This window comes from Lynx rufus, unplaced genomic scaffold (assembly GCF_022079265.1).
Source record: "Lynx rufus isolate CCGP_SWC_20201006 ecotype Redwood Valley unplaced genomic scaffold, mLynRuf1.p SCAF_1, whole genome shotgun sequence".
NCBI classification, from domain to species: Eukaryota; Metazoa; Chordata; class Mammalia; order Carnivora; family Felidae; genus Lynx; species Lynx rufus.
In genome coordinates this window covers 43348181-43492359 of record NW_025814823.1, presented here as the reverse complement: position 1 = coordinate 43492359, position 144179 = coordinate 43348181, and positions in this window count along the sequence as shown.

The following is a 144179-nucleotide window of genomic DNA, read 5'->3' as shown; positions in this document are numbered from 1 at the left end:
ACGGCATCTAGCCATCCTGGCATCCATGGCCTTATTGGCAATTGCTTATGTGCAGCACATGTAGTCTTAAAGTTTGTGAGGACTTTCAAAATCTGCTTCAGGCCTCTCTTGTAAATGATACCGCATATCCATTTTTACATGCCTACTTTATCACCAGGTTGTTCCAAGGAAACATAGGGGATTTACTTGTTTGCTTTATTAAGTTTTCTGAGCCAGGAAAAAAACAAGTTCTTTAAGATTTTTTTTTCTCCCATTCTTTTCACTCCACCCCACCACCTATTCACAACCTGCTAGCTCTCCTTGAAATTAGTAGGATAAGTCTCATCTCAAGAATTTCCCAACAGGTCTAGCTCCCTTGCATCTGTGACTCTCCTTCTCTATCTTGGCCTATGAATACCTCAAAACATCAAAAGACAAGTTTGTGATGCCCAGGATAGTTTTATGCCAAATTATTGTCCCTGAAAATTAATTGCAAAACACAATGTTTTGAGTATCCTTTCCCACATGCTTTATTTAAGTATTATTTACATACCATAAAATTCCCTATTGTTAAGTATGTAATTAATTCAATGACTTTTAGTAAATTTTTGGATTTGTACAATAAATACCACAATCCAAAAGTAGAACATTTCCATCACTCCAAGGGACCTGTGTATGGGTTGCAGTGCACAATCATATTCCGGCCATTTTCAAGTCCTTCCTAGTTTTTAATTTCTACATGATTCTTTTACAACTCCACTACATATTGATTCAGCTTCTCAGAAAGCCAGGGATGAATGAAGAGCTTCTCATAGCCCTGTATAGATTTCTAATTTCTGAGACCTCACTGTTAAATTTCCCTATAAAAATTACAACCTAAAGCTAGTTGAGTCCCTTGTCATTCATGTTCATCAGCTACTGAGATTGCTATTCTTACTGATCAGGCAGGTGTACTTTCTTCTCCAATCCAAAACAAGCAAACTCTATATAGCAACAAGCCTGCTAGTTTTTCTGGCCTGTACCATCAAACTCTGGAGGGAGGGTATTTAGGCAAGAATACCACAGGCTCTCACTGTTCAATTATTTTTGTAGACTTTCAAGACTAACATGTCTCAATTGTTGTAAATTTTTGATCAACTTCCAGAGCTCTGGAATTGTTGTTATTGGATATTCTGTCCAATTTTAAAGTGGGTTACTAGGGAGAGGTTTTGCTGAGGTCCTCACTTTGCCAGACTGGAAGTTTGTCCCAACTATGAAAATCTATTTTGAAATCCAAAATTTGAAAACAGACCCTTTTTTCTTCTAATCATTCTTTACCTTAGCCATAGTCTAGGACATCCCAAGTATTGACTGGAACAGGCAGAAACACTGAGGTTGGGGGCAAATTCTGGAATTTAAAGAAATGGAGATTTAAAAAATCTATTATGAAGGTAACACAGAAATTTTTGATGTTCTCTCTCATGCTATAGAGATCCTTTTTTTTCTTAGATTCTGATCAATAAGAAATTTCACATTCAGCATCAATGTACCTTGATAACCAGGTCCTGACCTGAAATGGTTGCCTTTCCCACTAGGTAATGATCTGGACCTTTCCATAAAACATCACCACACACTGTCCCTGTCAGTGCACTCAACACACAGAAACTCTCAGTAAACAGAAACCAAGGAAAAAAAATGTTACTTTTGATTTGGTAGAAAATAGTAGATGGGGAAGATAGAGGCAAAGGTGACTCTGATTTAATTTATTGTAAGTGAGAATTGGTTAAAAATATTTAAAAAATAATTTAGCTTACTGTGTCATTTCTGCACATAATGCTTTTACAAAATTTACCTGAGAAGTATAAAAATACATTTTAACAAAAAATGAAAATTAAAGGAAAGTAGTAATACATGCAATACAAGTGAATTCATGAATTAAACATCATTCAAATTTATTCTTCAGTTTCATAGTTCAATGAATCTGAACTTTCATAAAGAATTTCAGAGAAATATTTTTGATGGAAATATTCATAATAAAATGAGCTTTTCTTAACAGTACATCAGGATATAAATGAAAATGGTGACAGTTTTATAACTGTTTCATAAAGACATTTAATTTTTATATTGTAACTAAATATTTTTTAGGACTAAAAAGAGTGCTTTATTGTCCTATTTTAGACTCTAAGTTATCTAATCTCCTAAAATTGTCTGATCCCACAGTACACTGAAACAATATCTTTCAAAGCCTAAATAGGAAATGATGCAGGTTTAGAAAATCCTGCTGCTAGGCAAGAAAGCTGTAGCTCTTTACAAAATCTCTCAAAGACTACTGGGACAAAGTCACACAGCATCAATGGGTTGACGGAAATCTTTATCTCATTCTTTTTGGGTAGTTTTAGATTAAGAAGTTCTATCAAAAGGCCCTTGCTGTTTTAAATTATAGCTCATAGTAAGAAAAAAAAAAACTCCCTGATTTCTCTTTTGGTTTACCATTTATATAAGAAAATTCAATTGTCTCTTATACACTTGGTTGCAGAGAACACAGTAAATTTCTGAATATCTTGCTAGCTTGCTTCATTAAATTGTTTTTCTTACATTTTGACTTTTTAAGTATTTAAACAGGTAGCACTGTATATGAGAAATAAAGAAAACTTCTCAAATTTTATATATGAGAAAAACTGTTTCATGCACGTATTTAATTTGAAGAACAATTTAGGTCCATTCAAAACCATTAGATGCTTTGCTCTGACATTTAGTTATAGAATAAATGAGTCTCTTTCCAAGAGAGAAGTACCTTTCTTTGCTTTTTAAAATTATCTAAGAAAAATTCACAACAGAAACTGAATTTTCTAAAATACACAGAAATGGCTTCATTGTTTTGTGTCTAATAAGTATAAAAGTGCCTTGACATTTGTGTTACAACAGTAATAACCTTCTTTAAAGTCACCAATGTGCTTTGGTCTTAAAAGACCATAAATGTTTATATGCCACTGTACAGAACTGCTCAATGTGTATATTATCCACACATACACACACAGAGTTCAAAATAAAAGGCCGTTTACTTTGCACGGTTTCCACTAGTGGTGGAGTTGCACATGCACAGGATTGTTAGATTTTACTTCTGTTAGATAGGAGTAAAGAGATATTTAAATCTGGTACATATTGCATAGTGCAGTGGTTTTAGTCATGGGAAAACTACTAAAAATCACAGATGAACAAGAAATTAGTTTAAACTGGCATTTGGTGGGGTCAGACATTAATATTTTTAATAAAGTCTCTCAGATTTTAATGTGGAGCCAGATCGGAAACCACTGGTCTTGATTTTAGGATTGTTACAACATAATCCTAATACTATAAATACTCAATATAGGATATTAAGGAAAATTTGCCCTCTTCCTTCCTATCAGCTACGAACTTTTCATCCTACACACTTTTTCCTAAAGGTAGGAAAACCTGTGACCTTTTTTCTCACTTAAATTTTACTTAAAGGCCAGAACGTCCTGAAGAGTCTAGTCCTCCTCTTTCCCTTTCTTACATCTAACCATGTTGCCATGTGTTCCTCTTTAATTGAGGATTTCCCAAGAAAAAACTACCTCATATCATTCATTCCAAAGGATGAAAGGCTAGTAAAAAAAATTCACTCTTCCAATTTCAAGCTCCAGATTTTAGATAAAATAAATGTGTAGGCATCCATGGAGACAATTACATATTATTTTACATATCCTATCAAGGAAAAAACTGCATGAGTAATTTATTAATCATTCCCGCAGTGAAAATGGGTTAGCAGCATCCAATGGGTTTGAGTTAAAACTAACGTGAAAATATAACAATGATCAGAATTAGTGAAATGGAAATAATTGCCAGTTATTAAAATGCAAATAACCTAAGCTTTCATAAAATTATATACTATAATGATCAGTAACTAATATCCAAAATTTGTTTATGCTTAGAGTAGGCATTTAATAAATATTCATGAAATGAATGCATATGAACTTAAATGTCAGTGAACAGACTATCAGTTCAGCAGTCAACAGAAGTAGCAAACTGAAGCATCTACTTATTTAGAATATGGGAGCTACATTCTCACTCTATCACTTTTTAGTGGGGTAACCACAGGAAAATACTGCACTCACCAGTTCCTCCAAACTAGCTCAGCCAGACTCTGAGGAGTATTGTGAGGCTTAAGCAAAATCCGGCAATATGAATGAAAGCATTTTTGTAAAGTGATAAGTACTATGGAACTTTAAGATATTTTTAATTTGCAAAAATATTAGTGGCCCAGTACTAGTGAGTTTCAAAAATATTTGTACTATCTTACACTATCAACAGAAGCTCTACCAATGAGGCAAGCTTACTTCTTGGAACTTCCTTTAATAACATTAAATTTTAGTGTTTGTATTTCTTACAGATAATTCACATATCGCATTATTTTTAACTTTAAAATGTATTTTTAAATTGTAAGACAATAAAGTATTATACTGAATTGATCCTACTATACAAATAATAATCACATTTAAATCATGAATGAAATTCCAACATTTGTGAGAAACAACTAGTAACAACTGAGCATATAATTTGCCATTTTCAACAAATTTACGACAATGATAATCTAAAACCTATTAAATGATAGATATTACTTTTATGTTACACGATGCTTAGTCATTTTTCATAAATACTGCTTTGGTATTATTTTAAATAGCTATACTTTGTTTTTTATAAGTATTCCTCTTCTTTTAATCTTTATTTTATTTTTGAGAGAGACAGCAAGCACGAGCAACAGAGAGGCACAGAAAGGGAGACAGAGACAGTCTGAATGCAGACTGATGCAGGGCTCTAACCCACAAACTACAAGATCATGACCTGAGCATAAATCAAGAGTTGGACAAACTCAACCAATTGAGCCACCAGGTGCCCCTAAATAGTGATATTTTTCTAATATTTTTCTTCTTTATTTTCAGTTCTCACTTTTTGATTTTTCTGTATCTGTAACAATCAGAAATGCTATTGGTACTTCCTGCCAATATCTTCTGATAATAAATCATCATCACTTCTTGTCCACAAGTGAATAAAGCAAACACACACACACACACACACACACACACACACACACACAAATATAAATTTGTGGCTTGTGTGCTGATATATGAACATACAAATAATCAATAACGGTATACAGCTTCCGCAAATTTTGTAAGACCTTAAATTATTTTCTACACACAGAGTATAATTAAACTAGTAAAAATGACAAGTACCTAAAAAATGTTCAACCACTGGGGAATTCACTCAGTGTTAAAAACTATTAGAAAATATTTTGAACATTAATAACAATACAAAATATCAAAACTTGAACAAATGTAGCTAAAAGGGAAATGTAAAACCTTAAATGCACACATTGAGAGGAGAGACTGAAAAGTAATGATTTACTTTGTCTCTCAAGAAGCTAGCAATGGAGGACAGCATTATGCTCAGAAAAACAAAAGAAGAAAATCATCAAAGAGCAGAAACCACCCCATGAGTGGGGTGGGGAGGAATAAAATCTTCTGACTATCTGAGAAAGAGTAACATCAATCTTACACAAACTCATCCAGAAACTGGTAACAGAAGAAATATTCTACACTTTTCTGAATCCATCATGGCCTTAAAAAAAAAAAATTGACAAGAATGTCACAGGAAAAAAAAAATTACAGACTCTATCACCAAATTCACATAAATATCCTAAACAAAATATAAGCTCATTAATTCAAAATAAAATATTTTGACCAAGGAGAATTTGTTATAGAAATACAAGAGTAAGTGTAGTTTAATATTCTATGTTAATAAACAATATAAGTCTTCATATTTACAGAAAAAAATGGAATGAATTTAAACAGATGAAAAAGACTAACAAAATTTAACACCTATTTATGATATACAACAAGTCCTTAAAAACTGAGAAATATAAGGTAACTCACAAAATCATATGAAAAATAACTGCAAAAACCTCACAACAAACATCATACTTAATGGTAAAAGAGTGAACACTTTTTCCCAAAATGATAAATGACAAAAGGATGTACCTTCTATTAAATACTGTACTAGAGGTTCAAAGCAGTAAAATAAGGGAAGAAAAATCTTTTAAAATCACAGAACTGGAATAGAATAAATAAAACAGTGTGTACAAGGAAAACCCAAAAGCAAATCTATAGATACACCTGCTGGGATACTACAACATGAATATTTCCATTTCTCTGAATGGTCAGAACTTTCACAGCAAAAATTTCACTGGCTTTAAAGGATGACTGAACGGCAAACAAGTCCTGGAAATTAGAAATAATGAATGAACCCAGAGAGATTTGTAGGTTTATTCTCCCTGGAGCCACTTATTTACTCTCAGACTATGATTGGATAAGGGACATTCCCCTCCTCATCCTGGAGAGATTCTGTTAACTCTATAAAGATAGTGCCCATGGTCCCTTGAAGGCTCAATCTCTCTCAAACTCAGTCTCCCTCTCCTTCGGTCCTTCCCTCTCCTATGTCCCCTTCTACTTTGCTCTTGAGGAGAGGAGGTGTAGTTGTACAAATATAGGCTCCAAGATTCATAATTCTGGGGTTCCCTTCCATATAGCAGATCCACTCTCTATATGCAGAGCTTATCTAATTCCTGCCAGTCACCCTCTGGGGGAAAATGTGGTATGAAAAATTGGTGCTAAAATATTTTGTGGGTAAATAATTATTTGCTTCTGATCCAGAAACCTCATATTTACTGTATGGAAAAAGGAAGGAAGGAAGGAAGGAAGGAAGGAAGGAAGGAAGGAAGGAAGGAAAGAAAGAAAAAGAAAAATTTTATTTGAATAAGTGAATTTAACACGATTGCTGAATATATAATCAATATCTAAAAAACAACTGCATTTCTATGTATCAATAATAAGTGCAAAGTGAAGGCTAAAAAAATATAGCATCAAAATTACTGAGTGCTTAGAAATACATTTAACAAAAGGTATGCAAGATTTCCATACTGAAGACTATAAAACATTTGTAAGAGAAATACTTAAGATACAAATGAATCAAACAGGTATATAGCATGCTCATGCTTTAAAAAACTCAATATGGTAGTTGTCTCAACTCTCTCCAAATTAATGCATGGATTCACTGTAATTGTGGTTGAAATTCAAGAAGTTTTGGTCAAATCTGAAAAACGGATTCTTAAATTTACATGGAAATTCAGAGGGCCAAATAGTCTAGGCAACCTTGAAGAAGAACAAAACCAGACTACCTTTACTACAATATATTAAGAAAACACATGACTAAAAATTTCAAGAAAGCAATGTAGAACTGCAAGCTTCTGAAAAATAAATACAAAATTATATAGTATATGGTACAAGTGAAGAATGCAGGCTCTGGAAAACAATGTTCAGGTTTTGAATTTACAGTGTCTCATTTACAATTTTGTGACCTTGGATAAATTATTAACTCCTCCAGGACTTAAATTCATATCACGTAAAATAATGCTGAAAATGCTAGTTCTTTCTTAGAATATTGTAAGGATTAAATGAATTCAATTGCATAAAGTATTATGAACAGTGTCTGGAACATATAAGCACCCAATAAGCATTAGAATCAATACTCAAGAGAAGAGGAAATAAGCTCTATGAGAGATAAAGGGAGTGGAGGAAGGTTGATGTGATTGGAATACTGCGATCACAGGAGAGAGTGTTAGAAGATTATGCAGTGAAGGAGGCAAATGGTAATGGCTGCTCCTGTTGATCATGATGAATATTTAGGAATTCAATATAATTGTGATTAGAAATGGAAACAATAGTATGCACATATTAGAAAGTTTTCAGGCTTCTGTGTGGAAAATGTGATTGTGAAAAACTGGTGAGAAGAGTATTAGTTTTAAAGTTGTTGTGTAAGTCAATACGAAAGAGACTAGTTTAGTGGTTTTCAGTTGAATTGGTGAGAACTGGCTTGATACAGGCTATATTTTGGAACCAGAGCTAATAGGATTTGCTGATAGACTGGATCTGCATAATGAGAAAAAGAGAAGGACCAAGAATCAATCTGTTTTTGGTGTTAGCAACATGCAGAATGGTGGTATCGTTCAGCAAGATGCGAAGAAGGATCCCCTCCTCAGAAGAAGATTAGGCAGGAGTGAGAATTTAATGTTTCAGATATACTTACTATGGATTCTGTATTTTGTACCCAACTGGGACTTTTGAACAGATAGTTGGACACTGAAGTCTATATATAGCTCAAAGGAAAGATTAGGGATAAAGATTTGCATGTGCAATGAATAGCATTTAAAATAATAATGGCGGGGCGCCTGGGTGGCGCAGTCGGTTGAGCGTCCGACTTCAGCCAGGTCACGATCTCGCGGTCCGTGGGTTCGGGCCCCGCGTCGGGCTCTGGGCTGATGGCTCAGAGCCTGGAGCCTGTTTCCGATTCTGTGTCTCCCTCTCTCTCTGCCCCTCCCCCGTTCATGCTCTGTCTCTCTCTGTCCCAAAAATAAATAAACGTTGAAAAAAAAAAATTTAAAAAAAAATAAAAAAAAAATAATAAAATAAAATAATAATGGCAATGATGATTATAAATGTTTAGGTATACACTCTTCTTCTGGTCAGCCTCTGTGTCAGAAGCTTTTTATGCATTATCTCATTTATCTCTCAGAAATGATTATAAGGGATTGGTTCTATTTAGTATCCCCTTTAAAATAAGAAAATTAAACCTAGAGCTGGAATAATTTGCACATGATCACAAATAAGTAACAGAGCTATGATCTGAACAAATGATACTCTGACTAAAAGCTTTCTTTTCCAATTACGTTACATTTTTTAACATCAAGTTACTTCCACAAGTCAGAGAATAAAAATACGGCTTTCTAACAGCATATTGGTATTTTTGCCACTATTTTGTGTCTCATACACTTATGTCACATCTTACAAAAAATAAATATTAGATTTTGCATTAAGAAAACAATAGTTTCTCCCCATATAAATTTATATTTTAATATTAACCTGATATTTTATAATCTTATAATGCAGTAACTCTCTGTCCTTGAAGAAGAAACCTGAAATGGAACTATATTTTTTACTAAAGAGTGTAACCTAAGCAGTGGCGAAGCACCATCACTAGGAGTAAAAATCATTTATTACACTGACTAAAAGTTGTTTCTTTTCTTACATTATGAAACACTTAAGATTTTAGTTAACTGTGCATTGAATATGAATTCTCTCTTGTGAATCCATCACCCTCCCATTTTAAACAGTTTATTCCCTTTGCAGATTGTCTTTTGTGGTCTTTTTGACACACATTTTCACTTTAGCTGAGTCTCTCCTGAATCTGATTTTTTTTTTCATCTGCATAACCAAACTTCATCTCAACTCTCTTTAGTTAAATCAATAGCTGAATTTATACTTTCCACCAAAAATATTGACCAACTCTGATAAGGTAAGTGCTTGGAGAGAAATAAACTTCACACAGCACATCTATGAAGCCCAGGATATTTTTCTCTGTCTTACTTGTTTACCCCATCCTCTTTATCTCCCTTCCTTTTTCCTAATTGTTCAGTAAAAAAGAGTTAATTCATGTCTTGGAGGTGACAGAATGCAGCCAGGGCAAGGTATGGTGAATAATCAGCATCTGTGTAGGGCTTCCTTTTACTGAAAGATCCCACTGGGAGCAGTGGGATACAAGCAGACAAGGTGCTGCTAACCTGGAGGAATAATTGTAACCTGGCTACAAGGCTGCAGTTCTAGATCTTAAATCCTTTAGATAAATGCTGCTGTAAGGAGAAGTAGCCAGGATACAAAGCCCTGTAAACATGATGCTTTTCTTTTGAAATCTGAAGGACTCCTGAGACTCCCAGGTTTGGAAGCCCTTATCTAAGTGGGAGTATTGCTTTTTTTAGGATATTTTCTCATATATTTTGATGGGTCTGTGTAGCCACTTCTTGGCAGTCCTTATACAACATACCAAGCTGAATAAATGAAACATTTTCTACAGTTCAAAGCGCTTAAATACAAAATACTATGCAATTATATTTCTATTCTGAGGTGTGTGTGTGTGCGTGTGTGTGTATATATATATATATATTTTTTTTAATGAAAGATTTCATTGGAATGAGTGAATATTTCAGAATAAGGAGCACATTTTCAAATAGCAAGATAAACAATTTGATGTCAAAAATGGTTTCCATTTATCATATTGCAAAGCAGTTGTCTTTATTTCAGTTTACCTAGGAAAATAAAGTATTTCAGCTCTAGTTTTAGAATTTCATCATGCAATTCACTTGTATAAGGCTTTTATAAGCAATGCATAGGTTATTAGGTTATTTTCCAGAGAGATATTGTGCTACAGTTCGTTACGTGTAGGAAAAGAAAATTTAAAAATCAACATCCATTTGTGCCCTGGTTAGAGCATGAAAATGCAGCATAGTATTAGGAAAATATTGTAGGCTTACAGTTAGACATACCTGACTTGAAATTTTATTGCTATCAATTACTAACTGGTTCTAGGTATATCCCTTTAACAGCTCAGTTTGCTTAACTCTATAAGAACACATATTATTTAAAAATTGTTGGATAATAATGTTAATTGTTATAGACTAAATGTGTCCCCCTCAAAATTCATATGTTGAAACCTTCCCTACTTCGATGGTATTTGAAGATGGGGCCTTTGGAAATGATTAGGTAATAAGAGCAGAATCTTCAGAAATGAGACTAGAGTCCTTTAAATGGAAACTACAGAGAGCTCACTTATCGCTTCCACCATAGAAAGAACCAGGAAACAAGCCTTCACCAAACACCAAATCTGCCAGCACCTTGATCTTAAACTTCCCAGCCTCCAGAAAAGTGAAAAATGAATGTTTGCTATTTATAAGCCACCCAGTCTATGGAGGTTTGCTTTAACAGCTTAAACTGACTAAGGCAGAAATTGTTACCAAAAGTGGGGTACTACTCTGACAAATCCCTAAAAACGTGGAAGCAGCTTTGGAACTGGGTAATGGGTAGAGCCTGGAAAAAACTGGAGGTGCATGATGGAAAAAGCCTACATTGCCAAGAATACCATTAAGAGTGATTCTAGGGGCACCTGGGTGGCGCAGTCGGTTAAGCATCCGACTTCAGCCAGGTCACGATCTCGCGGTCCGTGAGTTCGAGTCCCGCGTCGGGCTGTGGGCTGATGGCTCGGAGCCTGGAGCCTGTTTCCGATTCTGTGTCTCCCTCTCTCTCTGCCCCTCCCCTGTTCATGCTCTGTCTCTCTCTGTCCCAAAAATAAATAAACGTTGAAAAAAAAAAAAAGTGATTCTAGTGAGGAGCGTCTGGCTGGCTCAGTACGTGGAGTATGGGACTCTTGGACTCTGGGTTGTGGGTTTGAGCCCACTTTGGGTGTAGAGACTAGTTAAAAGTAAAATCCTGGGGCATCTGGGTGGCTCAGTTGGTTAAGCGTCTGACTTCAGCTCAGGTCATGATCTCATGGTTTGTGAGTTCCAGCCCCGCAGTGGCCTCTGTGCTGACAGCTCAGAGCCTGGAGCCTGCTTTAGATTCTGTGTCTCCCTCTCTCTCTGCCCCTCTCCCACTCACATTCTGTCTCTCTCTCTCAGAAATAAATAAACATTAATTTTTTTAAATAAATAAATAAAATCCTAAAAAAAAAAATTCTAAGAATGATTCTGGTGAGAACTTAGAAGAAAAAGAAAGAGAAAGTTTCAATTGTTTGAGGGAATACCTAAGTAATTCTGAATACAATATTGCTAGGAATATGTATGGTAAAGGTTATTCTGATGAAGTTGCAGGTAAATATGAGGAATATGTTATTGGACAATGGAGGAAAGGTCACTATGAGGAATATGTTACTGGAAAACGAAGGAAAGGTCATCCTTGTTAAAAAGTGATGAAGAACTTGGCTAAATTGTCATGTTCTAGTGTTCTGTGGAAGGTAGAACTTGAGAGCAAAGAAACTGGATATTTAGCTGAAGCAATTTGTAAGCAAAGTATTGCAAGAGTGGCCTTCTTCTTCCTGATTGCTTACTGTAAAATTTGAGGAAATAAAAGACTTAAGGTGGAACTGTTAACCAAAAAGGAATGAGAATGTAAAGATTTGGACAATTGTCAGCCTATCCATATTGTAAAACATGAGGGTATAGCCAAATAATCACTTGATCAGATTAGTTAACCATCTCCATTAAAGCCAGAAATTATTGTTCAAAACAATTTCTATTGTTCATAAGCTAACCAGTCTATGGTAGTTTGTTACAACAACTCAAAGAGACTAAAATAGTAATATATCTATTGTAGAACAGATAGTACTCATTCAACATACACTTCCCCACTTGTCACCACTATTGCTTTATAACTGTAATTGCATTCAAGCATACCTTGCCCAATTGTTTTTAATAAATTGTTCTCAATAGGTTTCTAAACACTTTGGAACCAAGTTTGTTGAAGTAAAGTACTGAAATCAATAATACCCTGTCAAACTTTACAATTTTATCCTTTTAAAATAGGTATACCTATAATAATATAATACTTACATGTATGAAATCTATCTTTGTTTAATTTAAGGTGTTCAAACTTAACCAGTGTATAGGTGTACAATGAGAAATTTAAATGTTTAGTTATTTTTCCAAATACAAAGTAAAATAACCCTTCACTGATGGTGGGATTTGCCAACTTTTGATGTTAACAGCTTTGTCACTTCCTGACAAGGGTGGTTCAGTACCCAATTTGTAATGGAGCCCACAAGATGAAAGTTACTTTTAAATACATGTATAAATAGTGTCAAAAGTAGTATTATTAAAATAAATGCGTTATCCTTGGAAAAATATATATATATAAATCAAGACAAGCCACACTGTAATTAAAAGCAATTAAGCAAATGAAAACAAGAATATGAGTCCTAATGGTATAGTCAGCCCTGGAAGTTGATGTCCTGAGGACTGTGCCCCAAACACACCACTGCTTTAAGCAGATGAACATTATATATATTGGAACAATTTTTCTGGGATGATAGAATTTGTTTGTTTATCTATGCCATGTCTAATTTAGGCTGTGTCAGCACTAGTAGCAACTGAACAAATGGATTTATTATTAGTATTAATTTTTGGCCTACAGAGAGCTACAAGTGATTCAGTTCTGTTATTGTAAAACGTGTGCCTATGACTAACATAATTCATTGATACTACTATTTTTTTATACCTTTTAGGACTACAAAACTCTAAAAACTGATTAAATATGTAGCAATTTAATCAGCCTACTTTCTGTACCTAAGTAAAAATGTGCCTTTGGGATACATGTGAATCTCTTTAGCCCACATACAGTGAACCATCACACTTTGATGATGGTATCCTACTATACTACTTGAAGTAAGTAAAAATTCAGGGAAAAGAAAACTCTGTGGCTTTCCAGTCAATATGCCCTAGATATTATGATATTTCAGGATGTGGAAATTTATACCAAATAAGGGGAGGAAAAGAAAAAAAATGAATTTTTCCATTTGCCTTTAGCATGTAAATATCTGTTGTTGTTTTAGGAGGGGTTTTTTGGGCCTGGTTTCAGCAGGAGAGAAGTTGGCAATTAATCTGAAGTATGTCAGTTTCAAAGGAAATTATTTCGGAATGTTTCTGCGGACAACAATTTAGTTTCAGTAGACCAAAAGCTAACATATTTCTCTGGATTTTTTTAATGTTTATTTATTTTTGAGAGAGAGAGAGAGAGGGAGAGAAAGAGAGAGAGAGGTAGGGGCAGACAGAGAGGGAGACCCAGAATCCGAAGCAGTTTCCAGGCTCTGAGCTGTCATCACAGAGCTGGACATGGGGCTCAAACTCTGAACCATGAGATCATGACCTGAGCCGAAGTGGGCCACTTAACCGACTGAGCCACCTAGTTGCCCCTGCATTTTTTTTAAGAGAAACCCAAAGTATCCAATCTTAGGGTTTTATTCTATATCTTACAGGTATAATCTAATTTGCAGCCTTTTAAACTACATAAAATATTAGGCCGTACCTAGATATACTAAAAATGTAAACAGATTTTAGCTTAAATTCTCCACATTTCCCATTCTCTCAGCATTCCCAGATGGGCAGCTTTCATGACATATAGAGTACTTTTGGGGTCTTTCCTTTCTCTTGTTTGCATATCCTTAATTTATTCATTCTATGATATAAATTGAAAAAACCCTCATAGATATTTCCTTTGCTTTTCAACAGATAACAACAACAACAACAAAAAAGGGTCTAAGTGATTTTAAAGCATTATTCATTGTATGTTTCTGATTGTTAGTCTGTATGGATAGGGAGGTGGATATGTTTAAAGATATTAGTATAACTTTTTCTAACACTCTTGAAATTTAACATGTGTATTTAAAATTAAATAACCTGAATTCTCTTTCATTTTGTATAAATTGCTTCCCAGGAACCAGTATCTTCCCATAAAGATGAGAATTACAATAAAAGTAAAACAAGGAAAAAATATAAATCAAGCAAAATACAAAATACAGCAAAAAAAAAAAGACATCTGTCTATGAAATGCCTACATGATAGAGGAAATTTTATTCTCCTCTCAAATTATTAAGTTTATTGCTTTACTTCTTCACATATTTTATGTTTACACCTCTTCTCAGTTTCAATTAAATTCATTTTCTTATGCTGATTAGTCAACATGAAGTATATTTACTATTGAAACGATCATAATGCTAAATCAAATATTTCTAATAAAGCTCATTTAGAAGTGACTAGAACAGTAGTGATTCGCTCCATGTGTCCAAAGTAAGGCTTTTCTCAAAACCAGACATCTGGGACTGACATAACTTTCTGCTCAACTGTTTTATCTTCAAATATCATTTGAAAAAAGTTATGATGTTTTTCTTTCTAACTATTCATCACATCAAAATAGACAACATACAAATCCATTTATAGACTGTTAATTATGTACAGGCCTTTTGCTTGACGATATTTTAGCGGTTTAATATGTGCACTAATCTAATTTCAAGAGCTTGGATTTTGAAGGAAGAAGAAGAGAAAAAAAGTGCCAATATCAAATATTTTTTCTGATCCTCTTAAGACTTTGGATAAATGAAGGTAATTTACCAAATAATTTCAATGTATTGTCTATCATCAATATCATCATTGTTGTCATTATTATATTTCCCATTCTCCATATCGTTCTTGAGGAATGACAATTTTTAACAAATGCTCTTTCATTTAACCTTACAATGGCACTGTAAAAATGATTATCTTACAAAGCAACTAAAACCCAAGAAAGTTTTTCTAAAATGCAACTGTGCAAGATAATACAACTAGGAAGTAATAATATTGTGTTTTAAGACCATGACTTCTAATTTTAATGGCAGAGAATATTTGTGACACTAGGTGTTAGCTTTTTAATATCTATATTTTATTATAATCCTAGATATTTGCATGAAGTTTCTTGGTCAGAGCAGATTATTATTATTTACACACAGCAAATAAAAACTGTGATTCTTTTGTGCACCAATTTTTACTACTGATGTGGTACAATGAAAACCAGATGTCAATGTACATATACAAGGTCTGTATTGTAAGTGAGGGACCAAGGAAAAAAATCTGAATTTTATATAGGAAAGAAACCACAAAAAGATAGATCTCGACATTTACATAGGAAAGTTCTCCCATCCCCTTCAGAGAGTCTTTTTTGGAAATGTAAGGTGAAAGATCCTGGACCTCACTCTTTGGAATGCAAATGTATTTCTTCAGGAGAGATGTAATACCAGTGTTTCCAACTTCACAAGCCAGGGAATGTCTCCTGTTCCCAGTCACACCCCCTTGTGAAATCAGATTTACATTTCTGAAGAAGAAAATGTCTATATCTTTCTTACTAGCTAATGAGTTATAAATTAACTTCTATCCCTTGTCTTTTAGCCTAGGTCTGAAGTTTCAGTAAAATTTGCTCAAAAAGGCCTGTATATAAAGATAAACATATTTCCTAAACAGCCTCAGACCCGGGCTGATTTTGTATTTTCATGGCAAAAGTATACCATATATTAAAAAGAGTAGCAATTTCACAGAATCTAAGTCTCTCATAATTTGCAAAAGAAAATATCTTTTTTAAAAAATAATTTCAAATAGAGCAACTGAATTTGTTATTTTTAATTGATATTAAATTACTAACTTGTAATTAAGATAATAATATGTAAATTAATGATAAACAAAGATAAGATTAGGGCAAAAAAAGAAAAGGAAAGATATATGCAGGAAGTACCAACAAGTCTCCAAACATTCTATTCTCTCCAAGGTATTTTTTAGCTTTTTGAGACCAAAGCTACAGAAGAAGATAATGCCATGCCAAGATGAGGATGAGGCACTAATAAATCACTTAAGAAAAAGCAGTCCTAGTGATTTCAACAGCTGTAAGAATTCAATCAGATTATTAACACTTCCTGAAAAATAACCTCTTATATTGAAAAGTCATCTAGCATTATTTTCTTGATAATAATAATCTGATCTCTTGTTACTGGGATTAGTTCTCTCATTCATTAGATTTTCCATGTTAAAATAAACTCAAATTGCATGGTTTCACTTAACATGTCATCAAGATTTGAGGTAAGCATCTTTGCTTTTAAGCATAGACCTTTTAATCTATACACATAAAAACAAGCAGCAATAATAAAACAGTTAACTGCTAACTTTTGAAACAATTGCAAAAGAAGTCATTCAAAAGTAATGTGAAAGCATTTCACATTTCATGTGTATTTTGTAAAATATCTGTATCCTCTATATATAATCTGGTGAATGTATTTTGTTATGATACCATTTTTGTTATTTTAAAAATAATTTCTGGATTTCCATAAAATGTCTTGATTTCAAAGTGAATGATTCCAGAACATCTATTGTTCTTATACATAATCATGTTCAGAAAGACATGTTTAAAATAAGCCTATTTTACTAAAATTGAAACTCTACTAAGAAATTGGTCATTATGCTATTTCTTTAATTCATACTTTACATAATGATATGTCATTCATGTGCTATGCAGTTTCACACTATAGGGGAAAAATCTCTACTGCTTTATATTGATTCAGGATTTCCTTTAGAGTATAGTTCTTATGTAAATGGTTAGCAACTCATTTTCACAAAGGTGGAATCCACTATTGTTTTATTTCCAAAATACTATCTACTTTTTTTTTTTTCTTTTTTAAAGAAAGGCAGATTGCCAATGCAGCATCTCACTTGGATGAGTCTTGGAAGCTTGACTACCCTACATTCTCCTCCAAATGGATCTTGAGAGCTTGTCTGGAGGTTCTAGCACAGGAACGCAGCTACTCTTATACCCCTGACCATGAACATTCCTCTTCTCTCAGCAAAGGCCGTCTTCAACTGACTAAGGGCACAACTTCTGGAAGGGTGTGGGGTACATATGGAGCGGGGAGGGACAAGGGATGCCCACCTAGCCAGCCAGATAAGCCAAATAAACCCTGGCAATCAATGGAGTGACAGATGTTGCAGCCAGATTGCCCTGACATTCCCAAAATCCCAAAATTTTAAAACGTCTTATTTAGTAAATACTGAAAATAGTTTCATTTAATCTAATTCATTTTCAAATGAAGCAGGTAAGTAATAATTTATACATGTTAATTGAGAACAAGATATTGTCTTATCAATAGCAAAATGAATTATTAGCAAAATTCAAAGACTAGCTCTGGCACTGATTGCCTGGGGCAAGTTGACTGCCCTAAGTATAATTATATATGTGATAACTCTTGATCATGTAGTTGAAAATTTAGAAGCAGGAGTTCTTAAATGTCTCTTTCATTTAAATTCTAAGATCATATTACTTATAAAAGTGTCTCATATAAAAGTATGGCTGTTCCATTTTATACAGGCAAAATTCTGTAAACTGAAAAAGAATATAATGTTATTGATAACACTGAACTATTCCAAAGCTACCTGTATTTACACTTTTTAAAAAAATATTTTAGTAAGTCCATTTTTGGTCAGTGGAAATTTTCAATGGAACAGGGTGGATTAATTTCCTTCCTTTCACAAGAGAGTGCCAAACCTGTGAGAAGTTGATTGAAGAATCGATATTTATAATGGGAGAATTGGAAGACCAAGAGGTGTCAGGAAAAAGATGCTCATGCTGGGAGGGGGAATAGGTATCAATGAACATCAAGGTATCCACTCAACATCAAGTGCAAGTAAGCAGGCTAAAGGGTAGTTGCTAGGAGTCTAATTAGGAGCGAAAGTCACACAGAAGAGCAAGGTTTGGCCCGGGGTGCATAAAATGGAAAGGAGGAAAAATTTGATGTCCTAGTAGGTAAGACTGGGTAATCTTCTAAATTAACTGGTAAACAGAAATAGGTATTATAACAGTTCAGTTTAAAATATTGAGAGGAAATATTTTTAATGTAAGAAAAATAATATACAAAATGCAAAATATAATTATGAAAGGATGATGCAATAAAAAAATTTCATAGCAGAACTCACAAACTTGAATTTTGCTGCACATAAGCATGTTGAGATTTACTCTCAGTGACCCCCTTCTCCCCCACCCACACACAAAAGTATATAGTTGCCAACCTTTAAAAGCTTGAGACTCCACTTAGAAAAAAAAAAAAATTACACTCTTCAATGGATCCCTATTTCATTCAGAAACAAACTACATTCCTTACGATTTACTACAGGAATCTGTAAGAATTGCCCATACCATAACTTTACTTCTCTAACTTCATTGCCCATTTCTTTCACTTTGCTGTAGTCACTTTGGTTTTCTTGCCCTTCCTTCAACATATCATCTTATACACTAATACCTTCTTCCGTCTATAGTTCTTGACCCCAGATACCAGCACTGTTTCATGTCTTTGAAACAGATCTTTGTATATTCCTAAAGTTTTGGAAGACCCTATAACATCAGAATTATATTACCTCATAACAATATTTGTCTGGATCCCAGGAGCACACGTGTCTTTTACATGAAGCATTCATTCTTTTTTTTACTAAAGTCTCCAATATTTCCTTTTGTTCTTTGACATTGTTTATCACCAACCTTGCACTAATTTCTTTCTTTCCTTTTTCAAACATTAAACAGGAATTTGAAGTATGTTTTGTGTCAATATATGAAAATATTAAATAGTAAGGAAAAACAAGAGAAATTAGGGAAGTGAAAAGTATTTCTCTTTAACTTTAATATGCACTTGAATCACCATTATGAAACAAACATTGGATAGTTCACTTATTCTATTATTTGCTGACTTTGTGGGAAATTGAACTTGAGGCCTCTGAATAAAAATTATATGAATGGAGTATTAGAAGTTTCAGCTGGCATGGTAGGTTGAGACCAAATATTAATAATTAAAGAAAACTTAAATGTTATACCAAAAAGTTTACAATTAATGTTGGATGAGCCTCTGATAGAAACTTGACACAGTTTGTTTTAATAATTTCTATTCCAATTTATTTTTTATCAAAGCTTTTAGTTTTAGCTTTTTTTAATGAAAGATGTTCCTTTTAAGTTACAGGTACAGAAAAATTTGTTCTATACATTGGCATCTTCAGAGATGAAAAAATTCCATTTATTTATGCCTACATCAAGTCCTAAAGTATAATTCTGAGACTAATCCTACCCCAGAATCCCTTCCATTTCCTTGTTTTACCAACAGATGTTCTGGCATTTCCTTAAACAAAAATTGGGTTTCAAAGTTGCTTGACCATGATTGAAACTAAAGTGAAAGAAACACTAGAAATTATATATACCAAAAAAGTGATAATTTTTCTATTTATAAAACATTCATAAAGAATAGCACTGACATGTTAATAATTAAACAAGATATCTGTTACAGAATTTGGGATTTAACATATAGTTTCTTTAAAATATAACTAGCCTACGGGCACCTGAGTGGCTCAGTCGGTTAAGCATCTGACTTCCACTCAGGTCATGATCTCACAGTTTGTGTCTTTCTAAAAACAGTTTGTGAGTTCAAGCCCCATGTCCAGCTCTGTACTGACAGCTCAGAGCCTGGAGCCCCCTTCTGTGTGTGTGTGTGTGTGTGTGTGTGTGTGTGTCTCCCTCTGCCCTTCCCCCAGTCAAGCTCCATCTCTCTCTCTCTCTCTCTCTCCTTCAAAAATAAAAATAAACATTAAAAATGTGCAATATAACTAGGCTAATATTAACTTGAATTTTTCTTATTTAATAAATTGTCATGAAATGGGGAGGAGGGCCAGCATAGGTAGATGGAAATTAGAACTCACTGAAGATATTTGGAATTGGCAGTCATAAATGCTGCCTTCAAATTAAACAATAAAGCCAATCATGTAGAAAAACATGTTTTTAGTCAAGAGATGGGGGATGCAAGAACACAACAAATTAAGGTAGAAGTCTAATGTTCAATGATGTATTTAGATACCCGTAGGCTATAGAGAATGTCAGAATCCTCTTGTGGATCCACAGTGCAAAATATTACACTGACTAGTATTATTAAATCATTGAATTTTAGGAGAGGGAACATTCTTAGTAGTATTTACTTCAATAACTTCATATTCAAAAAATTTAGATAAGCAAACTGACATGAGGCCAAGAAAACTGAAGAAAAAACCACCATGGTTAAAAGAAAGGTCACTAGAATGAGATCTTAGTTCTAGTCCTTGTTTCATGACTCATTAATTATGGAATATTACACGAGTCATATAGTTCTATATGTTTGGATTCTCTACTGTTAAATGGTGATAATTATGCCAAACTACCTACATCAGAGGCCTGAGAGAAAACAGATGATACCTTCAGTGGGTAATTAAAGATACTTTAATAAAGGGATTATGTTTCAAAGACTTGAATAGAGCTAAGGAAACACTGGGAGTAAGTGAAACATCAGGGACTTGTTCCAGTACCATGACTGAGTTTCTAAAAACTGGATAGGGGCACATGAGAAGGGAAAAATATTCACTTTTAATATTTTCTTCTTCATATTTTCCTCCTCCATATCTTTCCCATTTGTTCCCTAACCACGCCATTAGAATACTAGGCATATATTTATAAACTAATTCATCAAAAATATGAACGAATGCTTGATAAGGGACCCAAGAATACTCAATGCAGAAAAGATAGTTTTTTCCAATAAATGGTTCTGGGAAAACTGAAGCGTCGCATGTAAAGAATGAAACTGGACCCCTATTTTATACCACTTACAAAAATTAACTCAAAATAGAATAAAGACTTAAGAGTAAGAGCTGAAACAGCAAAACTCCTAGAAGAAAACATAGGGAAAAAGCTCTTTGACATTGGTTTTGGTAATGATTTTTTTGGATGTGACACCAAAAGCATAAGCAACAAAATAAGAAACAAAGAACTGGGACCACTTCAAACTAAAAAGCTTCCGCAAAGCAAAAGAAAAAAAAATCAACAAAATTAAAAGGCAACCTATAGAATGAGAGAATATATTTGCAAACCATCTATCAGCTAAGGAGTTAATATCCAAAATATGTAGGCACTCATACAACTCAATAGCAAAACCCCCCCCAAATAATTTGAATTTAAAAATAAGCAGTCGAGGGGCCTGGGTGGAGCAGTCAGTGAAGCCACTGACTTCGCCCCAGGTCAGGATCTCATGGTTTGTGAGTTCCAGCCCAGTAGTGGCCTCTGTGCTGACAGCTCAGAGCCTGGAGCCTGCTTCAGATTCTGTGCCTCCCTCTCTCTCTGCCTCTCCCCTGCTCGCACTTTGTGTGTATGTGTCTCTCTCTCTCTCAAAAATAAATAAACATTAAAAAACATTTTTTAAATAAAAACATAAAAATAAGCAGAAAATCTGAACAGCCATTTCTGCAAAGCAGACATACAAATAACCATCAGGTACATAAAAAGATGCTCAACATCAATGATCATCAAACAAATGCAAATACAGACCAAAATGAGTTATCATTTAATACTTCTTAGAATGGCTGTTATCAAGAAGGTAAGAGATAACAAAAGTTAGCAAGGATAAGGAGAAAAAGAAACCACTGTGCACTGTTAGTGGGAATGTAAATTTGTTCAGCTAGCACTGTTACTGGGAATATAAATTTGTTCAGCCACTATGAAAAACAGTATGTAGATTAATAAAATAATAAAAACAGAGCTACCATATAATCTAGCAATTCTACTTCTGGGTATATAGCTGAAGGCAACAAAAGCACTCTCTCAAAATATCTGCACCCCCATGTTGACTGCAACATTGTTCATAATAGCTAAGATACAAGCTAAATGTCCAATAATGAAAAGATGGAGAAAAAAATGCAGTATATATACACACAATAGAATATTGTGTGTACATATACACAATATACAATACACAATATTCAGCCATAAAAAAGAAAATCCTGCCGTATGTGGGAACACATATGTACCTTGAGGGCATTATGCTAAGTGAAATAAGTCAGACAAAGACAAATACTATACTCTCACTTATATGTAGAATTTAAAAACTGAACTCATAGAAACAGACAGCAGAATAATAGTCTGGGGATGGGAGAAATGGAGAAGTGTTGGTCAAAGGGTACAAATTTCCAGTTGTAAGATGAATTAATTCTGAGTATCTAATGTATAGTATGGTGACTAAGTTAGTAATACTGTATTATATACTTGAAAGTTGCTGAGAGATGTTAAATGTTCTCACAGCCACAAAAAAGAAAAAAAAAGCAATTATGTGAGATGATAGATGCATTAACTTACTTTATTAAGACAATCACTCTAGAATATTTTTATGTATCAAATCACCACATTGTATACCTTCAACTTACAGAATGTTATGGATCAATTATACCTCAATAAAGATGGAAAAAATATACCATGATAATGTGTCACCATTATAAGTGAAAACTAGGAAATTTGTAGAGTACAAAAAAATAAAAAGAGAGAGAGAGAGATTTCTGGATTTCTAGCCAAATAATTTGAGCAGACAAAATCACCCAATTATTTATAAATTATTTATATTTGTTACAGGGAAGTAAATGCAAGCCCAGTAAAACTCTCCAGAAGCTATTTATCTGTAGTTTAAGATATTGAGATCTGTTAATGACCAGCTTGTCTAGTCCCTACATTTCACAAATAGGGAAATATGTATAGAGAAGCACACAGAATTTTTTAAGACACAGCTAGAGCCAGGCTCGATGTTCTTCTCAGCATGATATATAGCCTCTTTATTTAGGGCAGATGTTATAATATTTCCATAGTATGTAATGTTTGAGTTTTAAAACAGTGTTTGAAAATTTCTTTTTCAATGAAGCAAGTATAAAACAAAAAAGACTAATTCAAGTTTATTTTAGAACTGGGTTATTTGACTAAAGCAAAGAAACAGCAAACTGATTGTTTTAATTTCACAACCTTGTTATTTTCTCCCAAGACAAAATTTTCCTCGTGTTTAAGTAAGGAAGTTTTGACACTGTATGCATCTATCCCCAAGATGGGAACAGCCACTTCCACTATTTCCTGGTTAATGATCAGAACAAAAGGGGTGGGAAATTATATAAATCTATTTAGAAAATTCAGGATTCCATCTGTTCATTCCGGGACATGATGCTTCCTTCCCTTCCTTAACTACAACAGCCTGTTAGATGTCAGGCTGACCAAAAGAAGGCCCAGAGCATCCTAAATTAATTCTTGATTCAGCCATCTAGATTATTTTGTTCGATTAAAAGAGTTCTGGATCACAAGGATAATAATGACTATGCAGTCAAGTACACTGTTGGTCAAATCTATAATGGGCCAAAGTAAGATCACATTAGAACTCACATTAGAACATGTTTAATTTTTTTTGCCTTGAATGGACTACAGCAGATGAAATGTTTTCATGTGAGTAGGGAATGATTAAAAAAAAAAAAAAAAGAACGAGGTTATAACTATTGGAATGAGACACACTGACTTTTACCAGAAAGGAGAGGGAAATGCCTCAGAGCGGTGTTTTAGACCCAGAGAAGTCTGAGGGATGGAAAAACACCAGTCATCTATCTCTTTTAAAATTCACAAAACCTTCATTAAGAAAGGAAAGCACTAGAGCAACGCTCCCAAACCTTGCTGACACTTTAATCTCTGCCATTCTCTAACAGATTTCACTGACCACTATTTGATCACCGTCTTAATCTGAGACATGTCAGAAACAGCAAGTGAGGGTACCCAGCCTCTCTACTCACCACACATAACATAGGTCAGCTCCTCCAGATGTTACCTCCATGCTGATTCCCAGTCATAACAGAGTCGGTCTGTGAGGTGGAAGGATTCTGTTCTGCCAGCGCATACAGTCAGGGTTAGATTTCCGCAGAACACGCGGAGGGCTGTAGGTTCGCGGCCTGAGCTTGTGCGGGTTGCTCCCCGGTGTATAGCTTTGGGGGTCCCCGCTGGGCGCAGCTTTGGCTCTCTACACCTGGGCGAGTCTCTAGGGCGAGGCACGGCAGCACTGTGACTCTGATTGTGCAAAGTGGGGAAGTCCACGAGCACAGGGAATTGTACAACAGTGTGAGGCAAACTGCTCACTGACAAGCTGAGGAAAAGGAGTTCAGCGCAGCCCCCGCCACGAGCGCGTTTCTCGTCCTGGGACTGCCTACAGGCACCCGTAGATCTCTGGAGATCCCGCGAGATCAGGAATCGGCTGGAAAGTGTGGTTGTGGCTGCAGCTCCTGCAGCCATATGGCGCCTTTCGCTACGCATTTGCTGAGGTTCTTCCACAGCCCTCAGGACCAGCACTTCAAAATGAAAGGTTCAACTCAGATATTTGAAATGCACTATCCTTCCAGAAATCACATTGGAGGCTTTGTGGTTCCCTCAGTGTCCACTGGTTCCCTCAACCGATAGTAGGCCACACAGAAGAAGCCCTAACAACTGAAAACGTAGCTTTCTTTTCAGGGTGACCAGGTGCTCCATCAGGGCGTACTTTTTGTGTGGAAGAGCAGGCAGTCACTTGCCTCCTTGTTGGAAACGATTTGCTTCTTACTTGAGGTTGTAGAGATCTTCAAATATTTAGGTAAGCACTATCAGTAGATTATCTAGCCCTCAGGTAACCGGAAAGAACTTTCCAAAATGAGGCTATCTTTGGCTATTTAGGCAATCTTCCTGAAAATAAAAACAAACACATTATTCATGTGCATCCTACGGGGAGTTATTCCTATAATGGAAGTTACTCAGTTAAAAAAGTTTCATGGAATTTGTCTCTGACTTTGGATGAAATTTTCAGCAGTACAACTTTGGCACTAGAAGGCATTCAGTTCAGGTCAGCTTCAACTTCTTATACAGGATTGTTATGAATGATAGAATTGCCCTAAACTTGCCCTATTAGTCCATGATACAGCCCATGCAATTGCTAAAACAACTTTCTCAATATGAATTAGTACTTTGGAAAAGGTGGAAATGTTGGTACAGAAATTTAATGAGAAAGTCACATGGCTTTTTAAGGTAGACTTGGGTGCTTTATGGGATTTGTTTGGTTCATTTTATCTAGGACATTGAGGTCAGTACCTAAATTAGCCTCACCCTGCAACTTGGAGACCTGTTGCCAGTTGCCTTAATTAAATGTTATGGGAGACAATTGAACAGATGTGTCCCAGTCTCTGTAGGACAGATAATCAGAATCATTGATCAAGTGGCATGCTTATGACACAATATTATGTGTGTCTGTCATGTTTCATGTTTATTTATATCTTGTAAACAAGACATTAATTTCCCTTCATTAAAAATATTTTTTTTCAGTCCATCTTTTCAAGGATGTTTGCATAGTGCACAACGTTGGAAGATACAGTGCCTTCCTTCAGAGGAAGAGACAAGTGTGTTTTCCCTCTAGTATGATGACGATGATGTCTTCCTTCGAAGAAGAGGGTAAGCATGCTTACTATCCATTAGGAGAGCCAGTTTCCATAAGCTCAATATTCCTTTTTTGTAACGCGGTCCATTTTATTTGCTGGTATCCATCTATGCCATCCCATGGGCCCTGCAGGAGTTAGGGACAAGGTGAACAAATGTAAATATGTTAATGCTCATTCTGCTTTCTGTGCCATGAGTAATAAAGGCCTTGGTCTCAGACTAGGAGTTTTAGGTCTTCAGCTAACATCCATGAAAATGGGGCAGACTAACACATTAGTTTGCAAATAGGGTAAAATCTCAGGCTTTTTACAATTCTTGGTATCCTGGGTCATTTATGGACTACCTATTTATCTTGAAAAATAACATGATTAAATTGTCCCTTCACTGAATATTTAAATGCATTTCATGCTGAGAATCTCTTACAACTGTGTGTTGTATGTGTGTATAAATATATAAAGATTGGTAGGATTATCAGGCTGAGTTATAAAGTTACAGAATGCTTTCAGAATCCTAGACCCATCAATCAGCAATAACAAAACAGCATGCTTCACCTTTAAATGGTGACACAATGTTTAGCTACCTCGTTAAGACTGAATGTGAATAATAATCTCTAATCTTTCCCCAGACAACCTCATTTAATATTAGAAGCCTTCTCTCGTTAAAACAACTTGGTGAAATTCCCAAGAAAGGGATAAAGTTGGTATTTATACAGTTCTATTAAAATGAAGGTCAGGTTTTCAGCCAAAGAATCATTAGGAGCAGGCCACTAGCCCCTGGAAACCTTCACTGCCTCAGATCCATTATGGAGCTGATTAGTAGCAGGAACTTTATGTAATAAGTCTCATTACCCCCATCTGCTGTATATCCTCCTCCTCCACCTCCCCACAATCCACATATTTTGTTCCACAGAAATTGTCATTTTTCTTGGTTGTATGCCAATTTGCTACTGTAATGAAAATGTTCCAAAGTAAATGCCACTCCCAGGACAGGATGCCATATAAAAGATAGTGACTATAGACTCTGTGTAGTAGTTGGACATCAGAGCTTATAACAAAGATTTGCTTTTCTAGGATTTCAGTGATTAAATCATCTTAGATGTAGCAAAAGTGAAAGATAATTTTACTCCTTTAGATGTCCTGGAAGGAAAAAGAGGTAAGGGGTGGGGAGGGAGATGTTTATTGACAAGCTTTCATTTTTTCCTAATATTCCCTGGAAGAACATGAAACACCAACATACACAGTAGTGCTCCTATACTTTTAGGATTAAAGATGAAAGGTGACTTTCAAATGTATTTCTGTGGTATCCTGTCCATTATCTAATCCAAAGAAAACATTTTATTGTACCATAACAATTTATTTATTTACTGTTTGGCTATACTGGACTGTATTTGGCTTGGAAGTAGACAATATATCTTTTTTGCATTTTTTATATCAATTTCAAGAATTTGATTTATAACATCTGGAAACTTGAGAAATGGTTTTTAAATGAATGAAGTTTTGATTTTAGAGAGCTATAAGTTGTTTTGTTCTGTGATTCCACTGACATTGTACAGTTTCTGTCCATGATGCTAGTTTGGACAGAGAGGGATGCTATAGGACAAAATGAAGGAGAACTGTCAGTAGCCACATTGAGCTGGAAGCACTGTATCTCAGAAGATTTGCTATGGATACACAAAGCTATAATCAAAGAGAAAGACTGAGAACAACCACAACAAGAAAAGACAAAAGCCACCAACCAACTAACAAAAATAACAACCCGTAGGCTTTCCTATTCCCATTCCATCCAAAAGTTTGAAATCAAAAGCTATAGGAATCAAATTTTAAACTGAAAGACTGAAGCAATGTATTGGATCATATTTGAGATAGGAGAGAATGAAAATGATACAAAGCAGTTAATACTTGCTTGTTGAGCACTCAAGATTTGAATGTCCATAAACATAGAAATATCCCTGCCTTTTAGGGAAAGCTTCAGGGAAGACTCTCCTGGAGTGGACACAATTAGCCTGGCTGTGCCTATCACTGAGCTAAGCCAGGAATAGTAAATAATCATGGTTTCTCCTAGTTCATTCAACAGACAAGATCTATCTTTCCTTTGTTCTTTAAAAGAATACAAGGCAACTCAAGGTAAAGAATATATCAGACTTAAAAGAGAGAGTTTGTAGGGGTGCCTGAGTGTCTCAGGTGGTTGAACATCTAAACATCTAACTCTTGATTTCAGCTCAGGTCATGATCTCACAGTTGTAAGATCGAGTCCCATGTCGTCAGGCTCATACTGACAGCGAAAAGCCTATTTGGGATTCTCTCTGTCTCCCTGTCTCTCTGCCCTCCACCACTGGTGCTTTTTCTCTCTCCCTCAAAATAAATGGATAAACATTAAAAAAAGAGAGAGAGAGTTGTTTTAAGTAATTTAACATGGTTCATTTAAAACAGACACTAATTAAGTTATAAGCATGGTTAGGAACAAAAAATTTCTTCTGGAATTTCAGCTACACACATTAAATCTTTTCACTCTTAATAGCAACATCTATTTCTCTTATTTTCCATCCTTTTGTCTCTCTATAATTCAGTTCACCTATTAACCTGATTTTCAGTTGACAAGTCTTACTAATACACTCCACCTCCACTGCCCACCTTCTGCTGTTAAACACAACCGTTGAGATTTTTATTCCAATTAAAGTATTTCTCAGTTCTGGAATGTACATTTGGTTGTATAGCACAGATTTCAGTTTACTGAAGAAAATCTCAAACTAGTCATTTATTTTCTTGAAGATGTAAACAGTCATCTTAAAATCAATGAATCTAGATATATTTGGGAACCCAAGACCAGACTCTGTCACTCCAAAGATGTATGTTTGCTTTCGGAAAGGCATCGTAGAGCTCTAACAATACTGAATCAATTTAATGTACAAATTAAAAAAATGTAAACCTCACTCTCAGTTCCTGAAAAGCTAGTTCATTTTCCGTATACTGTCACCTCCAGAGTGTAACTTTTCAAGGTTAAAACTGCAATTGTATGAATATGACTGTGGTGAGGGGAGTTGGAGCAACAAGAGAGCCATAGGAAAGTAAAAGTTATTTGGTCTTTCTTTGGCATTTCCTCCTAACCTATGTTAATATTGAAAGCTCTACTCAGCATCTCTGTTTTTCAGTTGCCTCTTTGAAAATTTGCTGATATGTGTAGTGTAAAAATCCCCCTGCAAATCAGAGCTCATTCCTCTGGGTTTCTATCTTCTAGATCCTGCCTAGTATTTCTTCGTTGGCCTATAAAGCTTTCCAAAATTGTCAGAGGAGTTTTTAAATTATTAATCTGCTCTTTAAGTTTTCCTCAGAATTACATAATTTGATATCAGCAGAAGTCCTGAATTACATTTAAAATGTAAATCATAAGAGGGGTGCCTAGGTGGCTCAGTTGGTTAAGCATCCAGCTTCAGCACAGGTCATGATCTCATGGTTCCTGAGTTCGAGCCCCACGTCAGTCTCTGTGCTGACAGCTCAGAGCCTGGAGCCTGCTTCAGATTTTGTGTCTCCCTCTCTCTCTGCCCCTCCCTCATTCACACTCTGTCTGTCTCTCTCTCTCTCAAAAATAAATAAACATTACTTTTTTTTTTTTAAATCTAAATCATAAGAGAACAAATTGAAGAATTATAAAGCTTATTTATAATTACAATGGCATTATCTATCTTTGGGATATTATAAATTTTTAGACAAAACTGGACCAAAAATTATATGAAAGTGTACTAATTTTCACTTGTGTCATAAATTTTAAAAAAATCAAAAGGTTTCACATAGTGCATAAAGGTGGCTTGGAGCAAGATGAATGGGTAAGGCTCCCTTGATTCAATAAGAATAGCACTTCTATTACATGTCCATACACAAAAGTTCCTTTGAAGAAAGGGTTCTTCTGCTTAGACATAATAATCAGTGATGTTTGCAGAGATGTTAAGAATTTTTAAGCTGCATAATGACAGGAAAATGTTTTTTTATTTCATTACTGTTGTTCTAATATATGCCATAGTACCTGACACGTTAAACGTTCTCAGTCATATTTAGTGAGTAAAGGATTGAATTACTCACGAACTTTGAAACACAGAATGTAATATCCACAAAAATAATTGTTGAAATAATTTATAATTTTTAATTATTTAATTTTAGTTAAATTTTATTTAAATTTTAAAATTCATATTTTATAGAATTTATTAGTGTATGACTTACATACCAGAAAGGTCATCTTCTTAAAATTAACAATTCAAAGGTTTTTAGTATATTACCATATGGTTGTTATTTATGTTTTTTTTTTAATTTTAATTTCAGTATAGTTAACATACAGTGTTAAATTAGTTTGATACAATGCAGCGATTTAACATTTCCATAAATCACCCACGACAAGTACACACCTTAATCTTCAACACCTATTTCACCCATACTCCCACCCAACTCCCTTCCAGTAACCTTATTTGTTCTTTAAAGTTAAATCTTGGTTTTTGTGGCTTTTAGCCATCACCATTTGGTTTCATGGTTTTTATGACTTTTATGGTTTTAGGCACCACCATAATCTAATTTTAGAACAGTTCATCATGCCAAAACCAGAATTTGTACCCTTTAACAGTCACTCCTTGTTCCCTCTCATCTGTACCTACCCAGTCCCCCAACCCTAGGTAACCACTACCTATTCCTTGCTACCTAGATTTGATTATTTGGATGTTTGATACAAATAGAATCATATAATATGTGGTCTTTTGTGATTGGCTTCTTTCACTTAGTGTAATTCTTTGAGGTTCATCCATATTGTAGCACATATACCTTCATTTTTTTTTATTGCTGGATAATTTCCCATTACATGGATATGCACCATTTTATTTATTTATCAGTTGATGGACATTTTGAAATACATATTAAAACTATAATTAGATACTTATTCAGACCCATCAAAATAGCTATTTTTTAAAAAAGCCAATAAGTGTTGAGGAGAATGTGGAAAAATTAAAAGTCTCATATGTTGCTGGTGGGAATATGAAATGGTGTAGACACTTTGGAAAACAGCTTGGCAATTTCTCAAAATATTAAATGTAGAGTTACCATATTATTCAACAAATATATTCCTAGGTATCTGCTCAAGAGAAATAAAAGTGCCAGTGGAAACCTTGTGCACAAATGTTCACTAGAACATTATTCACAAGAGGCAAAAGAGTTGTAATGGCCTGTTTTGGTCTTTTAATCTGCATAATTGATTTTTTCATATTCTTTTCATATCTGTATTTTTTACTGGCATAGTTACTATGATTTTATTTCAAGTTATCTACCCTAAACTGATTTTGGCTGCTAATTAACCTAATGTAGCAGTGTTGGCTTTTTTAAAATTTATTTATTTTTCCCCCCAGTCTAAACCAGCTAGTACCTATTGCCTTTATTCATTTATTGACCAATCACAAGTTTTTGCTGAGTATCTACTATGCATTAAGAACTGTAGCAGTTATATAAGATTCAAAATAAACCTAAGAATCTATGAAGTCATCTACTGGAATGTCAGGTACACAGGAGTCACTTAAAGAAATTTATTACATTCATAAATGAATACATATGCAGCCCAGGTGTTCCAGGGTTAAAAGATTTACAAAGGCAACTGTACTACACAAAAGGATATGCAAGGTACTGTATAACAAGACATTTTAATCAGTCCTCTTTTCTAAGACTCATGGTATTCCTAGTGGTGAATATGCTGTTTCACAGTTTGAGATTCTTTGCCAGTTTTGCTGTGATTCATAACTAACTTTATTCTTATTTTTTTCATGTTTTACTCTTTAGCTTACTGTCTTACATAAATGCTTATATGGTAGTATCAAATTTGAAGCTTGATAATCAAGTATTTAATTATAACAAAAGTGTGCCTATAACTGATACTATTTTTGTTAAATTGGTGCAAGTTTCTTTTTTAGAACACTGCCAATGGGTCATTTTCTGTGCTATTTATCCTTTTTGATCTTCTTTTTATTTCAATGTAAATAATAGAACTGGATTTTTTCCACATATATGACACATATTTCACAATATGTTATTTTAAAACTGCAGTTGGCTGAGAGCTTAATTCAAAATGCAGCTCATTTATGAAGACCATGTTGGTGGGATGAACTGCATATTTTAACATAGATTTTTTACAAATAATTAAAGATAAGAGATATATTCACAAATTAAGCTCTCATTTAAATAATCAACCTATAATGTATTGCATAAATATAATCTTATTAAAAGTAATCTTGCTGACATGTTAAAATTTTGAATTGCAAACCTAGTAACAATAATTAAGAGTGTTGCTGTTGTTCCAAGCATTGTACTATGTACTATAGTATAATAATAGATCATATCATTTCATTCTAATAATCCTATGAAGTATTATTAGTTTCATTTTACCAATGAAGAAATCAAGGCTTAAAAGAGTTATATATTTTTCAAGGTCAAATAATTAGTGTGTGACAGAGCCCAAGACTGATGGTTTGAATCATATAGTTATACTAGAACAGATTTGATTTTGTTAAGAGTTATAGAATATATTCTTTTGTATTTCCTTGATTATGCTATTATCAATATCAGTCAAATAAATTAATCTTATTTGAGTGCCTGAGGACAGGGACTGCACCTTTTCACCTGTTTTTAGCCTCAAATTCCAGCAGAATATGTAATAATGCAGCTGTTTGATGAATACCATTTAGATACAAATCATTTAACATCTTTTTAGTATGGGAATTTGAAACTGATCATAAATATCTCCTTTGAAAAAGGGCTTATGATTACTTGGAAAATAAGGAAAGATCACAAGGGCTTGTTTCCAAATATTTGTTCTTATAAATTCACATGTGGTTTAACGGTCTCTTGATAATTAATTTTACTTAAGGGGAAAGGGTAAAATGAAAAAGTGGCTTATGAGAAAACTATTCTTATCATTGTAATCCAGTGCTTCCCAAATATCACATTTTATTACTTCAGATCTTTTAAAGGCTAGATTTATTTTCCAGATTCATAAAAAATTAAGTTACTTTTGATAGGATCCTCCAGTGTAGGTACTAAAGGTTTTAATTAGCATGGAAATTACTTTAGAAATTAAATTGTAACAATGAACCAAAGATCTTTAAAATTAACTGGAAGCAAGTATTTAGTGCTTTTAGAGACCTTTATATCACAGCAAATGCATAGTAACTAATTGGCTATCTTAATACTGTAATTATTGTTTTCTGCTGAAATTATCTTCATTAAAATAATCTCCAAGAGAAGAAAAATAACCATGATATCCAGTATCTTCCTTTCTAGTATTTTTTATACAAGGTAATAGAAGCAGTCAAGCATTATCCTCTCCTTTTTCTTTCTTTAGCTAAAAACTAGAGTAAATTTGATATTTAACATTTCTTTGCATGTCTTTATACTATTTCTACTTCCGAATTTTTTTATTAAGTTTATTTATTTATTTTTTGAGAGAAAGAGAGAGAGAGAATCCCAAGCAGGCTCCCAAGCAGGCTCCAAGCTGTCAGCAGAGAGCCTGATGCAGGGCTCAACCTCACACAAAGCAAGAAATCCATGACCTGAGCCGAAAACAAGAGTCAGACACTTAACCAACTGAGCCACCCAGGTGTCCCACTGAATTTTTTTAAAGTAATTATATTTTGCAGAATACCTATCATTCCCTAGTGTAATTTTCAATTCAACATCATGTTTTTGGAATTTATCTGTTCTGATATACTTTGTATATCACTTAAATTCTGTATATGATTTCCTGTAAAATATATACTTTATTTGTCAATTTTCCTATTGTACTAAGTTATTTTGTTTCAACAAACAATGGTCTGATGATGAACGTGTGAGAATTTCTCTTTAGGATCTTTATTCAAGTAGATAAGGTGGTTCATTATCTTCCAGTATTATCAATTTCCAGTTTCCCATCCAAAAAATTTGTACAAATTCTGAATTCCACAGTATCATCTAAGCATATCTCAAAAACAGATTTATTATACAGTTTAAGTATTGTTAGAGATTGCTAAAGGTCTCATATAAAATGATTTCTCAAGGTTTTGATTTGCATTTTCCTAATTATTTAATGAGGCTGAGCATCTTCTCATATAAAACTCTCTTTTGGATGAATCATTTGTTCATTTCCTTTATTCAATTTCTTTTTCTTTTTTCTTGTTTTTTTGTTCTGTTTAGTTTTTTTTTTTTTTTTTTTTTTTTTTGCTTGTGTTAATATTTGGCAAAATAATTTGTTCCATTCTGAGGCATATAATTTTACTTTCCTTATGATGACATTTTGTAAAGAAAATTTTAAATTATTGTATTTAAGTTAATCCATTCTCACCTCAGTAAGCTGTGTTCTCTATAATTTTATTGGGGACATAAAGTAGTCTTCTATAATTTATATCAGTTTCAAAGATTTGATCTTCATATTTAAGGCAGTTTCCAATTGTGTAGGGCATATATCTAATTTTTCTTTCTGTAAAAAAACTGATTGTATCACTATCATATTTTAAATAATCCAGTCTTCCTCCATGGATTCGAAAGGACCCTCTTTGATATATTCATTGACTCATGCTTTCTAGTAGCCTTCGTTGAAAAATATTTGGGGACAATCATGTTTTAGTCTTCACATGCAACTCTTCTGTCTCCATTTCATAAGAGGAAAAGGATCTTTGATCTTTTCCTTCCTAAAAGGTATTCCTCAGGTCATTTTTTTTCTCATTTTACTCACCTAGACATCGTTAATAATATGTAAAATAGCAATAATAGAACCATGCATACCTTTCATTATTTTGATGTGAAAGCCTATTAAGTGTCATCATTAAGTATTATGACTAGTCTACTTTTTAAAAAAAACTGTGCTAAGAGCACTTCACATAAGACCTACCCCATTAGCAGTTTTTTACGTGTACATTATAGTTGACAACAGGTACAATGTTGTTCAAGATCTCTAGGGCTTATTTTATCTTGCTTTACTGAAACTTTATGTCCATTGGTAATCTTCCAGGTCCCCCTGACTTATTCCCTGGATAACCACCATTCTACTCTTTTATCCTATGGATTTAACTATTTTAATAATCTCATATAAGTGAAATCATGCAGTATTTTTTATTCTGTGGACAGGTTTATTTTAATGTCCTCAATGATGTCACGTATTATAGGATTTTCTTTTTTAGGGCTGAATAATGTTCTGTTATGTGTATACTGCATTCTTTAGCCATTTATCTGTTGATAAGCATTTAGGTTGTTTCCACATCTTGCTATTGTGAATAGTGGTTCAGTGAACATAGGTATACATATATCTCTTTAAGATCTGGATTTTAATTCTTTTTTTTAATTCATTATGTATTTATTTTCAATATGCATCCAAATTAGTTAGCATATAGTTCAACAATGATTTCAGGAGTAGATTCCTTAGTACCCCTTACCCATTTATCCCATCCCCCCTCCCGCAACTCCTCCCGTAACCCTGTTTGTTCTCCTGAGTCTCTTATGTTTTGTCCCCTGCCCTGTTTTTACATTATTTTTGTATCCCTCCCTTATGTTTATCTGTTTTGTCTCTTAAGTCCTTATATGAGTGAAGTCATATGATTTTTGTCTTTCTCTGACTGACTAGTCTCACTTAGCATAATACCCTCCAGTTCCATCCATGTAGTTGCAAATGGCAAGATTTCATTCTTTTTGATTGCCGAGTAATACTCCATTGTATATATGTACCACATCTTCTTTATCCATTCATCCATTGATGGACATTTGGGCTCTTTCCATACTTTGGCTATTGTTGATAGTGCTGCTATAAACATGGGGGTACATGTGTCCCTTCGAAACAGCACACCTGTATCCCTTGGATAAATGCCTAGTAGTGCAATTGCTGGGTCTAGGGTAATTCTATTTTTAGTTTTTTGAGGAACCTCCATACTGTTTTCCAGAGTGGCTGCACCAGCTTGCATTGCCACCAAAAATGCAAAAGAGATCCTTTCTCCGCACCCTCACCAATATCTGTTGTTGCCTGAGTTGTTGATGTTAGCCATTCTGACAGGTGTAAGGTGGTATCTCATAGTGGTTTTGATTTGTATTTCCCTGATGATGAGTGAAGTTGAACATTTTTTTCAGGTGTCAGTTGGCCATATGGATGTCTTCTTTGGAGAAGTGTCTGTTCATGTCTTTTGCCCATTTCTTCACTGGATTATTTGTTTTTGGGGTGTTGAGCTTGATAGACTCTTTATAGATTTTGGATACTAACTCTTTATCTGATATGTCATTTGCAAATATCTTCTCCCATTCTGTTGGTTGCCTTTTAGTTTTGCTGATTGTTTCCTTTGCTGTGCAGAAGGTTTTTATTTTGATGAGGTCCCAGTAATTCATTTTTGCTTTTGTTTCCCTTGCCTCCAGAGAGTGTTGAGTAAGAAGTTGCTGTGGCCAAGATCAAAGAGGTTTTTGCCTGGTTTTTCCTCAAGGATTTTGATGTCTTCTTGTCTTACATTGAGGTCTTTCATCCATTTTGAGTTTATTTTTGTGTGTGGTGTAAGAAAGTGATCCAGGTCCATTCCTCTGCATGTCGCTGTCCAGTCTTCCCAGCACCACTTGCTGAAGAGACTGCCTTTATTCCATGGGATGTTCTTTCCTGCTTTGTCAGAGATTTGTTGGCCATACATTTGTGGGTCCATTTCTGGGTTCTCTGTCCTGTTCCATTGATCTGAGTGTCTGTTCTTGTGCCAGTACCATACTGTCTTGATGATTACAGCCTTGTTGTATAGCTTGAAGTCCGGGATTGTGATACCTCCTGCTTTGCTTTTCTTTTTCAAGATTGCATTGGCTATTCGGGGTCTTTTCTGGTTCCATACAAATTTTAGGATTATTTGTTCTAGCTCTGTGAAGAATGTTGGTGTTATTTTGATAGGGATTGCATTGAGTATGTAGATTGCTTTGAGTAGTATCAACATCTTAACAATATTTGTTCTTCCTATCCAGGAGCATGGAATCTTTTTCCATTTCATTGTGTCTTCTTCAATTTCTTTGATAAGCTTTCTATAGTTTTCAGTGTATAGATTTTTCACCTCTTGAGTTAGATTTATTCCTAGGTATTTTATGGTTTTTTTGTGTAACTGTAAATGGGATTTATTCCTTGATTTTCTGATGCTTCATTGTTGGTGTATAAGAATGCAACCAATTTCTGTGCATTGATTTTATACCCTTCATGAGTCAGTTCTAGCAGTTTTTTGGTGGAATCTTTTGGGTTTTCCTTATAGAGTATCATATCATCTGCGAAGAGTGAAACTTTCACCTCCTCCTGGCCAATCTGGATGCCTTTTATTTCTTTGTGTTCTGATTGCAGAGGCTAAGACTTCCAATACTGTGTTGAATAACAGTGGCAAGAGTGGACATCCCTGTCTTGTTCCTGACCTTAAGGGGAAGTTCTCAGTTTTTCCCCATTGAGGATGATATTAGCGTTGGGTTGTTCATATATGGCTTTTATGATCTCGAGGTATGATCCTTCTATCCCTACTTTCTTGAGGGTTTTTATCAAGAAAGGATGTTGTACTTTGTCAAATGCTTTCTCTCCATCCATTGAAAGGATCATATGGTTCTTGTCCTTCCTTTTATTGACATGATGAATCACATTAATTGTTTTGTGGATGTTGAACCAGCCCTGCATCCCAGGTATCAATCCCACTTGGTCATGGTAAATAACTGTTTTAATGTATTGTTGGATCCAGTTGGCTAATATCTTGTTGAGGATTTTTGCATCCATGTTCATCAGGGAAATTGGTCTATAGTTCTCCTTTTTAGTGGGGTCTCTGTCTGGTTTTGGAATCAAGGTAATGATGGGTTCATAGAAAGAGTTTGGAAGTTTTGCTTCCATTTCTATTTTTTGGAACAGCTTCAAGAGAATAGGTGTTAACTCTTCCTTAAATTTTTGGTAGAATTCCCCTGGAAAGCCATATGGCCCTGGATTCTTGTTTTTTGGGAGATTTTTGATTACTAATTCAATTTCCTTACTGATTAAGGATCTGTTCAAATTTTCTCTTTCTTCCTGTTTCAGTTTTGGTGGTGTATATGTTTCTAGGCATTTGTCCATTTCTTCCAGATTGCCCATTTTTGGCATATAATTGCTCATAATATTCTCTTATTATTGTTTTTATTTCTGTTGTGTTGGTTGTGATCTCTCCTCTTTCATTCTTGATTTTATTTATTTGGGTCCTTTCCTTTTACTTTTTTATCAAACTGGCTAGTGGTTTATCAGTTTTGTTATATCTTTCAAAGAACCGGCTTCTGGTTTCATTGATCTGTTCTACTATTTTCTTGGTTTCAATAGCATTAATTTCTGCTCTAATCTGTATTATTTCCTATCTTCTGCTGGTTTTAGGTATTATTTGCTGCTCTTTTTCTAGCTCTTTAAGGCGTAACGTTAGGTTGTGTATCTGAGATCTTTCTTACTTCTTCAGGCAGGCCTGGATTGCTATATACTTTCCTCTTATGACTGCCTTTGCTGCATCCCAGAGGTTTTGGGTTGTGGCGTTATCATTTTCATTGGCTTCCATATACTTTTAATTTCCTCTTTAACTGCTTGGTTAGCACATTCATTCCTTAGTAGGATGTTCTTCAGTCTCCAAGTATTTGTTACCTTTCCAAATTTTTTCTTGTGATTGACTTTGAGTTTCATAGAGTTGTGGTCTGAAAATAGCACGGTATGATCTCCATCTTTTTGTAATTGCTGAGGGCTGATTTGTGTCCCAGTATGCAGTCTATTCTGGAGAACATTCCACATGCACTGGAGAAGAATGTATATTCTGCTTTAGGATGAAATGTTCTGAATATATCTGTTAAGCCCATCTGGTCCAATGTGTCATTCAAAGCCATTGTTTCCTTGTTGATTTTTTGATTAGGTGATCTGTCCATTGTTGTGAGTGGGGTGTTGAAGTCTCCTACTATTATGGTATTACTATCAATGAATTTCTTTATGTTTATGATTAATAGATTTATATATTTGGGTGCTCCACACTTGGCACATAAATGTTTACAATTGTTAGGTCTTCTTGGTGGATAGACCCCTTAATTATGATATAATGCCCTTCTTCATCTCTTGATACAGTCTTTATTTTAAAGTATAGATTGTCTGATATAAGTATGGCTACTCCAGCTTTCTTTTGTTGGCCATTAGCATGATAGATGGTTCTTCATCCCCTTACTTTCAATCTGATGGTGTCTTTACGTCTAAAGTGGGTGTCTTTTAAACAGCATATAGATGGATCTTGTTTTCTTCTCCATTCTGTTACCCTATGTCTTTTGATTGGAGCATTGAGTCCATTGACATTTATAGTGAGTACTCAAAGATTTGAATTTATTGCCATTTTGTTGCTTGTAGAGTTGGAGTTTCTGGTAGTGTTCTCTGGTCCTTTCTAATCTTTGTTCCTTTTGGTATGTATGTATGTATGTATTTATATTTTCATTTTTTCTCCCCTCGGAGAGTCCCCCTTAAAATTTCTTGCAGGGCTTATTTAGTGGTCACAAATTCCTTTAATTTTTGTTTGTCTGGGAAACTATTTATCTCTCCTTCTATTTTGAATGACAGCCTTGCTGGATAAAGAATTCTTGGCTGCATATTTTTCTGATTCAGCACACTGAATATATCCTGCCACTCCTTTCTGGCCTGCCAAGTTTGTGGATAGGTCTCCTATAAACCTGATCTGTCTTCCCTTGTAGGTTAGGGACTTCTTTCCCCTTGCTGCTATCATGATTCTCTCTTTGCCTGGGTATTTTGTGAATTTGACTATGATATGCCTTGTTGATGGTCTGCTTGTGTTGAGTCTAATGGGAGTCCTCTGTGCTTCCTGGATTTTGATGTCTGTGACTTTTTCCCGGTTAGGAAAGTTTTCTGCTATGATTTGCTCACATAACCCTTCTACCCCTATTTCTCTCCTCTCTCTTCCTCTTCTGGGAGCCCTATGATTCTGATGTTGTTCCTTTTTAATGAGTCACTGATTTCTCTAAATCTTAAATCATGCTCTTTTGCCTTAATCTCCCTCTTTTTTTCTGCTTCATTATTCTCCATAAGTTTGTCCTCTATATCATTAATTCTCCTTTCTCCCTCATCCATCCTTGCCATTGTGGCATCCATTAATGATTGCAGCTCAGTTATAGCATTTTTTTTTCATCCTGGCTAGTTTTTACTTCTTTTATCTTTGCAGAAAGGGATTCTAATCTATTTTCGACTCCAGCTAGTATTCTTATTATCATGATTCTAAATTCTGGTTCAGACATCTTGCTTGTATCTGTGTTGGTTAAGTCCCTGGCTGTCGTTTCTTCCTGCTCTTTCTTTTGGGGTGAATTCCTTTGTTTTGTCATTTTGAAGGGAGTAAATGAATTAATGAGGTTGAAAAAAATAAAATTGAAACAATTAAAATTTAAAAAAATTAAAATTAAAAACACACAAAAAAAATGGAATAAATGATGCTAGATCCTAGGTGTGTTTTGGTTTGGGTGTTGAAAGTGACTATATAGAATAGAGAAAAAAGAGGGGAGAAAAAAAGAAAGAAAAAAAAGGAAATTGTTTGAATGTTTGAAAAAATGAATACCCTGAAGTAGACTATAATGAAATAATGGAAGTAAAATATAATTTGAGAAAATTTACACAAAAGTAAAGAATATATAGAAAAAAATTAAAGAAAAATATTTTTAATAAAAATTAAAAATAAAAATGAATATTTTCTCTTTCTGTATTCAAGAACAATAAAAGAAATTAAAAAAGATAGAAAAACAAGAAATAGTTTGAAAATTTGAAAAAGTGAATACACTGAAGTAGTCTAAAACAAAATGATGGAAGTAAAATAGAATTTGAAAACATTTACAAAAGTAAAAACTATAGTAAAAAATTAAAGAAAAATATTTTTAATAAAAATTGAAATTAAAAATGAATTTTTTCTCTTTCTGTATTCAAGAAAAAGAAAAGAAATGCAAAACAGAAGAAAAGAAGAAAAAAAAAAAAGAAAATGGAATAGAGGGACCTGCAAACAGACTGTAATATGACTGAAATTACTTTGTTTTCCCCTAGAAGTCAGACTATGAAGTGCTTTATAGTCCATAAACTAAGCAGGTGGTTAGACTTCTGTTCTTGAAGAGCGAGGTTGGCCCAGTTGGGCAGGGCTTAGTGTAATGGCTCTGTTCTCCACTAGCTGGCACTGCTTGCTTAGCTTACTGGGGTGGATTGTTGTAGTGCTTGTAGGTGCATATGCACATGCGCAGGAGTGGTGAAAATGGTGTCACCCAGCTACCCAGTCTCTAGTATCAGAACTCTGTTCTCCTCGATCAGCAATCACGCACCTGTCCTCCCTTTTCAGCTTTCGTCCACTCCCCACTTTTACAGTGTCCATGACAAAGCCCCAGGTAGTACCTCTCCTGAGTTTTGTCTCAGATGTGGATGTTTTCCCTGGCCCCTTACTTCTGAGGGACTGCAGCTTTGACCTGTTCCTCTGCTCTGCGGAGGGTCTCACTGAGCAATTGCCAAATGCTGGCCAGACCCAGCAACATTCACAAGACCATGCTGCTGCAGATGCCAAGAGACTACAGCCAGGTGTGAGCCCGTCCCAGAAAAAGCTTGTGACACAGTGTAGCAGCAACACCTCAGGGATTATGGAAAATCACCACACACACATCTGGCACCAGTCTTCACCCTTAAAGACCTTGTTCCAGCGCCAGTGAATGTGGCTGTGGCTGGTGTTTGGGGGTCTCCTGGGACCAGTTGGCCTCACAGTCTGTACCAAATTGTTCTTCCAGCAGTGGAACCGCTTCTCCCCATGTGGCCTGAGAACGTCCTGGACCCCACTCTGCTCCTGGGGATTCACCCTTCCCACCAGATCACAGCCAGGTATCGAGCTGCAGAGTTGCAGACTCTGTGCTTGCCCTGTTTACAGTCTTAATGGAATTTAACCCCTCTCCTTTCTCCTTTCTCCTTTCTCTTTTCTCCCTTTTTAGTTTATTCCCTGCAGCTGTTTCCAATTTTCCACTTTCTCTCCAGCTATTTTTGGGGAGGGGTGCTTTTCCCGTATTCTCCCCACCATCTCCGTCCTCTTTCTTCCCGCCAAAGTACCTCCCTGCCCTTTGCAGCTTCTCTCCCCAAATTCACTTCTCCGTGCTGCATACCTGCTGAATTCTGTGGTTCAGGTTGTGCAGATGTTGTGTTAATCCTCAGATCAGTTTTCTATGTGTGCAGGATAGTTTAGTGTTGGTCTGGCTGTATTTTGTGGAGGTGAGACACACAAAAACTTCCATGCTGTTCCACCATCTTGGCTCCCTCCCAACTGGATTTTAATTCTTTTGGATGAGTAATGAGAAGTGGGATTGCTGAAGCATATGCTAGTTAAGTTTTTAATTTTTTAAGGAATCTCCATACTGGTTTTCATAGTGGCCACACCATTTTACATTCCAGCAGTAGCATTTGTGGGGTTCTAGTTTCTCCACATTCTAGCCAAAACTTGGAATCTGTTGTTGTTGTTGTTGTTGTTGTTAGCCATCCTGACAAATTTAAGGTGATATCTCATTGTGGTTTTGATTTGCATTTCCCTAATGATTAGTCACCTTGAGCATTTTTTTATATACTTTTTGGGCATTTGTACGTCTGCTTTGGAAAAATGTCTATTTATGTCCTTAGTTCATTTTTTAATCAGCTTATTAAATGTTTTCTGCTACCAAGTTGTAGGAGTTCTTTATATTTTGGAGATTAACCTCTTACCAGATGTTTTTTGATAATCTGGCAAATTAAGCAATTATATTTTATTCTAATTATCCTGAGAGTTTTTTCTATAATTTAAGCTCCAATTTATCAGGGAGATTCTCTTCTATGTTTACCATATATAGTGCCTAAAATTGTGATTTCATGATATAAAGTTGACCTATGATATATAGATATTGATTTACTAACTAAATATCCTTTAAATTGTATTTAGTGTTTTTCCCATCTATTAAAATAATCGTATATTTTTCTCCTTTCACCTATTAAAATGGTCTTTTAAGGAATTTCCTCTTTTCAATTGTTGAACCATCTTCAATATGAATTACAAAAATAAATACATTATTGGTGTGTGTGTGTGTGTGTGTGTGTGTGTGTGTGTGTGTGTATCTGTTTGTGTTAGTATTTTATTTAGCAGTTTTTTTTTTTTTTGCACTGCATTTGGTTAGATTGGTTTATGTTTCATTTTCTTATAGTGTCAATATCTGGGTTTGGTTATAAAAATTTTTATTAGCTCAAAGAGAAATTTGAGCAGGTTTTCATCTTTTCTATTTTAAAAAGGATTTGTATGAGTTTGGAATGATCTCTTCTCTAGGTTTAGCAGAGACTATTAACAGTCTCCTAATATGCATTCTCTTCCTTTTCCTCAGCAATATAATTTTACCTGGGTATATGACAACTCAGGGTAAAGACATCATTTCCCAGTCTCTCTGGAAGCTAGGTCTGGCCATGTCCTTAAAATCTGGCTAGTGAGATATAAGCAAAGGAAGCCTTTTCTGGCATATTTCCTTTAATGATACCCGAAGACTCTACTCTACTGCCCTTTCTTTCATTCTGCTGCTTTGAATGTGGATTTGATAGCTACAACTCCATTTTGATGTATGAAGAAGATTGCCATATCCTATAGATGAATTAGTAGGAAGCTGTAAGCATCATGAGTCCTTAATGACTGAGTATTGCCATACCAAGCCTGAACTGACTACAGTTGTAATTTATGTCAGCTTTTATCTTGCTTGAGGTTCTGTACTTAGGGAATTGGTTTCATGCTGCCGAGTATAATGACCTAACTAACCTGGAAATGAGGGGCTGTGTTTAACAAAACCTAAAACAGATACGCACACACACATATACATATAAAAAATTGGTGTTGGCTTAGTAGTTAAATGTTAAATATCAAAAATTCAATATGAGAGGCTAGAGAGCTAATGATTCTTGTTAGGCTAAGTAAAAGATTTGGTAAAACTGACTCATAATACCAAAAATTGAAGCCAACAAATTTTTCAGCATGGGGAATAATAAAAGAAAATATTCAGAATATTGATATGTGTTGTTTGCTTCTTTATAGTTTTAGCAAAGCTCCCCAAAGAGATGAATTCATATGACAGATAACTAGTGTGCAAAGCAAGCCACCATGAAAGAGAATACATCTCTTCTTACAATGACAACGTCTGCCTGAGGTCTAAAAACTAAGATAAATGAGAACACCATAATTTACAGTCTTAAAGTGTTTGAAAATCCAACAGCTTATGATTCTCTCAATTAATTAGTTAGAAGAAATACCGTATGAGCAGCACTAACAGTATATTAAAATTATGTAGCACCATACAAAAGGTTAAGAGATGGCTAACAGATTCAGGAATAAGATTATAGGCTTCCAGGGAAAGCCAGTAGTTCCATTTAGATTCCAAATAGATTCATTAAATTGAGTAAGATAGGTAGAGTTTAGATGCTTAAAACTCATGTCTAATCATTGTCACTCCCCATGATTAATAGGCGAGAAGCAGATAAACTGAAAACCAATTATGCTATTAAGAAGTCTGTACTACCAAAGAAAGCACACATCCATTCTGCAAAACGCTTTGTTCCTCCTAAAAACTGCTGGGCCCTCAAACTGCACTAGCTATGTAGTATCCACAGATTTTGTGACCCCTAAAATAGGCATTGAGTAAATGACCAAAGAGGATGATACACAGAGGTATTAGATGGACTAATGTAGAAAATTAATCCAGCCATTTTGTTTCTAATTATACCTTGTCACAAGGTCAACTAGTCCTCTGCTACAGAATAAGGAGCTATAGTAATCATGACATGTTCATGATCAGAGAAGACGTGCCAAGATATAAAACTCAAAACATCATCTTGACCAGAAATCATCCTCAATTCTGCTGTTGTTTACTAGAGGTTCCTCTATTTTTCTTGTACTTCATCATCTGAAAAGAAGAAAAAATTTCTCTATAATTCAGTATTTAACTGAAACATATATTTGTCACAAGGATGATCTGTAGCAGAGGCATCTTAATCAAAACATGCTCTGAACTGTATGGAAAGTTTTAAGACATTTGTGGCTTAGAGGATGTTTAGGAAGAACGAGATCATTCATTCATATATAAATGGTAGCTGAATTTCACATGACAAAGTGAGATTATCCATCAGTATATATAAATATGATCATCATTAACATGATAGAGAAATTGTTGAAAAGCAAATTACATGTTGAAGAAGATAATACAAGAGAAGCAGAGGATTGAATAAAAGTATATATAAATATTAAAGTAGCCGGAAAGATTTATATCATTTTAGAGTTTTATAGGAAAGTGTTGCAAGTAGATGCTTGTTTATATGTTCAGTATAACACATAGCACAGAACACATGCTAGGCAGAGTTACAAGTTTAAACAAAAATGTGGTTTTGAGTTTTTAAAGATCCAGTCTTAGTATATTATATTCCTTTCATAATGAAAATACATCTAAGTTACATGTGAAGTTAATTTTTTAAAAAGTGTTAATCAAGTATAAGAGTAGTAAAAAGGTATTTAAGTCTCTGGAACGCTGTTGAATTCTTATGAGTTGATGGGGGGAAATAATCATCATAATTTAAGCCTTCATGAAAACATGATGATTAAGTTTTTCCATGTCTACATTTATTCATTTATTCTGAGAGGAAATATAATATCTCTCCATCAGAAGAACTTTAATTACTCACAGATAATCTTAGCTTCACTTGTTCCCCTTGCCCCAGTTTTCCATAGGATGATGTGATATACATCAAATGTACTTGAATTGATGGTGTAGCTTGTACCACAGAAGATGATGAAAGTATAAGACTTGGAGGTTAAATAGACCAACTTGTCACATCTGCTGGTCTTTAGCCAGAGAGAAACAGACTTTATTCTCTAAGTAAACACATCTCTATGGAAGGATGGGGAAGGTCTTTACCCTGGAATATAAACAAATGACTCAGAGACAGATAAGAAAGTTGCTTGTGGCTATCTTTTATAAGCAAATGTCATGTCTGAGGTTCAATAATGAAGCCTGGACAATGCAGAAATTTAAAAAATTTTATGGCCAAACAGCACATTCATTTACAAAGGTTCAAAAGCCTGATAAAGCCTAGTTACATGCAAATTAACATTTAACTGTTAAAAGAGAAATGAAATTCATTTGAACCAGGAATAAATTAAGATAGGATTAATAATGTTAGAGATGGAGACAGTATTGAAACATAAATATAGTAGAAGAAGGGAGGATTCTTTAGCATGTTCACATGTAAAGTACTCACTACCGTGATGTCTTAGCCAACATCAAATAGAAAGAATTCTTCTTACTTAGGAATTGTGAGATAGTTGTATTCCTTGTTTGCATTGGAAAAGAAAGTCCACTGATAATGAGTAGAAGAATTTTTGAGTGTTGTTTTGTTGTTACTGAAACTAATTGAGTCTAGTTAAAACTGAAAAAGATGTTTATTTGCAGTTACCTAACAGAGCAAGTCAGACTATTATTTCTATGTATTTGAAGTAATTTTATTGTCAGGTAGATTGATTCTAATTAATTTAGCAAAGTAAAAAGAAAATATCCAACCTGGAGTGATAAGATAATGTACTTACATTATCAGTACAAGTTCACTAAAGGAAGCAGAAATCACTCTAGATATTTTGAGTAAGAAGACATTTTGTACAGATAATTAGATATTAACAAAATTGTTCAAATATCTACAAGAGCAGCCAAAACTGAGTCTCCAGGATGAGTCCTGGAAAGTGAGAACAACAGACTCATGTAGGAATCCACTATTATTGGATTGTCTATGAGCCTATGACACTAGTCATGAGATCAAGAACAAAAAAATATATAGTCTTATGTTGCTATTGCAATTGCCTCTCAGCATCCAATTTTAAACTGGAATTCTGTAGGAAAATTCCCCATCAATTTGCATACAGAAGAAAAGAAACTGAAAAAGTACAGAAGATAGCTTCTGTTTCATTGTTTGTTCCAAATCTTATGAGAGTTCATCTAAGGGGTACACATTGATTTTTACCTGGAATGTTAGTTATGGAATTAGGTTTAATAGCCTTTGTGGTATGTGAAGCCACTTTTTTTATGATTATTTATTTATTTTGGAGAGAGACAGACACACAGTGTGAGTGGGGGAGGGACAGAGAAAGAGGGAGACACAGAACCCAAAGTAGGCTCTAAGCTCTGAGCTGTCAGCACAAAGCCCAACACTGGACTCGAACTCACGAACAGTGAAATTATGACCTGAGCCAACGTTGGACACTTCAACAGCTGAGCCACCCAGGCACTCCTATGTCAGGCCACTTTAGAAAATTATTGCATATCTACAAAATGTTATTTCTTACCCACTGAAATGTAAATATCATAAGGGCAGGAAGGCCCGTTTTGCTCATTCCATATCTTCATCCTTAAGAACACTAACTCATAGTAGACACTCAATAAATATATGTTGAACTAGTGCTTATTTGTTGAATACCTAATGTCTAGTAAATTATATGGTACACACTAACTATTTAGTATTGCTACTTTTTACCAGATTTTTACTTTCTCATAATACATAGCAAATATACACATACATAACACATACACACAATTTAAAATTTTTTTTAATGTTTATTTATTTTTGAGAGAGAGAGAGACAGAGTGTGAGCGGGGGAGGGCAGAGAGAGAGGGAGACACAGAATCCAAAGAAGGCGCCAGGCTCCTAGCTGTCAACACAGAGCCCCATGTGGGGCTCAAACTCAAGCTGTGAGATCATGACTTGAGCTGAAGTCGGATGCTCAACCAACTGAGCCACCCAGGCACCCCTACACAATTTTAAAACTAAGTTGAGACTATCATCCTAATATTTATGTTAATGTATTTACTAACTGATCATTTAGTATCCATGATGCCTGAAAACTAACTTTTCATATCCTTTCTGTTCCTAGTCCCTTTATCAAATTCTTTCTCTTCCATTCATACACTGTCCCTCGAAGTTTTAATATGACCTCTCTGCTGCTAAATCTCTTTTAAGTGTTCATCTCCCCTTCTAAATTCTTCAGATGACTTGTAACCTACTTCTACTCCTTATACCTACCATTTCCAATACCCTCCTCTCATGATTCATTGCTCATTATTGCACCACCTCAATATCTCAGATCTCCACTAAGGCTCCTACCTGCAGCCTATCACTGAGTCTTGACATTTCATTAAAGTGATAGTGATCAGCTAGCTTATGCTCTAGAAACAGGTACCATGTGGTTGTAGCCTTCTATTGCCCTATCATTAGGAGCTGACACTGCATTAAGGAAAAACTTCACAGTCCAAAGTTCACTTTCCTACTAAATATGATATGCAATATATGATGTAGTATAGATCCTTTCATCTTATGTCTCCATTGCAGTAATTGTATACTAAAACTTCTTTGCTATTTTGGAGTGGTACTTTAGATATGCAAGTGCTCCAGAAAGTTCAAAAGAAGTAACAAAGCCATATTTCCATTTTCTGATCTAAGAAAACCATGTGTATACTATTAAATTTTGAAATGCAAATTTGCTAGCAGGAATTTTATTAGTGTACCTTTAGGAGAAAAAAGAGTAAGAGAAAAAAAAAAGAGGCAGATCTGGGCAGATGAAGTTGGGCTGGAAAACAGTCTAGATAATGAACTCACATAATCCCATGGGGAATTCTAACAAAATAACCCTGCCACATTGTTCTGTTTTGCAGAAAGGGACAAATATACGTCCATTTTATACCCTTTGTTTGCTTTGGTGTAGTTTTCTCTAACCTGATACTGCATCTTTTGTTAATTGATACATCCAGTTGAGTTGCTTTTCTAATTTTTCCTTTTTCATTTTCCAGTTTTCATTTAAGGCTATTATAATGGATACTGTTACATGCCACCTAAATCTCTATTCAACACTGACTTAATTCCCCAGTTGCTGAGACTGTCAGCAGGCAACTCTCAGATTTTATTCCTTTTTATAAATTGTTTTTAATTAGAAAGAGTTGTCTCACCCACCTTCCCTGTATGTCGTATCCCTAATGACTGTTTAGTGAGAACATCTGAAGACTTGCCTTCTTTGTTCCAATGTAGAACATCTCTGAAGAGCCATCCCAGTTTCAGAGCTCCCTGTGGAGTCATATGAGGTCTTTGTGAAACTAAATCACAACACTACTTGTCTTTTTACCCCAAACCCTCCTCCCCATTTCCCACAGATGTTTATCCCAAAACAAATATATTCCTAATAAATGTCCCGCCTGCATAATAATCTCAGTCTCTGAGTTTGTTTTCTAGGAAGTTCAACCTACAAAAGATCAAAATGTTTTCAGACTTGAGAAGCTCCTATAATTTGATATATACTGCTAAATAGAAGTATTTAGTCAATAATTATGTCAAATAAGATTGTGGCACTAAAAATAGAATTTCAAAAGAAAACCCTGTGATGAAATGTTAAACAAGGTCATGTAGACTAAATTCACCATAGAAATTCAGAAAAGCAGAAAATTATTGAAGGGTGTCATATTCAGAGAGATTTTTATGGAAAAGAAATATTGAGCTCAGCCTTGATAAGTGGACAGGATTTTGATAGATGAGAGAAATGAAGAGCATTCCAGGCAAGGTGTACATTGTTGAAATGAGCAGTGAGGCTGGTGAATTTCTGCTATTCATTATCCATCAATCTGAGACTGACTTGGTAGTACTTGGAAAGGTGGCAATCAAATAGCTCTTACTCAGTTGTTTTAGAGTATACTTTTATGATTTTTTTCCCTGAAAAGCCCTTAAGTTGATTGTGTCTCTTATCACAGTTTCTATGAAATCTTTAGATTTAATGAGCTTATTACTGGTTTAAGTAAGCTGCCACTGGAGAACTGTCAACCTAAAATAATCTCACATGTTCTCATTTGGAGAACTCTCCCAGGAAATGGATGATCAAGGAAATGATTACCCTTAAAATAAAAGTGTTTAGTGAAATTCTAAAGAGAGAGTGTGTCCATACTCAACAAGACTATGTCTTGAGCATAGCTAAATATATTCAGATTGATGTTAAAACATGGGTAACCTACAAAATCAGTTCTGACATACTCTTTATATATCAAGTTTTGGTATCTTAAGTAGTTTGCATTTCCAAATGAAATTTGGTGAAGCTATGTCCTGATCTCCAGGTACAGAAAAAGGGATATATTCGGGCAATTCAATATTTAACATTTTATTTTTACCTATTCTTCTTCCATTAGTTAAATAATCATTTTAAGATTTATAAAACAGTAGTCACTATTGTTAGCCTCTGCTTTTTAGGGCATATATAAAAGTGGAAAACTTTTAATCAGTAATAATGGTGCACTATGGTTCACATTCTTAAAAAGGACATAGGAAACAAGAGGGTGCTGTGACATAGGTAAGGCTTTATTATATAATGCTTTGAGATCCAGATCATTCACTCGGTGTCTCCCTTGAACAAATAGCTAAAGCGCGTCAGCCACAATACTAAAGTTAAGCCATGGTCCAAAATAAGTCATTGCCACCTCATCTATCGCCAGCTAAATATAGTCAAAGAATTAAGATTAAGAAAATCTTATCCAAAGTCTGCAAGACAAAGAATGGCAGCCATTTCCACTACATTCCTCTTTGTCAACACCATTGAAATAGGCGTCTGCCTTTTGTATCTGGTTGGTGAGTGAGTTAGGCAAGTATTAGATAATTTTATTACATATTATCCAATTTATCTATCTAGCTTAGAAACACCTTCAGAACCCCTGTATACCTTTGTCCAAATGCATAAATCTAATCCTCAGCTACTTTATATAGAAATTTTAATTCAACTGAAATCAATGCAATACAATAAGCAGTAATAACTATTCACAGTGTGAATACTATTTGCACAGCATTCTGTGGATGTCATGGAGGGCAAAAAAAGTAAAAATAAATGGAACTTACATTAATTAGACATTCTAAAGTTCACTTATACAATTCCACAATCTAGGCTTTCTGACATAGAAAAAAAAAACACTAAGTACACATTGTTCTACTTCTATGCAAGCACATTGAAAATTGCCTTAAATGCATGATTATTTATACCAAAAATGTTTTTTAAGTAACCCTTAAGAATGTGGGGAAAATGCATGTAATAATAGAAACAACACTTAAAAGAAACCCCAGTAGGCTGTATTATTTACTATTTACATCAATGCTATGAGTTAAATACTCTTACTATTTCTGTTTCACAGGTGAGAAAACTCTAAGAATATAGATTAAATAAATTTCTCAAGATAATAGCACTCATAAGTATCAGAGCTGGGATTCAAACCTAGTTTCTCTATAAAATAAAGATTTTTTTTAAATGAGCCAGTTCATTTATAGTCTATCACAAGGCATTAAGTGATTTACCATAAACTATAAACTATAGTGCTGGTTAGTAGAATCATTGATAGATAGTGGGTCTCATGTTATAATCCAAAGATTTTGTTTTGTTTTTGTTTTTGTTTTTGTTTTCTATGATGTTGCTATTACTGTATCAAGCAATAGAAATTCAAAATCCTATTCCCACATGTGTTACTAGGTATTTAATAATGTTTGTGGTGATGAAGAAATGATAAACTTAATGTTTCATGTGTTCTCTAATTTGTTTCTTCGAAGTCTGTATCTCACTGTTGGAATTTAGAGAAATTCTGAATATAAATTACTGCTGCTGATGGCTTATTTTCCACTTGAATGGATTATATTGATATGCTCAAAAAATGGGGCATCACTATGGAAATAAGAGAACAATTTTGATTACCTTGGCATGGTGGCCATTAATCTTTTATATTAATATAAATCAAGAAACTGTGTAGTTGGATATTATATAACTTATTATTTTAGGAATACAGTGATTCCCAAACTATTAGAAAATTCCCAGAAATGAATATGAGATCATTATCATTTATGTATGTGTTCAGAATAAAAACTTTCGTGCAATGTCCTAATATCAGCCTCACTTGGAGAAACATAAAACATGTCTGAGTTTAAGATATGTTTCCCCCTCCTTTCAAAATTAGGTTATTCAAACCCCATCTACGAAATAGTGTGTGTTGTTTGACAAATCTAGAGTTCCCTTACTCCTAATTAAAATTCCAAATAAAAGTTGATTTTTTTAAATGTTTATTTTTGAGGTGGGAGCAAGAGGCAGAGAGAGAGGGAAACAGAGGATCCAATGTGGGCTCTGTGCTGACAGCAGAGAGTCTGATGCAGGGCTCAAACTCAGGAACTGGGAGATTGTGACTTAGCTGAAGTCGGATGCTTAACCAACTGAGCCACCCAAGCATCCCAGGTTGAGTTTTTGAAACAATATGTGTTTCCTTGATATATCCATTTTTATATACATACAATCCATAAATTCTAATTTATCATGTAATATAATACAATGTCACTTTTATTGGAATTAAACTTTAATTTTCAAAGGCAAAAATTATGGCCTGTCCTCAATGCTTTTAACTCTCATTCTTGGCCTTTAATATAAGCTTTTTTCATCTTCCCTGTCTAGTCATGCTCTAGAAAACATTATCCATCACATTCTCCACATTGTCTGAAATAGCTAAGGGCTATTGTGTTTATTCTTATAGTTTAACTGAGAAAGAAATGTTGACCTACCTTTTAATTTAGTAATGAAAATTCTTTCTTAAGCAAGTCAGAGAGCTCCTTATGCATATTTGAGTTTGGTAGATGAGCATTATTTTTGAAATTGCAGGTCATAAAGGCGCTTTGGCTTAGTTTCATTTCTGACAATTGATAAAAAGGGATGGTAGAAAACAAGCACTGTGGGATTTTTTAAAGATGGTAACTGATGACTCAAATTAAACTTCATGTCAAAATATCCTTCAAGAAGATGATAGATGACACATGATCTGCAAGTTACTGCTCAGAAATCTCTGTTTCACAGCAAAAGTTCAGTTCTCTTAAAGTTGGTTTTGGATGTATGCATAACATTTATAAATATTCATAAACTAGATTGAATATAATTTCTTAAATACTGTATATTCTTACATCATTTCTGTTTTATAGAACAGAATAATTATACAAAATACATTTTTGGAAATGTGTAACACTTTTACAACCTATTTTTTAACATTTCTAAGATAAAAATCTATACATATGTACATGTATAGTAAATTCAAGATTATTATATAGTAACATAGAAAGAAGGAAACTTTCCTCTGTCATTAGAGAGAAATGTATGTTTTTTTTTTCAGGGATTTTTTTTTTCACTTTCAATGAAAATGATGGTCTAAAATAAGATTTAATTTTTTAATTAAATTTTCCTAAATAAACAGACTTTTACTGTCTGTAAAATGGTGAAACAGCACTTTCTCAAATCACTATATTCAGAAATGATAGGAAGACGATGCTGCCTCTTATTAGATTGATTCCTGGCCCCCCATGTTATAATTGTGGTACTTGTGATTTTACGTCTCATATAATGTAGGCGTTTCTAAAACCTTGTCTTATTTCTGTCATGACTGTTTCATACTGATCAAAGGAAACTTTAGTTTTTTAGTCCTTTGTATGGCCTAACCCACTTCTTTGTCTGCTTGTCAGCTGGCTTACTAAAATGTGTCAATGTCAGTCTCAGAATTATATGAAGTGTTGCCTTATCTCTTAACAGTTTTTACCACATCATGTAGAATATGAATTCAAAGATTTTACCTAGAGACTTTCTTAAGACCTTTTTTTAGTTTTTCGGGCTTCAGAGCAGTTAGGAGATAGTACAAAAGCAACTAACAGTGATGTGTCCTGAATTCTTTAGGTAAGTTACCCTACCTTGTGCCCAGATGAAATGCCAACAACTTCTGTAACATGTACCATAAATGGGGACTTGCTATTTGTGGTAAAGTTGAGTACAACTGGAGATTTCTCAAGCTTAGATCTAATGCAGAATGAGGATAAGTGATAGGAACACAGAAGCTGAAATTGTTCAGATATCAATTAAGGTCTCTAGAAGAAGGATGAATTTAAAAAATAAAAGTGGTTCAAGTCAGGAATGACTAAAGGTAAAGACTTAATCTAAGAGCAGGAATAAAATAGACAAATCAAGTTCAATTTGAGGAACTTGCAACAATATCAATATTGCAACAGGTGCAAATAAGCAGAAACAAAATGGTACTCACTAGAAGCTATAGTGCTGTTTGAGATACTTTAGTCATTTGGTGTGCAGGTTTATTTCTTCTTCTGAATGATTTCAAATATCGTCAAACTTCTGATGAATCTCAACTTCAGTTGAGATTGCTTTACAATGTGCAAATGAAAAGCTTGATTTATTGAATTAGTTTCCCCCTGCTTATGCTTTAAAAATAACAAAGGTTCTCTGTAATATCCTTTACTACTAACAAGATAGAATATTTTGTGTATTCACTAATTTATTTTGTTTTGTTTTGCTATTCCTGGTTTCTCAGAGAAAGAACTTATGTTTTCACTGAAATTGTCCAGAAGGTCTGTGACAGCAGGAACAGAACATTCTTTCCCATCTAGTTTCCATAAAAGGGAATTGCTGTTCTCATTAAAATAGAGCCCCCTCAAAAGTTCTTCCTAATTCCTTTGAATCACCTCTTAGTAGTTTCAGTTTTGCTTTCTTAGATGTCTTTTTTTTCCGCCAATATTTCTTAATCAAACATTTTCCTACTGTTTCAACTCCTAGTTTTTCCAATAAACTTTGTTGTTGTTTTTTTTTTTTTTTTTGTAAAACAATTCCCAGATCACTCAAAATTAGCATTTATAAATACCCGTGTTTGTATTCAACATACAATGGCAATAGTAATCTTTGGCAAGAATCTCCACATTTAGGGGGTGGTAGTTAGTTGCTCTTCATACCATCACTGATGTTTATGACCCAGCAGTATTGACTATTATTATCTGTGGTTTGATAATTTTACAGAATAACAAAATGTAATCATTTTTGGCATTAATCTCACATAAATTGATCACATATGCTTGGAAAGCTTTGTCACCCCATTATCTTGAATATTCTAATTATTTCATATGACTGAACATATTTATAATGTTATTAGTAAAACAGAACCACAAAGGGAGGATGGCAAAGAGTTGTGTATTAGAGACTAAAGTCATGGTTATTAGCTAATTTTCTGTAAAGATTGTGACTTTCTTAAAAAGCCATTTCCAGAAATCTGTCCTTCATAGTCTGGGCTTCACTTCCAGGAGAGCAAATAAGCACGCCAATTTCTACTTACTACTGACCTTTCACAATTAATCAGTTCTGGGTAGCACTAAAATCACGTTGAGAGGTAAACAAGATGACTCATAGGCTAATCATTATATTTTAACTCTTACTAAAAGTAAAAAATCAGACCATCCTAAAAGGTTTTAGGATGACAATCAGAACACTGACAGACAAGTAATTGTGTTTTTAAGCCTACATACACAAATTTTTCTTAATTCTAATTGCAAAGCATTGAAACTACATAGTAACCTTTATTTTTATTGCTTCCTCTAGCCTTATACATCTTAACTTTTCATTTCCAGGCTCACATTCTTCATGGACATGTCATAGTAATTTCAAACCAACTTGAGGCTAATATAATCCAGTACGTTCCACAGGTGCAGCTATAACAGCAACAGAAACTCTTAATTGAGTCATTATTTCTCTCTGAAATCTTTTCTTCCACCTAAGTGCAAAGTGCGAAAATAGTGAATGATGCTGCCACCTGCAAATCATAAGACCCAGAAATCTAGGTGTGGTCACTATTCTTTTCTCTCACCCATGATACTCAATGAAGTTTTATATTCAGTGTTTCAAAGAGATTACTAATACATTCATTACTCTCCATCTAGTCAGCCAACACATTTATTCAGTTCCTCCTCATCTCTGCCTTTGAAGTTTTCAACAGTTTCTTAACTTGTCTTACTATCTGTATTCTTTCTACCAGACTAGTCTTTCAGCTTATAAACTAATTTTCTAAAAATGTGACATTAGTCCCTTGTTACCACCACTGTGGAAACTTTCAGGATCTTCCATGTCACAGATGGAGACTGCAGCTTTATTTCTGTATGAGTACTTCTCAGTCTGGTCTTGGCCTTATCTCCCCAAACTCAGCCCCTGTCACTTTATCCCTCAGATAGTTTTCTTTAGTCATAACCAGTTATGCCTTTCCCACAACATACCAAGAATTTCCATGCTTTTATTTCTTCAAACATATTGCTGTTTTCACTCATTAATGTTCTTCCCAAATTACTTACCACAACCATTTTAAGAGAAGCCTTGCAACTCATATAAGACTAAAGATTGAACACATCTCTGAAGCTCTCTCTGTGTTGCTTGTTAACAAACTCAACATTCTCTCTTTGTGTCATCTTATACTTTGAGAAGACTTCAATTATAATATGTCACACTCCACTACATTTTTGTCTGTCTCCAAATGATTATTGTTTCTTGAGAGAAGAAGTATGTCTTGTTTATTTTTGTATGCCCATACCTAAAATTATTACTGGCAGTTTCTCAATAATACTTTAAATTGGATGAATGAGTTAATTAATGAAAGCTATCTTCTATAGCTGAACCCTTGCCTTATAATTTAGTTCTAATAGTTGGATGACTGTCTTTTTTAATACATATCAAAAGTTTCTTCCTTGTAACTTGTTTAATATTCCTGTTTTTCCAACTCTAGAGCTCTACTTTATACCCTAATATTCCTTGTGAATAAAGTTTTATTTTGTATCCTCAGTATCTATAAACAGAATAATGTTTGCTTATATTTATATAATTGTCTGAAACTGTCTTTAGCAACATTTTGTTTTTCTATTGGATGTCACTGATATGTAACCATACACCTGTTTTGAGTCTTCTCATTGGCCTCAATAGAAGTTATATTTTGTATTCCCCCCGAAAACTTATCCAGCGTCTCAGTTCTGTTTTTGTTTTTGTTTTTATCATTTATGATTATCATCCCTCTAAATCCAAGAGGTATATGTTACCTATTAGGTTGTGAGGATATGCAAATAAATAATTTGGGAATGTATCTACATATATTTGGAGATTTAAAAATCCAAATAGCACACAACCAGGTGGCTGAAAAGTTGCAAAAATTTATTTCTGTTGAAAGAAACTTGTCTTCAATAACAAGATGATAGCTTTTATTTTAAGTTTATTTTGAGAGAGAGACAGAATCCCAAGCAGGCTCTTCACTGTCAACATAGAGCCCAATGTGGGGCTCGAACTCACAAACCGTGAGATCATGACATGAGCCAAAACCAAGAATTAGCCGCTTAACTAACTGAGCCTCCCTTTGTAGGGCCCACAAGATGATGGCTATTGAGGCACCTGGGTGGCTCAGTTGGTTAAGCGTCTGGCTCAGGTCATGATCTCATGACTCGTGAGTTCGAGACCCTGGTCAGGCTCTGTGCTGACAGCTCAGAGCCTGGAACCTGCTTCAGATTCTGTGTCTTTGTCTCTCTCTGACCCTACCCCACTCATAATAATTAATTTAATTCATTAAATTTAATTATGTGTTATTTAATTATGTATTGTTAATTAATAATTTAATTAATACATGTAATTATGTATTGTTATTTTTATTCATGATATAGTTGATATGGTTACACCAGCTTGTGAACATTAGTCAATGTTGGCTGAAGATATATCTTTTTTCTTGTTAAAACAGACAATGCTAGGGGCGCCTGGGTGGCTCAATCGGTGGAGTGTCCAACTTCAGCTCAGGTCATGATCTCACACTCTGTGAGTTTGAGTCCCGTGTCGGGCTCTGTGGTGACAGCTCAGAGCCTGGAGCCTGCTTCAGATTCTGTGTCTCCCCCTCTCTCTGCCCCTCCCCTGCTCATGCTCTGTCTCTGTCTGTGTCAAAAATTAAAAAAAACAAATAGTCAATGCTAGATGTACATAAAAATACATAAAGTACATAAAGACATTATCTTAAAAATAAAATAATTAGAACATCTTCTTTATACAATTTTCCAGAAGGCACTGAATTTTTTATTATATAATTTATAAAACTCTTATAAATTTTGCTTCAACTATAAGATTCATAGTATTTAAGTCCACCAGAGATAATTCTTAGGGAATTTAGAGAAGACGACAGGCAAAAATAAAAATAGAAATTTCTTTTAAAATTTAACTCTAGGGGAACCTGGGTGGCTCAGTCAGTTGAGTGTCTGACTCGTGATTTTACCTCAGGTCATGATTACCAGGGTCATAGAGTACAGGCCCGTGCCAGGCTCCACACTCATTGTGGAGATTCTCTCTCTCTTTTCTGCCCCTCTCCCCTGCTTGTGATCTCTTTCTTTAATTTTCTTTATTTTTTTAGTTTAAGTAAATAAATAAGACTTAACTCTGATTTTTGGTATTATTTGTGCAGTACTATTACATTTTAATTTTGTTTGATGTTTATTAACTAAAGTGACTGATAAAATTTTATCATAGAATCTTATATATGGAAGAAATTTTAATGATAATGATCCTTTATCAAAAAGGATGTTTATTACTTTATCTTAATTTATAAAGTTTCTAAATTAAAATACTCCATCTGTGAGAGTTTGGAACAGCAGCAACAAAAATTTATGCTCTTTGTGAAGGCTGAGATATCAAATTCTCACTGATCTCCTCAGCTTATGAAGGAAGCTAAATAGGAAATCTCTGAAGGACACATGTTCTAATAATGACTGGCTCAATTTTGCCAGGGTGGAGGGATCACAGCTTAGTTCTCCAAGATAGTTATCTTTTCTGCCAGATACATGTTCACAAATGTACCTTAGAGATTTCTGACAATCAGCATAATACCACCATGTTTCCTTTCTAGACTAAAATAATTAGATTAGATTAAACATAAGTTATATATTGCAAGATCAAATCAATATAAGTCTGTGATGATGATGGGTGAGTATGTTTCTCTAGTTTAAGGATCTTCTTACAAGAATTCCGCTAGCCACTCTCAATTCAAAAGGTTTTCAACCCTGAATAAGTCCATAGTTGACTAAGTATCCTTGATTCATTTTGTCAGGATTTTGGTTCATCAGATATCCCTAACCCTTTAGTTCTATCAAGTGTCCTTTTTACACTCAAATCAAAAAGCTCACTATCTCTTCAGCAGTATCTCTCCTTACTTGATTATGAGTTGGGAAATTTGCCACTGGTGAACACCAGAGGTAGTGTCAGTTACAAAAATGCATCTGACCTGGTTGCTTGAGACCATGGAGTGTTCAAAAACAGAGCTATAAATAATAAAAGAGAAGAGAGATTGGGATAAGGTAAAGGTATTCTTCAATAGTTGCAATTTGTCATAGACAAATTGTATCAAATACACCAAGAGGACATTAGGAATTAAAGAACAGGAGATGAGTGCCAAGCCTGCCCAGGGAAGCACCTCATTAGTATCATAGCCAGGAAAAATGGACTGCCTCTACAAACCATGGTTAGTGGTTTATATTAGGATTTCTTCCTAAAAATAAAAATGTCTTTTTGTCTATGTACTAGGATGGAAAAGAACAGTACTTAGAAAAATAGTCAAATGGAAGGCAATGTGCTGATAAGTTGGCAGATGATCAGATGAGGAATCTCCTATTCTTGGAGGCTTGTATCTCTTTCACAAATGAGTTAATGCATATGTATACTTTGGTTAAACAGTACAATCGACATAACAATGGATATGTGGAAATTATCTGTGAAGGCATAGAAGTAGTAGTAGCTAAACCTGCCTGAAATAGAGTCTCATAGAGGAGTTTACACTCGATTCTGAAAGTTGTTTTGTTTTGTTTTGTATTGTTTTTAAATAGGCAGAGATATCTCAATTTTATTCCAGAAAATTAAAATAACATGTCCAGATATTAGGTGGAAAACCATTGTATGAACAGGGAACAATGGAATTATAGTATGAATTGTTTAGAACTGAATGGTTAAAGCTGAGATTGGAAGGAATAATAGGTTCTAGTTCATAAAATAATTGGTCAACTGTACTTTGGAGTTTAAATTGTATCTTGCAGCTGACAGGAGCCAATGAAGGCATTTTAGTAGAAGAGGTGGTATAAATTGGCTACAAATGGAGATGGTGCAGGCAATGAGGCAAGTTAAGAAGCTATTCCAGGACACCTGGGTGGCTCAGTCAGTTAAACCCCTGACTTCAGCTCAGGTCATGATCTCACTGTTCATGAGTTTGAGCCCCACATCAGGCTCTATGCTAACAGCTCAGAGCCTGGAGACTGTTTCAGATCCTGTGTCTCCTCCTCTCTTGGCCCCTCCCCTGCTCTCTCTCCCTCTCTCTGTCTCTCAAAAATAAACATAAAAAATTTTAAAAAAGGAAGCTATTCCAATTGTCCCAAAGAAAAGTGGTAAAGATATTATACTAGGAGTCAGTTGTACAGAATAACTTAACTTTTATCCATGTTTAAAGAACCTGCTTCTCCCTAGTTTTGGTTTTCTTATATGCACAATGAAGTGTTTTAAACTCAGTGATTATGAATATTTTTCTAGCAAATCAAATTGATTTCCCTTAAAATCTGTTGAATGGATAAAAAGTTGAATTTTCGTTGAGATGATAGAGTGAAACCCCCAAATTGGTCTTCTTTTCCCAGAGCAGTCCTTGTGGCATCTCTGAGAACCTAATGCTCATAGATCCAGTTATAAAACCACCGGATTAGATAATTACTAAAATCCTTCCAGTTCTATTGTGTTATTATTCCCTGAGGATGTGATTATGGCCATGATTAATTTCTATTTTTACACAAGGTGAATATTCTCAACAATAATGTCATTCACTAACTGTGAAGTGTGGTAACTTACATAAGGGAGTGAAAAAAAAAACAATATACAGTGATTTCCTTTTTAAGTTTCTGATTACACTTTTTTATAATTTGTCAGTGAAAACACTTCAAGTTAAAGCTACAACTGAGTTGTTTTACTGATTGTAGAGTAAGGCAGTTCAGTCAAGTAAGGATTAAGTGACCAGCACCTGCTCTGATAGGCAAAATTATGTGTGAAAGAGGAGAGAAGACTATTACAGAGCCATTCTTGCAGGTAATTACTATATATTAAGACCTATTATTTATTAAAGTCTCTCCTAATTTAGTCCAAACAAAGCTATATCATTATCAAATACAAGGTTCCCTGTTATACTCTCTGAGGATGATGGCAAATGATTTCAAGTGATAAGAGAATAAACATAGGTACTCAGAACAGTCCAGTTTCTTCCACTTGAAATTTATTAATTTGATGTTTTGAATCCTATTAATTTTGATATTTACAGTGATTTTAAAGTGCAAATTTTGTATAAGCTTTGGTTACCAGGATTTTTATGAACTATTTTTCTATTAAATTATTAAAATATATTTTACACCATATATTTTAATATGCTTTTTTAAAGTATAGAAGAGATGTTCAGGATACATAAAGGAGAACTGAATCATGATAACTTAATATGATAAATTTAACTTCAGTTCATGTTTTGGAAAATATAATTTTTTAACATATTTTAAGCAAAAATGATGGAAGCAGGATAAAAAATATGAAGTTTAATGTGAGTATTCATTCTGTAGAGTGAACGAGTAGAATCCACAGAAAATAATCAGAAAACAGTCTATTAACCATTCTGTCATTCTCCATTTATCTTATTCTACAAGACTAATTTTTCCCTGTCTTTCTAGAGTAAAACTAGAATAGATCCAATATTCTGATGATTTTCACCTAATAAAAGATTATTTAGATACTTCTCATCATAAGAACAACTTCAGTTCAGTAATTAACATGAATATTTATCCTATTTTGTTGTTTTCAACTCTTTTGTTGATGTCTAGTTATCAGGAGGTATACAGCTCTAGGTGTTTTCTATTGAGGTCTTCTTATCTCCTTAGCAAACTGTATTGAAGAGTTCTATAACAACCCATGCTAGCTCCTTCTTGTTCATAGTTACTGTTCTGGTACATGGAGTACATGTTCCAAGGATACTATGCTCTGGCAAACTATTAGATATGGGACCAACCCTAACCTACCTACCTCTCCTCCTTCCATAGCCAGCTCATTTATAAAGCTTTCACATTATTTATATGTATTAAGTCAGCGCAAGTCCTAGTTCCAGGTTCCAGGGGACATGGAGATGTGCCTCTTAGCTCCCTGTCAAAGGGCAGACTTCTTGCCCCAGTGGTCATTACACAATTTCCAGCTGTTGCATATTTCAGGGTTTGCCTCTACTTCATAGTACCACTTTTACCAAGGGGATACCCCTTGCCTGCATAAGCCCTAAGTGTACAGATACAACCATTTTAAGCCACTGCAGGACAACTCTGACAATCTATATTATTATAAAGAGTTCCTGATGGAGTTGACAGGTTTTACAGGACCTACATAGCAGGATGACTTCTACCCAATCCTGCTTCCTTTCCCTTTGTTTTCTATAAGAGATATCCCTAATATACGTCTCGTAAACTAAACTTTATCAGAGCATGTACTGTCAGAGAACCAAACCTGAGATATTTCTGAGTTAGTTTTACATTCATTTTGTATTTTAGCATCTATTGTTTTGAGGATCTAGTGAAAATTAATACCCAAATGTTTTTTATTATCATTGTGTGCATGTGCACCTATTTGTGTATACACTCATGTATCACTCAAATGCCCAAATATTCTGTACACTCATTTCTTGGAACATAATTAAATTATCCCACCAAGTTCCAAATTTCTTTAATTGCTGAGGTCTTGGTAACTTGTATGTAGTCCTGTGTAGCACTAAACCCTTTGTATTATAATTGCCTATTCATTTCTTTTTTTCCTAACAGACTGTATGATGAACAATCAGTTATTTGCTTATATTATGTGTTCAATAAAATATTTTGATCAAAGGAAAAGATACAAAATAAATGTCATATAAGCTATTATTATGCCTTAACTAATGGAATTTTTTTTACTAAAACTCAATAGATTGCGTGCTATGAGCATGAACTTTATATTTTTAATTTTATAAGAAAAACTTACGTATACAATCATGATACAATAATTTGATCATGAAGTTTTATCATAACTAGTGTGATACTACATCTTCATTAACAAAATTTCTTTCTGTTAATATTTAGTGTCTAGACTTAGCTACATCTGTATCTTGATAGATATTATGAATTTGGTAAATAAGCTAATAATTATGCCATCAATATTATTTTGGATTAATATGTAATGTTTTCTCTAAAAATGTCTAACATTTAACTTAGTTTTGTTTTCAGAGAAGCATACACAGCAAATCCTCACCATATTCATTAGGGTAAGCTAAACTGCTGTAAGACTTGAAAGTATAATAGCTCAAACACAAAAGTAGTTTATTTCTTATTCACATAACTAGTCAAGTTTTAGTTAGTTTTTTTTTAAGACTTTTAAGCAACTTTTCCAATTATTGAATAAAAACCCAGCCTTTCCTTTGGAGGCTCCAACAACTTCTGAGGGTGTTGGTGTGGCCAGTTTTAGAAGTTTAGACTGATTCTTGTATTCTTGCAGACAGTTTGCAGTGTACAGTAAACTGATGCTAATCTCAGGGAGCGGCGCCTGGGTGACTTAGTCAGTTGAGCATCGGACTCTTGATTTCAGCTCAGGTCATGATCCCAGGGTTGTAGAATAGAGCCCTCTGTTGGGCTCCATGCTGGGCATAGAACCTACTTGGGATTCTGTCTCTGTCTCCCTCTGCCTCCCACCCCTGCTCATGCGTTCTCTCTCTTAATCTAAAAGAAAGAAGAAGAAGAAGAAGAAGAAGAAGAAGAAGAAGACTCCTCCTCCTCCTCCTCCTCCTCCTCCTCCTCCTCTCATAGGGAAACTGTAAGAAAAGCTGGTTTCCAGGTTCTAATTCTGGGTATTTGTTTCTGTAAGTCTGAGTTGAGGTTGGAGAATCATTAGTTTTAGCAAGTGCTCGGTTGATTCTTATATTAATTTAGGACACACTGTATGGATAATAAGAAGACAGTGGTAGGCAGAATTCTAAGATGGCAAACTGAGTTGTACACACAACTTCTTTCTCATGCAGCCAAACACCGGAAACTCTTGTGAAGGGATTTTGCAGAATAATTAAGGTTCCAAATCAGTTGACCATAAGCTAAGGAGATAATTCTGGTGGGCCTGACCTAATTGTGTGAGTCCTTAGATTCAGATAGTTTTCTCCAACTGGTTGTAGAAAACTGTAGGTTGTAGTCAAAAAGCCATTCTGTATGGTCTGAAAGAAAACAAACTTCCATGTTGTGAACTGCTATGAAGATCACATGGAGAGGGAATGCGACTAACCTCTAGAAGCTGAATGGTCCACATCAAGAGCTATTAGGAAAATGGTGACTTCACTCCTATAACTACAACATTATGAATTCTGCCAACAACCTGTGACTGCTAAATAAATAATTATAAACTAGGTGGCTTAAAACATCAAAAATTTGTTATTTCAAAGTTCTAGAAGCCAATAGTTTAAAATCAGTATCACTGGGTCAAATTAAGTTTTCACCAGAGGCTAACATTTTCCAGCATCTATAGGGGATAATTTGTTCTTTGCCTCTTCCAGATTCTGGTGGCAGCCAGAATTCTTTGGCTAGTAGCCACACCACTCCAATGTCCAAGGCCAGAATCTTGAACTTTCATTCTTGTCCATCTTTACATGGCCTTCTCCTCTCTGTGAGTGATTTTTATCTCCCTGTGCCTCCTTCTTGATTGCAGTAGGGACCGCCTGAATAACCTGAAGATACATAATCACATTTGCAAAGACTTTACCAGGTAAGGTAACATCCCAAGATTTCAGTGATTAGGATGTGGCTAACTTACCACAGCTAGTGAGTTTAGAAGAGCCTGAGGCCCAGGGAGAAGCTGCAGTCCCAGCCAGCACTTTGGTTTCAGCCTCATGAGACTTGAGCAGAGAATCCAATCAAACCATGCCTGACTTCTGATCTCTGACTGTGAGCTAATGTATGTTGTTTTAAGTTGCTAAGTTTGTGGCTATTTGTTACACAGTAATAAAAACGCCATTATATACATGATGGGATTTCTTGAAGTATTTAAGCTATGATCTTTCCCTTTCTCCAAAACTTCTTTTATGTTACTTAGTTCAATAAAGAGTAACTTCTTTCATTCAAAAGTGCAGTTAAGAACCCTGTGAGTTTTCAGGGATTCTTCCTTCTGCCTTAAAATCTTTGCCCAAGTAGTCCTCAAACACAATGCATTGTATTTTTTTAATCTTTAAATCTCTACCTTTCTCTACATTACTACTGCCACAACCTTCATTCACATTCTTACCATTTTTACCTTGGTTGTTTAAATAGCTTCTTAACATCAATATGTATCCCCTTTGACTTACATTTAATCTTAACAAGGCTGACAAAATGATGTATCTGAATATCAGCTATAATCATACCACTTTCCATCTGAATATCCTTTGCTACCTCCCTATCAAATTTAGAAGAAAAAAAACTGAGCTCTTTCTCATGAATATGTACAATTTGTATGTATTTTTAAAGTCAAATGGAGAAATTTGGTTCCTGGTACAAAACCACTTTGAGCTCCTGAGCATATGAGGCATTATTCTTTGTAGTTAAATGTACCTCCATGAAAGAATGTGAGAAGCCTGTGCACAGGGCATCCTCTGTGGTTATCACACTTTCCTCCACCTCTCCTTAGACTCACCTGGTTAACTGTCAGTATTTGCATGCTCAAGTCACAAATAATCTTTTCTCTAGAATCTTCCTATGCTATCCCCATGATGGAAGAGTCACCTCTCCTTTGCCTCCATAGTTCCTATATCACCTTCACCTAATATTTACTTACCTAAGAGCTGTGTTCATTATTTTATTCTATTAGCTGTATTCACTGCTTAATACAATGCCAGCATATAGTTCTCAGTAAGTGTTTATTAAGTGAAAGAAATTAATAAATGGGTAACTCCTGAATATCTATTGGATGTTTTTTTTCTAGTTGATTTTTGAAGAATCTCTAACTTATGAAATATTGGTCCTTTTGTTTTCATTTATTTCTCATTCTTTTCATTGGACTGGACACAGTGTATTGTAATAGTTTGTTATTGGTCAGACTTCTATAACTCCTGATGTACAAGAAAGATGGCAATTTCCTTTCGCTATACACTGTCAGCATTTAGCAGGAAGTCCTGTGAATGTTAAGTATTTATTACATAGTTTTTACTTAATAAGTGATAATGAAAGGGCGTAATTTAAGAAAGAACCAAGGAAAGAATAAAGTAGAGAGAGAGCTAATGAGTGATTTGGGGAAGTTTTGATGTTTAAAGGAAAATAACATGTAATGTGGTTTGAAGTTGGAAATGTGAACAATTTTTGTTTTTTTATTTCTTTTCATTTCTTTTAAAATGTACATTTATGGGAGGAAACGGGACTCTTGGTGGGAGGGGATTGAAAATATAATGAACTTACAACTAAAAGAACAAGGTTGCCAAAATGAGGCAAGAAGGTATAATCAAATGCACAGAAGGGGATACTCTCCCCTTGAGGAAAGTTTAAAGGTAGAAAAGAAAAAAACAATTGAGAAAAGTTTCAAGAGATGGCCTCTATTTTCTTTTTCTTTTTGTTTCCTTTTTTTAAAAAAAAATATTTATTTATTTTGAGAGAGAGAGAGAGAGAGAGAGAATCCAAAACAGTCTCCATGCTGTCAGTGCAGAGCCTGATGCAGGGCTTGATCTCATGAATCTCATGAATCTCAGGAACTATGAGATCATGACCTGAGCCGAAACCAAGAGTCAGATGCTTAGCTGACTAAGCCACCCAGGCATCCCTATTTTTTCCAAGACAATAGTCTGCTGTGAGTAGGGGTAGTCTACTGTGAGTAGGGGATGTTGATGAGATTCCTTACTTAAGAACAGGTGCCTGGGAAAGATATGAAATAGTTTCTTTGGACTGAATGAAAGCAAAATCTAGGGATTAAGTGCAAAAGAATGGAGCCCAAGATTCAGATACTATCTGCAAAATTATAAGGAGTAAGTTCCTACATCCCTCTAAATCTTTGCATTTAGTCTTTCTTCTGACAAGTCTTTTCTGTTCATGTTTGCTAGATGAAGCATAATAAAAATATGGTTTTCTTCACATCATTTGTTAAAATAAGGACTGCATTTCTGATATTACCATAAAAATTTAGAAGGTATTTACTTAATAAATATTCTAAAATAAATAATAAAATAAAATCTATCTTATTAGTTGGGTTTATGTAAAACCAAAAAGACTGTTCATCATGTGCACACATACTTTTCTTACTATATGTTACCAAGTATTAATAACCTATATTCTAATTAAGAGATGAAATTTAATGTAAAAATAAAGAGAATAGGGAAAATTAGAAAAAGGAACATGGGTATTATCAGACAAGAACACATGGGACTACACTTATTGGTGTATTTTTTTCATAACTGGTGCCCAAACGTATCATATAAGCTCTGTTGAGTTCTCCTCAGTCACACTTGGCAAAATTTTAGGAAAGAACAGGATGCCATTTATTCAAAGGACTGAAGGGAGACAGGAAAGTCTCCAGGATTGATCTTTGAAGATCCAGGGTTGATTAATGAAGTTATCTGTACTAATGTGCAACAATGTTGTGTCTCACTGCACTGACTCAATATGTAAAAAGCATTTGAGACCAATATGTTGATTGAATTGTAAATGATATTAGAGTATGAGTTATTGGGACTAGATTAGGTCAATTTATGTACATTCAATCGTGTTTCAATGAATTTTTGTAATTTGCATTTATATTTGTGGGTATTTGACTATCGTGGGGTATATATTTTATGCCTATTCTACAGTGATAATTATTCCTATCACAAAGAGCAGCACTTTTATCAAGAACTTCGTAACAGACTCGGTGCTACAATTCCTTCATTAAAATTACTAAGTAAAATTGTCAATACTTGCTTTATCAACAAGGATTGTAAAGCCACTATTTTTCACTTAAGAAAAGTTTCCCATAAAAATCAACATTTTCTCAGAATTTTAAAATCAACCAATTAATTAATGTATTAATTAAATACATTGACACATTGAAATAATGTTATTACAATTAATATTCCAAAATATTGTCCTAGGACTCCTAGAAATTTTAGAAGAGTAGGATTTAGCAAACCTGTCTCATAGACCTGACTGTGTCATTCACGCAATTCAAAATATCTTGCTGAGCTGAATGTTCCAAGACTGTGGAGCTAAATAAAACTCAGGTCAGTAAGTAAATAACCCATAGTTAAGAGAAAGCATGCAGAAAATAAAGATCAGATGAAAGCATTTTAGGCACAAAACGTGTAAAAGATAAGCCACTTATTAATTTATTCAATAAATATTTAGTAAATACTATGAATGACAATCTGTTTATTAATTTCTTGAACAAATATTTATGCCCCCATGCCACTAGTTGTTGGGGAAACAACAATGGGAAAAACACAATCTCTGCCTTTGGTGCCAATAATTGCAGTTCTGTGGTATAATTGTAACATTTCAGAAATTGCAAATAGTTCATTGTTGCTATAGCATACACAGTAAAGGGTGTATGCTGGGACGGGATAGATGAGCAAGAACTTTATAATGAATGGTCTTAAATAAGATGAAAAGGTCTTGATATAGGTCTTATTACTTCCATGGATAATGTACCCTTGAACATAAGAAAAAATATCAGAATTAATAGGTATTTAAGAACCAAAAAGAGATATGCACTTTGAATGTATGCTAGCATAGTAGAATAAATGCAATTATTTAATTAAATAAAACAGTTTAATATAGGTGTATATTATAATATATAATATAAATCTAATTAGTACATTATTATAAATAGTATAACGTTATGCATATAAATATGTAGAATATAATATATATAATTGTTAGAATTGGGAAGATAAAAGTTCAAATGGAAATGTCAGGCTTTATTTATTAAATGATGTTAGAGACTATCAAAATACCAACAGCATTTTTCACAGAACTAGAATAAATAATCCTAAAATTGTATAGAACCACAAAAGACCCCTGAATAGTCAAAGCAATTTTGAAAAAGAAAAACAAAACTGGAGGTATCATAATCCAAGATTTCAATATATACAACAAAGCTGTAGTAATCAAAACAGTATGATACTGGCACAAAGATAGGCACATAGATCAGTGGAACAGAATAGAGAGCCCAGAAATAAACTCATGATTATATGGCCAATTGATCTTCAACAAAAGAGGCAAGAATATGCAGTGGGAAAAAGACAGTCTCTTCAACAAATGGTGTTGGGAAAACTGTACAGCTGCATGTAAAAGAGTGAAGCTCGATTACTTTCTTATACCATGCACAAAAATAAACTCAAATGGATTAAGGACTTAAATAGACCTGAAACTGCAAAAATCCTAGAAGAGAGCACAGGCAGTAATTCATCTGACATTGGCCATGAAAACATTTTTCTAGATATGTCTCCTCAGGCAAGGAAAACAAAAGAAAAATAAACATTGGGACTGCATCAAAATAAAAAGCTTCTTCACAGCAGAGAAAACAGAACAGTCAACAAAAAGACAACCTACTAAATGGATTGAGATATTTGCAAATGACACATCCAATAAAGGGTAAAGAACTTATACAACTCAACAGCAGAAACAAATAACCCAATTAAAAATGGGCATAAGAGGCAAACCAGAAAACAGACTCTCAACTATAGAGAACACGCTGAAGGTTGTTGGAGTGGAGGTGGATGGGGGAATGGGCTAGATGGGTGATGGGTATTAAGGAGGGCACTTGAAATGAGCACTGGGTGTTGTATGTAAGTGATGAATCACTACATTCTACACCTGAAACTAATATTACACTGTATGTTAAGTAACTGGAATTTAAATAAAAACTTAACAAAAATAAATAAAACTTTCATTAAAAATGGGAATGGGGTGCCTGGGTGGCCCAGTCAGTTAAGCGTCCAACTTCGGCTCAGGTCATGATCTCACCGTTTGTGGGTTTGAGCCCCACGTCGGGCTCTGTGCTGACAGCTTGGAGGCTGGAGCCTGCTTCAAGTTCTGTGTCTCCCTTTCTCTCTCTGCCCCCCTCCCTCTTGCTCTCTCTCTCTCTCTCTCTCTCTCTCAGAAATAAATGAACATTAAAAATTTTTAAAAAGGTAAAAATGGGCAGAAGACATGAACAGACATTTCTCCAAAGAAGACCTACAGATGGCCAAAAAACACATGAATATATATACCTCATCACTTACCATCAGGGAAATGCAAATGAGAAACACAATGAGATATTGCCTCACATCAGTCAGAATGGTTAAAATCAAAAACACAGGAAACAAGTATTGGCAAGGATGTAATGGAAAAGGAACAGGAACCCATGGGGGAGGGGAAGGAAAAAAAAAAAAAAAAAGAGGTTAGAGTGGGAGAGAGCCAAAGCATAAGAGACTGTTAAAAACTGAGAACAAACTGAGGGTTGATGGGGGGTGGGAGGGAGGGGAGGGTGGGTGATGGGTATTGAGGAGGGCACCTTTTGGGATGAGCACTGGGTGTTGTATGGAAACCAATTTGTCAATAAATTTCATATATATATATATATATATATATATATATATATATATATATATATATAAAGAAAAGGAACCCTCATGCACTGTTGGTGGGAATGCAAACTGTCCAGCCACTGTGAAAAACAGTATGGAGAATTACCAAAAAATTAAAAATAGAACTACCTTAGATGCAGTAATTCCACTACTGGGCATTTACCCAAAGAATAGAAAAACATGAATTTGAAAAGATTTACGCACCCCTATGTTTATTGCTGTGTTATTTACAATAGTCAAATTATGGAAGCAGCCCAACTGTCCAATAAATGAATGGATAAAGAAGGGGTCACACACACACACACACACACACACACACACACACACACACACCCTGTGGAATTAGCCATAAAAAAGAATTAACTCTTGCTATTTGCAACAATATGAATGGATCTAAAGAGTATAATGCTAAGTGAAATGAGTCAGAGGAAGACCAATACCATATTATTTTACTCATGTGGCATTTAAGAAAACAAACAAAAACAGAGACAAACCGAAAAACAGACTCTTAACTATAAAGAACAAACTGATGGTTACCAGAAGGGTGGTGGGCAGGGAGATAGGTAAAACAGGTTAATAAGATTAAGAGTACACTTATAGGGGTACCCAGGTGGCTGATTCAGTTAAGTGTCCCACCCTTGATTTCAGCTTGGGTCACGGTCTCGAAGTTTGTGAGTTCAAGCCCTGCATCAGGCTCTGCATTGACAGTGTGAAGCCTGCTTGGGATTCTCTGTCTCTGCCCCTCCCCCACTTGCACATGTGCTCTCTCTCTCTTTTCCTCTCTCAAAATAAATAAACCTGAAAAAAATGAAAAAAAAAAAAGAGTCCAGTTATCAGGGCACCTGAGTGGTTCAGTTAGTTAAGTGTCTGACTGCTGATTTGGGCTCAGATCATGATCTCACCGTCATGAGATCAAAACCAATGTCAAGCTCTGGCTGACAGCACAGAGCCTGCTTGGAGTTGTCTCTGTCCCTCTCTCTCTGCCCCTCCCTGGTGCACATTCTCTCTCTCTCTAAACAAACAAACAAACATTTTACAAAAAGAGTACACTTATCATGATGAGCCCTGAGTAATGTATAGAATTTTTGAATGGCTGTATTGTACACCTGAAACTAATATAAAACTGCATGGTAACTATACTGGAATTAAAACTAAATGGTGTTAGATATGCATGCTACCCAAGTTTTAAAAGTAAAGACTAGGTCATGGAGAATTCTCACTGTACACTTTGTAGCAAAATAAAAACCAATAATACCAATTTAATATAAATATGAAGAGAGTAAAACTAAAATGTGGAAGTAGGAAGAAACTTAGAAACTTACTAGAAATAGATTTGCCAATTTTCTTGTATATGACTTTATGTGTAATTTGATCAAAAAGAAAATACATTTCTGAAACAATTAAGAAACAGTCAGGAGTCAGTCTTTTCTGTATAAGTTCCTTTAAGGAGGCAAGAAATGCATAATATTGAATCAATTTACAGAATAAATAAGGTAACAAGAAAGAAGCCATTAATTAGAAGAATGTTGGAAAAAACTTCAAAGTTTAACCGTAGACATAAAGGATTGATTACATTGAAGACTGTATCACAAAACAAGCTGATTAGAGGAGTGACAACAAAAGACATTAAATAAGAATTATGTCATTTTCCAAAGGTTTTCTGTATCTATATGATTAAAATAAACAGGACCACAAATAATAGAATCAACATTATATTAAAGATGCTTGAAAAAGAACTGGGACACAGCAAATGTCATATGCATTGCCTTATAAAGCAACCACTGTTAGCTCAGATATAACATTCTGATGCAGAAGAGATAGCACATGCCCAAGGGAACTGTGGGAATGACAATGTGAAACACAGCACAGCAAAAGAGGGCATGGGAGTGATTAAGATGAACAGCTGTCCCTCTATTAACAGAATGTGAATCAGTTGATTTAGCTGACATGGCTCGTTCCTTTCTGTCATTCCCCAGTTCACAAGTATCCCTCCTGCTCCCAGTTAAAGGAATATCAACCTTGGAAAAAAAAATTACTCATCCTTCATGATAAGCACTTCTGTCTTGTTAAAGCATCCATAATAAAAAGACTTTGAGGCAAGTTCAATAATAAGACATTCCTATGAGATTGTAAATACTTTTCTACTTCCAAGTATATTTTAGCTTTTTCCAAAAGGAAGAGATCTATAAGGGCACAATTCAAATTTAATAGAGCAGGAAAAGGCTGTATATTTTTAGGTCAGATCACCATGCCTAGAAACAGTTTAATTAGCTTACTTTTATTTAATGACCCCTGATTGGTATCCTGCTATGCCCAATGTAAATACTTCTTGTGTAAGTTTTCAGTCTTATATTTTTAGAAAAACACATCTTAATTAACTTAATTACTGTTCAATTCACATAGAAAAGTAGAAGAATTATTAACTAATCATTTGTTGAGGCAGACTAAATGAAAATGCATGGAATTGGAGTTAATAAAATTAGATTTAGTTTAAACACAATCTGTAACCAAGTATTTCATCTTACTTGGGGTCCTTGTCTTCTCTTGGATTAGTTGAGAGGCATGAGAATATAGAAGCTAAAAGCACAGTATCAAGCTAGATTGTGAGTTTATATACTTTCTCCATAACTAAATAATCAAATAATTTGAAAAGTTACTTGCTCCCTTTGAGCTTCAGTTTCTTTATATATAATATTGAAGTAAAATAACAATATTCTATCTTACAGAGTTTTAGGCAGTGGTGTGTATATGTTAAATAAGGATAAGGGGAGGATTTACCTCCATAGTTAAGAGAGATATCAGTTTGTTCAGATAAATTGTTCTTTACGGTGTGTTCCCATAAGCATTTGTTCAATTAATTATTTTTGTTAGTGTGATAAAAACAAGGGGGTTTGAGAACGCCTTATGTTGTAAACAGTATTTTTGGTGTAGTGCAATGCAGGGAACATATCAATGAATTTCATCATGTTTTCAAAAGGTTGTTTTAATTATTATTGCCAGATAACAAACTACCCCAATTTAGTGGTATAAAAAGGTTTTATAATGTTTATGGATTCTGTGGATAAGGAATTCTACAAGGCATAGCAGGTATGGCTGTGTCTGTGCCATAATGCCTGGATCTCAGTTGAGAAGATCTAGCTGACTAGGGATTACTAACAGAGGTTGGTTTGGTTACTATCACTGTGTAACACAGCATCCTAATCTTAATGTGTAAAGAACCACAGTTGTTTGTTTTGTTTTTGTTTTCATTAAGCTCATAGTTTCTGTATACCCAGGATTTAGAAAGGGAACAACAGCTGGAAAGATTCAAAGGACTGGAGGATCCATCTCCAAGATATCTTTGTCACTCATATGGTCAGAACCTTGGCTAATGGCTGTAGGATGGGCTCCACTGGGACTAAGAACCAGAGAGTCCACGTGTGGCTTCTTCATTGGCTTATATTTATCACATCATGGTGGCCATGTTCTAGCAAGACAGTATGAGAGGGGATTTATGGAGAGAGCATCCTGAGAGAACCAGGTGGCCTTGGCAGGCACATAATGTCAATTCTGTTGCACTTTTTACTCCAGGCATTCACAAAACAGCCCAGATTCAAGGGTCTGGCCATATGCTCCACCTTTCAATAGGAGGATGTTAAAAATATGAGGGGCAGAGGCACCTTGGTAGGGCTCAGTCAGTTGAGCATTCTATTCTTGATCTCAGCTCAGGTCTTGATCTCACATTCCTGAGATCAAACCCCACATCAGGCTTTGCACTGACAGCATGAAGACTGCTTGGGATTTTCTCTCTCCCTCCCTCTCTGCTCCTCCCCTGCTCACTTTCTCTCTCTCTCTCTCACAGAATAAATAAACATTAAAAATGTTTTAAAAACCACTATTGTTGGGGCGCCTGGGTGGCGCAGTCGGTTAAGTGTCCGACTTCAGCCAGGTCACGATCTCGCAGTCCGTGAGTTCGAGCGCCGCGTCAGGCTCTGGGCTGATGGCTCAGAGCCTGGAGCCTGTTTCCGATTCTGTGTCTCCCTCTCTCTCTGCCCCTCCCCCGTTCATGCTCTGTCTCTCTCTGTCCCAAAAATAAATAAACGTTGAAGAAAAAATTAAAAAAAAAAACCACTATTGTCCTTCCTATATCTGAATTTATGCATAATTGCTACTTCCGTTTGCAGTCAATTTTGAACATTCAAGTTTATAGATCATTTTAATCTCCATTTAGCATTCCTTTCACCTTAAACTCCTCAACATGTTGAAAAGTAAACTCATCAATATTTCTTAAAATTGGCTTGTTCTCTGGACCTCCTTTAAAAAAAGCATCATGGGGGCACCTGGGTAGCTCAGTTGGTTGAACGTCCCACTTCGGTTAATATCACTATCTCCCGGTTTATGAGTTTGAGCCCCACGTGGGACTCTGTGCTGACCGCTCAGAGCCTGGAGCCTGCTTCAGATTCTGTGTCTCCCTCTCTCTCTGCCCCTCCCCCACTCATGCTGTGTCACTCTCTCTCTCTCTCTCTCTCTCTCTCTCTCAAAACTAAACACTAAAAATTTTTTTAATTAAAAAAAAGTATCATGATTTTGTCAGGAAACTAAACTCACTGAAATTCTTGACATTTATCTAATTACCTCCATATTCATCCCATCATCAAGTATTTTCAAATCTTCCTTCTTAAAATACCTTCGTTAACTGCCCTTTTTCTTCCATTCCCATTCAGTTAGTTCACATCTATATCATATTTTATGGAGATTATTAAATAATTTTCTTACCATTCAGCCAGCCTTTGATCACTCCTTCCTTCAACTAACCCTTCACTTTGCAAAAATATTTGACCTAAACAATGGAATATAAATATTAAGCACCGATTAAAAAGCTTCTATTTATTCCAAAGTTTACAGAATAAATTTAAGATTCATTTTTCTCAGCGCACTTTCATTGGAAACTTTGTGTCTAACCTTGTAAGTTCTGTTATTAATATATGATGTGAATGATTATTTGAATGGGCATTTGGGAACAGATACAGGCATAGAACCAGAGAAAATACAAGCAATAGCCCCAGGCTCCTGCAGAATCAAATTTACTCCCGTTGATGTTTTAAGACTACATTGATGCTGACCTTGAGTTGAAAGAGACTCTACTCTCAGAATAGCAAAATCATGGCCAGATGGAGCCCAGTTGACAGCAACTTTAAAATCCATTCATTTAACCTTGTCCAGATTAAACTCCTATATGCTCCACTCAAGTTTGTCTGCACATTGTTCTTCTCTTACAACAAAACCCATTCAGAGTCTTTTTTTCTCACATTTTCAACATACATCAACTCTTTTCTCTCTACTTTTCATTTTGGCAAGCCAGAGGGTTTTCCATTTGTATAAATATTAGCAGTTTCTTAATCTTGGAAATCTTGGAAAAATAATGCACATATTTCTATTCCAACCCCACACCTATTAATCAGATATGGGACTAGTTCTAAAAATCTGTATTATATCAACTGAAAATCTGAGATTTTCATCAACCTCAGAAGATTCTAATGGTGCTGACCAATGCCAGGCAGCTATTAGGAGAAAATGTTCTGAATATAACTTAATAGGCCTCTACTCACAATGATGTTCACATTTCAATTTTGTCAGAATCCATCTCCATCTTATGAAGATGAAATTGTATACTCCATTATCTGACCTTTTTAAATACTTTCTAAGATAGAACACTGTAGTGAAAGGGACAGTCAGTAGTCTAGGGAGAAATCAAATAATTTTACTTCTGTTTCCAGTTGGTTTAAGCACAATGAGTTAAATTCTTTTCTGAGCATACTTTTTTTTTTTCTTCCTTTTTTTTTTTTCATTTGAAATACAGGAATGATGATACCTACCTCCTTATTTATTAAGTGTATTGTGAACTTAAGTTGAATTAATAGACTTACAGATGAAAAATAGACTTGAAAAAAGTGCAAACTTTTGGGGAACCTGGGTGGCTCAGTTGGTTAAGTGTCCAACTTCGGCTCAGGTCATGATCTCACGGTTCGTTAGTTCGAACCCCCCACATTGGGCTCTTTGCTGACAGATCCTCTGTCCCTCCACCCCCGCCCTTCCCCCACTCATGTGTTCACTCTCTAAAATAAAAATGAATAAACATTTTTTAAAAACTGAAAACTTTGAAGTACTAAACATATAATACATATTTAGAAAATTACACTTATTCTTTTACTATTTAAACTATGCTCTCACCTATTTCTTTGTTTATTTTATTTTTATTTTTTGGTTAATCTGTTGTTCATATTCTCCCAATGGATTATAAATTTCTCAAGGGAAAAGATTTAGATTCTTCAGCCTGCAGAATTTTCCCTTTTTCTAGTATTGGCTAACTGTCTTTTTAATATTGACTATATAGCTGAGATTTGACAAAACTAGACCTGTTTATGTGGAATTCTTTACATCCTGGTACATGTGTATGTTCATGCTTCTTGATCCCAGTGATAACTTGCTTCCTTTTCTTTCTGCTTTTCTTTCAGTCTTTTTTTTTTCAGTTTTTAATAGTATTTTATGAGATTTTCTTTTGAATTCAAAGTAATATGTACTCATTTTAATAATTCAAACCATATGGAGAAATATAAATAAAAAGTTAATCTTTGGGGCACCTGGGTAGCTCAGTCAGTTAAGTGTCTGACCTCAGCTCAGGTCATGATCTTGCATTTCATGAATTCCAGCCCCACATCAGGCTCTGTGCTGACAGCTCAGTGCCTGGAGCCTGCTTCACATTGTCTGTCTGTCTGTCTGTCTCTCTCCCCAAAATGAATAAACATTTAAAAAAAAGTTAACAATCTTCCCACCATCCTGTTCTAATTATATTTCTTCTGAAGTTAAGTGTTAAATCTGTTGTATTTCCTTTTCTATCCTTCTGCAAGCTAAATATATGTGTATATGAGCGTATATAGGGGCAGAAGGGGTGAGGTTCAAAGTGGCAGAATACTACACATTGGCGAGCACAGTATCAAACGTCTATGTAACAAGGCAGGTAAAGCAGAATGTGATGTGAAATAAGACAACATAAGTGGGGGGGAACTCATTGCAGTTTCTTTTTTTCTAAAGGAGACAGTCACCATGTGGGAATATAAACCCAGGATGGCCAGATTTTCCAGCTTTTCAAAAGACAAAAAAGTCCCTTAATTTCTTGTAAAATGTCCTAATTTTTAAAACTTTGTTAAGACTACATAAATACATTTCTAAGAAGAATCACAGCTCTTTTTTTTTAAGTTTATTTATTTTGAAAGAGAGAGAAAGAGCAAGAGAGTGGGAGAGGGACAGAGAGAGAGGGAATCCCAAGAAGGCTTTGCACTGTCAGCATAGGCTTTGACTGTGGGACTCACTCACCCACCGTGAGATCATGACCTGAGCCAAAATGAAAACTTGGACACTTATTTACTTATTTGGGTTTTTGGTCTTCTGGTTCAAAATTACTTTTTGAGATTATGTCATATTTTTTTTCTTAAATGACTCCTAACATTTGGGTATTATAAAGAACTTATTTCATATTTATTATAGGACAGAGAGGAACCAGTACTGCCTGAAACCCAAGGCATAGTGAGATATTATTTAAGAATGAGGCTATTACAATGTTGAACCAAAAATTTCAGCTAGGTCTTTACTGATTCACTGAAACTACTAGACTGTGGATCGTCTTACTTCTCTACTATATGAAAATATTTAGACACCTTAGTGAAGAATGATTTGGACCTCCTTTAGCTGAAACTTTTACTCATGTCATTAAAAATGAAAACCACCCCCCCAACAGAAATTTCAACACTGTTGCAGATTTCCAGAAAACTTGGGTTATTGGTAATAGAATTACAGTTGTAATAAAGGTAGATCCTTAATATTTTCCTTTTATGCAGTATACACCTACATCTGTTCTTTGGTCTACTATCGTTTTGCCACTGTTTTTAAATTTATGTGTTTTGAATAAATTCCTTAGACAACTAATAGCAGTTAAAAGTTAGTGCATTTTTAAAGCATGAAACTAATTAACAACCTTGTGGGGGGGGATAACTTTGTTACTGTTAATATTTCATTGACACAATAACAAAACATGTTGCTATTTATAGAATTTGATGTACATTTTGTCAATATAAAATAGTATACTTTTCTTTATGGTTTAGTTAGTGCTATCTCATGGGTAGAATTCCTTTTGCAGTCAGCACCTATTCCATTTGTTTTATTTCTTTTAGACTTTAAAAGAATAATTGCAGAATACATTTAAAGAACTTTCATCAAGATGTCTTTGAAAATAAAAATAAAAACCAATTCAAAACTTCTCAAAATGGTTTTCTCCCGATTGCTTCTGTAATTCTGTGTTTCTTTATTCTGTGCTGATTTTCTCTTTTCATAGATCTCCTTTAGGCTACCTTGGAGCATGCTTTATGGATGACTGGTTCTGCTGATTGTTTTTTCTCACCAAGGTCGTTAGTGGGACCCTTCTGTCTGAGTCTCCAATTGTCACATAAACTTTCATCTCACAATTTTTTTCATCTTACATTTTGTAATCCTAATAACTGTGTATTTCCTAGGATCCTCAACTAGAGAGCCTAGATATGAGGGTTGGTAATTTTTTGTTTTTTGTTTTCCAAATTGTTTTCTGTATGATTAATTATGCTAGTTCCCTCCTTATTATTAAAGTGAATAATAGCTAATATTTATTGAACATCTATTATGTTCCAAGCACTGTAATATTTTTTTATATAATTCTTATTTCATTTGATCTCTCCAACAACCCTAAATTGAAGGGATTGCTATTATCCATTTATTTATGGATGGGAAAATTCAGTATGATGTTGTCCAAAGTCACAAGTTAATAGACATCAGAAATGAGATTTGCACAAGAATCTGGTTTTAGACCTTGTTTCACCTACCACTTCTTTTCACTGCTTAACTTTACTATGTTAATTCTGTATAATTCTACCAAAACCATATAATTTAATGTTTTTCATAAGTTGATCTAGCAATGTGTTTACCCACCAGTAGTTTAAAAAAGGTAAAGAAAGAGCAGAATTCTTGAATCAAAATTCTAAAATTCAAATATAGTTGTTAGATTTGGTAAAATAGCTACTGAGAGAAGGAAATAAAAACAAATAGACTCAATAAATACTCTGTATCCCTAAAACATGAATAATTTGTATTTAACTTATTTGGTTAATTCATGGTTCATTTATGATATAAAGTATTATTTTAAATTATTTGTCAGAATTATTAAAAATTTATTACAATGTAATTTTCTTTATCTCTTATTGAATAAGGAAAAAAATTCAATTTATTTATATAATAACTAATCCTTTATTATATATACCCTATGCTGTGCCTGCAAAATCACAAGAAGAGGTATTTTCTCCCTGTTGGGATGAATATTCATCTTTGTAAGAAGTTGGTCCTAAACACAGAAGGAAACATGTTAAAATTAGTAGGTAGGGAGAGATGCTTCTCTTTTTACCTTATGCCAGGTTAGTGGAAGAAAGAAATAACCTATGACATCACGGAGCTCATAGTCTAGTAGGGGAAATTGGGAAGTGTTTAGTTCACCATGGGTCTCATAAAAAAGGCTTACCCAGAGATATTGATGCTGAAGTTTTATCATGTGGATGATGAGTGAGCAAAACAGATTGAGATTAGGGGGTGATTTGCTATGGAGCGAACATCTTGTACAGTCACAGGGATGAGAAAGCATGTGGTTTGTTTTGCTTAGGTATTGAGTCTAAGGATGTGGTTGGTCAGGGTCAGCTCAGGGTACTTTGTATTCTTTAACCTTTATTTTATTAGTAGCAGGGAACAACATCAAGATAAGATGGCATCTGCTACACTGTATCCAATAGAATAATTTTTAAATAGTGCTGTAAGAATTACCATTGCTTTGTTACATAATGTTTTATGTTTTAATATATTTAGTAATAAAATTCTGGCTTCAGCACTATTATTCCTGTCAACCTCACCAAAGTAATTCAACATGTTTTAGATCCTTAAAATATAAGAACCATTTTGTGTGTATATGACATTAGATTTTGTACTAAGTCTCTAATTCTTCTGACTCTCCCTGCCCTGTGCTCATCAATTTTTGCATGGTTGACTGGGTTCTTCTCTGAATTGTCTTTTTAAGAAGTTGATGAACTAGGGATTTTTAAAAGTAATATATTTGAGATTTTTCCATTAAGATTTTTTTGCTCTTTGAATTGAATGTACAAATTTAATCAGATTATTAATGCTATTTTACTGAAGCTCTAATAATGCTAAAATCTCAAATTAGGAGACATAAAGATCCCAACAGATGAAAAGCCTAGTGCAAAAATGAAAAAAAAAAGTGTGTATGTGCATGTTATAGGTGTGGGTGTGTTTGTGCATGTTTGTTAGTAGTAAAAGTATTGCATATTAGTAAACAAAGAAATAAGGGAAGAAACATGTACTATTTTATGGTGCAGTAAAACCTAAGCATGGAAGCCACATGCATATATCCAGATCCATAGAAATTTATACAGAAAATAACATGACATCATATAATTTGGCCTATTAATTATATCTACAGATTGTAGTGTACTCTTCAGGTCTTACTTTTCTCATTCCCAGTCAGCATCTATAAAGTAGACATATATTCAATTTGAAATTTATTTTATGGGGAATCCTGGATGGCTCAGTCAGTTAAGCATCCAACTCTTGATTTCAGCTCAGGTCATTATCTCACAGTTCATGAGATAGAGCCCTGTATCAAACTCGACAATGTGGAGCTTGCTTCGGATTCTCTCTCTCCCCCTCTCTCTATCCCTCCCCTGCTCATTCTCAATCTCTCTCTCTCTCTCCCTCTCTCTCTCTCTCACTGTCTCTCTCTCTGTCTCTCAATAACTAAATAAATAAATGTAAAAAAATGTAATTTATGTTGTGATCAAGGTAAGTATAAAATTTATTCCCCTCTTATTTAAATCCACCCATATTGATCCCCTATCCAATATATGAAAAGATGCACAGCTTTCATTCTTAGGTGATTACTGGTGGAAATAATTACTGTTTCTGAAGAGTTCTTATTCACTCATAAAGCTGTAGAGCCTTCAGTACACTAACCTTTTTATTCTTGTCTGAAATAAACGAGGGACATTTCAGCTTATCAAGGTATTTATTGGTGAACACTGTTCTAGATACTCAGAGTGAAATGATGAATAACACACAATCCTGGCTCTCAAGTCTCTTACATGCAAGGTCAGAGTTTGGAAATGTTCTATAGAGCTGAAGTCTGAGAACCACTTGAAAAATAATTTAAAGTATATTATCCTGAGGGACAGAATCCATAGTTATCACCACATTGCTCTCTCTTTTTTTTTTCAAGATGGCTACAGATTCTTTTAAAGCATGAGGACAGTAGATTATTATATCTCCACATGATAACATGGAGAACCTAAAAGCAGGGGTTCTGAAATATAATAGAATTAGAATCTAGTGGGTCATATGGAAAAATGTGCCCACTTTAGAAGGTTTTAAGTAAGCGAGTATAGAGATCCTAAAGCCAAAACTTTATTAATGTCGTAACAATCTACATCTGTTCATGCTTGAGTAATTAATTCATTCCAAATTTTTAAAAAAATAACAAGACCTCAAAATATAAAGTCAAAGTTGACTACTGAAATTTGATTTTTGTGCCATATTTCTAAAAATTATACAGTAAAGCATAATAACCCCAGGACCACCACATACCTGCTCTGTAAATTTAGATAAATTCCTTTTTAAACTTCAATTTCTTTATTTAAGAAAATAAAATTAAACTTGTGAAAATTGTAAGAAAAAATATAAATGTAAGTGCATTAGATTGTACACAAGATAGAGAATCAGTGGTATTCTCTAATTGTGTATTTGAGTTCATTTGTTTCAGGGTTAAGGAGCCCCTTTACACACACACACACACACACACACACACACACACACACACACACAGTTAATTTGACATAATACTGTTCTTTGTTAAACACAAAGATAAGCCAGGGATGCCTGGGTGGCTCAGTCAGTTAAGCATCTGACTTTGGCTCAGGTCATGATCTCACAGTTTGTCAGTTTGTGAGTTCAGGCCCTGCATCGGGCTCTGTGCTGACAGCTCAGAGCCTGGAACCTGCTTTGGATTCTGTGTCTCCCTCTCTCTCTGCCCCTCCCCTGTTCATGCCCTGTTTCTCTCTGTCTCAAAAATAAATAAAACATTTTAAAAATTTTTAAAAAACAAAGATAAGCCAGTTAATTCGTTATATACCAAGCTTCAGTGGAAAGACTGAGGAAGTGTGGAATTTAAGCATGGTTTGCAAACACAGTCAAAACTTTACAAATGCCCTTGCCGTTTCTTCTGTTGCTATACCCTGCAGACTGTGAATTTAAGAAATTTTATTTTTATTTCTATAGGTTTTTAGTAGCTTCAATATAACATGCAAAATAGCAGTCCTGTCTGTAGAAATTTTCTCTTAAAACTCCATTTCTCTTAAAAAAATTTGCAGATTAGCCGTTTTCTTCCCCCAATAAATAGGCACATAAATATAAAAGTACCAAAAGGGAAACACTACTTCGCTTTTATACCACCATCTGTTACATATCACAGTCTATGTGTTATGTGAACTGAGGCAAACTGTATACTGCTGAAATGAGCATTGTTTTTCCATACTCTTTAATGAAACTTCACCCAATTCACTGATTTTACTCAATAAATAAGTGGAAAAGAATGTTTTATAAATCATAAAATTGTATATATTTACTCTATAGCTTCTCTGTGGCCTAAGATAACTTTAAATAAAAAGGCAAGCAATATGGAGGATTCTTTTCTTTTTTTTTTTAAGTTTTTTTTTGTTTGTTTTTTGAGAGAAAGATAGAGCACAAGCGAGGGAGGGACAGGGAGAGAAGGGGGAAGAGGATTCAAAGTGGGTTGTGCGCTGACAGCCTGAAGCAGGCTTGAACTCAAGAACCATTGGATGATGATCTGAGCCGAAGTCAGACGCTCAACTGAGTGAGCCATCCAGGAGCCCCTGGACGATTATTTTGTTTCAAGACAGTGCTATATTAATAAAAATGTAAGACATTTATTTTTTGATTATTTAAGGAAAACAAAAGCCTTTAAAATATTAAGTGGGCAGGGGCGCTTGGGTGGCTCAGTTCGTTGGGCATCTGACTTCCACTCAAGTCATGATCTCACAGCTGGTGAGTTCGAGCCCTGCCTCGGGCTCTGTGCTGACAACTCGGAGCCTGGAGCCTGCTTTGGATTCTGTGTCTCCCTCTCTCTCTGCCCCTAACCCACTACATTATGTCTCTGTCTCTCTCAAAAATAATTAAACATTAAAAAAAATTTTTAAATGCTAAATGGACATTCTATTTTGTCCTGATTATTATGGAATGTCTATTTAATATTGGTAATAACTGAGAAACTACATTTGCTGAGTGTCATAGACTCTGTCTAAAGTTCTCTTTTGTCTAGCAGAAGAGCGGACACAGGATTAAAAAGAGAGATGGCTAATGTCTGGAAAAAAAGACTAGAGCCCTGAATAAGGGTCCTTGCCCCGTATTTATTCATATCAGAAGGCTTGCAAAGGTGATGGGTATGTACAAAGACATAAAGAAACTAGGAACATTAACTTGTGGATGTGAAGGGGAAAAGAGGATTTTGAAGATATACAGTGTTTGGGGTTTGGGTCAATATAAAACAAAATCCAGGCAGTGGCAGATGGGTAGATGGTTGTTAACAGCAGACAGGACGCCCAGTGCCTGTTTATCTTTGCCAGCCTAGATGAGACAGATAGGGGGAATAACTGCAGGGTTAATAAGGCACCTTTTCTTTTGTTAACCATCTCCACTCAGGGCTGCTTTGCCTGGAGCGCAGTGGTCCAAAGTCCAATTCACCAATTTACCTAACCTGGCCCTATTCTTCTATGAAAGCAGCTTTCTGCTATAGTACTAAATTTGGGGTGCTTTCACCCTGAATATCTAATCTTGTTATTCCTATGTATTGGGTACCTTTGCACCATTTATATTTCAGGTTTTTGCCTCTCTCTATTTTGGGGGGCTCAGCACCCCCTCCCTATTTTGGGATGTTTTGCACCTCCCTATTCCTGGCACCTTTGTGCCTCTATATTCTCAGGGTGTCTTTGCACCCGCTTATTCTTGGAGTGCCAGTCTGGTTTACCCAAACTCAGGTGTGAACATTTTATTGACTTTGTATTTCTTTGTGCCTTGTTAACCCATTGGTGTAAGCCTGGGGGATTCCTAAGCTTATCCCCCACAGCTGAGTTTTTATTCACATTTGAATTAATCTGTAATTTTGAGCATTTGATATAAATGCAAAATCTTTAGTAATGTGTGAAGTTTTCATATTTGAACACATACATGCACACAAAAATAAACATAAACAGCAGGTGAATTGTTTTGAAATAACTTTACGTTTTATATAATTAATGGAATTAATAGCATTTATGAGGTCATGTGGGCAATGTTAGAAAGTAGTATAAACAAAAAATGATTATTTTATCCTTGATAATTGTATAAGTTATTTGTAGAGCAGAGTACATGATTAGAGGAAAGATTTACCAAACAAAATATAATCCAGTATGTCAAGAGAAAGAGCTTCTCAAAAAGCTTCATCTATATCCAAAAAAACAAAAACAAAAACAGAAACAAAAAAACAAAAAACAACAAAATACCAAAGAACAAAAAACAAAAACAAAAACTCAGAAACAGCATAATGGATAGAAGTTTACGTCAGGCTTTCTGTCTCACCTTTTTTTTTTTTTTCCTTCTCATAGTAAATTCAGTCATGTTAAGAAGTGAACTGATTTGAGCCATAACCCATTCTTTTTCATTCCTTCTATTCTGAAAATAACAGAAATTAAAAAAAAAAAAAGACTATGTAGTGTCATGTCCTGCCTCTGCCACTTATTTGTAGTTGTCCTGAGGAAATCAACTAAATCTATGGTCCTTACACTTAACATTCCTTAGTGGATTAATCAAGGTTTTCAAAAACAAAAAAACAAAAAACAAAAACAAACAAAAAACAGGCAGAACCAATTGGAATAGTAAATAGAGAAGTGGAGGGAAAGAAAGAGAGAGAGAGAGATTGATTTATTATAAGGTATTGTCTCATGTGGTTATGGAGAATTTCCACAATCTGCCATCAATAAGCTGGAGACCCAGGAAAACCAGAGGTGTAGTTCTCTCCTGAGAACCAGAGAGTTCATGGTGTTGATTCTCATCTGAACCTGAAGGTCAGAAAAAGGGGAGCACTGAAGGAGAATATCAGTGTCCTAGCTGAGGCATTCAGACAGATAGTGTGAATCCTTTCTTTCTCCACCTTTTTGTTTTATTGGTGTCCTCATTGGATTGGATAATGCCCATGCATATTAGGGAGGGCAATCCTGTTCACTCAGTCTACTGATTCAAATGGATCCAGAAACATTTTTGTGGATATACCCAGAAATAATGTTTAATCAGTAATCAGATACCTAGGCTTCGTGCCATCCAGTCAAGTTCACACATAAACACACGTAATGATGAGGAATACTCATTGCAGTTCAAGTCCTCATTGCTGTAATCAGTCATGTGGTTGTAACTGGTAATTGTAACTACTTTTTTTCATTACACATTCTGTGGCTTTATGTTGGGGGGCGGGGAGAGGGAGGGGTGCGTTTGCCTTCAGCAAGTACATTAGCTGGTCATGATTTTTCACCTGGGGGTATTGACCCAAAACTTTATTCCTCAAGTATATGGGTCATTAGTAGTCCTGCCTAGTTTGGGTTGTTGTAGTTTTCTGTTGACCTTAATCACAGAGCATGGTAACACTGAGAAATACCCTACGCTATCTCCTGTATTCCAGACATTGTACAGTAGAACATTGTACAGTTCAGTTTCTCCACTGATAGATAAGATCAGTCACCTGAGCCAGCACAGTAGCTATCTTCTTTACTTAATTAAGAGGCATGAGCAGTCTAAAATGACTGGGCAGCAGTCTTAAGTTCCAGTTCAATAGAATCGTTGAGTCTCCTGGAAGCATTCCTCCATTTGAAACGAAGACTTCAGGACCAGAAGAGGATAAGCTCATGGGAAGAGGAAACAAAAATAGTAATAGTAAGTGGTGTAACTCCCATTCCCATCATTTGATTCTGGGACCCATGAATTTTGGCTATGAGACAAACAGCACCATGTATTAGATGCTGATTCAGAGCATATAGAGCCTTTTGGAGAACCTTGCCATGACCCTATGAGGTAATGCCACCTGGTTCGTGCTGTAACTAAATCTTTAAAAGGCCATTCTACGAAAGCAGCTGCTCCAGGATGGTGAACAGTAATGGTAAAGGACAATGGATTCCATGAGTATGGGCCCATTGCTGCAGATTTTGTTTGTTTGCTTTTTTCTTTTCTTTTCTCTTCTTTTCTTTTCTCTTCTTTTCTTTGTTTATTTCTTTTTTTGTGTGCTGTGAAGTGAATTTCTTGATCAGAGATAATACCATGTGGAATAATTTGACAGTAGATAAAACATTCTGTAAGTACATGGACATGGATGTTAGTTTGGCAGCACATTGTGTGTAAGGAAGACAAATCTATATTTAGAGTTAGTGTCTATTCCAGTAGAAAAAGTGTGTCCTTCCCATGGTGGAAGTGGTCCAAAGTAATCAACTTACCGCAAGGTAGCTGACTGATCTTTCTGTGAAATAATGCCATATCAAGGACTTGGTGTTAGTCTCTGCTGTTGGAGGATTGGGAACTCAGTGGTAGCTGTAGCCAAGTTGGCTTTGGTGAGTTGAAGAACATTTTGCTGAGCCTCTGCATAACCTCCATCCCTGCCACCATGGTAATGCTTTTCATGAACACTTTGGATAATGACAGGGATAGCTGGAGAAAAAGGTTGGCTGGTATTCACAGAATGAGTCATCCTATTAATCTAAGTATTAAAATCCTCCTCTGCTAAGGTTATTCTTTGGTGAGCATTCACTGGAGCACAAATATCTTCATATTTTTTAACTATTCAGAAAGCCAGTCCATATACTTCACATATTTACACCATTTTTCCATTCATGTTTCCAAGTCCCTGACCATCCACCCAAACCATTGGTCGGTCATAGCCCATCAGTCAGTATATACTTGCACATATGACCATGTATTTTTTTAAGGAAAGTAAACAGGTGCACTGCTCAAAGTTCTGCCACTAATAGGATTTCCTTTCACAAATTTCTTTTAGGGATGTCCCAGAAAGGGTTTGTACAGCTTGAGTTGTCCACTTTCAGATGGTACCTGTGAATTGTGTAGAACCATGTGTAAACCAGATCTGAGTCTCATCTTCCTCTGTCAACTGATCATAGGAAATTCCTCATGTGGCCATAATGCAGGCAGGTAGAGAAGGCACTGTAGCAAAAGGAGAGATCATGGGCATTCATGCCACTTCTTCATGTTACTTAACTTGTCCTTTGAGGGGCTGGTCATTAGTGATCACATGCATACCATCTCCATTTGATGACGCAGTGTTGCTGTGTACATCCAGCTTTATGGCCTATGGTGGTCAATCTCTACTAAGGCCCAATAGCAGGTCCAGTCCACTTTCTAAAAGGAGAGATTTGTCAAGGATGTCATGGTGTTGTTTTAAAGTCCTAGAGACCTGCTCTGCAAGTCACCTATGGGACGGCCAAAGACTCCAAATATCATTCCTATTTGTCACTAACAATTCAAGCACTATTCAATCTCCTGGATGAAATGGCCCAAGGTACAGAGCAGCTTATTTAGCAGCCTGGACCTATTGTAGCACCATTTCTTATTCTGGGCACCACTTAAAACTAACAGCTTTTAAAATCTTTCAGTAAATAGGCCAAAGTAACACACCCAAATGATGAATATGTTGCCTCCAAAATTCTGAGAGCCCTACTAGGCACTGTGGCTGTTTTGTTTTTTGGTTTTGGTTTTTTGTTTTGGTTGTAGGAGGTGCCAGATGTAACAAATTATCTTTCACCTTATATGGGATATCTTGACATGCCCCACACCAGTAGACCCCTAGAAATTTCATTGAGATAGAGACCTGTGAATTTTGTCAGACTTATTCTCCAACCTCTGGCACACAAATATCTTACCTATAAGTACTACCACCAATACTTAATTAATATGGTTCTACTTCTTCCTCACTAGATTCAACCAACATAATGTAGTCAATGTAATGGACCAGTGTTATATCTTGTGGAAATAAAATATGATAAGGATTCTTGTGAACTAAATTATGACATAGAGCTAGAGAGTTGATATATTCTTGATATAAGGACAGTATGGGTATATTATTACCTTTTCCAGCTGAAAACAAACTGCTTCTGGTTGGTTTATTGACAGGGAAAGAGAGAAAGAAAGGCATTTTCTAGATCAATAACTGAATACCAGATACCTGGAAATGTGTTAATTTGCTCCAACAATGAAACCACATCTGGCATACCACCTGCAATTGAAGTCCTCACCTAGTTAAATTTAGGATAGTCTATGGGGCACCTGAGTGGCTCAGTTGATTAAGCATCTGACTGTTATTTTTGGCTCAGGTCACGATCTCAAGGTTCATATGATTGAGCTTCAAATCGGGCTCTGTACTGATAGAGTGGAGCCTGCTTGGGATTTCCTCTCTCCCACTCTCTTTGCCTCTCTCCTGCTCACTCACTCTCTCTCTCTCTCTCTCTCCCTCTAATTCAAAATAAATAAATAAACTTAAAAATTAGAATAATCTATTGTTATTCTTCAATATCCATTTGTCTTCTGCACAGGCCAAATAGGGGAGTTGAATGGGAAAGTGGTAGGAATCACCACTCCTGCATCCTTCAAGACCTTGATAGTGACACTAATCTCTGCAGTCCCTCCTCAATGTGGTATTACTTTTAATTTACCATATTCCTAGGTAAGGCAGTTCTAGTGTCTTCTATCTAGTCTTTCTCACTCCATAGCCCTCACTCCATATGTCAGCAAACCTATGTGGGCCTTCTGCTAGCTGCTGAATATATCTTTTTTTAATAATGCATTTGGAAACTGAGGAAATAACCACAGGGTGTGTTTCAGGTCTCACTGGGCCCACTGTGAAATGAACCCAAGCTAAAATTCCAGTGATCATCTGATCTCCTTAAGCCCCTACTTTGACTGGTGAACCACAGTGATGTTTTAGTCTCTCAGAATTAGTCATTTTAGATCCGGTGTTTGTCTAGGAGTCCCCAAGACGTCTGATTATTTCCTTTTTCCCCATGCACAGTTATCCTGGTAAAATATTGTAGGTCCCCTTGGGAAACTATCAGAAAGACTGATAGTTTAAATTTTTGGCAGTGTATTGGGGTCTTTCCTCAAGGCAAACCCATTCTCTCCTTCACTTAAAGGGTTCTGGTTCTATAAACTGGCTCAAGTCTGGGAAGTGATTGAGGGACTGTGACTCTTTTTATGATTCAAGCTAGACTATTGTTCACTTAATATCATGATTTTCGGTTTATACAAATCGAATACAAATTTAGTTGGCTTTATACCTATTTCACTTATAGGACCACCAAGATTAGTTCATGAATGCCATAGGTCTATGTGACTCAGACTTTTCTGATTGCTATTTTAACTCTCCTGTCTATTAGGATAACCACTCCCAACTTTCTTTTGGTGGATGAGTGCTGCCACTTGGCAAAATCTCATCAGAATTTAGGGACTTCATGTCTCCAGCTTCATCAGGGTCTTCCCATATGGCACCATCCTAGTTTACAGGATACCATTTTTCCCCCTAATCAGTACCCTCACTTTAAAAGTAAACACCCTGCCAAGCTGAGAGTTGAATTTGCATTGTAATTCACCCAACCACAGGATGAGATTCTTTATTTGATTTTTTAGCAATCTCAATCCTGCAGCTTCAGGAGATAAGGGTCTCCCTCAGGGCACACATAGAAGCCTTCAGGTAATTTTTTATACTACTTAAACTGGTAATTCAAACTTCTGAGCTCATCCTTGCTTCTTATAAGTGGTAAATTAGGAGTATCCCATATAGATATTTTGCATATCTCTGTGACTAGTTTATATAGTGGACTGCTAGGACCCTAATTAGTATTGGGAATAATTGTTCTTGTCTTAAATCTAATCACATTAGTCAATTTTAGAAACCTTAAAACTAAGTCAGGAAACTCATCCTAAAAATTCAGTGCCTGTAGAACCACTGTAAGTACCAAAATTTGTAGTAGAGTTCTCTAGAGAAGCAGAACCACTGCATTTCATATATAAAAATAAAACTTCCAACATGATAATTTTAAAGGTTGACTACTAATTTCTTGAAACACTCTTGAACACGAATGAATTCACATGAATGAACTGCTTTGATTCACACCAAACTGCAGAAATGACTTTGAAGTCTAAAAGGTCATGCAGATTCTACATTGTTTGCCAGAACTTTGAGCCATCAGGAAAGATGTTCCACTACTCCAGTAATGCCGTTCTGAAGATATTATATGTAAACTCTGTCAATAATTCCAGCTAATCCCATATTTCTAGCCAATTCTTAAAGGTCCCAAACATAACAATAAAGAAGTTATCTCTGATTGAATACTCCAGTTCCATTTCACCAAGTCTCAAACAAATCAAGTTATCACCAGCCATTCCAGACAGGTCTTCTTAGTTTAGCTATAAAGTATGAAGCAGAGCCGAGACATTCTTTCCGTGTCCTAATTCCCTGACTCACAGAATCCATAATGATAATAAAATGTTTTCTGTTTTACACCAGTAATGTTGGAGTTGTTTGTTAGGCAGCAATAGTAACTTGAACTAAGTTTGTTACTTGGATGTGATACGGTTCATAACAAAAATTTAAATGCATGACTTCGGGTTTGTGACCACGTGGTAGGCAGAATGTGGTATTGTGGGTATTTGTTTTTAGTTCAATATAATTGACATATATTAGTTTCAGGTTTACAACGTTATTATTCAATATCTGTATATATTGCAAGATGATACCACCATAAGTCTAGTTAACATCACATAGGAACATTTTGTTTTTTACAGTGAGAACTTTAAAATCTACTCTCTTAACAACTTTCAAACATGCAATGCAGTATTATTATCTGTATTCACCACACTGTACATTACATCCCTAAGACTTATTTATTTTATATCAAAGTTTGTACCTTTTGGCCACCATCCATTTTGCTCACCATCTACCTCCCACCTCTTTTTGTAGGTTCCACATGTAAGTGATGTAGTATTTGTCTTTCTCTGTCTGACTTACTTCCCTTGGCATAATAACCTCAAGGTCCATCCATATTGTGACAAAGAGCAAGAATTCCTTATTTTTATGTCTGAATAATACTATATCATATACATGTACCACAGCTTCTTTATCCATTTATCCATCAGTAGACACTTATGGTACTTCTTTGTCTTGGCTATTGTAAATAATGCTGCATAAACATGGGGGTGCATATATCTTTTGGAATTAGTGTTTTCACTTCCCTTGGATAAATACCCAGAAGTGGAAATTCTGGGTTGTATGGTACTTTGAGGACCCACCACACTGTTTCCCATACTGTTTCCCATAATGGCTACACCAATGTCCATTCCCACCAACAGTGCATATCCCACCCTTTTCTCCACATCCCACCAACACTTGTTTTTCTTGTTTGTTTGTTTGTTTGTTTGTTTAAGCCATTCTAACAGGTATGAGGTGATATGTCATTGTGGTTTTAATTTGCATTTCCCTGTGATTAATGATGTTAAACATCTGCCATGTATCTTTTGGTCATCTGTGTATCTTTTTTTGGAAAATTGTCTGTTCAGATCCTTTGCCAATTTGTTAATCAGATTGTTTTGCTGTTGAGTTTTGTATCAGTTCTTTTTATATTTTGGATATTAACCCATTATCAGATACATGATTTACAAATATTTTATTCCATTTAGTAGGTTGTCTTTTTATTTCGCTGATCACTTTCTTTACTGTGTAGAAGCTTTTTAGTTTGATATAGACCTACTTATTTATTTTGCTTTTGTGTTCTTTTCTTTTTGTGTCAAATCCAAAAAAAATCATTGTTAAGACCAATGTCAAGGAGCTTACTGCCTAGGTTTTCTTCCAGGAGTTTTAGGATTTGGGGTTTTGCATCCAAGTCTTTAATCTATTTTGAGTTAATTTTTGTGTATGGAGTAAGAAAGTGGTCTATTTTAATTTTTTTGTATGTTGCTGTCCAGTTTTCCCAAAACCATTTGTTGAACAGACTGTCCTTTCTCCATTGTTTTTTCTTGGCTCCTTTGTCATAAATTAATTGATCCATATATATGTTAGTTTATTCCTGGACTTTCTACTTTGTTCCATTGATCTGTGTCTGTCTTTATGCAAGTACATTAGTATTTTGATTACTACAGCTTTGTAATATAGTTGAAATCAGAAAGTATAATGCCTCTACCTTTGTTCTTCTTTCTCAAAATTGCTTTCGCTATTCAAGGTAGAATATGCTACAGTTTTCAAAACACTGGTAAAGAAAAAAAAAATTAAACTAGTGTCTCCTAAAATGTTTCAGATTGGGAAAAAAAAGTTCTTAAAAGTATGTTTCACAGTTGCTCTCTCTTAAACAGTAGGATATCTGAGAATCTTATAGTGGTAGTCTCTTGGTAAACTCAGAGCTAAGGTAAAGAAGAGTTAATTTCAAGATTTCTGGATTTGGCTTTTGTTAAATGGATTGAATTACAAATAGTTTCATAAGAAACTCAGTTTTTAAAAATTATAGCCACTTGGACTATAGACACAAAGCACAATATGAAAACATTCCAGTAGACTCTCAAACTTCAATGGGCACAAAGGAGGCTGGTAAAATTATTCAATTACAGACATTGGCCTATTTGTTATAGAAAAGGAAGGATGACTAAGAGGGCAGAACCAAGAAACCAGAAAATAGAACTGAAAGGAAGCAGGACTGGAACCTGACTGAACATATCTGCTTGACCTGATGGCAGATTTGCTAGGACTGGTGACTTCTGTGTGCCTTTCCTCTTTCCATTTTGTTTAGGGGTGGCTATTATTGTTAAACAATGCCTTTTCTTCCAATTTATGTTGATTACAAGGGGAAAACTAATTGTCTCTTTAGTTCATTGGTTTTCAGATTAATAGAGATTGTACCTGAAAAATAAAATCTGAGGAGGTTCTTACACATTCTGACCTAATTGAGATAAAGAGATTCTCAACCACAAACCTGAGCTAATGTCATAAAAAAATTGGACGTATGGGGGATCCTGGGAGGGAGGAGTTTATTTTACACATAGGAGATCTGTAATTAAATTGTGGGCAGAGAGTAGATTTAGAAGCTTTAAAAATGACTAAACATTCTGTGATACATTTTCCACTGAGAGACTGAACTATATTTCTTTGCCTTTAATTGGGGTGATCTTATGCCTACTTTGACAAAGAGAGTATGGTAGAAGTGATGCTGTGTGACTTTTAAGGCTAGATCATAAAACATCATATAGTTTCCATTTTGTTTGCTATAAAACTGAGCTGAGTACCACCCCAACTGTAGAGAGGATATCATGCTAGAGTGTCTATGTTAACATCTCTGAACATCAGACCCAGCTGAGCCAAACCCTTCACTGACCTGTATCAAGACATCAGGCACATAAGTTTTAAAAAAGCCTTCTTTGAGGTAGATCTTCCAGCATCAATTCTGCCACCCTCAAATCACTAAAGTCATCCCCAACTACATTATAACATAAGAAGGTAACTGATGGGCCTCTTCAGAATTGTTCAGTACTCCTCCAGGTGGTGTTCATTATGTGGTAGTATCCCTACTTCAGGGTGTAAGTTTGAGCCAATTATGCCAATCATCACAGCATTTCTGTTTTGTTGTTGTTGTTTTCGCCTTAACCCTTGTCATGAAGACTTGAGAATGGCCAAGTTGCTATCTCAAAAGCAATCTCTGTTGAAATGTATTCCTGTAATTAATATTGGAACATCAATACCAACATAGCCCATAGTATCTTGGTAAGAAGAGAAACATTTAGATAATTTATTTAGGAATAATAATAATAATAGACTCTTCTTCTACTCTTATACCTGTATCCTCAGTACATATTCCTTGACATGGGAGGAATAGGATCATATATAAGTTACTAATTTATAGCACACTCCATATTCTGCTGGAAAGTATTAGAACATCTCAATGTGTTGTCACATTGCTCATGCTATTATTTGCTTTTCAAAAACCATACCAGCATTCTAAAGTAAAAACAACTTGTTTCCACTAATAAGGTAAATGTTATAAAGTGTGTTTCATGGATAGTAGCTCTGTACTGTGATGTGAATTATTTTTCATAAATAATGATATATATCATAGAGATCTTCAATAAATTCCCAGATTATCATAGTAGAAAAAGAATGAGAATGAGAAAAAGCAAGTAAAATTACAAAAAAAAATTGCTTATCATGTGAAAGGCATATGACTGACCACTGTAACATATTGGGAGCCTAGTGCTAGGGGCTAGCTTCTGGAAAACTGTGAAATAGCTGTTTAAGCAAAGGTAAGGATACCTACGGTGAGAATATCTTATATTATTGAGCTCATTTGCAGCTAGAATTTTTCTCACACGTAGATTCTTTGTTACTGTATAGGGAAGGAAGAAGGAAAACTGTTTCTGAGAAGCATTGAATACCTCCACAGTGATTTGCAGTTCACTAGGGAACTGCTTACATCACTAGGGTCCTGTAAACAGGCTGTAAATTACATACTAAATATGTATTGATTTGAGTCTACCAGAAGCATATCCAAATACTCACTTGAAAACAAAATCTTTATCCCAGGCTTCAAAGGTATTTCAAACATCATACTTGAAAAGGATATGTAAAATATATCAAACACAGGGAGAAAAAAATAGAATGATGGGAGAGAAATACTGGAAGAGAGAGCAGAGATACATAGTTTATTATACTATAGACTAAGAGAGAGTATTAGAAGATTGGGATTATTAGACACAAATTAAAAAAAAAAAAAACTACGTTTACCAAGTGTTAAAAACTGAAATCAAAATCAAAGCTATGTACAGAGTCCAATGACATTTTAGACATACGGCAACGAAAATTAAAAATGAAACACTCACTGGACAGTTTTAATATCCCATTTGACACAGTTAAGGAACAAATTAGTGAACTGGAAAACAGATCAGAATCATTATCTAGGAGGCAATAACAAGAAAGATAAATAGAAAAGATAGAAAAGAGGTTAAAGGATGTGGAGTAAAGATAGAAAAGAGGTTAAAGGATGTGGAGTAAAGTATAAGGTCACAGTTGAAGTCAGTTAATAGTGTCATACTTAAAATAATGCTGAAATGAAATAACTAATGAGCTAGAAGTCAATAATGATCAAAAACATATTTTGCAGCTAAATGTAACAAATTCAGATAAACAAGAATAGAGAGTTTGAAAATAGCAGACACTCATTAAAGTAATATAAATATACATTAGCAAAATAATTCTAGGTGAAAAATAAGAAGAAAGAGTTAATGCATTATGGTAAATATGTAGGTAATTGTAAATTAATATTGACCATCTAAAGAAAAAATTATAATGTCTAGTGGTATTAAAAAGAATAAGATAGTATATGCAGCAACAGTATTACATAGACGAGAAGTAGATGTAGCTAACCTGGTCTATCTGAAAGGAAAACAAAATGTATTGATTAACTTTATACTTTGATAAACTAACTGTACATGTTGTAATTTTTTGAGTTATCACTAAATGAATAAGAAGAAAATGAATTGTCTTTTCTATAATTAAATAATTATAAGGAAGCAAGAACTGAATATAAAGAAAGATACATAGGAAGAACAAACAGAAAAGTGCAGATGTAGATGTTAATTTTAACCCATTAGTAGAGTATACAAATTAACTAATTGGGTAAATTTAACAGAAAATTTATCTAACCAGATAAAAAACAAAATACATTTTTATTTTATTTTTTAATGTTTATTCATTTTTTGAGGGGGGGGAGGGGCAGAGAGAGAGGGAGACACAGACCCTGAAGCAGGCTCTAGGCTCTGAGCAGTCAGCATAGAGCCTGACACAGGACTCAAACCCATGAACTGAGCCAAAGTTGAATGCTTAACTGACTGAGCCACCCAGGTGCCCCCAAAATGCATTTTTTTTAAACAACATTGCAGAAAATATAAGGGTAGAGAATTTTGTAACAAAAAATAGAAAGTATGTGTAAAGAAACAATAATAATATGTAATAAAAATGGAAAATTATGTGAAATAGAGAATAAAAAACAGAGAGAGGGAGGGGCACAAGGAGGAGGAAAGAGAGAATGCTAGTGTTTGTTGTTGTTGTTGTTGTTGTTATTTATTTCAGTAATCTCTATACCATACCTGATGCTCAAACTCATGAGCCTGGGATTAAGAGTTGTATGCTCCTCCAAATGAGTCAGCCAGCTGCACCCTGGAAAGAGAGAAATCTAAAGAGTAAGAGACAAATCCCCAATCATATTGGGAGATTTTAATTAATTTCTTCTGGTAATTGACAGGAGACAAAAATAATTAGGATATAAAAGAATTGCACAACACAAATTACAAATGGACTTAATATACATATATAGAAAAATGCATCCAGTAATGATAGAATAGCCATTCCTTTTATGTACCCATAAAACATTTATAAAAATTGATCAAATATTTGACAGTATAGAAAGACCAAATTTCAGTTAGCTCAGCACCTTGTTCAATAAGGTTTTTGTAAAAACTAATAATACTAAAAATTTTTCATGAGCATAAAAATGAGAGTGAACGTACAAATTAACAATATTAGCAATGAGAAAGGGATATCACAACAGATGGTGAAGATATGAAAAATAAATTATGGGGTATCATGAAAAATTTTATGCAAAGTGTTTGAATATTTGAATTAAATGGACAAATACCTAGGAAAACAATTTATATAGCCAACTCATGAATAAATGAAAATGAATACTTCTCCAATCTTTGCAGCATTCAAATCAATAACCATTTTTTCCACAAATAGCACTGAAACCTAAAAAACTTCAACCAGAAATTCTACAAGGCATTTATGGAAAAAATGATTTCAAAACTACCAAACTTTTCTAGATAATATTAAGAGGTGTATCTAGCGTGGATTTTACTACAGTAACACACAGTTATGCAAACTGTTAGATAGCTATGTTTATTCCTTTATAAACTTATATACCTGTTCTATGGATGAGTAGGGAATTACCACAAACTTGACCACTTAAAACAATACCTGTAGAAGAAGAGAAAATCAGAGGATGACACTACCTGATTTCAAGTCTTCCTATAAGCTACAGTAATTAAGACATTGTTATATTAGAGTAAGAATAGCCAAAAATGTAAATGGAACAGAGCAGAGAGCCCACAAATAGGATGCAAACATATGTATCTGATCTTTGACAAAAAAAAAAAAAAACAAACAAAAACAAAAACAAAGGCAATTAAATCAATGGAGAAAGAATATTCTTTTCAGCAATCATCCTAGAAAAAAAATGGACATCCGCAAACAAGAAAGTTCATCTAGACAGAACTGTCTAGACCTTACCACATTCATAAAAATTAACTCAAAATGGAATATAGATCTAAATGTAAAATACAAAACTGTAAAACTTTTGAAAGGTAACAATGGAGAAAATGTAGGTGACCTTGGATTGAGTGATAACTTTTTAGATACAACACCAGAGGTACAATCCATTAAAGAAGAAATTGAAAATTGAATTTCATTAAAATTAGTTCTCTATGGAAGTTACTGTTAAGAGAATGAAAAGAAAAGTCACAGACTAGGAGAAGAATATTTGTGAAGTACATATCTGATAAAGGACTTGTATCCAAATATATAAATATTCTTTAAACTCAACAATAAAGACAAAAAGAAGACCAAAGATCTGTACAGACACCTTACCAAAAAGGATACACAGATGTCCTATAAGCATATGAAAACATATTCAATATCATACGCCATTAGGGAATTGCAAAGTAGAACAACAAGATACCGCTACACATCTATAAGATTGGCTAAAATCCAAAAGTCAAGAAAGCACCCAGTGCTGGCCAAGATGTGGAACAACAAGGACACTCATTCATTGCTGATGGGAATGCCATAGCCACTTCAGAAGACAGTTTGACAGTTTTGTACAAAGCTAAACATAATCTGATAATTTGATCCAACAATTATATCCTACATATTTGCCCAAATGAGCTGAAAACTTATGTTCACACACACACACACACACACACACACACACACACACACACACACACACAAATCCCTTACACATAAATGTTTATAGCAGCTTTGCTCATAATTTTCAAAAAATTGGGAGCTACCAAGATGTCCTTCAATAGGTGAATAGATAAAACTTCAGTACATCCATACAATGGAATGTTACACAGTGATAAAAAGAAATTAGCTTTCAAGCCACAAAAAGACATGAATAAAACTTAAATTCATATTGTTGACTGAAATAAGCCATTTGAAAAAGTTACATGCTGTATGATTCCAACTAAATGACATTCTGGAAAAGGGAAACTATTATAGAGATGGTAAAAACGGTCACTGGTTTCTAGGGGTTTGGGGGAGAGGGAGGGATAAATAAATATAACACGGAATTTTTAGAGCAGTGAAACTATACTGTATGGTACTGTAATGGTGGATACATGATATTATGCATTTGTCAAAACCTATAGAATTATACAACACAAAGGGTAAACCCTGAAGTAAACCATGGACTTTGGTTAATAATAGTTTATCTGGATAGGTTCATCAGTTGCAACAGATATACCATGCTAATACAACTATGAGAGTTGAGAGAGGGAATGCTCTGTACTCCATATGGAATATTTTCGTCAACCTAAAACTTCTCTAAAATATAATGTTTGTTAATTTTTAAAAATTACATTTGGTTTATCTGTGCAATAAAGGAAAACAATACTGAATTGAAAAAAAAAAAACACATCCTCATCATTCTGTAAGTCAGAAGTCCAGGTTCTGCATATCTGGGCTCTTTGTTTAGGGTTTCACCAGGCTGATATCAAGGTTTTAGCCATTTCTGTTGTTAATCTGGAGTCTGGGGTACTCTTCCAGAGCCATTCACATTGTTGACCAAATTCAGTTCCTGATGGCTGAAGAACTGGAATTCTTATTTTCTGGCTGGTTGTCATTCAGAGGTCACTCTTAGGTACTAAATGCCACCCATATTTCTTACCACAGCCAGCAGTGAAAAATATTTGTCACATCAAATCCTTGATATGTTTCAAATCTTTGTCTTTGTATCTTTTTAATCAGAAAGAGCCCCTTAGATCCAGCCCTCCTAAAATAATCACCCTAACTGAAAGCCAGCTGCTTTAGAAAACCGATTATATCTGCAAATTCTCATTTGCCATAGAATATAACAAAAGCATGGAAGTGATAGATCATCATATTTATAGATTCATCCCATATTCAGCAAGAGGGAATTATACATGAGTGATGATCATTGGGTGATCATTAATAGAATTCTACACACATTACACATCACACACATAAGAATCAAGGTGAGAGGTTTATGTCAGTAATGGCTCTGTCTAATCCACACAGTCATTTAGGTATTCAGGGTCACAGAGTTTCTGCCATCTTCAGTGTGTGGTATCCCAGATTTCCCTGGCATCACTATCCTAACCAACTAAAAAGAGAAAGAATATGATGGATAACACACTGGTAGAATTATGGCTCAGACGTGGAAGTGGCACACACATATTTATGTTCATTCTGTTGGGAAAAGTGATATTGGTCATATATCAGTGATGTATCCATTAATAAAACTTAGTAAAATTAGAAATACCATCTAGCTCTATATCCAGAATGAAATGGTAATATATTTATATGGTTACTGTCTTAGTCCATTTGGGCTGCTCTAAGAAAACACCAGAGGATGGGTAGTTTATAAACATCAGAAATTTATCTCTCACATTTCTGGAGACTGGAAGAGCAAGGTCAGGGTGCCAGCATAGTCAAGTAAGGACCCTCTTCCCAGTCAGACTTCTCATTGTATGGTCACCTGGTCAAAGGGGCTCCCTGGAGCCTCTTTTCTAAAGCACTAATTTCATTTTTGAGGGTTCCAGCCTCATGACTTAAGTACTCTGAAAAGGCTCTATGTCCTAATGCCATCACAAACCCCTCCCAATGTCATATTTGCCAGAGATGACCAAAACCATGTATCCACTTCCATATGCTTTTCTGCAGTGTGACCTTGCCAGTTTTGCATCAAGAAATTACACTTATTTCTCCAGCCCCTTGAATATAGCAGATCCTGGGACTGCTTTAACAGATAGATTAAGAAAAAATGTCACCTTTCTAGTTCTGGGGGTAGTTCTCAATCAAATTTGCATCATTACGCATTTTGGAATACTGACTTTTGAGATGCTTACAGCGGGAACAAACGTGGCATTCTGTTTGAAGCCCAAGCCACACCAAGGGACCATGTTTAGGTACTCTGGTGGAAAGCTCCAGCTGCCAAACAGCAACTGCCAAACAGCACCAAATGCCATGTCAGTGACCTTTCTTGATGACACTAGCCCTACCTGCCACCTGACTATAATGGTTGAGAAGGCTAACAAGCAAGACCACTTGGGCTAAGACAACCCATAAACATACTCAATACAATAATAAATGATTGTTTTAACCTACTAAATTTTAGTCATAGCTTGGTATGCAAGAATAGATCATAGGAACAGAAATTAGTTGTTGGAATGGGATACTATTATTAAAAAATACTCAATGTGGCATTAGTATTAATATCAGGCAGTGTGCAGAGATCTGAAGGCTTTGAGGAGACTAGAAGAAAAGTAAGACATTTTTATTGGATGTTGGAGAAACACATGAACCGATTGTGTCAAGTTGCCTGGGCTGAGGGGTCCCAAGATTAGGTATTATTGCTGAGCCTCTGTGAGTGTGTTTCCAGGTAAGATTAACATTTGAATCAATGGGCTCAGTAAAGTAGATTGTCCTCCCCAGTGTGGGTGGGCATCATCTAATTCATTGTGGGCCTAAACAGAACAAAAAAGGCAGAGGAAGGAGGGGTTTTTTTGCCCCTTTTACTTCCTGCCTGCCTACTTGAGTGACATCCATCTTTTCTTGCCCTTGGACCAGGATTTATAATACAGTTCCTATGGTTCTCAGGCCCTTGGACTGGGACTTACACCACTAGTGTTCTTAAATCTCTAGCTTGCAGATGACAGATCATGGGCCTTTTCAACCTTCATAATCACTTGAGCCAATTTCTCATAATAAATCTCTTCATAGGGGTATATATTATTATATTGAGATCAACCTACATTTATGGAGATCTCTCCCTAGATAGACAGATGGATAGATAGATGGACAGATAGATAGACAGACAGACATAGATGTAGATCTTATTGGTTCTTTTTTCTCTGAAAAATCTTTACTAATTCAGTCATATTGTGTAGTATTAGAAGCTTCACAAAATACTTGCGTGCAATAACATGGAAAATAAAAAATATGTTTAATAAATTGGTGTCTCTAAAAAGATGTGAAAACAGTAACTTTCATCTCATATGATCTTCTGCAATGTAACTTTGCTGCTTATCTATCAAAATGTAGATTTTGTTTTTCAATCCTCTTGAATCTGAACAGAGTTCTTGAATCAGTATATTGTATACCTGAAACTAATGTAAGAAAAAAAAAGTACAGTTACCTGGTAAATGACCATAGGACATTTTTGACAAATTTAAGAAAATATTTCAAGATATGCACTTGTGGTTTCATAGAAAAGACTTTAGTCGTAGGTGCTTATTGGTCCATGAAGCAAGCTTGAACATTGTAATTGGAATGATCTCATTCCAAACCAGAGCTATGTTCTCAAAAATATTTGTTTTCCTTTTGGCTGTTAATAGCTTTTAACTATACAAATTGTTTATACATATCTAGCGATTTCTTGGATTCGAATGATTTTTTTAAAAAGTTTATATTTATTTTGAGAGAGAGAGAGAGAGAGAGCACATGCGGGTTAGGGGCACAGAGAGAGAAGCCCAAGCAAGCTCTGCACTGTCAGCGTGGAGCCAGATGCAGGGCTCTAACCCACAAACAGTGAGATCATGATCTGAGCCAAAATCAAGAGTTGGATACTTAACCGACTGAGTCACCCAGGCACCCCTGAACCATTTTTATAGCTGTGATTACCAAGTAGTTCCAACCGCTTATTAAAGCTCAATCCTACTTTGGTGATTATATAATTCCACCTCACCACCATGCTGCACACATACTGAGATCAGGAGCATGTGGTAATTGCGTAGTAATAAACAGGATTTAGCCCTAAAAGGCCTTCCTAATTTTATCTGTCACAGAAGTAACAGCTTTATGAACTGTGGAGTATTTAGAAGGAAGTGGGAATTCAGAAATCTCCAAGTCTCATGAATATTCCAAGGTACCCTTACTCCAGTTGCATTTCACACTTTCTTAATCCCATTCTAGAACATGAACTGGAATCTCCACAATGCTGAATCATTTACATTTCCCTGACCGTCTGTTCTGAGCATATCCATTATCTGGTAACAATTTTTGTATGATTAGGATTGATTGCAAATAATAATAATTATATTGCCTACTGTAAGCAAAAAGGAATTTTTTTGGAATTATGTGAATTATATCACAGAATTTAAAGGAAAAATAGCCATTTTTAAATAGGAAGTGAGCTAGGTAGCAAAATTTAATGCATGGTCTCTTTAGGATATCATTGTAGAAATGGATTTCAAATTTTTTTCCAGGCATGTGTACCTTATTAATGATTAAATTTAAGGGATAGAGCATCTAGTTAGCCTGGCTTTGTGAGGTGTACATAATTTGGTATAGTGGAGGGTTATTTGGCAGTTTGATTAATGGTTCAACAAGGAATATATGTAGTGAGAATATGGATGTTCTCAAACCAAGACAGAGATACTACAAGAAGCAGAAAAATGAATGTTGTTTGTATAAAAATAACAGGAAACCATCAAAACCCCAGAGGAGAAAGCAGGAAAAGACCTCCGTGACCTCAGCTGTAGCAATTTCCTACTTGACACATCCCCAAAGGCAAGGAAATTAAAAGCAAAAATGAACTATTGGGACCTCATGAAGATAAAAAGCTTCTGCACAGCAAAGGAAACAATCAACAAAACTAAAAGGCAACGAATGGAATGGGATATTTGCAAATGACAAGATATTTGCAAGATATTTGCAAATGACATATCGGACAAAGGGCTAGTATCCAAAATCTATAAAGAGCTCACCAAACTCCACACCTGAAAAACAAATAATCCAGTGAAGAAATGGGAAGAAAACATGAATAGACACTTCTCTAAAGAAGACATCCAGATGGCCAACAGGCACATAAAAAGATTCTCAATGTCGCTCCTCATCAGGGGAATACAAATCAAAACCACACTCAGATATCACCTCATGCCAGTCAGAGTGGCCAAAATGAACAAATCAGGAGACTATAGATGCTAGAGAGGATGTGGAGAAATGGGAACCATCTTGCACTGTTGGTGGGAATGCAAACTGGTGCAGCCACTCTGTAAAACAGTGTGGAGGTTCCTCAAAAAATTAAAAATAGACCTACCCTATGAGTAGTAGCACTACTAGGAATTTACCCAAGGGATACAGGAGTGCTGATGCATAGGGGCACATGTACCCCAATGTTTATAGCAGCACTCTCAACAATGGCCAAATTATGGAAAGAGCCTAAATGTCCATCAACTGACGAATGGATAAAGAAATTGTGGTTTGTATACACAATGGAATACTACATGGCAATGAGAAAGAATGAAATATGGCCCTTTGTAGCAACGTGGATGGAGCTGGAGAGTGTTAAGTGAAATAAGTCATACAGAGAAAGACAGATACCCTATGTTTTCACTCATATGTGGATCCTGAGAAACTTAACAGAAGTCTATGGGGGAGGGGAAGAAAAAAAAAGAGGTTAGAGAGGGAGAGAGCCAAAGCATAAGAGACTCTTAAAAACTGAGAACAAACTGGGGGTTGATGGGGGTGGGAGGAAGGGGAGAGTGGGTGATAGGTATTGAAGAGGGCATCTTTTGGGATGAACACTGGGTGTTGTATGGAAACCAATTTGACAATAAATTTCATATATTAAAAAAAAAAAAACCGTTGCCTAATACATAACCAAAAGATGGTAGCATAAAGAGAGCAGAATATTAGGAATAAGGAAACAAGGTTGTTAGACATAGATCTAATTACTAGATATGTGATATCAAGAGACAACTTGTCTGAGACTCAGTGTTTTTTTGTTTTTATTGTTTTTATATTTAAAGTACAATGGCTAGAATAGTTGATCTTTAAAGATGATTTCAGTTCTAAATTTCTATTTTTTTTTCATTCTTAATAAATCATATCATGGTAACATGACTTGATCATTATTAATTACTTTTCAATCTTAGTAAAATATCTGGCCAGTATTGTACAGAGATATGTTTGCATATCAGACTATATACTCTAGTTACATATGAATGTGCTTTCTCTCTTTGTGAATCACTGAGAAAAGAGTAAAAGTCAGTCCTAGGAAAATGTTCACATAGTTAAAAGTATTTTTGGTGAGACTTATAAATTTACTTTTGGTGCTCTTCACCTCTCAAGTTTTTGCCGTCCAGATACTGGCCAATATGTCCTACTAGTCCAAAAAAAAAAAAAATTCTGGCTCTTTCTCTGCTGATCACATCCAGTATCTACATTTTGTCACAATATTTATGGCTGTATTTTTTTTCTGATTGCTGACTAATGACCAAATAATTCTGGATACTGATTTTGACTCAATGATCATCTATGTCTTCCTGATTTTTTTTTTCCTTTATCATACACATTGGCAAACTAGAGTCCAGTTTCCAGACAGTGTTGTCAGCAAAATTGTGGTTTGGATTTTGTTAAAACAATGTGCTCACATGATATTTGGAAGGTGGAAAAGAAAAAAGAAAGCATTATTTTCCTCTGGCCTGAAGGGTAGTATGTGGACTGATGACAGCCCTGAAGTTTGTAGTACTTCCCAGTAAAGCTCCTACAAATGGATGGTTCTGCTGCTTACGTGCTGAAGGCGGTTAGTAGATCATCTGCTACTTCTTAATTTTTCAAACACAAGATTCCCTGAACTAGAAAATTATGCTCTTCTAAAGTGTTTTTTTTTTTAATAATAAATCTGAAGGTCTTTATCTAGGTACAAAAATTAATGACAAAAGCTAGGGAAAATACCAGGGTATGTCTGTATCAGAGACTGTCTTGAGGGTCAGGAAATCTCGATTCTTTCGATAATATGAGTAATAAGACAAGATATCTCTCCTTTTGCCAACACTAAATATTTGCCAAAAGTTTTTTGGTTATTTCTTGACAGTCTCCTAATCTTGCTTTCAAAATATAATCCACCTACACCCTTTAGACTTTGAGCTTATGTTTAGATCAAAGACCCACTTTTCCCTCCAGAGTTAGTTTATTTTCATGATTTATTACAACAATCCAGGAGGGAACAATTTAACCACTTTTCTCTGTTAACTTTCTGCAGTTCTTACTGAGCTTATGTGCTTGAACTCAGCTGGTCATTTGCTTCTCTTCTTCCTCCTCTGCCTCCACTTTCTGTAAAAATAGCTATTTTTACATTCAGTATTTCTTTGTATATTACTGCTAACCTCAGTATAGCCTTAATAATAATCCATATTTTGGTCTTAAAGTTCTCTCACATAAAATTCACAGAGGGAAGTATAGAACTATTCCTTTGTGAATCATTAAAATGACTCTGATATTTTCACTAAATAAAGGAGTCAGGCATCTATTAGATTTTAATCTGTTTTCACAATGTCATAATCCCTGTTTACAAATTGATTATTTCATAAATAGAAGTTATTGTTTGTCATGGTTGAATAGGATAGGCTATTTTTTATTAAGGAAGGATCAAGTATGTATTTTTTAATGTTGTCATGTAAATATTTGGAAATTTTATACCATCATTTATTGTGGGTATTTTAGCAAATTTTATAACAAATTCACTTCTTAGTTTTCCAAGGCCATAATTCATTATTTGGCAGCTTGATCTCAAGGAAAGGGAGAATTTCCTAAGTTTATCAAACAGCTATTTATGAATACATCATTTAGGACTCTGTGGAATATTAACAGATCTGTATTATCAGGATTCATAAAAGCTCTGGACATAAACATTTCTGTTCCTTCAACATGGCCCCAGTGTGGGACATCTGCCTACAGACTAACATAAGTTCAGAATGCTAGCCACTCATTATAATATCTATTAGCTCAGTCTTATTTTGTGTAAACTCATGGAACTATAGATAAACTTAACATTAAACATCAAAGTTAAGAAAGAGTTTTCAGTTATGATAAACTGATTATGTAATTGTATGTCCTGTGTGTGTCTGTGTGTGGAGAGAGAGAGGGAGATCAAACAAACTGTTTTGAATGAATTGACAAGTAATAATAATTTAAAGCCTCAACTGGATAGAAATTCAAGATCTAAAGATGTTGTAAATATAAAATCCTATTTAAGTACAAACACTGTTAACAGCAACATGAAACAACTATTTTGAGGTTGATTTTTGTTTTCTTTGAGCGTAACTTGATTTTTGATGGTGGTCATAGTGTATAACATACATAACCACATTGATTTAAATTCATATTATTCATATTATTTATTAATTAATATTATTTATTCAAACATTCATTCATATTATTTACTCATATGTCACTCATACATATAAGCAATCATGGTTTTACTCTTCCTATTGGCAAGATAGATCTGTTTTTTATTCTCTTCTTTATTCAGTCCAAGATTGGCTTTTTAAAATATGATTTTTGATTTTATTACAAGTATTTCATTGTTAACTGTTCATCACTAATAAATTGCTTACTTTATACATTTTAACGTATTTCTAGTGGAGTTAGATTCCAATCGTATAGTAAAATTAATGGTCAGTTGTAAGTAGTTTGTATTTGTTTGATTCCCATAATTTATCCAGCCAGGCTACCTACAGTATATGATATATATTCACTACAGACTGTAGAAGAATATTTACAGAAATAATTGAAGCTGAAAGAAGCTCCTTTTTTATCTTAATATCTTTAATAATATCATTTATTTTTTAAGTTTTTTTCTCTTATTGAGCTAAATGCTTCAATTACTGGTAAAAATGAATAATTATAAAATATTATTATTGCTTTTTCTATTTCCTGGATTTATTTTGTTTTAAACTATTTATTCTGCTAGGGAAGATACTCTATCTTACTTTCACATAAAGGAACCCCTATTGGGTTATAATCATGTCTATTTGAATTAGACTTTGGAATGGTCATTCACGCTTTTGTTATTTTAAGATTAGATTAATGCAATCCTCTACTGGCTTCTGGCCCAAGAGGAACCTACATAAACTCCACCTGGTACAAAATGTTGCTGCCAGATTCTTTTTGCAAAAGGCATCAGTCTAAATATATTTTCACATTCTTTTTCTGTTTCTTATCCAAATTATAGATTACACAATATATTAATTATAAAATAACTCTTTTTCCCTGAAAGGTTTTAGTGATATTGCCTCACTGAGTATTAGTAAAAAAAAATTTTAAGTACTCTCAAGCAAACTTGTTGTTAACCTCAAAGTTCAAAGTTAGTTTATAATCATCTCATAATAAAGTCTTGTAAAGGTGTTCTGTGTCTTCATTTATAGAATAACTTCAATAAATGTGTGTTTTGATATTCCAGATATATGTAAAGTTATATCTCAATAAATTAGTTATGTTTCAATAAAGTTATATCTTACTTAACCTTTTGTAAATACGAAAAAATAATTTAAAAATCTTGTTTCAAGATTCTTGCTGTTGCATTTACAAATTGCTTTCTAAATTATCAGAAGTCATGTTACAGGAAACTGTGACTATAACACTATTATTATACATTGCAATATATAGTCCATATTTAAGTGTTATGTTTAATGCCAAAAAAAGCAGATCAAATTACCTAATTTTCATTTGGGGACTGATTCATTTCTATAAGCAAAACATGCTTCAGATAAGCTCAGTATCAAAATATTACTCTCCAGAAAAAGTATGTGTATATATATTAGTGGTAAGATATATATATTAGTGGATACACACACACATACAATACATACATACTAGAGGTTAGGGTTACAAGGCAATTTGGGGGCCATAATATCACTTATAATTTAAGAAAGTATATGTAAAGTTTACACAATTGCAACATAAACCAATATGTTATGTGGGTTGTGTAAATATGCATAATAAAACATAAGGAAGAGGAAAGATGAAGGTTTGTAAAAATTATATGCAGGATTTGATTGATTCTTGGAAGATGAGAAATTATAGGCCAGAACATCAGTCAGTGAAAGGTAATTCAGAATGAGTTAATAATGATATGCATAAAGATACAGAGGAAAAAATATCTAAGAAATAAGAAGTCACATAGTTTGACAGGTATGTATGTTTGGAGAAGGGAAGTAGAGGAAAGAAAAAATAGATTTATTAAAAAAATATAAAAATATTAAAAGCCCTTAAACACTTGATCAAAGAAATTAAGAGAAAGTTTGTGAATAGGATGGTGGTGGGATTAATATGAGGGTGAAAATATTAAAGTAATGATACCACTAAGGACATTATTGTGTGTCATTACAAATAAGTAATGATGATGGCATGTGTTAGGACCAAGAATAAAAATCAAATAGCAATAGCCTATATATTTAGAGGTGCATATTCTTTGACGGATCCTAGTACATATGTTAAGTTTACATAAGTTTTTGGTTCATAATTAATATTAAAAATTACCGTTACCTGATTTTTTTTAGGGGAGTGAACTGAGCATCAGAAAGCTTACGTAATGTGCCCACCTTCACTTCCCTTAATAGATTATCAATATTAGCAGTCAAATTCAGGCCCCACTAATTTCTTAGTCCAAATGATGTCTTTGAGATCATTCCTACCTAATTTATAAAAAATATATAATAAATTCTTGTACTTTCTTTAGAAAACTATTATTTTCCCGTTTTAAAATATCTTTGTTATTTCAATAAAGTGGGTTTTATGCCATGTTACTACTTTTAAGTCCTCTCAGGGGAATAAAAAAACAGGCTACTGCTTAAGCTCTGGGTACAATCCCAGGTATTCAAAAATATTTATCAATTTTTTTATATAAAAATAAGTTCAAATCTCATATTATTCTGTTTGTTATGTGTCCTAAAGAAAGTTACAAACATACTGTATTTCCACCTTCACAGAATATGATTTTATAAAAATTACTTTCATCTATTAACATGTCTGTAAAATGTTTATATTAGAATTTGCTTTTTTAGAACTCAGACCTCTAGGTAAATTCTGTACGTGAAAGGATTGTTCTGCCTACCTTTTAAATAGCAGCCACAAATATGTCACTGAACTGGGGGTAACAGTTCTACATAATTTATAGACTGAAGCTTGAGGATGTGTTGCAGTGTAAATCTTGCTCAGCAGAACTAATGAGATATTGACCGCTTCCTCCTTGCTTCACAGTGCCATTATTTTGTACCCTACAATGGTGATAATGCATAACAATTGGAGATTTTTATCCTTGACAAGGTGGAAATAGTCAAATGATCAGCGAGAAAACTCTTTGCCTGGTGGCCATATCAACCCAATATTTACATAACAAAGAATACTATTGCTGAAAAATAATTTGACAACAGACTACATTTAAATACACACAACTGCTTCTAATAAATTATTAATTCATTTACCTGCCTAAAAATGTCGACTAAAATTAACAAATTACTGAAATTCAAAAATCATTCTCAGTAATTTAATAATGTTAGCTAATGTTAATTAATTTTATAGCTCTTCATTTTTTAGTGAAGAACAAATTCCATTTCATGCGAAATTATTTCTATGTATTTAAATTATAGTGTAATTAAAGATATTTTTAAACAAGGAATTTTGTAATATCAAAATTTATGTCTGTTCACATACTAGTAGCAATGTTTCCAAGAGAATAGTTTACTCACATCTAAATAAGGCTTCATTAATTTACGTTCTGCCATAACATTTTCATTAATCTAGTTTTTTTTTAATAAATACTTTTAAAACAACTAAGAATTTTTCAATCAGTTGCTGTTCATACTATCCACTTTCACCCTAATCAAGATTTTGCTTAACCCTACAACCCAGCAATTGCACTACTATTATTTATCCAATGGAGACAAAAATGTTGATCCAAAGGGGCACATGCACCCCAATGTTTATAGCAGCACTATCAACAATAACCACATTGTGGAAAGAGCCCAAATATCTGTCAACTGACGAATGGATAGAGGTAGTGTATACATATAATGGAATATTACTCAGGATCGAAAAGAATGAAATCTTGCCATTTGCAACAACATGGTTGGAACTAAAGGGTATTATGCAAAACTAAATAAGTTAGAGAAAAGTAAATATCATATGATTTCACTCATATGTGGGATTTAAGAAAAAACACCCAGATGAACATAGGGGAAGGGAAGGAAAAATAAGATAAAAACAGAGAGGGAGGCAAACCATAAGATGCTCTTAAATGCAGAGAACAAACTGAGGGTTGCTGATGGAGTGTTAGGTGTGGGGATGGGCTAAATGGGTGATGGGCATTAATGAGGACATTTGTCGGGATGAGCACTGGGTGTTATATGTAAGTGATGAATCAGTAAATTCTACTCCTGAAATCATTATTACACTATCTGCTAATTTATATTTAAATAAAATTAAAAATTAAAAAAAAAGATTTTGCTTAAATTTAAAAATTTTACTTAAGTGAAATATGGTGTGTATTTGTTGTCATTAATAATATAAGACTCCAAGAGATATGTAACATTTTTTACTTAAAATTATTACTATTCAAATAAGCAAGAATTCTAGAAAACTGTCATATAAACTAATTGGTACGGTTATGCCTTGTGAAATTTTTCCATTATTTATCAGGTTACTTATAAGGCATTCAACTTTAGAAGTCATTTTTTGAAAATTCACTTCATTGTGTGCATCTGTTTATGAGGGAGAAGGAAAATTATAAAACACTACAATGAAATTTTGTGACTAAAGTTTACTTTTTCCCCTTAGTTTTGTATAAAAAAAAGAAACCATTTTAATAAGAAGAAAATAAAATTGCATGAGAAATATTTAACATACCTGAGAGAATATTCAAGCATCTCATTCTTAAATGTACAAATTAACGAAGTTTCATCTATTTGATAAAAAAGTTGTTTCTTTTTGTTTGGTTTAGTTTGGGGTTTTCTGGTTTGTTTTTTAAGTTTGTATTTAAATTCCAGTTAGTTAACATACAATGAAATATTAGTTTCACATATAGGATTTAGTAATTCAACACTTACATACAACACCCAGTGCTCATCACAAGTGCCCTCCTTAATACCCATCACCTATTTAACCCATTCCTCAACACACCTCCCCTCCAGTAACCATCAGTTTGTTCTATATAGTTAAGAATTTATTTCTTGGTTTGCCTCTCATTCCCCACTGCCCCCCCCCCATGTTTGGTTGTTTTGTTTCTTAAGTTCCATATGTGAGTTAAATCATATGGTATTTGTCTTTCTCTGACTGACTTATTTCACTTAGCATGATAACTCTAGCTCCATCCACATCATTGCAAATGGCAAGATTCCATTCTTTTTGATGGCCGAGTAATATTCCATTGTATGCATATATCACCTCTTCTTTATCCATTCATAGTTGATAAAGATTTTGGCTCTTTCCATGATTTGGCTATCATTGACAATGCTGCTACAACCATCAGGGGACATCTATCCCTTTGAATCAGTATTTTTGTATCCTTTGGGTAAATACCTAGTAGAGCAATTACTAGATTGTTGGGTATTATAGACTACTATAAGAAGATTTTACTTTATTTGTTAATTTTAATTTTAATTTAATTTTGTATTTATTTATTTGTTTATTTATTTATTTTGAGAGAAAGAGAGTGAGAGAGAGCACAAGCAGGGAGGGGCAGAGAGAGATGGAAACAGAATCCAAAGAAGGCTCTAGGCTCTGAGCTGTCAGCACAGAGCACGATGAAGAGCTCAAACTCAGGAGCTGTGAGATCACGACCTGAGCCAAAGTCTCAACTGACTGAGCCACCTAGGTGCCCCAAGTAGGTCTATTTTTAACTTTTTGAGGAACCTCTGACTGTTTTCCAGAATGACTACATCAGTTTGTAATCCCACCAACAGTGCAAGAGGATCCCCCTTTCTCCACATCCTCACCAACATCTGTTCTTTCCTGTGGTGTTAATTTTAGCCATTCTGACTGGTATTAGGTGATATCTCATTGTAGTTTTGATTTGTATTTCCCTGATGATGAATGATGCTGAGCATCTTTTCATGTATATGTTGGCCATCTTAATGTCTTCTTTGGAAAAGTATCTATTCATGTACTCTGCCAATTTCTTAGCAGAATTATTTGCTTTTTGAGTATACAGTTTTATAAGTTTTTTATATATTTTGGATACTAACCCTTTATCAGATATATCATTTGCAAATATATTCTTCCATTCAGTAAGTTGCCTTGTTGGTTGTTTCTTTTGTTGTGCAGAAGCTTTCTATTTGATGTAGTCCCAATGGTTTATTTTTGCTTTTGTTTCCCTTGCTTCAGCAGACATATCTAGTAAGAAGTTGCTACAGCTGATGTCAAAGAAGTTACTACCTCTATTCTCCTCTAGGATTTTAATGATTTCCTATCTCACATTTAGTTCTATCATCCATTTTGAATTTATTTGTGTGTATGGTGTAAGAAATCCATCCAGTTTTCTTTTTTAAAGTCTAGATTGTCTGATATAAGTATGGCTACTCCAGCTTTCTTTTGTTGACCATTAGCATGATAGATGGTTCTCCATCCCCTTATTTTCAATCTGAAGGTGTCTTTAGGTCTAAAGTGGGTTTCTTGTAAACAACATATAGATGGGTCTTGTTTCTTTATCCATTCTGTTACCCTATGTCTTTTGATTGGAGCATTGAGTCCATTGACATTTACAGTGAGTACTGAGAGATTTGAATTTATTGCCATTTTGTTGCTTGTAGAGTTGGAGTTTCTGGTAGTGTTCTTTGGTCATTTCTAATCTTTGTTGCTTTTGGTATGTATGTATGTATGTATGTATGTATTTATATTTTCATCTTTTCTCCCCTCAGAGAGTCCCCCTTAAAATTTCTTGCAGGGCTGGTTTAGTTTTTTAATTTTTGTTTGTCTGGGAAACTTTTTATCTCTCCTTCTATTTTGAATGACAGCCTTGCTGGATAAAGAATTCTTGGCTGTATATTTTTCTGATTCATCACATTGAATATATCCTGCCACTCCTTTCTGGCCTGCCAAGTTCTGTGGATAGGTCTCCTATAAACCTGATCTGTCTTCCCTTGTAGGTTAGGGACTTCTTTTCCCTTGCTGCTTTCATGATTCTCTCTTTGCCTGAGTATTTTGTGCATTTGACTATGATATGCCTTGTTGATGGTCAGTTTTTGCTGAATCTAATGGGAGTCCTCTGTGTTTCCTGGATTTTGATGACTGTGTCTTTCCCCCGGTTAGGAAAGTTTTCTGCTATGATTTGCTCACATAACCCTTCTACCCCTATTTCTCTCTCTTCCTCTTCTGGGAGCCCTATGATTCTGATGTTGTTCCTTTTTAATGAGTCACTGATTTCTCTAAATCTTAAACCATGCTCTTTTGCCTTAATATGCCTCTTTTTTTCTGCTTCATTATTCTCTATAAGTTTGTCCTCTATATTGCTGATTCTCTGTTCTGCCTTATCCATCCTTGCTGCCGCTGCATCCATCCATGGTTACAGCTCAGTTATAGCATTTTTTAATTTCATTCTATTTTTTACTTCTTTTATCTCTGCAGAAAGGGATTCTAATCTATTTTCGTCTCCAGATATATATTCTTATATCCTGACTCTAAATTCTGGTTCAGACATCTTGCTTGTATCTGTGTTGGTTAAATCCCTGGCTGTCGTTTCTTCATGCTCTTTCTTTTGGGGTGAATTCCTTTGTTTTGTCATTTTGAAGGGAGAAAAGGAATTAATGACATAGAAAATTTGAAATTAAAAAAAAATTAAAATTAAAAAAATATTAAAATTAAACATTAAAAACACACACACACAAAAATCGAATAGATGATGCTAGATCCTAGATGTGTTTTGGTCTGGGTGTAGAAAGTGGTTTGACAGATTAGAGAAACAAACAAAACAAAACAAAACAAAACAAAAAACAAAACAAAAAAAAGGGGGGAAGAGAAAAAAAGGAAATCATTTGAGAATTTGAAAAAATGAATACACTAAGGTAGACTAAAATACACAAAAGTAGAGAATATAGTAGAAAAAATTATAGAAAAATATTTTAATAACAAAAAGAAATACGAATTTTTTTGTTTTCTGTATTTAAGAAAAAAAAGAAATGAAAAAGAAAAAAGATAAGAAAGAAAAAACATAAGACAAAAAAGAAATCGTTTGAAAATTTGAAAAGTGAATACACTGTAGTAGGCTGAAATAAAATGATGGGAGTAAGACAGAATTTCAAAAAAATTACATAAAAGCAAAAAATATAGTAATAAAAATTAAATAAAAATATTTTTAAAAGAAAATGAAAGTAAAAATGAAGTTTTTCTCTTTCTGCATTCAAGAAAAAGAAAAGAAATGAAAGAGAGAAAAAAAGAAAAAGAAAGAAAAAAGGAAATTGTTTGAAAATTTGAAAAGGTGAGTACACTGAAGTAGACTAAAATAAAATGATGGAAGTAAAGTAGAATTTCAAAACAATTACACAAAAGTAAAAAATATAGTAATAAAATTTAAAGACAGATATTTTTAATAAAAAGTTGAAAATAAAACAGTTTTTTCTCTTTCTGTATTCAAGAAAAAGAAAAGAATTGTAAAAGAGAAAAAGGAAAAAGAGAAAAAAAAATTGAAAAGATGAACCTGCTATCAGATTGAAGTAGGAATGAAATTGCTTCATTTTCCCCTAGAGGTCAGTCCATGTAGCTCTTTATCAACTATAAATTAAGCTGGTGGTGAGACTTGTGTTCTTGAAGAGCGAAGTTGGACCAGTTGGGCGGGGCTCGGTGTAACAGCTCCACTCTCCACTAGATGGTGCTGCTAGCCTACTGGGGTGGATAGTTGTGGTGCTTCTTGGTGTGCATGTGCATGTGCAGGAGCGGTGAAAAATGGTGCCACCCAGCCACCCAGTCTGTTTTCTCAGATCAGCAATCGCGCACCAGTCCTCCGTCTTCAGCTCTCGTCTACTCCCTGCTTTTCCACTCTACGTGATCAGGCCCCAGGCAGTACCTCTTTCCCAAGTTTTGTCTCAGATGCAGCTGTTTTCCCCAGCCCCTTACTTCTGAAGGATTGTGGCTTTGATCGGCTCCACGGCTCTGCAGGAGGGTCTCACTGAGCAATGGCCAAATGTCGGCTGCACCCAGGAATGCTTGCTGGACCCTGCTGCTGCCAGTGCCCCGAGACTGCGGCCAGGTGCCAGCCTGCCCCCAAAAAAGATTGCGAGACAGTGTAGCCTCAGCGTTTCAGGGACCATGGAAAATCACAACACACATCTGGCACCAGGCTTCACCCTCAACAACCTTGCGTCAGCACCAGTGAATGTGGCTGCCTTCCGGGATCTGCTGGGACAAGGTGACTTCAACAGTCTCTACCAAATGTCCTTCCAGCAGTGGAACCGCTTTCCCCGTGTGGCCCGAGAACCTCCCAGACCCCACTCTGTTCCTGAGGATTCACCTTTCCCACCAGAGCACCGCCAGGTATCGAGCTGTGGAGTCGCAGCCTTTGCACTCCCCTTGTTTACAGTCTTAATGGAATTTGAACCCTCTCCTTTCTCCTTTCTCCCTTTTTAGTTTAGTCCCTGTGGCTGTTTCCAATTTTCCACTTTCTTTCCAGCTGCTTTTGAGGAGGGGTGCTTTTCCCGTATGCTCCCCCCCCCAGTCTCCATCCTCTCTCTGCCCACAAGAGGGGTCCCTATCTTTCCAGGCTTCTTGCTCCCCAAGTTCAGCTCTTCGTGTCGCATAACTGCTGAATTCTGTGGTTCAGGGTGTGCAGATTGTTGTGTTATTCTTCCAATCAGTTTTCAAGGTGTGTAGGATGGTTTAGTGTTGGTCTGGCTGTATTTCATGGACACGAGACACACAAAAAGCTTCCATGCTGTTCCGCCATCTTGGCTCCCTCCCCCCCCCGCCAAGTTTTCTTTTTTTCTGTTTATTTATTTATTTATTTATTTAGCATGCCTCCCAACACCGTTTGTTGAACAGACTGTCTTTTCTCCATTGAATATTCTTTCCTGATTTATCAAAGGTTAATTGACCATATAGTTGTGGGTTCATTTCTGGGTTTTCTGTTCTGTTCTGTTGATCTATGTGTCTATGTTTGTAGCAGTACCATACTATTTTGATCAATATAGCCTTGTAATGTAACTTGAAGTTGAGAATTGTGATGCCTCTGGCTTTGCTTTTTTTTTTTTTTTTTTCCAAAATTGCTTTGGTTATTCAGGGTCTTTTGTGTTTCCATGCAAATTTTAAGATTGTTTGTGCTAGCTCTGTGAAAAATACTGGTGGTATTTTCATAGAGATTGCAATAAATGTGTAAATTGCTTTGGGTAATATACACATTTTCACAATATATGTTCTTCCAATAAGCATGGAATGTCTTTCCATATCTGTGTCCTCTTCAATTTCTTTCATCAGGGTTTTATAGTTTTTAGAGTACAGATCTTTTTATCTCCTTGTTTAGTTTTATTCCCATGGGCATCCTATGCGTTTTGGTGCAGTTGTAAATGAGATTGATTCCTTGATTTCTCTTCTGGTTCAATATTTGTGTATATAAATACAACAAATTTCTGAATGTTGATTTTGTATCCAACAGCTTCACTGAATTTGTGTGTCAGTTCTAGCTATTTTTCAGTGGAGTCTTTTGTGTTTTCTATATAGAGTATCATGTCATCTGCAAATGGTTAAAGTTTGACTTCTCTCTTGCCTATTTGGATGGCTTTTTCTTTTTGCATTGTCTGATTGCTGTGGCTAGGACTTCCAGTACTGTCTTAAATAACAATGGTGAGAGTTATCTTCATGTTTTGATACGTTTCAATATGGAACCATCTTACAGAGCTGAAGAGCTAGAGAGTAGAAGCCTCTATGATCAGGGCTGTCCACTAGTCCCAGGATATAAAAGAGAAAACTAGAGAAACTACTTAATTTTTCCAGGTGTTTTAGGACAATGTTGTGAATGAAGAGTTAAAAGGGGAACATTAGGGAAGAAAATCTTTTCTTTTTTCCCTGCCAAGAAACTTCGGCCACTCTTTGGAATACTTTTAAAATACTCACCTCTTTGCCACTGCTCCAATATCACCTCCTCAGTCATCTTAAAATTCTTTCATAATTAGCTGTTCCCCATTGCTCTCTTCTGCTTGCTTACTTTTGTCCAAGATAGCCTTCACGTGAACCTCAGCTTGACTGAATGTTAGACAGGTTTCTTTTTCATTTTAGGCCCCTGGCATCTCTTTTCCTAAAGTATTTTCTTTAGAAAACATAATTGTGAATTCTCTCTATGCCCCTTTGAGATATTTGTTAGTCTTTTTAAAAAAGCCTCTTCCAGTTAACAACCTAGGAATGTCTTTCTCACAGACATAGGAGACATCCCTTTGAAATGTAATCATCAAGAAAGAAGTGCTCCTACCTCTCATCTCTGTGAGGTAGACAGGAGCCTAATTTCCATGGCAGCCAATTAGCAAACACAAATGGTCTAATCACAGATAAAAAAACCTTCAAACTCAGTTAATAACTCAATGTATTCCACACATCCCTCTGATCAGCCTCCTCTCAAATATCTTCCATACTTTTCCACTAGTTCATCCCAACTCTTAAAAATTATCTCAACCTTTGTTTCAGTAAAATTGAGTTCAGATTACTTTGGCCTCCTTCCTCTATTGTAGTAGCCTTGAAAAAAATCTTCCTTGCCTGTTTAACTTGGTCCAGTGCAATTTTTGCATACTCGTAACAAGACTTACATAATTTACTTGTTCACTTTCTGAACCTTCCACTTGAATGTAAATATTATAAGTGAGACAAAATTTTACTTCTAAACCATCGTAGGTTTTCAGCTAGAACTTTTTAGACAGAATAACAAGAGAAAAACAAATAGTTTATTAACATGGATCACACATCATATGGGAGACACCTCAGTGAAAAGGAAGTCAAAGTGGTGGCTTTGAACTCTGGTTTACATAGCATTTTCAACAAAGAACAATAACTTTGTAGAGAAAAGACGAAACAAAGGAAAACAGTTTTAGGTTTCCAAGGGTGGCAAAGTGTGTAAGGAAAATAGATGGGAGGAAACTAATGGAGTAAATTTTTTGTTTGTTTGTTTGTTTGTTTGTTTTTGCACATTCTTCTGGTATCATCTTTTGGTTGATACAAATCTGTCTCTAGCAAAAGAAGTATTTTTTTCTGGGTTGAAGCAGAAAAGGACATTGGGAGGGCAGAGAAAGCTCTCTGAATTTGCTGCTTCTTAATTGCCTTTAGCTCAAAATATTTGTTTGTCAGAGACATATGTAGGAGTGACATATTCTGGTTTTCTTCAACACTCTGATGGTGGTAATTTATGGTTGGCTCACTATGGTATCTTTACTTCCTAGAACAATGTCTAGCACAAAGTAGAAATTAAAAAGAAATTCTCACTGAATGAATAAATCTTGTGATTATTTTTTACCATTATATATCCCATTTCTTAGCATATAATTAATGTGTAATAAGTACTATCAAATACACATTTTAATAGATATTTGTTAACACTGTTAATAAATAAAAGGCAAAGGAAACTGTGTATGCAAAGGTATTTAGGTGTCAACAGCATACCAGGGATGGAGTAATTGCAACCAATTTATTGTAGTCAAAACATGGAATAAAAACAGAAAAGTATAAAGTATTTATGTTAACTAGACCAACACCTTGAAAATACATACTTGAAGTTTTCATCCTTTAGGTTATGTACAGGTGCTAAATGATTATAAATAATGATTATATATCATGATTATAAATAAATAAATGAATATAAATATATAATAATAATGATTATAAATAATGATAAAGGAGATCTCTGTTTAGTTTTGCACATGTGAATTTGTGTGGGCCTGACTCCTCCATGATTTCAAACCAACTCAAGTCTTAACATTTCAGACCTTTTAAAGAAGTAAGCCTCATTTTAGGCCTGCTAAAACAGTGTCACACTGCAATAATAATAAGCAAGGTGGATTTCCAGTTTCCTTCTGTAAGCAATCAATAAATATCTTTCCAACTCTATTCTGCCTTGTTCTGTACGGCACTGTCCTACGTCAGAGTTGAAGAGACTTACTGACTTCTCCTCAGAGGCAAGACTTTTCCTTGCCCAGCATATTATTAAATTCAGCCCCTAAATAAATTATTATTTGAGGTGTTTATATCTCCTTCCATAGTAAAGTGTTTAGATGCTTTTATGGGATCAGTCCCTACAAGTTTTTTGAATACTAATGAAATCAAGCTTTCAGGATGTATGTATAACACTATATACAAAGAAATACAAACATATTTTTTTTTTAATTTTTTTTTTCAACGTTTATTTATTTTTGGGACAGAGAGAGACAGAGCATGAACGGGGGAGGGGCAGAGAGAGAGGGAGACACAGAAACGGAAACAGGCTCCAGGCTCTGAGCCATCAGCCCAGAGCCTGACGCGGGGCTCGAACTCACGGACCGCGAGATCGTGACCTGGCTGAAGTCAGACGCTTAACCGACTGCGCCACCCAGGCGCCCCAAACATATTTTTTTAATAAAAGAGTTCTATTTCTTTAAAAGTTCTTGAGGTGTAGCTATGTTGTAGCCAATTAAAAGAAATATGACACTTATGGGGTGCCTGGGTGGCTCAGTCAGTTAAATGTCTGGCTCAGGTCATGATCTTAAAGTTCATGAGTTCGAACCCAGCATCAGGCTCTGCACTGATGGTGTGGAGATTGCTTGGGATTCTGTCTCTCTTTTCTGCCTCTCCCCTGCTTGTGCATGCATTCTCTGTCTCTCTCTCAAAATAAGTAAACATTAAAAAATATGTCACTTCTATGTTTATATCAAGTATTTTGTGTAAATATTAACATTTTGGCATTAACACCATCCCAAAACACAAATTTAAATAATGAAAATATGTTAGGATTGAGAGTAAGCTGGTATATATTTTATTATGAAAAGATGTCTGATGGGAAGTGCAGAATCTCAGATTTAAGCATATATGTAACATTTTAATGAAACATGCTATAATTATGGAATTTCCTAGAAGATATTCAAAATAGAACATGATTGCATCTTTAATATTTACAATGAGCCAAATGCATTTTAAAAGGAAAATTTAAAGAATGTTAAAATGCATAATTTTTATCACTTTTTAAAAATAGTTTTGGTAATTAAAAAAAATATTGGGATAAGTAAACTATATTCAAGGACAATATGTATAAGAAGGGCCAAATGATACAGAAACAAAAAATAAAATCTGATTTAGCATAGCATATAAACAACTATAAAACAGAGTCATTTTAATTAAAATTTAGTCCAATCACAATATCACTCTGACTTATTTTAAATAATTTCTCATTATTTCTTTACCCAAGGTTATGTTATTATTGATATTTATTACATTTATAACAGTTTTTTTTAAAGAAGCTTCATTTTATACCTCCCTCTGATGTTCCTAAAATACATGATAATCCATAGTATACGATAAATAAACACAGAATGTCTGGCCTGTGGGTATCTTTCTGAACTTACCTCCTGTGGATTTCACCTCTTGCTCACTCAACAACAGCCATACTGACCTCTTGCTAATCCTTAAATATACCAAGCATGCTTGTACCTTTTCAGTTCCTTAGTCTCAGCCTTGAAAGCTCCTCATCCCATTTATTTTTCACTTTATCATGTCTTTGCTCAAATGTCACCTCTTCAGAGTGACCTTCAGTGACTTCTTTACCAGAAAGATCACCCCTATTTCTCTGGGTTCACAGAACTTGCTTTATTTATCTTTGTAGCTTTTATACCACTAACTTCATCATATATTTATTGTTTATCATTTGCTTTTATCATCTCCCAGTTAGAATGAAGCTATAGGAAAGTTGAGGCCTTATTTAGTTTATTGCCCCATCTTTGGTACCTATAGCAGTGCTTTCACAAAATAATTACTCAATAGTATTCATTTAAGAATTGAATGAAAAATCATCAACAATTTTTAATTGCTTCTGTCTCATTTAATCTTTATAGAAATAATCTAGTGTAGGCATTATTCCTTTTATAGATAAGGAAGTTAATTTATAGAGCTAAAGGGAGCCAACCCAGATTATACAGTTTATACATGTTGTATAGCAGGGAGAACAGTTTTGGGTACAGATCCTATAAGTACAGATTAGGACATACCGAACTAATTTACCAGTAGAAAATTTTGTTGGAGGTGTCTAATAGGGAAGTGGATATAAGAGTCTGAAGCTTAGGAGAGAGAGCTAGTATATAGTAGAGTATAGAGAGATTGTTATGTATGTGACATAATAATGGAATTTGCTAGGAATCTGAGTATGAGAAAATGAAATTAGCAGGGAAATAGCAACCTTTATATGTGTGAATAGAACATAGATTCAACTTTTTTAAACAGAAGAGTTTACATTTTCCATTCTTCCTTAAAGAGGTATTATAGTGTACAACTCAGAAGTATAGAACTTATGCTAGATTCTTCTGTTTTCATTTCTACCTAGTCAGTCATTAAATATTTTAGATTTTATTCTCCAAATACTGTCCAAATCAACCCTCTCTTACCCTATTTCCTCTACTTTGGCTGAACTTTTATCATTTATTACTTTGCTGTCTGCAACAGCCTTCCAACTTACCTTCCAATTGGTATCTAGTCTTATTCCTAAAGAATTTTTTTCTTCACTAAGTAGAAGTTCTTATTTTTACTAAATAAGCCTTAATTATCTTTCTAAGCCACAGTGCACCCCTGGTGCAAATTGTTCTGCAGCTCTGTCTCAGGCAGCAAAGGCATAACCAACTCCATGCCAACCCCCAGCATATAAACCTTTCAGCTTTGCAATCTGATTTTAAGTGCAGCATTCATTTTTTTTTTTCAACGTTTATTTATTTTTGGGACAGAGAGAGACAGAGCATGAACGGGCGAGGGGCAGAGAGAGAAGGAGACACAGAATCGGAAACAGGCTCCAGGCTCTGAGCCATCAGCCCAGAGCCCGACGCGGGGCTCGAACTCACGGACCGCGAGATCCTGACCTGGCTGAAGTCGGACGCTTAACCGACTGCGCCACCCAGGCGCCCCGACAGCATTCATTTTTTTGCAAAGGAAAAGCAGTGGAGGATAGAGTAAATGTGGTACAACCAGTATGTAACCACAAACTTGAGAGTGAAGGGTTTCACAAAAGGAATTTGTATATATGCTCAGGCTGTGAATGATGCAATGTTGTGTCCCTGCTGACACATGGATCTAGGATTTGGGGGGCAATTCAATGATAGTAAGGATGCCTTAGCCTCTGACTATTCCGGGAGATCTCAGGAGGTAATGATGCTTCAGGTGGGCTAGCCCAAGTGGACAGAGAACCTATATCTATAAAATAAAAAGGACTGGTTTTGGAAAGGCTGAGGGAGGACTATTTTGTTCATTGCTCTGTTCCCAGTGCACCACACAGTTCCTGATACTCAATAGGTGTTCAATAAACACTGCATTGAAAGGAATCAGTTTGATTCCAGCTCTTCTACCGTGTGAGAATGAGAAAGTAACTTGAAGTCTCTGAACTTGTTTTTGCTATAAAGTGAGCATACAGTGAGATCATGCAGGTAAACCTGTCAGATAAATTCTAAAGCAAATCACAAATGAGAAGGATTAACAATAGAGCTGTTTTTGTGATGTGATATTCATTCTAAAATATTTCTAGATCTAAATATTAACTTTCATTATTAAAGAGCAGTACCAATTTCATAGTAACATTTTTCTATTCCATAAAATAGATTATACAAGTTATAAGAATATATATTATTCATGGAATTCAACAAAGCTCTTTTAATTTGCAGGAAAAAGATGCAGGCCATGAACATTTTTATTTTTCCTCAGTTATCCCCCCCTACATGAAATCCTCCTCTCCACAGATTATAGGCCATGTTCTAAGGCTTTGGCTTTGCATGCAAAGCATTTCTTGTTCTGACCACTGTTCTTTGCACCTTCATCTCTCTTTTATACTAAATATTATACCAGCAGGTGAGGGAGACTGCGTTTGCACCATTAATCTATAATGCCCTTTCTGCTCTCCTGTGACTCAAATCTCTATAATATTTCAGGTGAAAAAAGATTGTCTTATGATCATTGCATATTGCTTTCCATGAGCTGTATGTACTGCAAAATATTGGGAGCGGTAACCATTGTGAAAACCTAACATAATTTCACGTATGGCAACATGACATAATTTTACATCTATTGTTTACTAACTGCATAGATAGCTTTTTAAAAATCTTGGTATTATCTTACTTTGTTCCTTGAAAAAATCATTTAACTATAATCCAAGATAAGTCAATGTCCTTCTTTTCTAGATAAGTATTTCTCAAGTAATATTTCACTGGACATCATAGGAATTTACATTTAAAAAATTCCATGGTCATATATGCTTGGGAAAGCTGTGTCAAACAGAAAATATATTTTTAAAATTCCAAATAATTCAATGTACTGAGTCACATAAACATTTTTGAACACAGGACCCTGTATGCAAAAATACTATCTTGTGGAAATACTGATGAAAACATTTCAATTTACCTTTATAGGAAAAAGGGGCAAAAATAATTCTGCCTTGAGAAATATAGTCCTAAGTAATCCCATATATTTAAATATGTGCCAGTGTCTAACATTCTAGTTAGAGTGTCTTTGTATTAAGATTTTAGTTTCTTTTAAAATATTGCCACCCTAAGAGAAACTCCAGTTTATGCCTTACTAGTTATGTATAGTCTGTGCTAAAACTGTCTCTGAAAGTAATGTTGAAAATCATTTAGATGGATCATGGAAGCCTTAGACATTTGAGAAGATGCTGCTACTCTAACAACAACTGAAATCTGTTAGCAATAACAACAAAAAGGGTCAAATAGCACTACTTCAACATTTTTCTAAGGGTCAAAATGTTACAACAGTGGAAAATTACAAGGCAACTAGCTAGTCTTGACATCAGATCTCCCTAAAAAATTGCTACCCATAATCTGCCTCAAGAATGAAGTCATTTGGAGTTAACCATTATCCAAAATCTATTTACAAGTTAAGAGCTCTCTAAGCCTCCAGCTATGGAACCATGACAGTATAATAAATGGTGTGCATTGCCTTTGGAAAAATGAAGGTTACTTACCTATAAGCCTGTTTTTCTGACTATGTATCATTACCTATCAGCCATTAGAAAGCCACTCATCGCCCCAGAGCAGTTAACTTGCTGATTGGTTTCTGATTATTATATTTCCTTGGGCAGCTGATTGATTCTTATCATTCTCCCCCCCCCACCCCCCCCCCCCCCGCAGTTGCCTGCAAAAAAGACTTGTTTACTATGATAATAGTACTTTCTGCCAGCAGGGGGAGTTTTGTAGTTTTCTTTCAAATATTGACACTATATAGCTCCTTTGCCAAGAGGGTTAAACTGTGTTCCAGTGGTAATGGCAGTGATGGTTCATATGTACTAAGAAATAATACTAGATACCCTCTAAAATGCTTTACATGGAGCACAATGTCAGCTTCACGTCATCATAGCGGTATTCTGACAAGCTTGGCATTATCGTTAAGATTATCAATGATAAACCTAATGTGCCTTCAGTTAATCATCTTAAATACAAGCATCAATCCTTTTTTACTCCTAAGTCTGTTGCAGAAGGTTACTTTTTAAAAATTAAAGTTTATATTATTTTATCGAAAGGATTAGTAAGTGGGATTATTACTACTGAATGATACTTTTACAACAAATCAAAGAAAGAACAAAACTAGTATAGGCAACTAGGATCCAGAATTTTGAGTCCATGAGAATTCTGTTCTGCCTAATATGCCTTGAATCTACCTACAAAAAGTCCCTATTTTTCCTGATTATTGCTACACTAATTTAAGATAGTGTCACTTTCACACATCTACTTTTAAAATAATATACATGGGGTGCCTGGGTGGCGCAGTCGGTTAAGTGTCGACTTCAGCCAGGTCACGATCTCGCGGTCCGTGAGTTCGAGCCCCGCTTCAGGCTCTGGGCTGATGGCTCAGAGGCTGGAGCCTATTTCCGATTCTGTGTCTCCCTCTCTCTCTGCCCCTCCCCCGTTCATGCTCTGTCTCTCTCTGTCCCAAAAAACATAAATAAAAACGTTGAAAAAAAATTAAAAAAAATAAAATAAAATAATATACAAATGCAAAGGGTAATAAAATATACTATCAGTTTTGTGTGACTTATTTTATCAGATTACTTTGTTTAGTGACAATAGCTGATAAAATAAACTAGAGTATGGAGCATTGTATGTGAGACTTGAAATAAATAACCTGTATTATAATTCAGGGGAAACAACAATAGGGCAGAGTGCTGAAGTGAGGAGTTATGTAAAATGAAGGGGAACCATGAGTGCACCGGGCATGTGAAGGGATGTGTTAAAAGAGAAGAATTCGAATGAGGAGCTAAAAGGAAAACTTCTCTCATCTCACAGCTTTGCATAGAACAGTGAAATTCCAACACGCTCATAGAAATTCAACAATTATCATTCACTGACAAGACACCTTTGTCATCAGTTTCCTGAATATTCCCAATAAAAAATCTGTCATGTTTTTGTGCCCTATTGGCAATAAAGATGACATTTCTCTTTTCTTTTCTCAAAGGTTACCTTGCTCTTCATATTTTTAGCTGTTGAAAGGCAATATAACTCTAGTTGAAAAGGATGATAAGTTTAAAGCCTTACTGAAAACTAATTAAGAGTTATTTTTTTATATAATTCTTGCCTAAATGAAGTAAAATCTGTGCATTCTATATTAGCAACAAATAATTAGTAACTTTTTAAAATATGAATTTAATGAAATATTTAAAGGGCTGATAATCTAATAGTTGCAAAATTAAAATTAGTTGTGCTAACATAATTGCAGATTGATAACCTTTTTAAATTTTAGATTTTCGGAAGAAGGGAAACATATAAAACGTATAATTTTGTCTTCTAACATGGTGTAGCTATATTATAAAAACCATGATAAAATTGATTAGCATTTTTGTTAGTTTATGGTAAGCTGAAGCACAGTATTTCCTTAAATAACTTTATTAATATTTTTTGGGTTATTAATATTGTTTCTGGGAATATTTTACTTAACAGGGACAAAGTAATGAACTAAGTAGATGTGTTCTGTACCTAGGGACCTTACAGTCTAGAGAATACACAGTGAAATAACTATCAAATGTTATAATGTGGTAAGTACCATCCATATAAGACAATTATGAGGTGTTACTGGAGCATTTACCAAGGGCCCTAATCTACTTTGGGGTTAAGTAGGAAAGCTCCTTGAGGCAAGATCTAAAACTAGCTTAGGATGGGATAGTATTTGCTTTTTCATAAAGTCTTAAAGGGACTTTAACTTTGGACACTATTCATTTGTAAGAGACATATTTATTGAGTAGCTGCTATGTACTAGGCATCATGCTATGTGCTAGAAATACATTAGTGAACTTGATGGACCAGTCCTTCCCTTCATGGAGACTACAGTCTAGTGAAGAAGAGTAAAGAGCATCCCACTGTCAATCAGGAAGTTTGTGCTGGGTTTAGAAACCATTCTTTCTGGCTAAAAAGCACATTTTTAAAGACTCATACAATAAATTGCCTTTTTGTCACCTATAAATGATAGAATATCACCCATTAATGATACTCTGATGTAAAATAAATGTATTGAAGACATTTCTTCATCTGCCCTCTATTTGTCTATGAATTGTGATTGTGCCCCTATTTAATATAGGTATTGTCAAGGGAGAGATACATAGACATATAAAGAGAGAAATGATGTTTGGTTTCTCTATAATGTACTAATCATATATATTTTTTTAAATATCATTAAACACTATTTATATATTTTCTTCCAATCATCAACAGACTTACAGAAAAATTCCTTACCACATTAATATGAAAAAGGGACTATTGGCATGAAAGAGTCCCACCCAGAAACTTTACATAAAATTACATATAATAATTTAGTAAAATTATTTTGAGCAATGTTAACATACCAAATATTATAATAAATGTAGTACAGAAAAAAGAATAAGGACGTTTCTGTCTGCAACTTCTTTAGAGCAAGAATCTCGTAAATGTCTATTTGATGTAAGCAAGGAGGAGTGACATCTTTTTATTTGCAAATTTTCATATTCTCCACTGTAAACTTTTTGAGGTCAGATATTTTGTCTCACTTGTATTTATAGCATTATTACTAAGCAGAATTTTAGCATACAAAATTCTGTGCAATAAATATTATTTGGATGTTTGAAGGGAAAAAATGGGGGGGAAGAGAGAGGCAAAAAGAGAGGAAGGAGAAAGGAAAATAATTTTTCATTATGTAACTCATTTTAATCATCATCATTTATTAAGTAAAGTCCAAATACTTTGATTTCTCTTCTGAATTTCCCAATAGAAAACTCTCTAAATTATAAACTTCCATGCTAACCCAAAGGAAAAATATGAACATAGTTTTGAAAAAAAAGAAATTCTTACTATAAAATTAATGGTATATAACAGGCTTTTTTAGAGAAGTTATTTACTTCTACAATAAATGGCCTCAAGCTTCTAGATAATGATCTTACATTTTTTTTATGTCTGTTGCAACTACTTTTTGAAGTTTATTCTTGTTGTTATATAGACTTCTCTAGGTGAGAGTCTGACTATATCTGCTTCTCTCATAATCAGGATATTTAAAAAAAATTGTGTCATGCTATCATAATTATGCACCATCAGATTGTGGGTGTTGGACCTTCTTGTAACTATGATTTTAGTCTTAAATGTCTAGCTCATAAACTAAACTGTGATTTAGTCTTAAATGTCTGGCTAATTTATCTCTTAGTTTGAACTGCCACAACTTTTCTTTTTTAACTTACAAGACTGTTAACACATGTTCAGTAAAATTACATTTTAAAACACATTCTTCATATACCATGAAAGTTCAAAATCACATATAGAGTCAATGAATTAGACAAGCTTTTTGTTGACTGAAGACAAGCTAAGATGTTAAGCAGTTAACCAAAATCGAAACAGACACTGATGTGCAGTTTTGCTCAGAGAGCACTTTCTCTCTCTGGTAAGTTTAGGAAGGAACGCCATACTTATACGCCCCAAAATAAAGTGAATGTTTTCATTAGAAATAGGTTAAAAATATTGATTGTGATCTTGGTGATCACACACTCGGTGATCAAACAATTAACAAATTATTTAATATTCTCATTTTTTAGAGCGCTCTGGAGAACAAAGGTTTTTAACTATGGCTCACAACCAAGTTACTGACATATTTTCATCTTATGGTTAAATAATATGTACTATTAAAACTGAAATAATATCAAGCAATTTTCACCTTTCACCAGAAAGTTTAATACCATATGTACCTTTAATTGCTGTCTGCATCCTATATATTTTCTAACATTCTAAACCAGACCTTATTGCCCAAGGTAGCTAATTAAAGAGCATCTAAGTACTACATATACATGGAAGAGCATTGAATGCTCATGAACACTGACTGAAGTAAATATCTTTATATATCTTTTATGTATTAGAAAATTTTGAAAAGTAAGAGGAAATGGAGAAATAAATCCTATAAACCTTACACTCACTTGCAATGTAACTTTAGAAGCTGTAAAATAGCACTCACTTAAGAAGGACATCTGAACTATAAAGTATCAGTCCACTAAAAGATGAGATTTGCTATTCTATAATATTACTACATTCTATGGGGTTTTCTTGATTTGTGTGTCACTGCCCATTTAGAACATATGCATTTTCCCTGTATATTTATTCTATCTGATATTAGAAACATGTATTAGTGGTAGGAGTGCTACTGGAAGTATTTTGGTTTAATAAAGATTTTGCTTCTCTTGTCTCAAATATCATTCATTTGCTCATTCAAAAAATATTATTGAATACTGAATCTGTGCCAAGCTGTTGGAGGCACCGGAAACATAACAATGAATAAAATCAGAAAAAAATCTGTGCCCTCATAAAACTTAATTCTGGAAGGGTGCAGGAAATAGACAATAAATATAATACATAAAGAAAGCATATGCTGTGTTAAAGAGTATTAATTGCTAAACATAAAATAAAAGAGAAAAGGGATATGGGAAAAATTAGGAATTAAATATTTTATATTTTTTTTTACTCAAAATTGAGCAGTAAGACAAACAGTGTTTTAAGTAATGAGATAAGAAACTTCATTCTGGTGGGTAATCCATTCAAAATGAGTTCTTTTAAACACAACAACAAAATAAGAACACACACACACACACACACACACACAGAAAAGAATAATTAAACCCCTACTATTTTTTTTTTCTTTTTTGGACTTGGATGTGAAACAATTGTATGCAGAAGAAAAGGAGATTGTTGTCAGGAAATGTGGGTGTATTTCTCATCTAGAGGTATCTGTGTTTCTCTAAGCAAATACAATCTTTTTGATCTTCAGTTCTTTAGTATGATGAAGGGGTAAACTGAATATTCTCTTAAATATATTATAAGATTTTATTGTGTGAGTGATCCTCCTACTCACAGTCTTTTCCTGGCCTCTAATTTCAGTCAACTAACACCCTATGAGGGCATATGAGTGCAAAGTGAGTGATTTACCATTTATCTCCCAAGTATGATTTAACTGATCTGGCCAGCTACAAGTGCGGCCTTCTTCCCTTCTTTATAAATTATATCTGATTTTCATGACAGGAAAACTTCCCTGAAATAGGAAAGCAGTTCTTTAAAGAGGTGGGTGGAAGGGGGGATGTCTTCCCTGAATCTCCATATGAGCTCTCAAAGAGCATTTGTAAAAGAGGAGTCACACTTCTAAGTATTAAGTGAAAACTAAAGTTAAAACCCCAAGAGACTTCTAAGGCTGAAATTTCATGCACAGAGAAAGGTAATGAGGAAGATATTTTATTTTAAGTAAAAATAATTTCCCAGTTCTTTCAAATCATATGACATATTCAGCTGCCTACTCTGACTCTTCATAAGGCCTACTCATGGATAAGCCTTGACAATTGGATTTAAGAATGCCACATTTGATTGCAGTTTCTGTGATTACATAGAGAACAATGAGTAATATATCAATTTACCCTATTTCAAGAATCCACAAGTAAATGGAGACTTACCAAATTTATCTGTTAAGAAAGTTAGCATCACAAATAATTAATTTTATGGTTAAAATCAGTATGATATATCAAAGTACCATAATTCCCTTTTTGGTTTTTATGTAAAATGCTTTTGTAATAGCTATACTTAATTAAATAAAAACAAAGCTACTTGATTCCATCAAACCCTGAATTTGTAAGGGTATGTGATTGTTTTAGGATTTATTAAGGTGTTATTTTCTTGAGTGAATGTCATGATTTCACATTTTTCAGAGTCTTTGTTTTAAGTAGCTTTTACATATGAGGAATTAGATTAGAAAAAAGGGATTATTTTTTCAAATTTTTGTATCTAGAAAGTTTATATGTCATTTCAGATAATCACATTTAAGCAATGAAACATAAGTAGAAGTGAAGTAGTCAATGTTTACTGTGCCCACCACTCACATAATTTCACAAAGTTATAATACAAGAAAAATAAGTGATGATAGTGATGATATTCATTTACTCATTTATTTATTCATTCATAGTATTTATGAGCTCCCCAGGTAGGAGCTCTTATAGGTCAGGATGAAGTGGATAAAAAAAAGAAACAAGATCTTGCTTGTGTATTAGAGTTTACATTATATTGAGGGAAACAGACATCATATACAAATTAATAACATAATTTAAATTACTGACATAAATTCTTAAGAAAATAAACAGGCTAATATGATACACAGTGGTAGGTTAGAGGGGAGAGCAACAGAGTGGGTGATTTTGGAACGCTTCCATAAAGAAGTTTCGTTAAAGCCAGAATAGGACTGACCATTAGTTAGTCTAGAAATTCCCCCAACTTTCAGCCATATCTACATGATCACGTCATCTCAAATCTGATTGTACTTTAAAAACATGTTGAACCATTTCTATTTTGTGCCCTGATGTTTCACAAAATTGAAAACCTTTCGAACTACATGTAATGAAAAATATATATAACATGGCATAATGCTATATAATATGAACTGAAAAGCATAGATTCATAGTCAAATGACCCCAAGATAACATAAATAGCAATGTTGTCCCAAGATGTGTTAAAACTCAAAAATATGTACAGAAACCATGCATAGTATGCATACATCTTTCTGATAATATTAATAAGAGCTATGAAATTTTACTGTTTCAGATTCTGAATAGAAAACTTATTTTCACCAGATCATATCTGTATTTTATGCCATGTAAAAAAAGAAGAAAAACAAAAAAAAATTATCTGTGCTTTTAAATCTTGCATTAAAGGATTAGATGAGGGTTAGGTCTGGAGCTAAACCAAAACAAAACTCTCTTTGTCTTTTAGTTTCTCAGTCATTTGATTTTCATTTGAAGAATTCTAAGGAAGTAGTTCTCTACTTGTTTTTGTTTTTGTTTTTGCTGTAATATAACTAATATCATAATACACTGTTATTGGCTGCCTGGGATAAATTTCAACACTTTAAAAAAAATTTTAACATTTATTTATTTTTGAGAGACAGAGAGAGAGCACCAGCAGAGGAGGGGCAGAGAGAAAGGGAGAAAGGGAATCAGGAAGCAGGCTCCAGGCTCTAAGCTGTCAGCACAGAGCCCAATGCAGGGCTGGAACCCACCAACCATGAGATCATGACCTGAGCCAAAGGAAGTCGGATGCTTAACCAACTGAGTCGCCCAGGTGCCCAACACTTTCTTGTATCAAATTATTTTCTCTGGACAAAATATTTAAATTTTATAACCCTTTTATAATGAAAAGAAAGCAACTGAATTCATTAGCTAAAATCCTTAAAAAAATGTTGTGTGTGAACAATTTAAGCTGAGTGTTTTGGAGGAGAATAAGAGTATAAAGATTGCATAGGCTAGATTGAAGAAAGTCAGTATAGGATGGACTGAACACGATTCTAGGTGTAAATAGTAGAGAACACTTAGCCTTGTTAGTATTTGTATAGGTATTGTTATTTTGGTTATAGTTGCAGTTAGCTTTTGAAGGGTAAACTTGTAAATCCATTCATTCTATAAGTCTTGTGATTTTTTAAAAATTTTTTTTAACGTTTATTTATTTTTGAGACAAAGAGAGACAGAGCATGAATGGGGGGAGGGTCAGAGAGAGAGGGAGACACAGAATCGGAAGCAGGCTCCAGGTTCTGAGCTGTCAGCACAGAGTCTGACGTGGGGCTCAAACTCACAGACTGTGAGATCATGAACTGAGCCAAAGTCGGACGCTTAACCGACTGAGCCACCCAGGCGCCCCATGTCTTGTGATTTTTAACGTGAACTGAAAGAATGAGTTTTTTTTTTCCAAAGAATATGCATTTATTTGGTGATAATCCTAAAATGCCTGTACTTAATACGAATTCTATTTCGGTTCCTTTTTTAGTTTTGTTCTTTTGAGGAGTTATGAGAGAAAATGGGCCTAATAGTTTCTACCTTTTAACTATAAAGCTAGCTTGTTTAAATGGAGGCTATCCACCCCCCCATATCTAAAGTAGGCATATAAATCATGATTGCTTAGTTAGTATGCTCATGAATGTGTACTATTTTTTCTAACTTTGACTTAAAATTGGTTGCGTCCTGCATAGGACAAACTTCTTATCTTTATAACATAATAGCTGACAACTGGAAAGAGAGTAACCATGCTGCTTATTTAGTATTTCAATTCTACTTAAAATTTTATAATTTAAATGTAACATTCATTGCCTCTACATGTAGTATGAATAGACTTTTAACCATTCTACTCAAAGGATCTTCCCCAGTGATTTGTTCTGATGCATAAAAATGTATCAATAAATTAAAGTTACTATATTAATGAAATCTACATAAGAATTATTAGGATAGATAATTCCCTAGGTATCAATGACTGAGAATAAAACAAAAAGAATATGGAAGATGAAAGTTAAACTGAGAACAAAGTGAGGAGATTTACCAAAAGAAATTAATATTCATAGGATTAAAATAATACATTTTTTTCTCAATTATTGACAGTAATGTTAGAATATGGCCAATAGAATATTTTCTAGAAATGACAGTGAGACTATGCAACTAAAAAGTATATGGATGATAGTATATATTTAGTGTCTACTGTGTCTGAAAGTAAGCTAATATTTTAACATTTATAATGTTATTTAATCCTCATTAGATTGATATACGGATTAATGGATTAATATACTTATATAACAGTTGTTATTGTTAGTCAGTAGCAAACAATACATGTAAACATAATAACACATAATATTACGTAATAAACTCTTAATAGAAGTTATCTCCATGAGAACAATGTAGCCCAATGGTTGATAATATAAATGCTATAGTTAGCCTCTGAGCTCTGTCACTTTCTTACCCTGTGATTTGGGACAAGTAATAGTACCTGTGTATATCTCTATTGTTTTATCTTAAAAATGAACATAATTTAAAAAAATATTTTTAATGTCTTTATGTATCTTTGAGAGACAGAGAGTAAGCAGGGAAGGGGCAGAGAGAGAGAGAGAGGGAGACACAGAATCTGAAGCAGGCTCCAGGCTCTGAGATGTCAGCACAGAGCCTGACGTGGGGCTTGAACTCACAAGCCGTGAGATCATGACCTGAGCTGAAGTCAGATGCCCAACCAACTGAGCCACCCAGGTGCCCCAAAATGAATATAATTTTATAATCCATAAGATTATTTTCTCAATAATATAATTTTAAATCATTATTATTTCTAAATATTTCCTGTTCTTTTTTTTACAACAAATAATAAATTTAAAATATATGCTCATTTGGTTCAATAATATATATATGATTTTTATATATGTGACTTATTTTTAATTTTTTTATTACGCTGACATAAAATTGACTATTTTAACTATTAAGTACATTCACATTGTTATGCAACCATTGCCACTAACAATATCCGTAACTTTTTTCATCTTCCATATCCATTAGTCAATAACTCACTCCCCTACCCCCTGACAACCACCATTCTACTTCATGTCTCTATGAATGTTACTTTTCTTGGTATCTCACATAAGTGGGATACCACTTACTCTTTTTGAAAATGTTTCCTTAGTTAATAAGTTAACTTTATGATTTTTGTCTATTTTGCTAGTTTTAAATGATGTATTCCCATTCAAGATAAACTTCAAAGAGAAATAAAAGGAATCAGTGGAGTCAAGCACCCAGTCTTTAAGTCACCTATCTTGAACACCTATTCTTATTTAGAAAACATTTACATCCCTGTAATATCCTATGCTTTCTTTTATACTAAGTTCTTATTTAAATAGACATAATAAAACCACAATGCTGGATTTTTAGGAGGTAATATTTCCATCAAGATGTTAAACACTTGGTCTCTTTGGTAACATTTCCAATGCAAATGAGGCCAAGAAATTACTATAAACACATTAAGATTGACAGAAGAAAGAAACCAATAAAAACAAACACCAGTGAATTGAAATCAGTGGACGGCTTGCTCCTCTTGTCTTGCCAAGTAATGCATTATTATTGGATAGTTCATCACTGTAACAAATTGTTTTTTTGAAAAAATTGTATGATGTAGTAAAGGAGATATAAGAACAGTACAACTTAGGGTTAAAAAATTCTCTTTGGTTATGGATTCCAGAGATATGCTAACTCCAGTAATCCTGATGTATGATAAGGTCAATAAAATATGAGTTTCTTTGAAAGACAGTAGTCTTTTTTTGCAAATTCACCGAGGCCTCTGGTAGGTCAAGAAAATTTGTTTAAAGAGATAGCCTTCTGAATATAGGGTCCAAAACAAACTGGGAATGTTAGTTTGCTGCCCTGTCCAGAATTCATAATCCCACTATTGAGGATACTGGATCCAAGGAGCAGTACATTTCTCTACTCAGGGAAGATAGAACTTAAACCAATTCAAGGTAGCATGTTATTGAAAGTTTGCTGCTAAGCAACACAGTATATATGGAAGAGTGTTGCTAAGCAGCACACCTCATCTAATCCACTGCTGAGATTTTTTTTTTTTTTTGCTAGTGTGATGAGAAAATAACCCAACATACATCTCTCCTAAAGCCTTTACATATATACGTTTACACAAAGCAGAATCATTTTAAGTATGAAATGGAGATATTAAAAAATGTGAAAATTTCTACCACAATTTGGAGACTGGAAGTACTATATGGTTGATTGATTCACCTCTCTAAATGTCAGTTTGACAATCATGGAAAATCAACCACTATTAATGAAACACAATGGCAACAATGAGAAAGAGTTAGAGTTGATATTCTCAATACACAAAGATCTGGTATACATAGATAGGAGAACCTTTAAAACTTAACCAGAAAGAAAATAGACATGACTAGACGTAATAGGAAAAATTTTAAAAACAAAGACTGGTAAGTCTATTCACAATATCTAGGTACATGGTGGTGCTTCTGTTGCAATGCCTCTTTTCTCTGTGTTCATGTAGTCATCTCCTCTGAGATATAGAGTGTATTGTATCTTAGGTTGCCATTTTACAATGTTGTTACTTAGACATAGAAATTTGCTTTCTCACAATTCTAAACACTGGAGGTCCAAGACCAGGGTTCTCACAGGGCCAGGTCCTGGTGAGGACTCTTTTTCTGGCTTGCAAATGGCCACTTTCTGGGTGTTCTCCTGGCCTTTACTTCATGCATGCACATGGAGAGACAGAGATGGAGAGAGAGGAAGAGAGATCTTTTCCTCTTTTTATGAACCCACCAGTCCCATTAGATTAGGACCTTACCTTTGTGACCTCATTTAACATTAAGTACCTCCAGAAGTCTATCTCCAACTATAGTCATGTTGGGGTTAGAACTTCAACATATGAATTTTGTGCACAACAGGTAAACAGTTCATAGCAGAGTAAATATGCTAGCTGCCTACTTTGCATATCCTCTTAGGTATCCTAAAGATAAGACAATTCAAAGGTAAGATAAGACAATTCAAATTGTGCTCTGAACTGAATTATTTATAGTATTTGATCCCTCTTCCTTTTCTCTTTCCCACTCACATCCCAATAAAAAATCCATCAAAAGTATCTTTGGAAATATTTACTTCTTTCCATTTACCTGTTCCAAGTGTTGTTGTTGTTGTTGTTGTTGTTGTTGTTGTTGTTATTCTTATTCTTATCTCTCATCAAGATTATTGCCATGGCCTCCTTCCTCTATCTCCATAGAACTCTTTCAAAAGATATGTAGAAAGAATGGTTTTCCTAATCTACAAATATTATTATGGCATTCTCCACTGTAAAAAAATAAATAATTTCAATGTATCTTCATTGCTGTGAGAACAAAGTTTCAGTTCCTTAGGTTAGCTTATTATTTATACTTTGTAGCTTTATATTGTTTTGCTCTTACTTATTCCTTCAGACTTATATTGGGCCACAACCCTTTATATTCTACATTGTAAACTTTCTAAACAACTAAGTTCCTGATATTTTATTTTCCTGTTTCCAAACTTTTGTAATTCATATAATTTTATAACCTGTAATGCTGTTTCCCCACTTTCTGGAATACATTTTCCATTCTCCCTTTTATTTGTATAGTTACTGAACTCTCAGGTTATAGATGTCCTTTCTTCTGGGAAGCATTAGTGACTCTCTCAGCTTTGGCTCTGCTGCTCATATTATGTCATCCCATAGTATCATCTACACTTCATAGCTCTTAAAAAACTGACTTTGAATCACTTCATGAGAGTTTCTTCTTCTATACTGTAAGCTATGACAGAGAAGGAATCAGTTTAGTCTCTTTTTTACTAATGTACCCACAATACTTAGCACACTCTCAACACGTGTAATACGTATGTATAAAATAAACACATTAACTACACAAATGATCAAACTAAAGCAAAATGAAAGAGTACATTATTTTTTTCTATAAGGAAATATTCTCAACAGTGTTATCATTAAGTAACAGTTTAAAAATGCCATTATTTTATAATACTGATATTCTGTGGGGAATAAGTTTAGGAATTCCTTGAGCTTGCACCAATGGGTTAACAAGGTTTAGGATGAAAGCATCTGAGATTTGGTAAACCAGGAAAAAGCACCCCCAGCATAGTACAAAAGCGTAGGAATGGGAAGCCACAAGATGAAAGCATCCAGGATAGGTAAACAGGGAGAAAGCACCCCCAGCATAGTACAAAAGCAGAAAGCTGCTTTCACAGGACAGAAGGTCCAGAATAGGTAAACAGGTAAACAGGGCTAGAGACCACTACAGCAGGGTGAAATTGCCCCCCAAAGGAGTTAATTAGCAAAAGAAAGGTGTCTTGTTGACCCTGAGGTAGCATGCTCTGTCTTATGCCCTAGCCACAAACAACCATCTGCTTGGCACCACAATTTTGTTTTATATTGATCCAAACCCCTAACACTGCATATCTTTGAAACCCCCTTTCTCTCACACATATGAGTTAATGTTCAGTGTTTCATTGTCTCCTTCTGCACATCCTTCATGTTTGTAAGCCTTCTGATCCTAATAAAAACGGAGCAAGAACCCTTGTCTCCTCCTGGACATTAGCCTGTCTCACACTTAATTCTGCATCTGCTTTCTTGCTGGACAAGAGAGAACTCCAGACTCAAAGTCTGTAACAATATTCTTTTTTGAAAACAACATGAATATATTGTAGGAATTTTAAAAGTTCTATCCTTAAAATAACTTCCTTCTGAGGAAATCTATCCTGAAAAAAAAAAAAGAAATAAATTGCAAATAAAATCTTTGAGAAAAGATGTCTATTTTTTCATTGTTTATAACAACAACAAAAAAAGAGAAGAGCTACATATATTTTTTAAATATTGTTGTTTATTTTTCAGAGAGAGAGACAGAGCCAGAGTGTGAGCGGGGGAGGGACAAAGAGACAGGGAGACACAGAATCTGAAGCAGGCCCCAGGCTCTGATCTGTCAGCGCAGAGCCCGACATGGGCCTCAAACTCGCGAACTGCAAGATCATGACCTGAGCTGAAGTCGGAGGCTTAACCGACTGAGCTACCTAGGCTCCCCGAGAATAGCTTATATATTAAACTAAAGGACTATTTAAGCACATGGTGATACATTTGTAGAGTTGAATGTTATACAACATAGAAATTATGTTTCAAACAGCGCTGAGTGGCTCAGTAGGTTAAGTGTCTGACTCTCAATTTGAGTCACGTGGGGCTCTACAAAGTCAGTGCAGAGCCTGCCTGGGATTCTCTCTGTGTCTCTCTCTACCCCACCCCAACTTGTGCACTCTCCCTCTCTCTCTTTCAAAATAAATAAACACTTTTTAAAAACTGTTAAAAAATAAATTTGTTTTAAAATAACTTCCACTCTTCTTGATGAAATCTTGAGTTAAACAAGCTACAGAATTTAATCTATTTATGCAGGATCTAATTTTTTTTAAAAATGTGACTTGTAGGTATGTACATATGGGTACGTGCAATGCATACACACATATTCTTGCAAATAAGAAAAGGACCAGAAAGAAAATAAAAATTAGAAAGAAAATAGAATATTAATAGTTGTGTTTAGTTTGCAGTTAAGTTTTGAATTTCTTACATTTTTTCTTTGTAATTTTCTGTTTCCTAGTTCTCTATAGTATAATGAGCCTGTATTCATAGAAAAAAATAAATAAGGGAAGAAAAAAATGCTTGGACTTATAAATCTCTATCTTTATGACATACCTCTGAGCATGAACAGGCATCCTAATTTGGGGGAATGCCCTGTTGTGCAGACTCTCACATCTCAGTCTGGAATGCTTACACAGACTTAAACCTTGAACATGACCTAAACTTGAACAATCAAAGCTTTGAACTTTTAATCCATAGGGAAAGATGAAAAGACATCATTGGCCAAATTATTCCCCATTGTCCCAAAGCAGTATGTGCAGGAGCTTAGTGGTGATGTCAGGATGATGACTGACTATAGAGCACCTGGCAATATCTTAGCCAAAAAAATCTGCAAGACCTAGGATGGGTTTTATACTTATACTATCTCCTTTTTTCATCTTCTCTTTACCATTTATTTTCTATACCTGTATCCTCTTTTATCCCTTCAATTCTAGAGCTAACCAGTCTCTTTACAAATAATTCCATCTCTCCATATCCAGAATTTTCACTTGCAATCACATGCCCTCAGTAATAACTTAGTTTTTTATCATTTCAAACAGGATATACCTTAATAGGGTGAAATACAGGGAAATATAATTGAATGTTTCACAGTGATATAAACAATTAAAAAATCACTGAAAGCTTTTTCAACAACTTACTGAAGCCATATAAATATGATCACAGTTGGAAATAAGTTTTCAACACAGAAACATATTTCAAAATGATAAGATGAGCTGAAACATAATCTTTGCACAATTTGCAAGTTCTAGTACTTTTGTATTGAAAATGCATAACGTATTTACTCTAGACTTTCTGTATGATGACCTAAAATATTAAGCAATCCTAATTGGCATAATTTTCCTACTCTCTCCAGTAACATTTTCACTGAAGACTTATTTTATTTTCATTGGAAAGGCAATATAAAATGCTCCCATTACTTTGATATGTGCTATAACTATTATATCATTATATACTTATAGATATATAGCCTCATACCAATAAAGTAGATTGATTATAGATTAGAAAACAAATACTAAGCAATAAATAAGTAAGATATATGTCAGGTCAAGAAAAAGAAATCAAAGCTACTTCAAAGCAAGAAAGGGTTTTGACAGTATCATTTTACACTAAGCAGATGTCTGTTTAAATCTAGATTTTCTAATTTCCTTTGTTAAAGAGACATAATACATAAGTGATAGAACTTAAATTCCAGAACCAATGAATTTCTATCCAGTTACATTTTGTGAGGTTGTGTTATCATTTGCTTCTTTTCTTTATCCACTTAGCTTTATCACAGGCCACTGTCAAAGTTTGTCAATTGTCAGGTGAATATAAGTGGAAGGTATATTAGAGGAAAAAGACTGGTGTACATATCTTAAGTGAATCTATGAAAATATGTTAGAGAAAAAACAAAACAATAAATCATATTATTAATTTGCATATAGTGGTATCTTATCCAATAACGGATATACAACAATAAAAATTATATTTCTTTAGGTTACATTAATAATCCGAATCTGAGTGTATAATACCCAAAAGGCTTCCTTTAATTCACAATTACATAGTATAAGTTTTTAAAATATTTTTAAATTTAGTATTTTCAATTTTTATGAATGAAAAAATTTATTAGGATATACATAATAACTTTAACCCATGTGTCTATCTTTAATATATCTCAAAATAAGACAAAGCAGTTTTAAAAATCAGATAAGCATTCTTTAATCATGAATAAAATAATCAAAATCATAGCACAATTAAGAGGAAAGGCATTTATGAAATGTCGATTGATGGTCTGTTCCATGACAATCATTGTGCTAAGCACTTTACTTCAGTTTTTTTCTTTAGTTAACCTGAAACCCTGTGATGTAGATATTGTGCTCATTAAAGATGAAGAAACTAACATACAAACTTAAGTGATTTTTTTAAGCCAAAGCAGAATTCAGCAATTTTAAGTAATTTGAATTCAGGCATGCTTGAATTTTAAAAGCTGTATCTACTGTACAAAAATGATTCACAGGGCAAATCTTGCTAAAAAACCTTAAAATAAATTGTATGTATATATGTAATTTATTAATATATAATGTTAACATAAGTTATTAATACATAATGCAATATAATTGTATAATAAAAGTAATTATACAATAATTATATATAATAATTATATTTTATATATATCATTAATATATAATATACAATTATATATTATTATAGTGTATGATATAATTAATATACATTAATATATAGTGTACTCTTAATTTTTTTTAAATTTGAAAGAGAGTGAGAGATCATGAGCAAGGGAGAGGTCAGAGGGAGAGAGAGAGAATCTTAAGCTGGCTCCATGTTCAGTGTGGAGCCCAATGCTGGGCTTGATGCCATGACCCTGGGATCATGACCTGAGCTGAAAACAGGTGTCCCATACTCAACCGACTGAGCCAACCAGGCTCTCCCAAAATAAATTATAAATAAATGAAAGTTCAGCTTATTATGCTCTTTGTATTCAGCCGAAAACACGATTTAAGTATAATATATCTTTCATATTGAAGCAACTTCAAGTATATATATATATATATATATATATATATATATATATATATACATATATAAAACAGTCTAGTCTACTAATGAATGGTTTATAGACTTCAGGATCAAGTTAGTAAACCTTTACAAATGAAAGAAATCAGAAGTTGCATTTCTCTTGTATGCATCTCTACTTGAGAATCCAACATCTCAAAAGCAATTATGAGGGATTTCCTATCCACATTTTTTTTCACATGACTCAACTGTGAGATATACAAATACAATGAAATCTGTTCCCAGTTTAAATAAAAAAAAATGCCACAAATAACTAAAATTATAAATATCGAAGTATATTTAGAGTTGATCCATTTATATAAATTGTAAATACAAAATGAATTACATACTTTTCTGAATTTATGTACCTATATGGATGGATACTATATATACAGATAGTTAAAATAATATGATATATTTATTATATGCATACGAATACGGTATGAAGTCTAGACCTGTGTATAAGGAAACTATTAACAACAAAATTTCACTCAGGGGCTCCTGGGTGACTCAGTCGGTTAAGCGTCTGACTCTTGGTTTTGGCTCAGGTCATGGTCACACGGTTGGCGAGTTCAAGCCCCTCATCAGGCTTTGCTGACAGCGTGGAGCCTCTTTGGGATGCTCTGCCCTCCTGTCTTTCTCTGCCCCTTCCCCACTCATGCTCTCTCTCTCTCAAAAATAAATAGATGAGCATTTAAATTTTTTTCACTCAAAGATTATTAATAGAGTTGAGACTTGAAATTTAGCTGTTAACTTAATTTCCTACCCAAACAGAATCCCTTCTTTAACACCCCAGTTTTTCCTTGAATATATTCACTTAAAGGAAAATGCCACTGCAAGAAATTGGCAATTCCACTGTTGTACAACACTTAGTTTTAGACAATGCTTTCTCATAAAGAGTGAACAAAATTTTCCTTTCAATAACTTTTATTATTTAATCTGTTTTGCCCCTCTAATAAACCCTAGAGTAATTATGCATCTACTTCTATTAACACATATTATATAGCTTTAAATATTTTCTTCTGTAAGATAAGTGTTCCAGTTTACTAATTCTTCATGTGACAATTTCTAGTAATCATATGATTTATGCACCTTCCTTTAATTACATTTTGAATATAAAGGATGCCATAAAATGGGATGCCCAAACTGGATGGAGAATTTCATATGTTGTCTAATGAACACAGACCTTTATCTTGAAATCTCTAAAGTCTCTAAACATTGGAATACATTTAAACATGTTACTTAGTTTCATTTTTAATTGCATTTATACTATATTACTTTTTCATGCAACAGACTTCCCTTGTGCTACTAGTCTTCCAAAATGTATTTTATATGTACTTAATAGGTAAAAATCAAAACTAGTCTACATTTTTCTCACACATCATTTTCAGTTTTTACTTGTCCTCAAACTTGCAGACTTTGGAATAGGTTGTTTCATGTGCAGTTGTTTGTTGTATCTTCAACTTGATAAATATGTTCTCTAGGTTTTATCCAAACAACTATTTAATAAGACAGAGTCATAAATACATGCTTGAAGTATCTATGCTTAAAACCCATATCTATTAAAAAACAGGGGTAAGTTTAAGCTCTTAATTATCCATAAATTGCAAAGGCAGCCAGAATAAGTTTTGTTATTTCAAGTTAGGGCAGATAAAAATTATTTACTGTGTACTTTCTCTATGTCAGACACTTTGGTATTCCTTCTAATAAGTAAACGATTCAAGTTCCAAATAATTAACATTTCATCTCTCCCTTAAGCAATTTATTGATAAATCATACCAATAATCAATAATCATTGGCCTATGGTTAACAGACTATTAGTCTGTAATCACTAAGATCAATGTTTTTCTCTATTTCACTATTTTCTGTCTCTATTTTCTCATTTTCTATACCTTTTCATAATCTTCAAATTTTACTTCAACAATATCTAAACATTCTCTCATTAAAACATTTTTTATTAAAACATCTTTTATATTCTCTTATTAAACCATTTTTAAATAAATAATGTAAAAATACTTTAAACAGAGGTGGCTGGGTGGCTTAATTGGTTAAGTGCCCTACCCTTGATTTTGGCTCAGATCATGAGCTCACAGTTGTGAGGTTAAGCCCATGTTGGGCTCCATGCTGACCATAGAGCCTGCTTCAGATTCTCTCTCTCTCCCTCTGCCCTTCTCCCCCACTAGTGCTCTCTCTCTAAAAAAATAATAAAATAAAATAAAATAGATAAAATTTTAAATTAAAAAAAACTACATTACCTTACTCAGAAAGGATGTTTTCATAATTAATGAACTAGATTTACCTCTGTAAGATGAATCATTTCATTGACTGTATACTATCCCTTCTCTAAAGGAAAAAATCTATATGTTTGCCTTTTTTTATTCTATACACCATCCACTTTTTGGCCATTTCATTGTCCATTAACTTTTTAATTAGCAGTTCAAATGAAGTAAAA